This window comes from Lutjanus erythropterus, chromosome 8 (assembly GCF_056507025.1).
Source record: "Lutjanus erythropterus isolate fLutEry1 chromosome 8, fLutEry1.hap2, whole genome shotgun sequence".
Lineage (NCBI taxonomy): Eukaryota > Metazoa > Chordata > Actinopteri > Lutjaniformes > Lutjanidae > Lutjanus > Lutjanus erythropterus.
In genome coordinates, this window is record NC_139324.1 from 20,883,356 (window position 1) to 21,025,260 (window position 141,905).

A 141,905-nucleotide genomic window follows, 5' to 3' on the forward strand; every position below is an offset into this window, starting at 1 on the left:
AGAAGACAGAGCAGGTGACAGATGGCTGGGAGGCTAGTGTGTGTAGGGGGAGTAGTGGGGGGCATATTCAACTCATTCCTGTGTCATGTCATATAAATCTATTTGAATATGAGCAGTGACTTTTGTTTTCTGATCACTCTTGAATTGAATGTGAGTGACAGCGAGGGGGGCACGAGCACCGCGCTCACACCTAGGTTCGCTGGCATGAATTGTTTAAAAAACAGCCCCTCTGAAACTTTACAAATGTGTCACCGTGAACGTTCAGACAGAGAGATCAACCGGGAGAGTTGATTTGCAGTGACTTACAGATTACATTTTCACATCTTTATAAAATTTCCACAGCGACCTTTGACTTTGTTGTCACTGTCAGAGAAAACAAATCAAATGCTGTTCACTATGTGGAGCTTGCATGATAAAAATCGCAAATTTGCTTTTTTTAATGGCTCATCAGTGCTGTCTTTTTAAATAAAGATATTGACTAACATCAGATAGACAGTAAAGTTGGGCTGTTCACTATGAACACATTTTCACATAAGATGGAATGAGCCAATATGATGTCAAAACATTTAATTTGCTTTTGTTTTATGTTACACATTTTCTGACTGTTAGTCTTTAGTGGCCTATTTTTTATTTTTCCTGTAAAGCTGAATTTATGAATTCTGCTCTAATGCAGCACTTTGTACTTTTTAGTTTTAAGTTATTTCCCTGTTAGTTTGGTCCTGACTTGGCCTTTTGGTCTTGAACTTGAAACTGACTCCTGATAAGTTAATAAATAAATAAATGACTTGTACCACACTGTAAAATATCACACAGGAATTTAGTGGAATCAGATTATCGAATTATTATTATTACATTTAATCTGGAATAAAATTCATCTGCATTTGTCAGTGTGACTGAGCAGTTATTAATTAAATGAATATTTTAAGTTTATTCAACTTGATTTAATTTAACTCAATTGGTTTTGCATATTCTACACTCATTAGATAATATTGAACTGTTTATTTAACCTAAGTTGAGCTAGCACGCAATTTTAAGGCAGCGGGGGAACTTTTTAAAGTTTTTAAATTGAACCTGCTTAAAAAGATTTACAGTGCATCTTCATCTGAGGTGGTCTTGATGATGACTAATGGTGGATTTTTTTTCCAGCATGAGTTTAAAATATGCAATACAAAATGGCCACGAGGTATGTTCCATTACTTGCCAGCATTCCTATAAAACCAAGAACACACACCGCCCAGTCACCTTTCTGCTCAGAGTCCCCCAGGGCACAGCTCTGGTCTGTTTGAAGATCAAAGGAGCTGAGGTAAAACAGCATGTTTACAGGTGTTGGGAAATTGAAAATTTCCTTGGCTGAGTGTGGTTTTGAATGGAGGAGGAAGTCTGTATTCACATGTGTGTGTGTTGTTGTTGTTCTTTTTCTTGCATGATTTTTTTTCAAACTATTCAGCAGCACCTGCACTCTCACATGAACTTGGCACACGTAGATACAATATGCAGGGAACAAACATATGCATAAAATGTGAATACATCCACAAAAAATGAAAAGCAGCGATATTAGCCACTGTGCTGGTCAGTTTTGTGTTCTGCTTGCAGATAATTGGTCTTTGATGGTACACCTGCTCCTGTCTTGAAGAGCTTTTGGCTGCAACAGAAAAGAGTTACCTGCAAACGGCTCATATGAACAGCACATTACCCATGGTGACAAATAAACAGAATTGGAAAGATGTTAGGAGCCATATTGAGAAGCTTGCTGCAAAAAGCAACAGCACGGGAGGATGCTGAGTTTGTGAGGGATTAGTTGAATTCTAACACTTTTTTTTTTTTGGAGGGAGACCACAACAATGAGCACACCTCAGTCAAGCCTGAGTATGTCATTTACTCTGCACCTCTCCACTTTGTGTTTCTCTGTGTGCATGAGAGGACCAGTCATGCCAAGCTTTCTGCATGAAAGGGAGAGTGTTTAGCTTTTGAGGCTATTTGTGCTTCTGACTCTGTAGTGTTTGTGTCCGATGGGAGGTGCCTGCGCCAGCTTCCTTAAAGGAGCAGGGGGTTTTGTTTGTTTCTCCGCCGTGCCAGGAGAAGTGACAGCCATTCCGGCTCTTTCACAGAAACACATTCATCTGTGTGAGAAAAGGCGGCCGCTGAACTCAGATGAAAGGCCATGGGGGCTGCGTTGCACAGGAAGGCAGACTGTACATCGACTTCAGTACAAACACAACATAAGCCATGTCATACACAGCCAGGCAGACAGACAGACAGACAGACAGACAGAGGGAGAAGAAAGAGAGGAAGAAAGAAAGATTCCTTTATGAAGAACAAACTGAATATAAGAGAGAAAACAGTGTAATTATGACACCACACTAAATCTAATATGTTATTATTTTAATTATGTATCAATTTCACTTTGTAATAAAGTAAAGTACTGGTCTACATACTGAACTGACCTATACTAACTGTTGAATTAGAGAGGGAAGGCCCTGCCACAAACGTCTCCTTTAAAGTATGTATAAATAAATATCACGTGATTGAATCATGACATTAAAATATTTCTGATAGCTTCTTTAATTCGTATAAACCTATAAAGCTATTTTCTTTAAGCTCTGTGTGTAGGGCAAAAAATAAGCCACATCATGCCTGTAATATTTTCTTTTTTTATTGTTATTTATTCTTAAGTAGTTTTTATGAAATATTTTGTAAAAAGGTGAAACAATATTAAAATATTTTGGGGGGGGCGAGCAGGCCCGCTGCTTAAGGTGGCACCTCAGCGTGGCTATAAATAACAGGCCGGCGAGCGGACACGTTCATTTCATTGGAGCAGTTCAAATTCAATTAGAGGATATGGCGTTTGTTTTAAAAGTTTTCTCTCAAAACATGGCTGCCGACAAACTCCTCGTATAATGTCTCTGTTATTTCTGCTGAGGAGGCCCATTTGGGAAGTATCACATCAAGAACCGAATGTGATGATAAGATGCACATTTAAGGTGTTCGAACAAGGCAAATATTTTTTAAAACTCAGTAATTAAAATGAAGGTATTGACAGAGCTCGTAATAACACAGCTGTTCACAAAAATAAAGGCCTGTAAACATGTCGATTTAATATGGTTTAAAACATGTACTTCACATGTAATATCATCAATATAAATACGAACAAAGCCCGCTCAGAAGATTTTTTTGTGCAATACTTATTTGATTTTGTTGTTTTTAAATTTGTTTTAAGATGTAAAGAATTTATTTGGCTTTTTAAAGTTCTTTTTAAAAGGAAGTAATTCTTATAATGACCACACGGCGTTATGATACACTATGAGGCGTCTATTTATTTATTTATTTGTCAGTTTATATTGTAATAAGATAATTCTTCCATTTTGTAATAATAACTGACACCATTTCTATTTTACAGTACTCTCTTTTGATTATTATCGTCATTTAAATGCCCAGAAGTTTAGTCCTTAAATGTTGTGACATATTACGACCTTCATAATGTGCGTTATGAGGCTTCATATCTTACAGCAAGTCAAGTCAATTTTATCTGACTTTGACGGAAAGGTAAAGGAGGTATAACTCTGTTTCCAGGCCTCATTATAAAAACATAAAACAAACGAAATGTTTGTCTCTAACGCCTTTAACAAACAAAAGAAAAGACAATCTGCCATATATGATGAATTGTGGATAAGTGATTATTACTCCATGCTGCGGAGGTACTTTAGGCCTGTTTTGTTATAATTCTATTTCTCCAACCTTTAAACGTTAAAATGAAGGACACAAAAATACTTAATTTATTACAACAAAGCATCAACATAGTTTTGTTTTTAGGTTACAAGCGAAAAAAAGTAGTTAACCGTGTGTGTGTGTGTGTGTGTGTGTGTGTGTGTGTGTGTGTGTGTGTGTGTGTTTGTGTGTGTGTGTGTGTGTGTGTGTGTGTGTGTGTGTGTGTGTGTGTGTTTTGATTGTGAGCAAGTGAGTGACTGAGAGAGAATTAATCCATCATTATCTCAACAACCAAAAACGCACTGATCATCACTGGTGCCAAAACATGTCAATACAGCAGATACGTTCACCTGAAATGACAAATGACAGCTGTGATAGGTTACCATGGTTACAGACCAACAAGTGCAGCCTTGGACACGAAAGCAAACGCATCATCATCCCCTGAACGCACTGACTTGATTTCGTTCCCCGAAGGCCTCAACAATCAGAGCCGCTCCTCGTGTCTTCAAATTCACACTCAAACTCCAACCTCACTCTAATTAACACAGAAACAATATTAGCTCGAACAGAGAACTACAACTATGGTGGAGTTTCACTTAAACAATATTTTCCCAAATAATGACATGCCGGTCGCTGTCAACTACGGTTGATCAAAAATGTGTCCCAAAATACGCACCAACCTCTCTCTCTCTCTCTCTCTCTCTCTCTCACACACACACACACACACACACTCACACACTCTCTCTCTCTCTCTCTCTCTCTCTCTCTCTCTCTCTCTCTCTCTCTCTCACCGTCAGAGAGGTCGTGGTAAATAAAGTTGTGTGCAATAGCTCATCCATTGGGTGATTAAGTCAGTAAATATCTGTCATTCTCTAATTATTAATTCACGCACGAGTTAATGACTTGTTTCCTACATCATGACTCGAGGTAAAAATCCTACTGTTTCCCTGCTGGTTTTCTCTCATTGAATCAAGCGGCCATAGAGGATGTGATGTCAGATAAAGAGACAAAGATCTGGATACTCAGAGGTGGATTGTGCAAAAAGGCTTTAGCTCTGTAGTCATCAGTCTCAGTAATTTAATGCTCGACGTCTATAATATGATCTTACATTTTATAAAAAGCTTTAATAATGCATCATGTTCCTAAAAAACAATTGTATTGACTCATATAAACATAATCCCTTTCACTCATCACTTGTATCTGTATTTTCTCATTATTTTTGCTGTGCTCTGGAAGCTTTACCAACCCAAAACGACAGCATTTGACGTCCTGGGACTAAAACTTAGACTATCAACTATCTTTCTTGGTGCGTTTACGAGCAGCTCGGACAAATCCTTTTCATTCTACCCTTAAATTTAACATCACCCTCAAATGGGCGTCCATTTTTTTTTTAGCAAATAAAAATGTGGGTACGCAGATTTCACCACCTCCCCTGCAGCTTACATGTGCGCAGTGACGCCACTTTGACTACAGTCGTGCAGAACGCTTCAAATTGCTCAATGAACTTATTACATGAGCTCAAAGATTTCTTCCTGAACTTTGGCCTGAGTCCAAGTGTGACTCCTGAAAACTATCACCTTTAAGTTTACAGTTAGGCCCAGTGAGGCAGCTGTGAGTATGTGTGCTCTTACAAGTTTAGTATCCTTACAGTACAGACAACAATGTACAAGGAGCTGTGAGAAGAAGGAAAAAAGCGCTTCCTTCTCCGCGGATCAATATCAGCGCAGCTGGAGCTGAACAGGAACCGGCATCGACGCACTGTGTGGAGCTGACCTTTCCCACTCCCCACAGGTCATACTTTCCTCCGCCGGAGAGGTCACCGGCCAGCCACTGAAAGCGCCATTAGGAGCTGATTTCAAGAGCTCAGTAAGTTGCATATGCACCAATATTTAGCTCAGAGATAAAACAACATCAATAACCCGCGCAAACAATCTTTTCTCTTTTGCCAAAAAGAGTGTGACCTCTTTTGATTGGCTGATAATGTAAATACGCGAGGTGTATCATGGGAAATGAGTCTAACAAAACTTTAAACGTCAAAAAGAATTTTAAGGAGGGAAAGAAAACATGTTTTTAGTAGGTTCTAATTGATTTTAGTTAAATATAATTGCCTGGTTGTAATCAGCATCGCCTCCCTGGAGATCCCACCAACCTTTTTATTTACCACATCATCCTGTGAACCAAGTAATGCGAGCAGCTTGTAGAATAGGAGACAACGTTGCCTGCAGTCTGGCAGCTCCACAACACAGACAGACAGAGTGCCACTTGCTGCTACAGCGCGGACATCCACCAACACTGGTGTCCCACTACACGTTTTCTATGTTCCTGCACAAATACGAAGCCCGACACACACATAACAAACAATAACTTCTTCACACAGAGCCATGCGCAGGTTGCAGGGGTCTCGCAAAACAACAGCCAGCTGACCAACACTTATTTTCTATTTAATTCATCTATCGACTTGATGCATGCCTCCATGGACTGTGAAATTTATTCTTCAAAGAGCCTCAGATGTGTCTGACTGGCGGCAATCTGTGTCATTATCTTTACTCACAGCGCTACAAAACGTCAAATTAAAACAAACCACGCCTGAAGCGTTCTTACAGCCATCTAAATGAATAACAGAACTGCACAGAGACATATGGCCATCTCCCCATAGCAGGTTCCAACTAGAGCACGAAGAAGAAGCTCTCAGAGACTATAAGCCGAGTCAAGTTCAAGTTCACCAACTCCTGTGCACTGAAGTGTCCAGTGTGTGGGGGAGGAGGGGGGAAAGGGAGGGAGGGTGTTGCATTCACGGGCTGTGTTTTCAGATAAACTCTGAGCTGGGAAAATATAAAGTGAGAAGATATGATATGTATGGAGGACAAAAGTGTTCCCAGAATGAGCAGACTAGCAGACACACACATGCAAAGTGAGTGTGCTGAGTGTGCAAAATGAAAAATGCTTAGTTTGCTTGGGATTTTTATCTCATTTGAATTTAAAATTCAATTAAGGTTTTTGTTTAAACTCTAATGCACATTTTTAATTCTTATTAAATTTCTGAATGTGTTAAGTTCACTTCTGTTTCCCCAAATCTCCTGTTTGTTTTAGCACCACAACAGCCACATTGATTATAGGGCCTTGAAAACATGCTTTGCAAAGCTTGAGGTAAAACACCAGGATGTTATTTTATCACTGAGAGCACGAGGAGTTTATGACATTATATAGTCTAATAAACTTTGCTAAGAATGCCCGATTAATTCCAAAACAGACAAAATGCCTCCCAGACAAGACCCTAAATTGCACCAGCAAACCAACAGAACAGAAAGCATGAAAAAGCAAAAGAAAATATTTATCACTTGCAACACCTTTTATTATATTTGTATGCAGTAAAATTCTTATCACAATAAGGAAGAAAACACCTCTTAAAACTTTGAACAAAAGCACAAAACGAAACAACTGCCCATGTTTAGCTCGTAATTGTACATATTTATAGTAAAGAAACATTCTTTATAAATACTGTTTCATCTGTAGCAAGTAAATACCATAATTTAATTACAAATGGATAAATATGGCAGTTGATATTTACAAAAGGAAGGGTGTAAGTTACATAAAATCGAACGGCACAACGTTTATTTTCCTCACAATCTTCCAGATAGTATTTCACAATTCAAACTTGCAAAGCACAAAACATCACAAGTTAAGCCCAGCAAACTAAAATATACATTCACAAGCATAATATTGTGGTCTGTTTGAGTTAAATGTTAACTTTGGCACTCTTTCCAGTTTATAGATGTTTAGTATAGTACAATCAATTTGCCTTAGGATCACAATATTCAACATTATAGTACAATATTATTGTAATATGTGCACTAAAAGTCCAGTTAGAGAAATAGCTACCATTGAAGGAACATCTATACACCAAAGACTGACAAACTATCACAACCAATGGGAAAGTGGGCTTTTAGTAATTATTTACAATATGAAATACACCTCGACTATTATACATATTTTCCTTTGTTGGTAATCGTCATCTTCCCTGGTGGATCAAAAATAATAAAAATAAAAAATAAACAAATGTTTGTGTGCCTCTTGTGTGCACGTGTCCCAATCTCCCCGCTGGATGGTCCAGTGCTGTGAAATGAGTGTGTGTGGCTTCATTTCAGTTTAGTCCTACACATACCATTCACTGAAATTGGAGGATAGGCCACTGTGGCTGGTGGTGTTGTGCACAGCTGAGGCTGGGGACAGGGTGGTGTTGCTTTGGGTCTCGGTGGTGGGAGACACCAGGCCTGGAGGTGTAGAGGATTCATAACCAGAGCTGGCTGCTGGTGATGAGTCTGATGCTGGTGGGGAAGATTCGTGGACCTGGAAAAAAAAATAGAAAGACAAATAAGTATTTACAATTGACCAGAATAATTTAGAAGGCATGAATGGTGCACAATCTGAAACATAATTATTAGTATAATCACGTACATTGGCGAGGCCTGACATACACACACACTGACACTAATATTTACCTTCATGTGTTTTCGTAGAGAGCTGGGATGTGTGTAGGACTTGTCACACATTTTGCAGAGATAGGGCTTGTCCGACGTGTGAACATGCATGTGTTTCTTTCGGTCGCTGCTGTTTGCAAACCTTCTGTCGCAGCCCTCAAACTCACACTGGAACGGCTTCTCTCCTGCAGGGGAAAAAAACAGCAAGAAGAAACCTGATCAGATATTTTTAAACAGAGAATAACATTGTCTACACTGTATGCGTAGCAAGGAGCTGATGCGTAAAATTCAAAAAGCAAAAAAGTTTAGTGTAAAGTGCTGAGGTCGTGCTCCCTAAATTCACAGCAATCACATTTTTTGAAACAACTCATATCATGATCCCAAGTGAGTTTAAAGCTTATTTTAAAATGAGATGGGGGAGTCACTTACATCTTATTTAGCCTAAATAATGCGCATAGTGATTTGGTGGGGGTGGGAGAGAAGAGTGGGGGACAAGGCCGTCCTCAGTAGGCCTACAGAAGGCGTACCATTTGTTGCGAGACAATAAAAATCTAATTAGCACCTGACCAATTTCATGGCACGGCACCATAATGTATTTCCCAAGAAAATAAGTCCAAATGTGAAAGGCTGGTAATGGCCCTGTCTAGCACCTTAGCTCCTATCAAAGGGACGCATGAGAAAACAAAAGGCATTCCTTACGCATAAACAGTACTACTACTGCTGCTGTGCTCGGCTAAAGCTGAACCAAAAACACGCACACAACTCCTAAACAAACAGGAATTACCAATTGATTAGGAATTTGGAACAAATAAATTACCCAAGGCCAAAGGGAAAATCTATATGATAAAGGGGAATGGTGTGAGCCATAAAAGCGCAGTACTAAGAACGAGCTACATTTAAACCAACTGATATGATTTACTACCAGCTTGGTTACTCTACGATGCACGCAACCGCCTCCAACTGTCCCATTTTACCCGTTTGTAAAGTTTGTTCCGAATAATAAAACACCGGCAGACCATGTGAAATTGTTTTCTAAGCGTATGGAAAATGTTTTACGCCAAAACAATTGTTTAAATGTGACCGGTGTGGCCGTATAATGAAGAAATTATTCCGCTAAACCCATATCCTCTCTCTCCTGGATGTGGTCCTAAATCTACTTTGACTGTTTCTGAGGATACTATCTACTTTAGCAACCTAAAATAGCCTCAGATAATTAGATCTTAATTTGCGTGTTGGCAAGGCGCATTTTTACAACAGCGAAATAAATGCATATGTACTCTTTGTATGACAACAATAATATCAAGGTTACTATTTAAATAAAATCGGTTAAAAAAAGACTTCACGGTGTTGTGATAATTACCTGTATGCGTTCTCTTGTGTATCTTCAAGTTTTCTGACCGTGCGAAGACCTTTCCACAGCCGGGGAAGGGACATGGAAAAGGCTTCTCCCCGGTGTGCACCCGAATGTGGTTCACCAGTTTGTATTTCGCCTTGAACGGTTTGCTCTCCCGGGAGCAGTCCTCCCAGAAACAGACGTGGTTGGTCTGCTCCGGTCCACCGACATGCTCCACCGAGACGTGCGTGACCAACTCATGCATGGTGCTAAAAGTTTTGTTGCAACACTTCTTCGGGTTGCTGAGCTGCTCGGGGTCGATCCACTTGCAGATGAGCTCCTGTTTGATGCATTGCTGCCTCATGTAGCGGAAAAAGGCACCGGGGTGGTGGTGGGCTGCCATGTTCATCCCCATGTTCATATTCATGGAGCCGTACTGGTTGTGGAGCTGCGCCGCCGAGTACGGGTCGGTCCTCGGACTGGAAACCTGGTGGTACTGGTCAGAGCGTCCGAAAACTTCTCCGGGTAGTCCGAGCCTCATTTGGCCGTTCAGGACATTCGGGGATCCGTGGGAGCCGTGCTGGTCGTGGATCCCGGGGAAGAGAATGTGGCCTTGAGTGTCTGTGTGGGAGTGATGGAGGGATCCCGCCGTGGGGCCAAAAATAGTATGTTGGCCGCTCGCCGGAGAGGATTCTCCGAAGCCACGACTACGAAAGAGAAAGTCCCTGGTGGAGTTGAAAGGAGAGCTTGCATACGACGTGACATGGGCAGCGTGAGCCCCCAGCGCCGCAGCGGGGTAGCCCGGCGCCTGGGTGGTGAAGGCAGAGCTCTGTCCCGGAGAGAGATCATGGTTCAGCTTAAACGCACCCATGTGTGCCGAGTCTACAAAGCTATTCTGTGCCAAACTCAAGTCTCTCTCCTGCATCTCGCTCGCTGAGTGATGCCTGGCAAATGACCCCACTCCCAGTCCGGGGAACTGGTGACCAGCATCCAGTAACATTATTTCAGTGAGCAAAAATGTCTCTGTTTAAATCAGCGCAGGGCTACAACGAATAAGTTTAAGAACAAAATCAAATGTCGATGCTCGCGCGCAACGATTCAACTTCCAACCTTGGAAACACCATATCAGGCGTGATTCAAAAACGCTGCTCCGCACATGAGGAAGAAAAAAAAAATCAGCTCGGTTTAACAAACACTGAATTTACTTCGAGTTAACTTAGAAAAATCCAAATGCAACGAAGTGAAGAGTTTCCTCGTGTCCTCTTCTCTTGACTTCGACAGTTGGCAGCGTAAAAAAAAAAATGCACTCGAAAAATTAAATAATTATCTTACTAGGTGTCCTCTGCGTACATACGGCGAGAGTAGCTGGAGCATCTCAAAAACGCCGCTCCGAGTGGGTATGTATTTATTTCTCTGGCTCGCCTGTGTTTATCGCGGAGGGTCCCTGTTTCTCCGTGGACTGGCTCTACCTCTTCTTCCGCCCCCTTTAACTGGAGCCCGTTCATTCATTCCTCGCAGTCTCATTGGCCACTGCGCCTCATCAATCCCAGGTGCCCCTCCAATAGCAGGTAGCGCTTTGGCGACTTAATAGTGCAACGCCATTTTCCACTAATAATTACCGCCTACTTTTAGGAGAAGATTTGGGGGGTATATACGAGCGAAGGGATCACGACAAGAGACAGGAGAGACGTGTTTTTGTTGTTTATATTCCGTAGCTGCCGAGATGTAGTAGTATGTTTTAGTAGTATGTTTAAGAGATACAAATTTGGCATTTGATGAGAAATAATAAGATTGGAGATAGATAAAAAATATTCAGATCGATGGAAGAAAAGTTAATCAGAGTGTTGGGTTAGAATTTTTGATTATTTACTTAATCTAAATGTAATGAAACAGCTCTGCGTGGGTTATTTTACATTTTGAAAGCCAAAAATGACCATGCGGCTATAGCAACCTACACAGAGCCTAGATATTATAAATATGAAGCTAAGAATTATTCACCATGGTATGTAAATTGAAACTAATAGCGAAAAATGTGCAGTATCTACGCATTGTTAGTATAACTACAGAAAAAAACATCTTTTGATAAAGCTTGAATATTTTTATTACATGTTTATTATTTATTATTTGAATATTACGTTATTGCATTGACCTCCAAAGTATACTAAAATATCGAGAATGCATCAAGTCCCTTTTGTAATAATAAAACCAAAATAAGTAAATAAAATAAGAACAGGTATTATTGTACTAATGTAAAACATGTTTAAATGGACTCAATGAGCAGCTCTAAAATCTCTCCTTTTTGACAAAAGAAAGTATTAGATCAAATTACAATAAATAGTTTTTTTTAAACACATTACTTATTAAATGTTGATGTGTGGTAATAAGCTGTTATTAAGTTCAGTTGAAGTCAAACCTGAAACTCTCACTTTAATTTTCACAGCTGAAAAAGCATTTGTGGCTCCATATGGAGTCCAGCGGTTTTTCACTGGTAGAACCACAACTGGGCCTTTAGTGGTGCTCCAGTGCTCACACTGGCAACCGCCAGTGGTGGTTGTTGTTGGTTCTTTTAATGGTTCCATATGTTGCTGGTTCTGCCTCCTCAGTGGTTCTCACATTCACCACAGCAATTAAGTTACATGTTATGGTGGTGAACTGCGCTCAGATCCAAGTTAACCGTTAGTGACCTATGAGGTCGAGCCTTTCCTGAGCTCACAATAATAAAGTTTTAGCACTAAAAGTCGGATGTTATGGTGCTCTCTGTGAACATGGCCCTCTGCTGTGTTTGGTTTTAGCTTCCCAAAAACGATGCCCACGAGAAAACAATAGGCTGTAGCCACGCAGACACTGTATTCCACCCTGTTAATCAGAACATTTTCTGCACGAGATTTCCTTTTTGGCTTCCATACAGACACAAACACGTATACCTGACAGATGGAAGTCATTTTTTTTAAAGCAAAGATTTGCTTCATTTACTGGCAACTTTCCATCACAAGCATGCACTGAAGCTGCGTGCAAATGGGGATATACAGGCCATACACCACAGCTGCTCATTCACGTACAAGTCAAAGGAAGTTTACTTACATTTTCACCAAATCAAAATCCCACAAGCACTCCCGTATTCCATCACACAACACCTCTTTCTGTCTGTCTCTGTCTGTCTGTCTCTGCTCTCCGGTGCTCTCTCTCTAAGCGACAACTAATAGTGAAGGCGAGGGAAACGTTTTAAAACTTTTTGAAATTGTGTGTCTCTCTTAGCTCAGAGTGGGACAGGCTGAGCGTTGTGTGCGCCATTCTTCCAAGTCTATTTCAACCCGCACCGCAGGAAACGCAGGGAGCTGATCCAAGTTCAAAGTCACGTCTGCCGACCCCTATAAGAAGTTCTTTATTTCTCTGGAAAACCACAAAACCTTCCCCAGATAGGGAAAAAGGAGAAAGAAAATTAAAAAAAAAGAAAAAAAAAATCTATCGGGTAGAGAGGCACATGGCTGCGGGTTTTCCCTTCTGCCTGGAGAAGAAAGGGGGTCTGGGTTATTGAAAATCCCCCAAAGAGCAGTATTTCAACAGGTTTAAGGAGGAGTAATACACATTGAGACATGGCCTACAGATCTGAAATATAAATCACATGAAATATTACTCAGAATGAGATCTGAAGACAGACTGAGTGTGAGGCAAAGTGTGTCGATAAAGTTTTGATCACATAAGGGTGTCCTGCCTGTCCTGTGTATTATAATGAGGGCCAAAGCCGTATTTCTCCTCTCTGTTATCTGACAATATCAATATGTTGACACACTGGAAGGTTACTAGTGTGGCTTCCGTGACCTTGTGTTTCATGGATGTTTGACCTATGACCCGTTAAGACCACATATGTTGCCCTCGTGACTCCTTTTGGTAAAATAACCCTGTTTATGACAAAGCGTCTTTGTTTTAAAGAGAGGGAGAGGGAAGGAGGGAGGGAGGGAGAAAGAGAGGAAGAGAGGGAGACAGATTTAAGATGTCTCCCTCTTCTTTCTGAGGCATCGACAGCTCTGCGTAATTTGGAACTAATAAGTCAATAAAAAAAATTAACCCATTCCTTCGAGAAAGATCAAACTCTGAGTTTAACCTCATTAATTTTAATAATTTTAAATAATGCGTTGTATAAATTAATTTACATTCATTTGGCATGTCAAAATATGATAAATGTGCAAAACTCGTGCGACCATGAAGTGTAATGTGTTTTGCAAAAGATGCACGGTCATGACATTCTCAAAACGTCACGGTTAAGCAACAGGGACAATAACTCTTGTTGTTGTTTTTTGTTTTTATTTTTCATCAAAATTCAAATTCTTGTTCTTGTTAATTTTGTATGGATCAGGACCCGTTTTTAATGTGGTGTTTAATTGAATGTGTATGAAACAGGAGCCCTTAAACAAATCAAAAACAATGCACCCACTGCTCCTCTGTGTTTTATGGCTTCTAGAAGCTCTCAGTGTTGCAGGTGAGCATATTTTATTTATTTAACAAAATCCCCTAGACAGCAGTACACACGTGTTCAGAGCTGAAATTGTTTTAGAAACTTTTTAATTCGGATTAAAAAAAAAAATACAAAAATGTCACAGACTCATTAAAAAAGTGGCGAATAAAATAAATAAATAAAATAGCAGCTGTTAATAAAAAAAAAATAAAAAGGCAGAAATAATTTGAACACCAACAAAGTACCACGTCTCACTGTAAATTCATATATTTTATGTGTTTTTAAATTCTGTAAAACTACAACACGTTATGTATCTATTTCACAAGTTTGGACATAAAATCTCTAATCAAAGCTTTTGTTTCAGTTGCTGATTATAAAGTTCATAAATCAGTTTCAACACGTGCAACAGGCCCATAACATGTAAAACCCACCCCTCTTTAAGACGAGGGAAATCAATTATAAAACATGTTCATGGGTGAGAAAATACTGTGTTGATTCATATATTTTAAGTTTTTACGAATTTAAGGTTAACTCCTGCTGAAGCTCCAAGACACAACTAGATGACATGATGATTTGTAGTTTGAGGCCAGCGATCACAAATCGATTGGAAAGGTGTTTGAATGAAGACATATCAATGACAGATACACGTCCTGCTGCTGTCAACAGGCTGTGTTCAAATGGCGTGATCTGTCACAGAACTTAGAGTTTAACAAGACTATAACGAGCTGAGCTATATCCAGGATGACACAAATATATTTTACTGATAAAAAAATGGTTTGCTGACGTACTGAGGAAAAAAAAAATCATAACACCTTTTACAGGTCACTGAAATTAAAGCACAGGTTACGCTTGTCTTAGTTCTCTGTTGCACGTTTATAACTCACGCTCTGGTCTGTTTTAACCTGTGATATTTAAAGCCAAGACAAATTATTTTAATGGAAGTTTTTATTTGGGAGTCATGAAAAAATGTCTGGAAAAAGTACTTCTTTTTTTTTTTCTTCCTCACTTCTGCATTTTAGTGTGATATGGATGACAGCCTACACTACCCAAAATTCATTATAAAGCATTTTATGTAAATTTAAGTGCAGTAGTCACAGTATTTCTATTAACATAAAATGAATCATATTCATATAATACTGAGTAACAGCTGCGGCAGGGAGAACAGGGTTAAAATGAACAACATCCAAAAAAGAAAAAAGACGCAAAGCAGATGCAAATCCATTTCTATGATGTTTTTCTAATTTAATTACTTTTTTTCCTTGTATTTATTTATTTTTTTTAGTAAAATTGTTTGTTTAATATACTAATGCTTTTGCACAGGTGCGTTTTTTTCCATTTTATATTTTCCTGTCAAACCCTGTTATGTCTTTGCAGCTGCATATTCTTAAATGATTTTTGATGACAAAAAAAATATGTAAATACCAAACAAGAACCTCTAAACACACATCTATACACTGGTCTCATGTTAACACATACAACACATACATACATCTTTTTTTTATAAAAGAAAAAGGAGGTGGGGGTGTTTTATTTATCCATTTGTTTTTAATGGCGGTATCAAATGAATTTTAAGACCCTTGGACAAACCAAAGACATAAACTCCGCTGTATTTTTCACATAAACTGACATTTCGGTCATCCACATGCGCCAGCGCCGGTAAACAGAGCCCCACACAAACAGATCTGCTGGTAACTTTGTGAGTACAACTTTTTGGAGTCAACAGCGATAAAGAGAGTGAGGGGGCGGAACCCTGCTGAGCCCCTGCGCTGAACGACAGCCAATCGCTTCGTTCTCCTAACTGCCAGTCACCGAAATCCGTCCAATACCCGCAGTGCCATTTCTAAACTGTATTCCCCACTGTGTCCTCCAACTGTTGTATGTTCTGCCAATCGCTTGAGGACAGAGTGGGAAAAGGAGCAAGCAGAGTTAGAAGCCGGACAAAAGAACTTATAGACCCCTTATATACATATTTTCCTAATGTTTTAGAGAGCGTGGTGTGGTGAAAAACAATTGCGGTGAGAGCGGATGGACTTGTCAGTGTAGTTATGGAACCCCCTTTAAGCAAGAGGAATCCGGCGATAAGATTAGCGGATTTGGCAGCGACTCAACCCCTTCCTCATCAGAATATGACAGGCTTCCCGGGGCTAGGGGGGCATCACCCTCTCTCCCACCATGCCCACCTCCACCCTGGGGAGCTGGGCAACGACCCCGGAGTGGCACTCACTCCATTTGGACCAGAGCACATGGCACAGACAAATGCTCTCAAACTTAGCCCATCTCAGCACATTCAGAGCCATCCCGAAGCCCAGACCGCGGCATCTTTCACTTCTGCTCAGACCACAGTTGGTTTCCCCGTGGCTCACCCCCACTCAGGCTACTCAAGCAGCAGGGACTTCATCCTCAGGAGAGAACTCTCAGCCTCTGCTATGCATGCACTTGGCGACCAGCATAGTTCCGCCTCCTCCCCTCATCACCATGGCATGTTCATCTCCCCAACAGGTGCTTATGGGCACACGGAAAGTGGGGCCCATTCACTTTTCACTGGACTTCACGACCAGGCGTCCCCAGGTGCCCACCACCATGCCCTCAATGGGCAGATGCGCCTGGGTATACCGGGGGACATCTACGGCAGGCCAGAGCACTTCGGTCACAGGCCTGAGCACTATGGACCCTCTTCCCTTCACAGCTACAACTCCATGAACCTCAATGTGAACATCGCTTCTGCTCCTCACGGAGCGGCGGGGGCGTTTTTAAGATACATGCGGCAGCCCATAAAGCAAGAGCTCATCTGCAAGTGGATTGACCAGGAGCAGAACCAGAAGAAGCCCTGCTCCAAAACTTACAGCACCATGCACGAGCTGGTCAACCACGTCACGGTGGAGCATGTCGGGGGACCGGAGCAGAGCAGCCACGTCTGTTTTTGGGAGGAATGTCCACGCGAAGGAAAGGCTTTCAAAGCGAAGTACAAACTGATAAACCACATCCGAGTTCACACGGGAGAAAAGCCTTTCCCGTGTCCTTTCCCGGGCTGTGGGAAAGTGTTCGCTCGGTCGGAGAATTTAAAGATTCACAAGAGGACTCACACAGGTCAGTAACGTCTAATTGTGTCAAACTTGCACACCGCCATGTGAAAAATATTGACCTTGTAAACGGATGAACGGTGCGACCGCGCGTCATTGCGCACACAAGCGAGCAAAAAAAAAAAAAGTTTTATTCGGTGACGCATTCGCACAGCGAGTGTTTCATTTCCTTTCTTAAATGTAAACTTTTTTTACTCGCCGAGACGCCTGCAGTAGGCGTGAAGGGATTAGGGCATATCATTTGTAAAACGTGCTTACGTACAAGCAGGACAGCGGTAGAACACGCGTAAATGTAATTATCCTCAGGCGTAGGACGTTTACGCAAAAGCTCAGTTTATATATCGACGAGTCTGTGCACATGTTTCACGATATGTTAACATGTGGCAGATTTATTAATTTTAAGCATTTGCTTACCGAGCATTAGGCTGTGACCTCTGTGTTAGTGTCTGTAGAGAAATACTGTCCAAAACAACTATGTGGTGATGAAATGCATTGTGCTTAAAGTTCAAGACAGTCAGTGTCAGTACATTAACTGTTTACACAACGTTAAAATCTCATGACCGCTCTTTTCGGAGGTGTATTTGTTGTTATTACACAGCTCGAGGGTCGAGAAAGGTTCAGTTTGGCTTTTTGCCATCAATGTGCACAGGTCTCTACACCTTAGACTGACTGAAGTAAAATCCCCAGGGAAATAAATAAGCAATCTACCAAAAAAATTAAGCAGCAGAGTCTTTCTCTTTTTGTTTAGCATTTTTGAAAACACACACTGCACCCCAATCCACGATTTGACGTGTATGCAGGCCATGTGTTTACAAAAAAAAATGCATGTTTTCCATTTAAGTGTGTGTGTGTGTGTGTGTGTGTGTGTGTGTGTGTGTGTGTGTGTGTGTGTGTGATGAGTTATAAGCTGAGTCCAAACGGCTCCTGGTGGTCTCTTGAGTTCCCTGTCTCCCCCCACATACAGGCACATGCATATAACCAGAAGGCCCAAAGGCATGTTACACGTGTTCACAGAGACAAGTGGGTGTGGAGTAGTGATAGTAGATGTTTGGTGAAAAGGAAGCCCCAACAGACTGCTGCACGGAGCAGTTAATGAGAAATTAACCTAAAGTTATATTTATTTAAGGTGGTATGATGAGAAGCTGTGGTTCATATAGGAGACGTGAAAAATTAATTTTCACTTCTAAACTTGTGATGTGTGCAAAAATGTAAATGCCCCCTTATGGAGACTTTCCCATGACAGTTTTTGTTGCACAAGACACTGACTGCATCTGTCTCTCATTTCTTCCAGGAGAAAAGCCTTTCAAGTGCGAGTTTGACGGCTGTGACAGAAAATTCGCCAACAGCAGCGACAGGAAGAAGCACTCCCACGTCCACACCAGTGACAAGCCTTACTACTGCAAAGTGCGCGGCTGTGACAAGTCCTACACGCACCCCAGCTCGCTGCGGAAGCACATGAAGGTGCACTGCAAATCCCCGCCGCCCCCTTCCACTAACGTTACCTACATCTCGTCCACAAACCCTCTCGGAGACCCGCTTTCGCCCAACTCCGAGGCGCATAGGAACCGCTCCGCGAACCTCTCCCCTCAGGTCACCAACCTCAACGAGTGGTACGTTTGCCAGGGGAGCGGAGGAGGACCCAACCACCTCCACACGCCCTCCAGCGATGTGCCAACGTCAGATTCAGACGATGAGGACTCTTTCAGAAATTCAGACCCGAGGACAATGCTCTGATGGCCTGTGTGCAACCACTGACTGGCAACACTTGTCCCGTTTAAGTGTGTAAATCCATGCGATTGGGATATTGATCAGTTATTTTCACTGTAGTATTGTGCTAAATGCAGATAAGTCACTCTCATCGTGGATGCAGTGCAGGCCTAATAACATGAGGAAGCATTTCTCTGAGGTGACCCCCTGACCTTTCTTCAAAATGTAGATCAAAAATAAAACATTTAACACTAACATTAGAAATGTAAAAATCTTATTTTAAAAGGACCAACCATTTTAAAGTTGAGCCAGCTTCTGAATAGAACTTTTCAAAATTTGCTGATTTTTTTTTTTTTTTTTTTTTTTTTTTAATAAGAGCAATATGCAGGGTTTAATTAACTGCATGACTTAAGACTCAACTGGTGTGCTGAAATGACATCTTTCATGTGACCTCCCATCATCCCCTTGCAGTTTAATAACCCGCCTGCCATCAATCACTGTCATACTCCAGACATTTAAAGGAAACACTGCTTGGTACTGCTTGCAACCCCACAAATGCCAACAAAATTAAGGTTAATGGACAGAATATAGAACCTGAGGCTTTTTATTATCATGGTTTCATGTGATTTTGTTTAAGATGTGGTACAAACTTTTATAAATCAATAAGGGGGGAAAACGAGGAGGCAAACATCTGAGTGTCTTAAGGGTTCTCATTTACCTTTTCAGATTTATACATGTGTTTGGATGGAATTTTGTAATATTTAAGAACTATTTAAGACTATATTTTATGCAAAAATACACGTGTTATGCTCGTTAAAGAGTACGAGTAAGTCCCTTGAGACCCTAAATGTCTACACTGACAGGCTTTGACCCTGTAGGATTTGTATATATGTAATTGTACTGATGCTTGTGAATGTTGTGTAGTTTTAATTACAAGAAAAAAAGAGATGTTGTTTTGTACATTGTAATTTATTTGCTGGTATCAATGTTGTACTGGAATTACAGGAACACCAAAGAATAATAATATCAGTTTTGGTGATGCATAGTACCCTGCTGATGTTTGGGATTTTTTTTTTTTTTTTAATTTTATGTTAATTTTTGTGTTCACATTTTTTTTTAATTGTGGTCTGTAAAAGAAAAGAAAACATTTACTTGAATAAGCTGTGTAATGTGAAAAGTCCCTTTCTCGCATGCCTTTTTGTAGTGATCTGTCTTTCTCTCTGAGGTGCATGGTGCCGTTGGACATGATGGATAAAAAAAAAAGAAGAGCTGAATCAGTTATGACTGTGAAGACCCTTGATGTTCAAAATTAAATTTACAATATAAATTTCATGCTAAAAAAAAATAATAAAAAAAACAGGACATATATACAGTAGATAATTAACAAGTGTCAAATTATTATGATTTATGAGTGAATTTGATTATTAACAGTTTTGGATATAGAGAGTCACAGTATGTATACATAAATTCAGCTTGACTCCTGGTGATTGTGAGGTTGCTACATTTTGTAAAAAATATATTTTAGGAAGCTGTTATTGTCAAATAATTACCTTTTATAAATGTGAAATGCTAGAAAACAATGTAATTTTCATCTCAAATGACAAACTAGAAGTAGCTCTGCTCATATTCCTAAAAATATCCACAGTTATCACAGAAATAGGCCTAACGGGCCAAGGAGGCTGGTATGAACTAATCACTGAGCTAATGGGAAAACTTATAGCCCCCTGATGGCGCTACCTCTGAAAGGCGCGACAGCACAAAGCAGCCGAAGCATGAATCATTCATGGGAAAAATAAAAGATAAAAGATATCTGACAATAAGCAAGGCCTTGTATAGAGTGTATAAAACAAGTTCCCCCTCTTATTTCCTCCATTAAAACACACAATCTCACTTTCAAAGAGTTGCCTGTCCAGTCTATAGAATTAAAATTGACCAACGCGAGTCCTGCACCACTTCAAAGGCTGCAGCTTCTGAGAGGAAGGCTGGCCGCTTTGACAGTCTTCATGGTGCGTTAGGATTTCTATGGCAATCGGGTAGTGAGACGCTCACATTTGAATGTGTCTCGTTGAAAAACACTAACTGCCACTAAATGAACTAGAATCAAAGCTCGGGATGCGCCCTCTCCACAAACACACCGTTGGCAGGTAGATGACACGCAAGCCGCGCGCACCCTGGTTACACCTGCCTTATAAGAACCGCACAAATTCAAATATTTTTTTTAAAAGTGCAAATTGAAACCTTGTTAAAACAAACACACGCACTGAGAATGATTCTGCGTTTCCAAGCTGCATCAATTAAGACACTTGACTCGGGCCAACCTGGAGGATGCTGGGACTGTGGCCATAAAATGCACACACTTAATCAGCACTGGAGTGCAAACAATCTCTAATATTAACCTAATTTTACAACCCAAGAAAGGGGCCACTTCAGCGGCACTGGGGTGGATTTTTGCAAAAGGCGACGACTGCAGGTTTGATTGGTTGTATTAAAGGGCTTTTATCAATTTTATAGCTGTCCTCTAAGCATTTCTAAAAACACTTTATCTGCCGGTTCATTCAAAGAATAAGCACTTGTGGGCCTCCTCTCGTTTTGTGCGTGGACTTTTACAAGGACTGGGGCCTGAAGAGTAGCCTTCTTGTAAGGTCCAGTTTGGAAACAAGCGCTCAATGAATGTTACAAAATAAACACGATGAAAAATAACCAGAGACAGTTCCTTCGGCATTAAAAGGAGGGGGACTTAATAAAAGGAGTGAAGCAGTCACCCTTCAGTGAGAAACGCTTTGAAGTAGAACTTATTATCTGAGAAATACTTTTTGGTTGTCCTAACGACGCTGCTGAATGGGAAAGGCGCTCCTTTGTCAGCGATTTGTTCTCCTTTAGTGGGATGCCCGTGGAAATCACTTACATGGGCCACCTTAACATACTGCCTGCAAATCAGTAACTGGCAGAGTCAGACATGCAGACGCCACTTTGGAGAGGACAAAGCAAAAAGTCGCAGTGAAAACGCCGCTGCTTCTCAATTGCGCCCTTTAAAGGGGTTGAATGATAATTTCTCAGACGAGCGTAGAGCCAAAACAAATGCCGTCTTGTCAGACTTTACAAGCATTATCCATCTTCTGAATGCTGTTGGCACAATGCGCACGAAAATGGCTTGTGAAGTGATCATTTTGGTCACAAAAGTTAAGAGGCTCAGTTTAAAATGCAGGTCATTTGATCCGAGCACCTGCGCCATGGAACGGCAGCGCGCTTATTGACTCACCTTGACGGCAAAACAGAGAAGTGTTCAGGTTTTTTTTTTTTTTTTTTTTTTGGGGGGGGGGGGGGGTAATTTAAAAGAAAAGAAGAAAAAGAAATGGAAGATTTGTATTTATCTTTTTTCAAGAAAGCAGGTGCAGAAGTAACCAACACTCCTGCACCACAAATCCCAACCTCATCCTCAGAACAGCAGCACCTTTGTGACAAGTTTGGCATCTTTTCGCTTGCTTATAAAATTATTTATTTTATTTTTTACCTTAACCTTTACACATTTAAATCACACTTCTCCTCTTCCTAAATATGAAAAATGACAATTAAGAATTCGGTGATAAATTAAAGTCCCCTGGAAATAAGAAATAGTGTGAACAAACAGAATGTATCTGGCATATTTATACCCATTTAGTTAATTAGTGAAGTTGAACCCAGTATCCTCATCGCCATACTCAAATATAGGTCATGTTCCAGTGGGGAAAAAAATGCTCAATTAATTTTTTGTTGCCTAATCTGAGAAATTAAGATTTTTATTGCCCCTTTTCACCCCAGCCTCTTAATACATAATGTAAATCCCCAAGAAAGAAGGCTTTTAATGTCAAACTTTGCTGTGAAATTGAGAAATGTTTCTGTTTAACAAAATTTTGGTGTCTTACAAATACACTGAATATCCATTTACTTTCATTTTAGTGTGTGTGTGTGTGTGTTGCCACTGAAGTACACACCTGTTTATCTGCCCAAGTCTAAACTTTCTCACAGTGTGAAGTCTCCGTTGTTCAGATTCTCTCTCTCTCTCTTTTTTTTTTCTTACAAACACGCAGCTTTAACGGCCACATATTTGCTGTCCAGGCATTTTGCCAACTTTTTTTTTTTGCAAGCTCCCTACCTGCCTACTGTCTTAAGTTTCATGATCAGGTTAGAAAACAACGCAGTCCAGTTGCTCTGCCGGTTAACTCCGAGCCTGCCTTCCTTCGAAGCAGATTTTTTTTTTCACCCCTTTCCTTCCATTAGAAGCAAAGCGCACACACTCAGCGTTTATCCTGCTCTACAAACAGACAGCTGAAGTTTTACTGTACATGCACCTCAGTCTGCAGGGGACACGTCGACAGCAAGTTAAAAGGAGCGACTCTAAACTTTTTGTATTTTTGAGGAAGGACTCTTTCCCCCTGATTCGTGGATGCTGGGAGCTGAGGGGGAACTCAAAATCCTCTGTTCGGGTTTTACACTCGGACTGTCGGACGTCTGCAGGGGGAACGTCGCTCCTCTCCAGCCCAACTTGAGCAGCTGTGGTTTCACCTATTAGCCCCGATGTCTTTCCCAAAGGAGTGTGAGAGTTAAACATCTGACAATGAGCACGCCAGGGGGTTACTCAACTGACCTGTACTTGGTTTTAGTTTCATAGGAACTTCATTAAATCAATTACCCAGTGAGCACATCATAATTTTCCTATTTTTAATGACAAAAATGTGTTTTTTCCTTCATAGGTTTGGCCAGTTCTATTGAACAACCTATGGTGGTGGAGTCTGCTCTCCAATTAAACATAATCATAACCTACATAGAACACTGTATGTCGTCAAGGAGAAATTCGTTTATTCTTGCTCTGACATTTAGACTGTTGTTTTGCACCTTTCATCTCAAGCTAAGTGGCACTAAGTGAGAATATCAGCAGTCCTAACAGCCTATCATTGCTCCTCTAAGAGACTCATTTCAAATAAGTTGCCTTGTTTTATTTTAGAAAGTTTTATTTTAAAAAACACATTAGATTTTGAGTGAATGCATAACAAAATGTTTCACTAAATTATCTTTACAAAACGTCCGCTCATTAACCATCCTGGAATTAATTTGTGTTTTCCCAGTGTGGAAGAAAAAAAAAGACAAAAAAGGGGAAACGAAAAAGAAAGCAAATGTAGAAAAGACAAGACTGAAGGAAATAAAGAGAAACTACTTGGAAAATTGCAGATACCAGATGCCATATGGTCTCTGGTATAAGAAAAGATAAGATGAGATAAGATATAGCTTATTTTCCCTGAGGTGAAATTCGTCTTGTGCAATAGGCTGTTCACAGCTGCAATCATCATGAGTGCAGTGCAACATCACAGTAGAAAATAAAATATGACCCAAAACTGTATCGTTACACTGGGACATTAGGGCACCAAAACACAATAATAAATACAACAACTAAATGAAAATTATATAGAATACAGTAGAAAAAAAAAAAACTTAAAAAGATATGTAAAATATTGCACAAGCCGTGTGAGATAAAGATATAAATACGCAGACATTTAAAATAAGGAAAGAGATCATAAAAATCACAATTCATACTTAATAAACTGCCTAGGTGAGGAATGAGCAGGTTGTTGAGCGATGTAATGAACATAGCAAGGAAAGAAAGCTTAGAGCTAAGTATCTATTTGCAAAGCAAGTAGAAATGATATTTTAAAAACTGATGTGATTTTTAATTCAATAAATAAATTGAAAAAATATTAAAAGGTATATTTCTGTCATTCAAATAAGTATGTAATTGTAATTCATATTTCAAGTGGAAACTGTTTTTCTCAAAAACAGAAAATGCTCTAATGAGTTGACAGCCTCTGACATGACATATCAGTGCAACACCAGTGGAGCCATAAATATAACATTGCACCTAAGTCTTCACTCAACTGATTTCCTATGTCGTCACGTGTATCACGGCTACTTTGCAGTCATGCACTGCTCCTCATTCAGAGGAGTATGATACATCACTCAGAAACTGACATAATATCTGGTGGCTCAGTAACATCTGTGGGGGTAGAGACTTGGTGCCAGTCCAAAGCCCCATCCCAGGACTGGGAGCCACTCCAAGGCAGTAGGTGAGGAGAGCAAGGTCGTCCACGGACAACCACATGAGCCAGGCCCTGCTACCTGGCCCTTCTATAGCCCACCGGCCAGAAAGTAGAAACTAAAGTGCAGATAAGCGTGAGCATGCTGCCCCAGTAGTCTCTTACTGAATGACAGGGCTTTTCCTAAAAGCCTCTAAATGCAGGATGTAGGCTTCAGCGTACTTGGAAACTAGGACTGATGAGGGTGGAGGGAGATGGTGGACTATATACTCTATCAAAGAGAAGCAGATGGAGTTTTTAGGGTAGGATATTTTGATTTGTGCCCAGGGATGACACTGCTTACAAGGTACTTTAGGCTGAACTAAAAGAAACATCTCTTCTCTGGCACATGAAGAACATCCTGCATGACTGTAACCTGTTTCAATTATTTTAAATTAAGCATTTTGTATTATCAAGGGATGTTTTTTTATGTGTATGCGCTGACACAAATGAAAAATTGATACACTGCATTGCATTTGTTTCAGAAAGTACATGTTTAAATTCCACAATATCATATACTTTTCACATGTTGTTGTTGAAGACAAAGTGTCCTGGGACAAAAATAGAGGACTGAGGCCTCTGGTGATTTCAGGGATTACTTTCACCTCCGTGATCCCCACTAATCAAATTTAAATCCATGTCTCTCTCTTCCTTTACAACTTAACATATCTTAAAAACCTATCTATGATTAATCAAAATGATTTCAAAAGCATAGTGCCAGTCCACCAGTTTAATCCACCCCTGTTCCTTGCCCTCTCCTTTCTTACCATCACTTTCTCCATTGTGGCCAAAGATTGGTATCAGTGCCAGATTTGTGCAGAACTATCACGCCTGCAACATCAGAGGGCTGGCCCTGAATTCATCTGGTTTTATTGTGGAAAAGGTCAGCATTTAGAGAGGGGGGAATCATTCTGTCACAGCTGGGAAGAGGAGGATGGGGGCATCTTTGGAAAAGAGGGTTGTGACCAGGTAAGAAGTGGGGGAACATAAGCAGACTGAACTCAAGAATCAGCCTAAAAAGAGAAGCGGACTCCTGCTCATACAAACATCTGACGGTCTTCACATAGTTGAGGTTCATGGTGGGCGAACTGGTGAAGTTGGTTACCAATCATCCTCAGCTTCCAGTCTCACTGTAGGAGCTCTAATCCAATGTGATAAGCCAGTGCACTAGCAGTAAAGTATCCAGTGTGGAGGCACCACTGCCTCCTCAACCATGCAGAGCCAAGACCTCCCTCTGGCTTCATGGAGGTGTCTGCATGGATCCCAAACATCACAAGCCCCACACTCATTCTCTTTAACAGACTTGGGTTTGGAAATGACAGATATGGCTCTAGATGGGCAGAGGAAAATGTGGTGTCTTGATGTTTCCAACTGACCAGGGATAAGCCACAACGGATATATGGCTGGATAGGCAATGAGATTGGGATATGGGGTCTCCATCTGACCGGTGGCTTCAAAAGAGATGTGGTGTTGGTCCGGCGAGGCCCCAGATGAGGCTTAAGACATAAATGATTGAATACCAAGATGACCTATGGTATTAATGGCGTCCAGGAAACAGCTCTCCATCCACTTTTCCATTCCTCACCTCGCTTTGTTCTGCAGAAAAGATGTTTGGCCCGAAAACTGGTGACCAAGAAAGTCTGTTTAAGGGACAGAAATGGTGATGTGAAACATGTTGAATCGAAGGAATTACAACCCTCCACCTCATCTAAAGACGTAAGCAGCACACTTATTAGGCAGAGCTCTTTTACTTGCTGTGAAGATACTGATGACAGCCATAATGTGTCTGGTTGTCCCACAGGACACTTAGCTCTGGACTGTCCCAATCACAAGACTAATTGTATAATTAGGCCAGCTCCGTTGGGGATGGGCACCTTTTGGCCCTTCGCAGACACTTGCCATGGTAAATGACAGTATATCTCACAAAACTATCAAAGCTTATCCATCTTAGTGACACTAAACCTTGAGAGATGGTGATATTTTATTACCATGACTGATAGTTCGGCAAAAATCTAAAAAACATAGGATGCAACTCTCAAGAGGGCTGTATATATTTCATACTGTGTGGTGATTATAAATGTACAGTGTTTACATAAATTAATCTGTTTAGTTCATTACTTATTTTGTTCAGTGTACGTAAAACTAAACAAAACAAAAAATGATTTGTTTTAACATTAAAAGGTTTAGTGTCCAGGTTTCCTTCAAATTTTAAGTTGACTGGATTTAAAAAGACAATTTGATGCAATTTTGTAATGATTCAAAACAAATAAACTTTTCTAATCAAATAAACTAAACCTAATCTTCAGTCACACTGAAGAACATTACAAACAAATTTGATTTCATTTTACATTTTCTTCATTTGAAAAGTCAGTTCTTTTCATGCAAAGAACATAAGCATCGGCTGCTTCCAGTGGATGTTTTCAATTTTAGGTGTAAGGACACAGAACTGATTTCAATATTAACCTTAATGATTAGGGTTTTTTTTTTTCATCATTATTATTATGAAAACAAGCAACCGTGACTTATCTTTAAGTGCATTAACGGCACACAAGTTTTCATCATATATCTTTTGTCAAACTATAAAAAGGGATGGTCTCATACTCTCAAACAGTGCAGGCTGGGAAGTCTGCTAATATGCTGATCGTGTTTCTTGACAAACTCAATTTAATGAGTTGATTGAACTCTGTACAGCACATTCATTCAACTCATTTAAGTCAAAAGACTTCAGGTTTGAAGAACTAATGTTTTTAAGTTCTGAAGTGTTCTGTATAGCAGTACTATAATTCTAAGTTGAATTAACTTGAGAAAATAAAACGTTATATTACAATAACAAGAAAAGATTAGATGACTCCACAAAATTCACGTATTTCTTCCTATTATTATTTTTATCATTCACATTGATTTAGTCTATTTTCACATGTTACAGCAGGCTTTTTGAATAGAAACAGCTTTCCTCTGGATTGCGAGAGGACCAGCAGCAGATTAAGTATTCATCACTTCAGTGGGAGGCTGCAGAGTGGTGCCTTTTTCTATCACAACTGAACTGGTCCTGAAGAGAAACGCAAGGGCCCCTCCCCTGTACAGCCGCGAGAAGAGCCCTTATTTCCCTACTACAGCCCCTCCTTAGATTTTCAGCATCACCATGCACATCATTATCGTTGTCAAAAGTTGTGCGCGGAGTATGAACTCTCGGTGATGGGGTGGGGGGAGGCTGTGGCAGGCGCTGCCCGGGGGAGCCAGGAGGAGGAGGAGAGGTGACGCGCAGGTGTCGGTGCCTCAATTCTGACTGGCCGTGGCGAGGTTAGGACACCTCTCCATCCAGGAGGGCCCCATAGGTGCCCTCATTACGCAGGCTCCTGTAGCACGGAGCTGCGTGCGCATGGAGAGGAGAGGTGCGACTCCTTACGCTCAAAGTGTACCTCTCCCACCTGGCCTCTGTCTGTCTGTCACAGCTCCTATAGGGAGGACTCCCAATATGAATGATAATAAGCATAATAACAAGCCAGGAAAACTGAATGCGATTGGTAATGGCGAATTATTAGAGGCATCAATTTCACAACGCCTCTGAGATGTCATATAAACTGAGTCATCACTTAAAAAGTTAAATATAAATGCGGTAAAATCCTCCTCCGGGCTTCTTTCTAACTGTATCCGCTCCAACAAGAGTTTAAAAAGATCGAATTTTTCCTCTTTAAAACCTCTGAGGCGCGATCATTGCTATAGATCTATTTTATGATGCGTGCCTGAGAAGTCCATGTTAAACGAATGAAGTTTCTCCAAACTTCCCCGCTGCACACTGTGACCGAGTTTCAAAGGGCAAGTGGTGCTTCATTAACCGTATCCCCATTTACTTTAGATCCCCCCTGAGTCTCAGAGAGAGCGGATTAATGTCAATTACCTGTCATTTTGCAACACCTAGCCTGCAATATGTTATGTCGGCTCGGGCTTCATGAAATCATGTCGCTTTTTCCTCAGAAACACTTGAAAACTGAGAATGTGCGACAGTTTTAATGAGAACATAAAAAAAATTATATTTAAAACGCTGAGTGTTCTGCTGTTCACTGAGCTGCAGTTTGAGGAAGCTGATTATAACTGAACGTTTATCATTTTTTATAACAGGCACAGGCCTAATCTGCTTAAACCATTAAAAAAAACCGATTAATTAATGGCCAAAAAAATAGTGTAATTGTTTCCTAAATCCTAATTAAACTGTTTGGATTACAACACGTTTTAACTATTTAACAAGCCAATGAATACAGATTAAATGTGATTATTTATTATGTTTAATAATTCTTCACTGATACAAACTAATAACTGTCAGCAGCTGAGGATATAGGCGTGATTTCCACGTAAAGACCTGAAATAATGGCCTGCCACGCATGAAGATCGCACTAAACAAGGAGCCAGAGTAGTGGACAAAGAAAACACCATCAAGCTCGAGGACCAATGAGGGGTTTCTTTCACTTTTCAATCACTCCTAGTCGTGCCCGGGATTAAGAGAGGGCTCTTGACTCTCTCTTTCACACAAAACCAAGAGTGCTTGTCAGCAACTCGAAGGAAAAAAGAAGAGAATAATACGTGAGTCCAGGGTTATCGTGTTTAATTGGATTAGATGGTGTCATGTTGAAGTCCGGAGCATGACAAACAAGAGATAGACGGAAACAAAGCTGGGATATTTATACACATCCCTGTCCTGCTTGAAGAATAATTAATAAAACAAATACATTTATTGTATTTTTTTTAGATAGAAAATGACTTATAAATGTCCCGAATCAGTTGTAGAAATTGTGCACATGTTGATAAAAAAAAAAAAGAAGAAGAAGTGAAACACGCTGAGGCTGAGAACTGTGGCACTGGAGAGGTTTATATTGTCGGGATTGTGTTGTTGGCTGTGTGCTGCGCTCATCTGTGCGTCAAGCAGCGGCAGCAATAACAAGGTGCGCGCAGCTGTGCGTGCAGGTGCGCGGCCTCCACCTGCTCAACTGCACAGAGAGAGACGGAGAGAGAAAGAAAGGAGAGGAAAAAAGAGGAAGAGAGAGGGAGGCGGGTGCAGATCAAAAGCCTGGTTTTCTATTGTGCACAGAAATGGGAAATTATCACCGGATTCACTTCGGTGTGCGGGTCAGACTTATCTAAAAGCTTTAAAAGACGAAGAGGACAGTTGACAATATTTAACGAACTAATACGTTACAGGTCAACAGTGTAAGAGGAGCAGCATGAATTTAATATGTGGCCATAAACTTTGAAAGTGACACACCCTTTTATTTACCAGAATGCATCAAAAGTTCTGAGTGTCCCAAGAAAGTCAGCTGTTGTTTGGCACAATTTTTGCTCAAACAGTTTCTGTATCGGTGTGTATGGAGAATCTTCAGATATTGACAGCGTCCAGGTAAACACGGTGGAACAAAGAGGCAACTCCCATTTCCATTTTTCCCCTGCTAAAGTTTTTCGTGTGTGTCAGAGAGAGTTTTCCCTTACAAACCTTTCAAAGGTTCTACAGAACCCTGAGGTAAATTATAATTGGTGATATTGGGCTATATAACTAAAATCTGACTTAAACTCTGTGGCAGAGAGCAGAGCGGGATCAGAGGAGCAGACGCGCACCAGTGCGCACACACACACGCCTGAAAAGTTTCAAAAATATTTCTGCCTCTGTAAGAATTTGTTTCTAAAATGTTGAATCACATTTTCAACAGGAGAAAAAAAAAATACAACCCATCAATCATTTGGGTTCGGCTTAACATTTTACTGCTTAATTAGGTTTTAGAGGCAGGTGTGAGATTTGATCTCCCCTCATGTCTGGATGGCCGCAGACCTCCGCAGACCTGTTCATTTTATGATGTGCTGTGACTTTTTTTTTCTCCTTTAAACTGTCTGTGTCGGCCGAGTAAACTTTCTATTGGTCTGTCTTGTCTGGTGCGTTCAGGGACAACAAAGAACAACAAACAAACAGAACCCATGAGCTCATCTAAGTAGGTGTATTTCCCTAATTTAAAACATTTACTGGGGATGTTCCTGTGGAGTATAAGTGCGTTAATTGTGGCACAAAGGTGCGTCAGAAAGGCCCGGGCCTGCCATCCATCCTATTTCAGTTGCGAATCAGAAAAAAATATACTCTGGCACCTACGGAGGGTTATTGTATGTACTCTAATCTTAAAATGTAAACATGTTGCTGTGATCCACGTGCAGTAAAGCGGGCTGGAGATCAAACAACAAACAAATGATAAACTTGTGCTGCAGTAAGTCAAACTTGGGACAGTCTCATCTGACGACAGACGAACACGAGGTAAAAAAAAAAAAAAAAAAAAACGTTAAAAAGTTGCACAGACTTTTTGTCGCTCTGTAACGAGTCTCATTACCATGCCACCCCTCCTCGTCCTCCTCCCCCACCCCGACACCCTTCCTCACTCCTGGCAACAGCAGACAAAGCGGGCGGATTTTAGTGGTCTCTGCCGGGGCCGCTCAGCCTTTGATCTGAGCCCGTTAAGGAGAAGGGAGTCTGGGGGGAGTCAGGCCAAGAGGAGGGCTGTGGAGGAAGGTAAAGTCAACCCAAAATATTCTACCTTTTTTTTTTTTTTTTTTAAATAATAATAATAATAATCTGCCTAGAATGCAATTCCCTTTTTTGTGGGACAACATACTTCTTAATTTACAGGAGACAACACCTCTGAATGTAAGATGCGTCCAGCCTCAAGTCTGTTCTGGGCTAGTTTGAATTTCTTTATATTAACCCGCCAGGTAAACACACCCCGGGGCAGCCTGGACTTTAAGGGAAGCGGACCTCCAAGAACTAAACTCTGCAAGAAAAAACAGAAGGGCCTTCAAACCTTAAAGGCCTGGACCAGTTTGGTAGATTAAATTAAATGGAAATAAACGCCTTCCCGCCCATCACCTTTAAGACAGACATATAGCAGGTGGGCTGCAGCTATTCAGCTTTACAATACAACATATGACGTTGATGGTGATGTGAATGAAATATTGTTCAAATCTGACCTGCAGCTAAAAAAAATTGCACCAATATGAATAAAAGACTGTAGCCTAGAAAGTGTGTTTTGCTTAGAAATTTAAAATTATTTCCTCACAGGCCGACTGGATGTATCAAAGAGATTTATTCCACAATATAAAGGTGAAAAACACAAACAATAAAGTTCGGATTTAACATATCTGATGCTGATTCCTGCCTCGCCGCCCCGTCCCCCTCGGATTGCCTTGCTGACGGGGACATTCAGACAAAAGGTCTTCTTAAATTAAGTTAGTAATGGTCCACATGTGCCAGATCAGTCAGGCAGCACAGTCAGTCAGACAGACAGACAGACAGACAGGCCGCGGTGAATTTCATATCATGCAAACGCACCAAGAAAAAAAAAAAAAGAAAGAAGGAAAAAAAAACAAGAGGCTGCACATGCGCCTGTCACCAGTGAGGAAATAAAAGGCTCTGGGTTAAATAAAATAAAATAATCACAAATATCAAACAAATATTCCTGTAATATCCGTTTACAGTCAGAATAAAGAAGTGTGTGCTCATGAACCTTCACCCAGTAGTGCAGTGTAGAAAACAAGATCAATAAAAGTAAATGTAAGAGATTTCCATTGACAGCTCACGCCTTTAAATTCATAAATTTAAACTAGTTTTTATGGCTTGGTCGTTCAAAAATAATATGCTACATTTTATTCTTAAATTAGGCTACATTAAAGAGAAAAAGACAAAGAAAATCAGTTGTCTTACAGATGAATTATTTCATATTTATTTTCAAATTCTAAAATGCCACTATTCATCTAAGAAGAAAGCAGAAGAACTCATTTCTTTTTTAGTCTTTTCATTATAATTATTATTAATTTTGAAAGCAATAATTGATTATCATAATTGAAAGGAAAAAACATTTTGTTGTTTGCCTCAGGGTTGTGATATCTTGACAATTAAGTAGTGACTGTAACAGAGGAAGGCCTGTATTAAAGTCTTTTTGAAAATGTTCTAATTTATTTAAACAACATTCCTAAATACTGAAACAGAGTTAATTAGCTCAAACTAAATGTTTCATGTTGATGAGCTCTGCACACGTTGTATTTTAAACCGTTTTAGCTAATAGGTTTACATTTCTCAAACTGTGCTGCAGCTACAATAACGAGGTGTTTTATTGCTTTAGAATAATCTTTTGCTGCAATTACTTTGTCATATATTGTCATTAGAAGTCTATTAAAACATCAAGTCATTATTTGGGCATCCCCGGGCGGGGGAATTAGAATAAAACCATCTTTGCCACACGGGTCCCATTTAGATTAATGGAAAAATATGTAAAACATTTCGTTTTAATTTTCCTCTGACAGTGTTTTGCATACATGCATTTTCTCCGCCTGCGCTGTCCCTCATAATTTATGAAAGCAATCTCGACCAACACATTACCGGGCTCTGAAATACTGCTCGCAGCCTAATTGATTCCCGTCACAATTTTGTGAGGTTATAATCGTGTTAATTGTAATTTACTCTCTCAGGGAATACCGGAGAGATGTATTTAAATAAAACCGCCGAGCGGACTGAGAAGATTATATCAGTTCCACGCATAATAGAAATGTCATGTAGAATTACACAGCGGAGCCAGACAGGGATGCATTCCTCTAATCAACAGAGATGTCACTGAAATCTTTTGCTTTTTCACTCTTAACTGCAAAGTCGTGAAGGTGAAATGAAACCTGAGTAAAAAAAAAAAAAAAGCTGCAAAAAGACCAAAGGACATAGTTTGTTTCACCTTAAATCTGAGAGGGGAGGGGGGCTGACAAAGTGTGGATGTTAGTGGAAATGGCACATAAAAGCACGACAAAAATGATAATATATGTGGCACACAAACACTCAGGGGATGTTGTGTTTTGTTAAACACGGCCAAATAATTTCCTGATCATCCTCAGAAGAGTTGCCCTTTTTGCTTTGTCCCTGCATGATGCCCTGTGCTGCTTCCTCTGCTTAGAGATCTTCCTTCCTGTCTGTGGGGACACCTGTTGGTGCTGAGCAGCTTGGAAAAAGCCAAGTTGTCCCGTCAGACTGGCCTCTTTCACCACTGAAGTCACCTGGTGAGCCTCTGTTGAGGTCTTAGTGCTGGATATTCACAGACGGGTGTGTAAGAAGGACTTTCTGTAGCTTTATTATGCAGTTCTACGGCGGTCTGACTCAAAAGGGACAGTGTACAATGTTTTATTAAACACCTGAAAGGGGGAAAAAATACATGTTTAAGTATCAAATGTTCTAATTCTTCAATATGAAAAAAAAAAACACTAGAAGCTCTCTTTAATTTTAACATTAAACTTTAGAGCTGTGATGATTAATCAATTAGTTTTTAACTGTTTTGATAACTGATAAATCAGTTTGAGGATTTTTTTTTAAAAGAAACAAAAGTCAAAATTATCTGATTTCAGCTTCTTAAATATGGATATTTTCTCATTTCAGAGGAAAATATCTTTGGGTTGTGGACAAAACAAGGCATTTTGGAACGTCATCATGGGCTTATGGAAACACTGATCAACATTTTCATACATTTTATGAACCAAACAACTAATAGATTAATAGAAAAAATGATTTACGTTAATCAGCAATGAAAATAATCATTAGGTGCAGCCGTATTAAACTTATTATAAAACATAAAATCAGACTATGGTGAAAGTGTCAAAATGTTGGGGAACAGCTCTTTATTTGTATTTAATTTTTAAATAAATTAAAAAGACACGTTTGGCAGCACTTTAACTCATTCATACATGAATAATCAGTCCGTCTTCATTCTGTAACATTTTCTGCATTAATTTCAGTGGATTGCAACAAGATTTGGCTGCAACAAATGATCCATTAATGAAAGTTTTAAAAGTCACAGTAAAGAGTTTCAAAGTTGGATCACAATCTGCATGTCCCGTTTAAATGACATAACACAAGAGAAGACACATGATTATGATTTAATCAATCAATACAGCTGACTCACAATCTACAAATTCTCTAACTGACAAGCAGACAAACACCTCTTTACCATAAAGGAAGAGGAAGCTCAAGATGTAGCTTGTCCAACATCTATCTTTAGGATCTGCAGAGCCTCACAAAATGGCTCTACCCAAATAAGGATGTTGATTTATTTAATGAAAGTCAAACATAATAGCAGTTTTGTCCACCAACCTCAGGGTATAATGGTGGAGTGGGTGAAAACAAACAAACAAGCTGAATGTGAATTCACGACAGAAAAAGTGAGCCAGGGGTGAAAGAAATATGTGGCCAAATGCCAAAGAGACAGCTTACTGTTCGGGGTCTTTGGCTGGGCGCAGGAGTGGTTTCGATCTTTTTGTCTGGCCTGGCCTGGCACAGACCACAGTCCTGCCCCAGACACAATAGCTCATACAGTACGCGAGAGGGAGCGAGGGAGAGGGATGAGTGGATGAGGTGGGGTAGGGGAGGTATGGTGCCTTTCATTACCATGGTCACCAATGGCACTATTAACCATTCAACACCCCCCCAATTATCCTCCCATCCACAGTCAGAGAGACAAAGCCTCGGTCCTGGTCTGCTGGAGCAACATGGCCACTAATCTGTCTCACTCCAACATCACACCCACTTCACTGTCTCTGGAAGTCAGACGTGCACAAGCGCTCCGCAGAGACCCGGTGTACTTTTATTTGTGAACGACTTTACAGAACTTGTTAAGGGAGTTCATTTTTTTAAAGCTACTACAAGGAACTTGGATATTTTGTTGACTTTGGAGGCCCCTGTGGACAAAAGTGGTAGACTTTCCACAGTAATAACCACAAAACATAACATCAAAAGTAAAATCATCTACATAAAAATCTCCTGCTTCATTTAACTGTCTAACAAGCAACTCACTGTAATTTTACCTGTGAAAATGTAAACATGGGCATGTTTCACCTGATTTCACAGAGAATCCAACCTGGTGCCAGACATTAGGAACACGTATTTAGAAATAGAACAGAAATAGCAAATGTTCTTGAAGATGATTGTTTTAACTTCTGTAGGTCATATAGAGGCATCAGTAATAAACTGAGACTGTTTCATAACCAGTTAAAACTGGTAAAAGTAGCCATCTAAAACTGATGGATAGTTTTTAAGATGCTGATAAAACAAAACAAAACAAAACAAAAAAGGTGAATCAAATCTCGAAACAGCAGCAGAAAATCACAGTTAAACTCTGTGTTAAATGAGAGATCAGGTAAAGAACACTGACTCAGCATGTGCATGTATGCAGTGTTTATTTTTTGTACAGGTCATGGTGTGTTGAACGCCACACGCCTTCTCGATCAAGACCACAGGCTTGCAGCTGCCACGGAGCAAGATGCATGTCTTTACTAAGGAGAGTGACACAAAAAAAGCCAAATCGTGAGTTTACGCACTTCCATCTGTGTTGATTTCTAAGCAAGCGAGACTTTGATGTTTGAGAATCGGGCCCTGGGCAGGGGGCTGAGGCCTGACTGGAAGACTGGGGCCTGGTGAATAGATCCACAACAGTGGCTTGTTGTGTTTGTTTACCCTTTTGCCCAGCTGCCTGGACCGTGGAGATGGGGGAGCATTCATCATGACCTAGGAGAGATGGGAAGCATGGGCACACACACACAGTGGAGAGTGGCATGATGGTGCACACACTGCAAAGTGTGCCAAGAAAGTGCCCACACAGAGCAATAATCCTCCACGCTCCCCTTCAAGACGTAGATATCTGCTGTTGTCGCTCGCTACATGCAGATTTTTTATCACTGAAAACGCCTGAAGCTATAGTTTCAAGCTATAATATATAAGATTTCATCATTAAAATTTTTAAAAATGTCTGACCTATGTTATATATTTTGCAAAGTTGTTTACTTACATTATCCCACATGTTTCCAACAAAAGTCAAATCCAGAGAAGTCCAGAATTTATACAAGGTAACGGCGTGTTTCTGACTTGCCAGAGTGAGGAAGGAACTTGGTGAACATGGCTAAATGTTATGAAAATAAAACTTTATTAGTAACTTGTCCATGATCATGATTTCTGCCCAAGTCATGTCACATTGATTTTAATTGGCAAAGGAGGTTGTTTAAAAATTTAGACAACTCCCATGATTCCATGCTACTTCATGACATCGAACTACGATTTCTGTTACTGTTTTAGTGTGAGAGACCCACAGCAGCAGAATGTACACAACGTGCCTTTAAATATAAACTGGCGCTCCACATTAAAAGCACAGCTTCACTGCAACAGCTGTAACAATCAAATTAATTTAATCAAAACATTTCAACAATTAATTAAACTTTAATTTAAAACACAAATTCCACTTAGTGTCAGGTGACGTAGTTTATAAGCTCTTGAAAGTGCCGTTTTTGTCATGAAACCTGCAACACTTCCAGTCCCCTTTGACCTGTCCTGTCAGGGTTTGGTTGTGTGGTTCCTCCAATTTCTTCTCACCACTCATGTTATTCCTCTGGCACCACGACAGAGAGAGTTATGATGTTTTGGGCCTGCTTCAGTGAGGGCATGTCGATCATGCTGCCACGGAAGGTGAACGCACCCTGAACAGGTTTACAACAGAGGTGAGAGCAGAGAGAGAATCATAAAATCAGACATGCACAGTGAATGGAACATTGTCTGATGAAGGATACTCATCACTAAAGCTGCAACATTTAGTAAACAAATTGTTTTTTTGACATTTTTTAACCAAAAATGTCCAAATTCTCTCATTTCAGCTTCTTAAATATGGATGTTTTTTTCAGGCACTCCAAACCAAACAACTAAACCAAACAACTAATCAATTGAAAAAAATGATCAACAGATTAACTGATAATGAAAATAAACATTGCAGCCCCACTGGTTATAGATGCAGATGGTAGATTGCTATACGGAAAATTTGTATTCCAGACTTTAAGCACTGTTTTTAATGTGTATTAAATAATATTAAACATAGCAATTTATTGCAGCAAACAGGATGTTGCAGAAGAAAATGAAACTCACTAAAGTAAATTTGAGAATAAGACATCTTCTGGAATAAAAATACTCCTTTAAAAGATCAAGAAACCTCAAGTCAGAAAAATGCAGTCAATAGCTGGAGGGAAGAATTATGAAAAAGCACCTGTCGTGTTGTAAGACAAAGGGACTGACCCCGCTCACTGTTCAAACCCTCACTCACACACAGGCAGGCAGCAACACACACACACACACACACACACACACACACACACCGCGGCAGAGGGATGGGTAGGATATGAATCCCTCGGGCGATGCTTAGTAGGAGCAGCCCTGGCAGGGAGAGAGGTGTGGGCAGATTGTGTATTACCTCAGCAGATAGCCCACAGAGCACAACACACAGGATCCAACCATGCACTAAATTAGGAACAATAATATTGTACACTTAATTGGCCCAACCCCCGTCCCCTCCTTTTCCTATATTGTCTCTGAGAGTCACCCTGGGCTGTACAGTATGTATTATCTGGAACTGCAGAGGTGTGTGACAGGGTACACAAACAAGACACAATCACAGATATTGTGTCATGCTAGAGGCAAGTTTTGTATAAAACATCCGCAAGTTTATCAGATGTCTTTCTCCTGCCCTTAATTTGTGACAGGATTTATCAAAAAAATATTGCTATGAGAAGTCAGAGCATTTTTCAAATGATTTTGGAAAAAAATCTCTGTTCTGTGTAAGAATCAAAGCTACATTTAAATAAGTTTGTAGCCTGAGTGAAATAACAAAACGCCGACAAACTATGATGAGCAAGAACAATCAGGCAGTGTGCCTTTTCACTTACCTCTTCATCTTGCATTTGCATACAAAACTAACTTATAGGCAAACTATAAGACCATGTTTCAAATTATACATTTTGATATACTTTTTACTAAAAATTCTGGCATGAATGGTCTCACCAATTAGCACCTATGGTTAGCAATTTACAACCAAAACTAGCATGAAACTTTGATTGCGTTCATAAAGTACTACATGAATGAATTCATGATCTTTCATGCTTAAAGTCATGTATGAATTCATTATAACTCATGTACCTTTATTATAATGTGTGACCAAATTTTTTTTTAAACTCTTTTGGTAGAGGATGTGAACATTACCTTTCCCTCCTTTTGGTGTTGGTCAAAAGCAGCAATGAGCTCTTTGGCCCACTGGACCCTCTCTGGACTGGGGGAGAACTCCTCCTGCACAGCCTGGATCTGCCCGGGGTGGATCACCTGCTTACCTGCACATGAACAGAGAAACACAACACACACAGAGAGAGAAAGTGAAATATGCTAATGACAACAGCAGGCAATCTGTGGCTTCAAATGAAATTAAAAAACAACGTTTTTACTTGTTGTCACAGAGCTATCAATAACACAGTTTGTGCCAATTACCCTCCCTGATTATAAAAACAAAATATCTTTCTCTATGAAAACTGTTGAACAAACAGCTGTACAAAACTGGATGGAAAAAAAAAAAACATAAAAAGTCTGGGAAATGGGAGGGATTGCAGCTGGGCACAGAGGCAATGAGACAGGAGACATAGGACATACAGGAGACTAAATGTGTGTGTGTGTGTTTATGTGTCGGTATGTCCGATGTCACTGAGGTGAGTCAGACAGCCAGCACAGGACCAGAGGACGCTGTGCATCATGAAGGACGTCTAGTGTGTCCTCCAAGAAAGTTTTATATTGTGACAGATTTTGTCCACAGCAGCAATCTGATGAAGACAGAACAACCTGTGAGAGCCTCACAGCTCTCAACAATTAGTCGACTGATTGATTAGTCGATCAAAAGAAAATTAGTAGTCAACTAGCTTGATAATCGAATAATAGTTTCACCTTTCAAGCAAAAATGTCAAACAATTAAATGAAAAGATTTTTTGCTTTTCATTGTTATTTCTGTGATTTCTGAGTTTTTGTGTTTTGTACTGTTAGTTTGGACAAAATAAGTAATTTGAAAGCATCACTTTGGGCTGAGGGATATTATAAATTGTTCATGATTTTGTGACATTTTACAGACTAAACAATTAATCTATTAATCATTAAAATAATCAGGCAATTAACTGATAATACAGAGAACTGTTCGTAGCAGTCCTACAGACAAGTACTATTACAAACTGCCAAGACAACTGCATAGAATAAGATAACTTATCTTTAGAACAAGTGTTATATTTATTATAACCATGTTCAAATGGATAAACACATTTCTTCATGCACCTTTACTAGTAATACGAAGAAAATCCTTTTCTGTAATTGCATTTTATATTGCTCTTAGGCCTGGGCAAAATGGCTTATAAATTATATCTTCATATTTTTAAGCTTTACCACAATTGTAAACAGAAAAAACAACATTTAATATACAACATAAAATCATGCAGGCAAAAGAGCAAAATACAAATATAAAGTCATACAATATAAAATACACACTGTAAACATGAAAATATAAATATAAGCAAACAATAAAATCAATACTTCATACACACACGCATACACACACACGCACACTTTCTCTAAAATAACATACCATAAATCACAAATAGTGATTATTGGATACAACATAATGCATTGCTGTGGATTAAGCTACCCAACAGTACTAAATGTCAGACGAGATGATATAGACAAAGTCAAATATCGTCATATTTTTGACGACATACCTCGATATTAATTGATATTGGGACAGTATTGTGGGGATGACCACTATCACAAAACATTAACACAGTGAGATTTTTGATAAATAATCATCAATAATGTGGATATAATGACTAATAGGGTAAAGGAAATAGCAGAATAGCTAAAACAGTGTGGTAAGTTCAGAAAGTTACATCACTTTACTCTAATGCAACTTATAAATCAGGAAAAGATAACACTTCTGCTAAATCACGATATAACAATATCCAAAATCTGAGATTATATCTAGCCTCATGTCATGATATCAATATAATATCGATATATTCCCTGGCCCTACTTGCTCTTGTACAATTTCTAGAAAACTGCTACATCTTTTGTCCAACTGAAACACACGCCTAACATGGAGTTACAGTTCCGTCTGACACACTCCTCACCCTCCTGCTCCCACTCCCTCTCAGTTAAATGTGGGCTAACGCCACAGACATAATCCTGTGTACATTTGCAGATCAAACTTGTAGTGATAAGTTAAGGTTATGAAACGTCTGGTGAGAACGACGGCTCAGCGGCAGCCAGCAGGAACTCGACACTTTAGGGCTTAGCTCTGTCGCCGACAACAAATCCTTCAAGGTGGCCGAGCAGGCGGCCTGCAAGGGAAAAAAAAAATTGCCCAGGAGAGAGGAGGAGATGCGAGGAAAAAGGGGGGAGGACAGAACCCACTCCCTTCTTCCAGCTCCGCTCACCCCAGTTAACCTCAGCAAAACACACACAGCAGTTACACAATCATCACACTGTAGCTGAAGGCTCGAACAATTACCGATGAGAGAACATAATTCATTAAACTGCAACTTATGATTAATAGGTACCATTGAGGGAAGTGTGTGTGCAACAAAATGTGACATTTGGCACCTGTTTGTGTGTCGAATGCTTGGAGGCCTGTGTGTGTGAAGCAGAGAGGCTGTAGCTGCACATTTTCTGTCGGAGCCTGAGGAATCCCCAGGGCCATGCTGGAAATGTGTATGTGTAGGTGTGTGTGTGTGTGTGTGTGTGTGTGTGTGTGTATGTGCGAGTGAGTGTATGTGCATCACCTGGTCTGCAGTACTTGGTTCTCCTTTTTTTTGCTTTAATAATCTGTTTCAATGGAACAACCTGTGTGTGTGTGTGTGTGCGTGTGTGTGTGTGTGTGTGTGTATTCTATGAGGACTGAGGCAAGAGGAGTGTGTATTCCCTCCTCTGCCACCTGTTTTACTTCTGGGCTGAAGAAGGGAGCATGTTTCCACACTGAAATTGGCAGGCTTAAATATACTCAAAGAGGCTGTGTGTTTGCGTGTATGTGCGTGCGTGCATGTGTGTGTAGGACAACAGGCGAATGACAGAGCGAAGAAACAGACAGGGTGACTCAGGTGCCCTCAGTTACAACCCATTGGTTCTCCTAAAATGCATCATTCATGCCCTCCAGCCAATCCCAGCCTGCCATGTGGTGCTGGCATCTCATTGGAGGATTGCTATTTAGCAAAGTGCTCTCAGGCGAATGATGGGGCAGGGTCCCGGGGATGGAAGTGAAATGTGGTCCCTGAAAGCAGAGAATTTTGTGTGGAACTGTTCTCTATTTCTGGGAGGCAAACATTTTTAGGAGGATCATTGAGTCTTAGCAGCAACACGTAGTTTGCAGCACATAAAACAAGGTGAATTAACAATTAAAGCCCACAAATGAGTGACCTTTCTCTGACAGATTTAATACTTGTCAATGTTTTGGTTTCCTGTTTACCAGTAAGAAGCACCGGGTGTTTGTGTTTCACCAGTGTGCCCTGTGCTCAGCGCTAATGGGTGCTGTATGCGGCTTAGGTGCTGCCAAGGTCAATTACTGCACAGGTAGAGGCTTTTGGCTGCACCGTATTATTGCTTAAGCACACTCGGGACAGTAATAGCTACTAACTAAGATTATACAGAGTGCCCATGGCTTGTAAGCCACTAATCCAGTGCTCTGGATGGTTCTGTTCTATATCAAATCTAACCATTTATTCATCAACAGGCTGCTTTCATCATTTTATTTATTTTACCTCATATGGACATCAAGCTTTTTTTTTTATGAACTTCTATTTGCTAAAAACAGATTAGTCAAAAATCGGTACCACTTTACAATAAGACTAACCCTTATAAATGGTTTACAATAGGTCATTAATTAGGTTGTAAACACTCATAAATCATTGTTAAAAATTGTGAACAAGTTATAACAGTTTTCATACATCAGTGTGAGCTCACTGTTTGGCAGGATACAGTTGGTGCTTACTACCATTTAATCTTACTGAGTAACTAACATTCACAATTGGCAAAAGGGAGTTTTATTCTAAAGTGCAAAACGGTGGATGCTGAAAATGTTGAGGTAAAAAATACTGCCAAGGTTTGTGACTGAATCTGGTCATTTCATATGTTGCAAGAAGAAACTTTTTGACCACTCAGGGCTCAACAGTAAGGACTGCCTGCTTGCCCAGGGCAAGTAAAATGCACTGTTGGGCAAGTACAATCTGGCAACGTGCTTGCCTCACCGGGCAAGTGGTAAAAAAATAATTAAACTATTAAACTATTGTGCTAATCATTAATCATCAAAGTAATTTTTCATGCAACGTGGCAGAAAATGCTGTTTTCAAATATGGAGCATTCTTTTCTTTGTTTATTATCATATTAAACTGAATATCTTTGGGTTATAGACTGACAAAATGAGACATTCGAAGACATCACCTTGTACTTACAAAAACTGGGCTGAACATTCTTTACTATTTTCTGATAATTTATAGACATTGCAGCCCTAGATTAAATATGACAAATGACTTAAGTCTGTTGTTATTTAATTACAGATGATAAAACACTTTTCTGTCCAATTTGCCTGACCAGGCAAATGAAAAAAAAAAAACATATTAATGTTGAACCCTGCTATTAAGATATGCTGAGGGTGGTTAAATGTATGTAACTTATTAACAAATATGTGATAAAGCTGACAGGCAGATGTGCTGCTGATGGAGAAGATAAAGTAAACTAAGGAGCAATCAGATCTGAGGCTTAACACTACAGATAAATGTGGGCTAACTGTTAGACAAGCAACAGGTCCCTGCAGCCCTTTTTAATCTAATGTGTTGCAATAGCTTATTAATAATTTCTAAAGTGTTTACAACCTAATTATTAACCTAATTACAAACCATTTATGAATCATTTATAAGGGTAAAGTGGTACCCCAAAATGATTTTGATTCAAAATCTTTGATTTGAATAAGTGAAAACAATTAAAAGGGTTGATTATGTGCATAGACTTGAGGAACCCTGGTACTAAATATAACATATAACACACTGCAGCACGTAAATACTTGATTGTAGAACTGCAAAGAGACTGATGTCAAATTGTTCAATCCAAGGGAAAGACAGCAGAGATCTTCACGTGGCTATCACTGAATAATTCTGATATGAACACACAGCAATGCACACACACACACACAGACACACACACACACACACACACACACACACACACACACACACACACACACACACACACACACACACACACATATATATATAAACCCATAGCACCAGAGAATAGAGGTGGCAAAGGAGGTCATCTGGAAAATAAGTTGCTGTATGAGACAGCAAGAAGCTCCCCTACAAGATGATTTGATGATATGAAATGCAGGTAACGTGAGTCGAGGCCACAGCAACATGGAGAGTGTGCTCGGGGATTTACAATTTTGCAGCGGCAAAAAAAAAAAAAAGAAGCGCTTTTTTTTCTCCATTTCTTTCCGGTGTGAAAAGCTGACTAATTGCTGACGATGTTCTGCCCTATTAACTCACATTCGAGGAGAAAAAAAATCTAAGCATTACAACATAGTAAATAAACCAATATATTATGAAATTCAGTTCTTCTTTTTCCCCTCCTCACAGTTCATGTGGACCCCAACCACAGTGGGAAATATGTCTGATTTTGGAATAATCAGTCTTCAAGGGATGAAAAAGCTGAATAAATATATTTGCTGCAGCATAAGAAGACTGACTGGAATATCCACTTTGGAACAGGCTGTCCTGCCTTCTGTGGTCTGTTACATGCAGTCTGCGGGGCACAGACACGCACACAGACACACACATTCTGAAAGCGTTGCCTGGCTACAGACACACACAGAGCGCTGTTAAAGTAGACGCTACCACTCTTTGCTAATAACACCCTTTTATCATACTTGCACATGCACGCACATTTGCACACATGCAGGTACGCACACCCGAGTGCACGTGTGCAGACCATTCACGGTGGGCGCAAAACACAAATGTCAGACGAGCATTTAGGGCTGGCAGTGTTGTTCCAAAATCACTTCAGCGGCACCTAATGTGCTAAAAAAGACAAAGACAAGCAGCCTGTTAAAACCACACACACAATGGTCATTTTGTGGTGTGACATTCATTTCAATAAACAACACAAGTATATCACAGTCAGACGAAAAGCCAGGAGATGTTCTGCATCCTTCCACTGTTTTTTAAACCACACTTTAAAGCAACTAGCGAATAATTCATACATGCTATTCTCACTTAGAACACAGAAAGAGAAAGACAGAGTAACAACAGACTAGTGAAAAAGTGAAGACTAGGGATGCAGAATATGGATTTTTTTTTTCAGCCGTACCAATAACCAATAATTGCCAGCTTCTCATGGCCAGTACTGTAAAGATAACAGATAATTTCATATTTTTGCAATTTAAAAAGCAGTTAACCTGTAGTTTATGCAAAGATGGATGATTTAATATTCCACAGCTCTAACAGAATCAAATCTAACTGCCATCACTATTACAACACAAACAAAGAACAATTCTGACTTGTTTTTTTATGTTTTCTAGTAAAGTTCATCAGAAGCTTCACAAATATACTTCAGCTTTCATAGAGCAGTTTTGTAGAATAATTCAAATGAAATGCTTTAACATAATCTGTGAAATTAGATAATATTGCGGCTGATATTTATCAGCTAATATACTCAGATACTGATAAAGACAGACATGGCGGGATAGGCCAATATCTGACAATATCAATATTATATTACTATCATGATATGAGACTTTATCATCTTAGATCTTGATATTGATATATATGGAATAAATATTCTAGCTGTTTTGTTATTTTCTTTTACCCACATAGTCATTATATCCATAAAGCACCAATGGTCATCTCTACAATATCGTGACAAATATTGATAAATATTGATATGGAGGATTTGTTAAACATATTGTGATATTTGATTTTGTCCATATTGCCCAGCCCTATGAAATGCAAATACTTTGTTACTGTAGCTGAGTAGAGTTTTCAGGAATCTGAACTTTACTTGAGGATTAATTTTTTTGACAACTTACTACTTTTACTGCCTCCATTCCAAAGGTGTCAAAAGTATCCATCCAAATACTTCAACACTTTTGCAGTGCCACAAGTTTAAAAACAATACGATACTATCATTTGAAAGTAGCTAAGCTGTAAAAAAAAAAAAAAAGAAAATAATAATCATATTCTGTGTGCCCAGGACTCTTTTTTTCTTTTTGTCACGGTATCAAAAGAGGTATCGAGTATCATTTTTTTATACTAGCATTATATCGTAAGTCTAAAATTCTGGTAATGTGACAACTCTACTCCTTGCTTTTTCATTTTGTTTAAATGCATTTGAGGGGAATTATTGATTATATTTATTTTTGCTTCATTGTGCGTCACCTTCCCAACATCAAGACCAGTTTAATCTAAATGGATGGGACAAAAACAGGAAAAGAAAGACGATTCCTGGATGTATCCATCACTGAATATCAAAAATGTCGGACGAAACTAGACTAAAAATTATGTAAAAGACGTAGATGAAACAGACATGAGAGGGAGACTTGACCTGGAGAAAGGTGAGGTTCAATTAGCTTTGCATTGAAACTGCCAGTTCAAATGTCCTTAAGAGGACTAATTTTTACTTTTATACTTTGAGTACCTTTCAGAGCCGTAACTTTTTCACTTTTACTTAAGCAAAGAAGTTGAATCAGTACGTCTACTTTTAGTCTTTTTTTTACACAAGTATTTGCACTTCTTCTTCAGTAAAGAACATGTGTACTTCTGTGTTAAAGAACTGAAGTGACCTTAGTTGATGGAACAGCAGCAGATTTGAGGAACTTTACCTGTGAAGCCCATGAGAGCTCCCTCTCTGGCCTGTTGTCTCAGCCCCTCAACATCTTTGTAGTCAATGTAGACCAGGTCGATAGCTTGCAACCCAAACGCTTTGGTGGTTACAACCACCTTCTGCCTTGCGTAGAGGAGTTCCCGGGCATCTTTCGTCCGTGTGGCACCTAGAGAACAAAATATGGAGGCGCACAGTTATGATTTCGGGGGAGCCTGGCAGATAAGAAAGAAAGAAAGAAAATAAGAGGTGCAGATGAGGTGGGATGGTTAGGGTGAAGGACAAATGAATGAAAGACCAGGATGGAAATTTCACTGAACTACACAAACAAATCTGGCATTTGAATATTTCTTTCCTTATCAGTAGACTAGCAAATCTTCCCGATAATCAATTGATATTTGATATTTAAAGAAGGTCCACCTAAAAAAAATCAATATACATAATAATATATAAGTGTTTGCTATATTTAGAATATTTTCACCACTTTACTTGACTATCAAACAGCCTTTTCCACTGTTACAAAAGCCAAATATCACTTTCTGCAAACCAACTAAACTCCATGGGCAAAATCCATAATTTTACCTCACAGAACACGGAGCTGTTGATCTACTGCTGCCTCAATCTGTTAGTTTGTTTGTACTTTTGTGTGACTTCAGGGTTTCAAAAGGAGAGTTCGGATTCACAAAAGGTTACAATATGTCATGATACAATACACTCATATATCCTCAAATCATCTCTAATTACCATTAAATACTATATTTTCAACCACTTTGTCTGCAGTCCTTTAATCGTGTATTCAAAACAGGGGAAAGGAGAGTAAGACATGTTTTTACAGTCAGGTAATTAAACTTTTGGATTTTACAATTCAGTATAGACAGAAAAATAGAATAGCAGATTTGTGGCCAACAAAGAGTGAGAAAGTTAAGGTGGAATAGTTACCTATGCTGGCACAGAAGTCATCAGAGCCAAACACCACACCATCATGGTGGAGACCAGCCTTGGGAGCAAGCTGACGGATTTCCTCACACACAGCCTGGAGAGAATAAAAATATAATAATACAGGCTGGCTTAAGTGACACAGATGAAAACATGACACTGATTTCTTACTAAGAAATATGCTCATGAACACACATCTGTCAAAACTCAAATTTTTCCCAGCTTCCTTTCCACGAAGACTGATAAAAATACACTAACCTGCTAAATACGCCTCCTACAGGTACGCAAATTCTACGTAAATAAAACCAAACCAGCACAGAAAAAGTACTACAGGTGCCTCGTCACTCTCTGCCAGCCAGAGACAGTTAACAAGTATTAAAACTCAGTATTTTAAGACCACCAGTCTAAATGTTTCTGTAAAACTCAGGGCTGAAGCAGTTAAGTTCGAACTTTGTCTGAAAGTACTGACATCGAGCATTGAATGATGGGTCAGATTTAGCCTTGTTTATTTATTATACAACCACTTACTTCCTGATTTAATTTTTACAGATGAGACGATTCAATATTTGAAATATGTTTTGGCTGAATACTAGCCAAAAGTACTATCACCATTAGCCTAAGCTGAAAAATGAAAATCAGAATCAAATCAAATCTAAAAGTGAAAAGGTTTAAATAAAAAGAAGCAGCAGTATTGCATAACTGAGTCATGTCATGTATTTCCTTCATAAAGCTATAAGGATATTTGTTTCACAGTTTGAGCATAATGGTTTTTATATTGCTAGGATAAGCAAAGTGCATACATACACATATATTAGTGTAATAGCTTAGTTGTTGAAGACAGTGGTTCTCAAATGGGGGTGTGGGAACCCCTGGGGGTCCATGAGGGGGTTCCAGGGGTCCCCATTAAAAAAGCGAAAAATCATTTTCACTGTAATTCCATTTATAAGTAAAACAGTGACAGAATGTTCGACCACCACTTCAATATGTATAAATATTGTAATTAACCCTAAATGTCATCTATAACTAAACTAAGCGTAGTCCACATCATGTAGAAGTAATGTTTATATAATAGTTGCAAAGATTGCTGACATTAGAACCTAAACTTTAAGCAAAAATTGAAATGTGATGTGAAAATGTTTGACAATCACTGGGAAAAAGATGGGATCGAGTTGGTATCAGTACAGGCAGAAACTCGAGGTTGCATATCAGTATCCGACATAAAAAAGTATCAAATCATCCCTGTTATTTTTGCTCATTATTGAACGTATGTTATCCCAGATGTTCTTGTGTATGAAGACATTAAACGTTGTGTTTTTAAAGAGAGGTATTCAGGCATTGTTTTGGTAACCTAAGCTGCACTGAAAATGTCAAACAATAATAAACCTTATTGTTAACATCAAGACCGCTGTCCACAATTATTATCAATGAGGAGAGTAAAATGAAAAAGAGAAAATCTGGAATGTGACTGTCTGTGGTGAGGAGTGTGAAACAATAAGAATGTGTCTCCTGCTTTTGTTGGCCTCCAAATTAATTTCACCACTAGCTGTGCCACAGTGATTTTTTTTTCTCGTGCTTGTAACCTGGGGTTCAGTCTGGGCAAAGATACAGGGTGTTCTCAAGAAAGCACACAGAGGCACCCCCTGCCATCAAAACACACGCGCACGCACACACACACACACAGACAGACAAGCACGAACAGTCACAGAATTAGAGTGGAGAGACGTAAACGACAAATCAAAAGATGGAAGGACAGCTTGTTTCTCCCCAAATGTCCCAAACCCTACCCTTTTCCCCGTGCAGCTGAAGGTCGTGCTGTACTATAACAGGAACTGCTTTGATGCTTGCCAAAATATCATTAAGAACTTTTCCTCTATGATGATATTAAAACACTTCTAATTAAAAAATGTCAGCGTGTCTGAAGAGGGATAGAAAGAGACGCACAGAGACAGACACAGAGAAAAAAAAGACTCAAAAGGCTCATTTTGAGAGACTGTCCGAAAGCTTTGAATCCCTTTCATTTTGGACACGTGGAGCGCTCAGCTCGCTGACACAGTCTTTAATCTAAAGTGAACAATGGACAAACAGCAAAATGTCTTACGCAGGCAGTTTTTAGGGGGTTTGTTTGTAATTTACCTTAAAATTGAGCAGGCCCACAGCGGTTTCCACAAAGGTGACCAGGCGAACGGGTTCTGTCAGTGGCCGTCCTTTCAAGTGGTGCTGAAACCTGTCAACAAACTAAACACACGGGGACAGTCTCATTAACAACACCCACTGTTTCTGTAGATAGAAAACAATAAACCTCCAAAACAATCACAATAAATTAATTTGTTCTCGCTACTTTGTACAATCACAGTCGTCACATTCATTAGATGTTTGGGCTTTGTTGGAGAACATATATTCTCTACAGAATCTGCTGCTATAAAAACACTTTTCAGACTTGTGATCACCTTCATCCATTCATTTTGTGACAGCGTTTTCCATAAGTAGAGGCTGTTAAATGAGACATCATGTTGTGATCGACTGTGTTTCTGTTTACATTCCTGCTCTGAGTGTGTGGTGAAGTGTGGCCTAAGAAATACTAAGATCATGGGTCCTAGTCCTTGTAGGGGGGTTGATGCACAGCAAATAGGCTGGAGTTGGACAGAAAAGTGTCAAAGTGTTAGAATTTTGGAGTTCATTCTTTTATTTGGACTACAGCTTGTGTTCAGGAGCACACTTTGGTGATGTAATATTCCAGTGTTCACTCAATGGGCAGTGAGGAGCTTGATTCAACACTACTCCTCGTGTTTATCCATCTTTTAAGCCCCACACCCATAAGTCTTCATTTGAACTTAGTCTGTGAAGTAGGTAAAAGTGCCACTGTACCTCCCAAACTGTATGTTATAGTGGATTTTCGTGTTCGTGTAATATTTGCGCTAAATTTTACGTTTATGTTTATGGTTATGCAATATATAGAGACGTGGTATTTACAATAATTTTACAGTTAAAGTGTACTCAACGGCGTCACATGTACACACAAAGTGAGTATATTTGAACTCACTGAGAGTTTATTTCAAAGGGTAAAATTTGCTGTACAACAATTATGACTGAGGAAATGATGTCAGATGAAAACTGGACAAAAATCCAACACAAAGTCACAAACACGGGCAATTTTGAAATCATTTGAAAACTTATTGAAATACTTTGACTGCCAATAAAATTGAGCAGAGGTGCACAGCTGCATTGTCTCTCAGGTTTTTACCCTAAATCACCTGGAAAGTGTTCTGACACTCATTAATCAAGTTCACCCAAACAATCAGCTGTAATAGAAAACTATAATTGCAAAGTCAATAGCAGCAGCTGACTTAGGGAAGTTCAAATTGTATTGTAAGTAAATAAATAAATTGCTCCACAGATTCAAGGTAGTTAAATTAAATCTATACCAATTCATAGACCTAATGTGCCCTCTAAAATAAGAAATAAAATAATGTAAATATAATTGTTATTCACAATAAAATAAAAAGACAAGGTATTTCTTATTATCAGTCAGTCAATAACAGATAAATGGTTTGGTAGAAATCACTGGACATATAACCTTTGTTTACACCACAACATGATACAACAAAGTTTTTGCAATTCATCACTTTAATTTGTACTTTTTCAAACATATAAGCCAAATAAAAAATGTAAAAAAGATCCTGGAAAAAAACTAAACATGACCTCAGTGTCCTCACTGGTAGCTACAGGCCTAAGTGTAGCTGCCACGGTGGACTTATCAATGCAATATCAGTTATATGAACGAGAAAAAACAGCAAACTTATACTGAGAAACTGAGCTGGTGTGTCAGAGTGAATTTAAAACTGGAAGACAAAAATGTAAAAAAAATACATAAGTGATATGACACATCTTTCAAAATCCACTGTGGGGTAAAACAGACAGAAAAGAGAAAAAAAAATAAATCCTAACGTGCAAAAACTCACTTTGATACGAATCTTGACACCTTTATTACCTGCACTGTTCCCATTTCGGTCCTTATTCAGAAACACATCTATGAGGGTTCAAATAACGGAGAGAGCGAGCACAGGAGAGCAGCAACAAAAGCGGGTGAAATGAAATATTTTACATTATCACCAGGGTTCCCCCTTCGTCTGAAGTCTTCTGCTCTACCTTCTTTCACAGGCTCTGCACAACTGCAGCATCTGCTCCCCTGAGAGCGTGCACACATGTAAATGCTCACACGCACGCACGAGCACATGCATACACACGGCAAAAACCAAAGAAGAAACAAAATACAGAAAAGGGGAGAAGAAACAAGATTTGGGATGTCTTTGAGTGTGTTTTACTCCTACATTATTCTGTTTTGCAACCCCCCCCACCTCCATGGCAGGGAACAGGGAGACTGGAGCAACAATCAGAGTGTGATGTGACACTTTGCTGAGGCCTTTATTCTGCACGACTCCTGCTAATATGCAAGCTCACCTAAGTAGGGCTTTAAAACCAAGTTTAATTCTTTGAAGACCAAAGCATTTCAATTTTTTCCAACAGACCAGTTCACAGCTAGCCCTGGACTGCCAGTGGGGTAGCCCAAATTCCAAAATCTATCATCTGGAAACACACAAAAGCCCCCTCCCTCAGATATTTCCTTTCAAAGCCAGTCAAAAAAACAGGAAAAAAGGAGAGGGTGCAAAAGCTCAGAGTAGAAATGTCTAACTCCATGTCCCCCCCTTCGACACGCCAGGAAAAAGACAGATATAAATAACCTCAGGTACAGCGCCGCTATTTTTCTAAATGAAGAGCAAAATAACCCCCACACTCGCACTCACCACTCTTGTTCTCAAAAACTGAAAGAGTGGGCCTCCATTGAAGGATTTCAAAAAATAGGGGCAATTTTAATCATCTCTCCATTCAATCTCAGTTGGATAAATCATATCTGAGAGATTTGCATAAATACAAACCATCAAAGACTTTTCATCTTCAAAGAGGTTTTCAAGACCCAATAGGCTTTGTACTGTAATCATCTGAGGTCACAACCCTGTGGGAGCAAGGCTGCTATGGCAACATAAAAACTAACGCTGGGGGCTTAGCATAATATCCCCCCCTCCTTCGCAAACACAGGAAGGGGCGGGGTGTGTGTGGTGGGGGGGTCCGAGAGGGAGTGTGAAAAGAGGGTGTAGATAAACCTATTTCGATGACAGAGGTAACTAGATAGACACGGCCCGTTGCGAGGAAACCTAGCAAATATTACACACAGCGATTACCACCACAACAACGCTGTGCCACGCAACAGCTAACAAGGCTGCGGCGTGCGAGCAAGTCACGCAGGCTGTTTGGATTCTGCTGGAGGAAAACAAATGACAGCTCAATGCAGCACCACTGGATGAAGAGCCTCCAAGCCTCTCTGATTACATGTTTCTGTCCTTCTGCTGTATTCTCCTCTTCAGCTATTATTCACTTTGAGGGCCTGATTTACACTGCATAAGAGCCACTGTAGTGCTCATTCACTGTTCCTCAGGCCTGTACAGCAACCATTAGCTGTCAATGGCTCTCAAACCTAGGACCCTTTAAGATATTATTCACTACCAAATTGAAAAAAGAAAAGAAAAAGGAAGAAATAACACCTCTTCCTGCCATTCAAAGCCATGCTACAAACAAGCCCTCTGACAGTTTTGCCTCCCAATCATGAAAAGAGAAGGAGGGAGAGATGGAGCTAGAGAAAGGAGGCTATAGTGGGACAAGTTTCAATTAATTTTCTTCAAAAGGGGGCCAGATTAAATGTTTCCGGCCTGCTGAAGTGTTCATTTCACAGAGGGGAAGCGGAGAAAGGGATGAGGGGAGGGGACAGGAGGAGGAGTAGAGGAGGAGGAGCGGGACAGGGTGCGATTCTTTCGGTCCCACTGCACACCAAATAGTGTGGTGGGCAAAGAATGCACACGGCTCCGAATCTGTGTGAGAATTGTCCTCAGACAAAGGAGGGAGTTACGCCTGTTATAGCCCAATAAGGCCTGTCAGTCACACAAGGGCAGGGGGAGAGGAGGAAGGCAGAGCTAAAGGTTTCCACACAAAGGGAAACAAGCAAGTCCATCTTTTAGCGACAAATCAGTCTGGAGGTTCCTGTGCTAATATCAATAAAAAAAAAGGGGAGAAAAATAAACAAGTGAGGGATTTACTGCGTGGCCTTACAAGAGTGGAGAGAATCAGACACATGCTTACAACATGGACATATGAACACACATGCAGAGAAGCATGTGCGAAGAGGACACACAAAAAAAGTTGGAGGGACAAAGATGAAATAAGACGACCACAAGTGAATAAATCAAGGTCCCAACAAGAGCTACAGACTCTGTTTCAAGAGCACAAAAACACAGATGACAAAACACACTGCAAGTCAAATGCGCAAACCGATTTTAAAAGTGTTTTACGCAACAAAGCTTAAGCATTTATACATATACAAATACATAAACTGGCTGAAAAAATCTGAATTTTAGAGCTCTCAATGTGATGACAGTGCTTTTCATAATAATAACAATAATAAATAGTGGATGGTGGGAACGTAAAAATACCAAAAACTCTAGGTACAATAATACCACCCTAAAAAGTCTACAATACGATATCTATTGCGAATCAAAAAACAAGAAAAATAATGACTTGAAGAAATGGCCTTTAATAAATAATAAATCTGATGTGTAAATGTTTTGTACAAAATTTGTTTTTGCTTTTCACTTAAAAGTGCTTCTGCTTTCCTTCTGTAATGAAATAAAATAAAAGCAACCAGAAAGAAAGATTGGCATGAATTGTCTTCAGCAATGCATTTTTGAATAATGCATGTACAATTGTGAAACAAAAACAATACAATCACTTGCAGTTCTTTTACAAAACAAACTAAAATAACCATAAAATATCGTGGTAGATATCGTCACACTCTGGTACAGTATATAGACATTTTCTTATTGCCATATTGCGATATTCAATATATTGTTAGATCCATACTGTGGATGTTACAACACCAAAAACTCCACGTACGATAAAACCACCAAATGATTACTTGAAAAAATGCTCTTTACTAAATAATAGATCTGATGTGGGATTTTTGTTTGAACAAAATCCTTTTAACTTAAAGTACTTCTGCTTTTCTTCTTTAATAAAAAATAAAATAAAACTAGCCCAGCCATGATCTAAGCAAAAAGTTGGCATGAATTGTTTTTACTAGTTAATGCTTGAATTATGTTTGTATATCTGCATTAATAAAAGTAATATTGCAGCATAAAATAAAATAATATATCCATGTAATATCACAATAATGTAAAATAATGTATCATATAATGTAATAAGATCATAGCCTGTTACAGTACTGGGACCCTTTTTTATTGTGATATTGCGAACATAAATTTACTGTTACATCCCTAGTGGGTGGTTTTTAAAAGAAGAAATTTATGCAGAACAAAACTGACTTTTTTGTTAAGAGAGGAAAAAAGAGCAAAGGCAGAAACGGCTGAGCTGAGGGAGAGACTTACTGAACACCTGTCAGCAATTATGCTGGGAAGAAAGAAAAGGTAGCAGGAAATAGATGTGTTCTAATTAAAACCACTAGTTAAAAACTTCCTGCTCTTGCCCCAAGACCATGTTTGAGTGCATATGTGTGCATGTGTGTGTATGTGTATACAGTAACACTGAGGGAAACACAAGACCAGACACCCACTTTTCATTACTGATTACCCCTCTGTCTCTCTCCCTCTCTCTTTCTCTGTCTGACAAATATTATTTGGTTAATCACAAACCCCATTCTTAATAAACGCTCAGCTAAACTTTTTGCCTCTGTGTGAAAGTGAGGGCAAAGGGAACAAAAAAAGGAAAAACAAACAACTCAAGTGGTGACCAATTTTAGCAAAGGGTACTCTTGAATTGAACATGAATAAAGCACCTTTGAACTGTATTCAGACACAAACAGTGAAGGAGGCAGACAGCAACCTGCTTCCTCCTGGTTAAGTGAACCATATGGAGCTGATCTGAAAGGCCCGCATTAATGATGTCACTGTCTCCTGACCTTTCAGGACCTGACATCCGTACAGCGCCCCTTTATAGAAAGCCAGAGGGATGGCCAAGCCCAGACAAACACCTTTTAACTAGAGCACAGGTCCAGTTAGTGTGGACAAATTGCAAACAGTAATTTATAAGAAACAAAACTTAAGGACAATAATAGTGGGTAACAATTTCAAATGTGCAATCACCAATGATCATAGTAAGCGTGCAAAAGCTTGCACACTTACACTACTCTACAAGCCTCGGAGCTCAATTCTGATTTATTGCTCAGACCTGATTTTATTTTGTTTGCGTCTTCACACAGTGTTTTAGATGTAGCCAATGTCAGATTCCAGGCGCAAAAGAAAAATAACAAAGACTGATTTGCAGTAGATGCAAGTAAATTTGTGAGAAGATGATAAACAAAACGAGTAGAAAGAAAGCCAAACTTTCAATTATGGCTTTTTGGGACCAATGGCTGCTACTTCCGTACGGAGGTGTGTGGATGCGGAGTCGAAGCCAAGAGAGGTGAGACTGTACTCTTGCATAGCCAGACCCATCTCTGCAGCGTTCAGCACTGGGAAAAGCTCTGGCTCCACATATGCACATTCTGCTATGGGGGGAAAAAACACCCTGGCTTGTTTTTTTTCCCTAAATTAATCACCGGACCCAGGATGCAGCAACAGTACCCCTGCAAAATGGTGTCAGGGGGAACGTTTGCATGTCAGGAGGTGAGCACTGACATAATCAAGACAAAAGAAAGGTTACAGCTGCTAGCTTGTTTACGTTCATACTGTTAGCATCCCAGGTGCTAATCTGCCAGGTTGCTATCTCTAAGGTTAGTTGATGTTTCCCGGGGACTTTGAAAATGTAGATAGCGGATGCCTCAGTACCAACTGAAACAAATCATTCAATGGCAGGCTTATACCCACAGACTACATCTAGCAGGTCAGACTAGTGGGACTGTGACGTGACAGGCTTCTCAGGAACCATTTTTATTTTCCACACTACTTTTAACTACCCCCAGGGTTTCTACAAGTATCAATAATTTAAATTTAAGACTTCATAACATGTTTTTAAGACCATATGAATGTGATTCAAGACTTATTTCACATCAATTCTGGCAAAAAGCACAAAGGTTTAATTTTTGTTTTATTGCAACTTTATGAAAAGTAACGTTCACTTCATAATTTTTAAGACTGTCAAACTCGTTACATTATTTTACACTTTTTAAGGGCCTGCAGAAACCCTGTACATCAGTCAGCACCTCTCCACAAGAGTCTCATGGTAAGACGCTTCAGATGAATGAGTGACATAAAAGTCGCATGAATCCCGATGTAACTGTTCACACTTAAGTCGCATTGCAAAAAATCTGACCTGTATCTGATTTAGAACCGCACATGAAAATGGTCCAGTTAAGAAGTGAAAAGATGAGAATTCATTGGATTTGATTTGTGCTGTTTCATGAAAAAAAAACAGATCTGAGTCAAATATGACCCCGCAGGAAAAATCAGATTTGGGCCACTTTTGCCTGTCTTAATCAGGGAAGATCTTTAAGTACCAAATGACAAGAAGTTACATTTGCTGTCTCACTTGCTTTGACTTTGTACTTGTATATATCGATTTGTCATCTTTCACATACACTAGAACCACAGTAGCTGGGAAGATAGCTGTTCGACTTTGCAAAATATGTGGTTGTATGTGGTTGAAATACATTTTCAATATGAAGAATATTCAAAGGTGTGCGTGAATAACAGAACATTATGCAGGTTAGTGGCTTATTTCCATTTGTTGTATCTGTCTGACTGATGCTTGATTAAATTAATTCTTAGCCACAACATGACACCGTCTCCAGTAAGTTCAGCAGTGGCAGAAGGCACCGTTGTGTTGTTACAGAAAGCTATCGGGCTTCTGAAGTTAATCCGAAGAAATGTCATCCGTTTCTTGAACAGCAGCCAAGAAAAACACTGTCTGTCCCCGAGTCCTGCCACAGGGATCGATTCCCACTTTTACTGGCAAATGGAAAAGTTTGTTATGATTGCTTTGAAGATTCCCGTGGTTTCCTCTTACTCCATGACTTTGTGGAAGAGCACCACTGTGTTTTTTTAAAAAGACACCAAGAGGTGAAAGAGAGACATGTCATGGGTACTTTACAGTCTTATTTAGCTTTTGCATGTATTTCAACTTGATGTTTTGTTTTTTTAGGAAGTGGTTACATGTGATTTGCTTTCAGATTGCTCAGTTCAGCCCTCTTTGACTTTAAAAATGCTAGAGGAGTGCTTGAAAGATGGGCCAATATTTGTAACTTACCCACTGCACCTCCTGCGTGTCCTCCACTTTGGGCAACATGATGGCAGGAGGTAGCACCTCAGCCCGAAGGATGACTTGCAGGTCAGCCTCAGCTAGGCCACTGGACACCGAATTCACCCTCACACACTTCTCCGTCCGGCCCAGGTCGAGTTCTGCTAACATCCTGGGAATGGTCTCTCTGGCCTCAGTCTGCAGCACAGGAGTATAGAACACAAGCAGAAATCATTATTATTTAATGTGGAACACTTGGTCAGACAGTGCTTCAGAATAACTAATAATGGAGTTTCAAGATTCAAAATACAATACTTAGAAGCAAGCACAGTGAGTGCGAGTGAGAGATGACTAATGAAGAATATATAAATAAGACACTAAATGGAGCAAAAACTACTGAAGAAAGGTTGTGAATTGGTGATTTGTTCTAGCTCTATTCAACATTCACCAAAAAAAAAAACTGCAAGTCCAATTTCCTTCAAGGAAATGTTGCACATAAATGATATTGCCCATTAAGCATGGTCATAAAAATAAACATCACATTCAGATACAAATAATGTGTAATCAAAGTGGGTGATTTACAAAGCACACATCAATATGGAATAAAAAATATCAAGATGAAATATTGATATATTAAAAAACACACACAAAACAACACAGCACATCTGTATTCTCCCTTCCCTGCAATTCATCTTTATACAGTATGCCACAAATCAACAAAACAGAAGCTGCACACTCAACTTTGTTCTTTCAATGCAGGCATTGTATGAGTTGAGCAGGAAGAGAGATGAGGAGGATGGGAAAAAAAAATCAAAGAGAAGCCTACAGTCCCAGCTTCTATCGGTAACACAGTAGCACACGCCGCTATATTCAAACCAGATGCTGGGCTTTGAGAATGGAGAGAAAGAGGGATGGAATGGGGAGAGAAGTCCGGCTAGTGAGAGGAGAGAGGCTCTCTGGGAGAAATGTGGTCTGAGTTAAGCAGCATGAGGAAACGGTAGCTTAGGAGTTGTCAGGTCAGATCAGAGGCTGGAGCCTTTGAGTGCTTGTGTGTGTGCTGTGGAGATGCTCAAACTGGGATTTCGTTTTTTTTTTTTCCAGTTTTCACTAATATCACTAAAACTAATCTACAAAATATTCAAACTGATACATATTATTGTGTACCGTTAAGGCGGAAATGCTTAGTCATGAATTGGGTGATTTAAGTAAAGCACAGATGGTTAGTGGCAAATGTGTCATTGTGGAACAGGATGGCAGAGCTGCAGCGATTAAATTAGATGAAGTCACTCAGTAGACTGCAGCTCTCCAACAGGCAACCAACAAAGAGTATTTGGATATAACCTCTTTGTAATCACCAATATTTTTGATTAGTAACTGTAATTTAATTACATATTTTTTGTCAGTAACTGTAATGGATTACAATTACATTAATTTTGTAATTTAATACAATATGTGACTAGTTATATGTGCACAATTTCTCTCCAGTACTGTTTCTATCCTATTTGACAGTTGTGTGAAATTTTGTCCTAATTAGCACAGGAATTCTTGAGTAATGGTCAAAACTTGTTTTGATTACTCATTACTTGCAAAAAATCTCCCAGTGTTTTTTGCACCAAATTCTTAAAAATTCCCTTAAAATTTACAAGAGTGGGATGGACGCAAAGTCACAGTGACCTTTGACCACCAAAATCTAATCAGTTCATCCCGGAGTCCAGGTGAACATGTGTGCCAAGCTTGAAAAAAATTATCTCATGGCATTCTTGAGATATCGCGTTCAAAAGAATGGAATGAAACAAAAACATGATGCCTATAGCCACGGCTGTCATGAACATAGGGGCATAAAAAAAGGTTTTTCAAGGTTTTTAAAAAATAGTGAATCCCAGAAATGAATATGCTCAAAAAATTAGGCTGTGGTTGTTTGCAAGATTAGCTATGTCCAAGCTCCAGGTCCATTTATCACACAGACACGATCCCCAATAGACTTATAGCTGGTGGAGATAAGTAATCACAACTATTTTGATAACTGATTAATCATTTAATCTTTTTTTTTTCTGATTTCAGCTTCTCAGACATAACTATTTCCCGGTTTCTTTAGTTGTCTGCAACAGTAAACCGAATCTATCTTTGGGTTGAGGGCAAACAAGACATTTGAGGTAATCTTGGACTGTGGAAAACAGTGATCAACATTTTCCACCATTTTTTAGACATTTCATGAAAAACTAATCAATTAATCGAGAAAATGATTGACAGATTAATCAATAATGAAAATAACTGATAGTTGCAGCCCTTCTTGATGGGAACTTGATGATCCAAATGCTTTGGATTTACAATTAAAAAAAACAGGCTGATCATTAGTAGACAGATCACTGAAGTGTGCATGACGGAGAAACTGTAGACAGATACTGTATAACAGGGAGAGCCCATACATCACACTCTCTTGTAAAAACTAAAGTGGACTAGAGTCAACCTCGGTTCAGTTGTACGTGAGCTTATGAGGACCCCTCAAGGGTCACGGGACAGCTTCTGAGACAAAACAGCCCTCGCTCTGATCTCCTGGAATGCAGAACTGTATTTGATATTATGAACACCCCTCCAGTATCAATAAAATATGGTATCAAAGTACATATCAAAAGATTTGCTCGGATTTAATAGGGGTCATGAGCGGGCTGGACTGCTGTGTGTCATCTGTGTCTGCCTTTTGCCTCATTGAATGAGACAAGAGGGATTGTCACACCGTATGACGAGTGCACTGTGATCTTTGACTCTTACTCAAGTTTTGCTGTAACCTCTCTCTTACTGCCGCTCTCATAAGCCAAGATAGAACCGTAACTGTATTGTGGTAACTTAAAACGGATGGAGCGATTTACGCAGCCATAATTCACTCTTCATAAACCTGCTACTTGGTGGATAAAATTCGGTCTGTCCCTCGCTGGTTCACGGTGGCTGGAGAAAATTGATCTGCTGGTTGCCTCTTATGCCAGGACTCACATTGATCCCTGACCAAACTAAATAAATATCAATCCAGAAACGATCAAAAAGCATGGTTTATAACATTCACAGATCAAATAGACTGCCGCTCCATCCTCTGCCTGATATACTAGCAGCTTGCATGTATAAAATCCTTTTAATGTAACCCGAGACTGCTCATTGCAAGGATTGTCTCCTGGACTTTCATCCTTTTGCGACGGTATTTCTGAACCTATGACGCCAGGAATGGATAAGGAGATGGCCAGGTCACTGTACGCCCACCTTTCTTTTATCTCCCTTTCCCTCTAAAAGCGAGAGAGAGATTATTCTGCCAGACACCTTGACCCCTATGGGCTCCACTACTCCGAGCTTGAATAAAGCCCTTTGAAAAGGAGATATTTTACATTAATGGACAGCCATCCAACAAGTTGCTTCAAAGCTCCCTCCCCAATCACCTGGTGTCCCATGGAGAGCTCGCCCCGACGTCAGCTCCATCTCCTCTTTGATTCCCTCCATCATCCTCATCATTAGAAGCTGACACACAAGGCAGGCGGGCGGGCGAGCAGTCGGCCAGGCGGGCAGGGCCGCCAAACGCATAGATGCACACGAGAAGCTTTTCAAGTGCAGAGAGGCTGACCTTCCAGAGAGGGAGGTCAGCTCCTTAACACACAGCCTGAGCCTTGACGGCCAGGATCCTACAGAGTGCTGTGTATACGTGACACAGCATGGTCACTGCCTTGTAGACACCACATCAGACCGGAGCATCCAAACGGATGTGTGTACAGTCCACAGCAGGACCACCTTCCTGTCCAGCATCAGATCATGGATGTCCAGCTCAGCCGTCATGCAGCTTGAAACAAGCAACGTCAAGCATCGCCTCTGGACAGACTCTGGGTGTAAAGACACATTCTCTGTCCCTAGGCAGTGCCTCACCAAAGCTAAAAAGAAATATCGAGATTACATGATAGCTGTATCTATTGATTGTTTATTCATTTTCAAAAGTTTATGAATTTTACTTAGTTGTTTTATTTAAACTTTTCATCATTCATAATTTGTCTCAGAATTACACATACTCCAGTAAAATTAGTCAGAATAGACATTTTGAAAGTATAGAGGGTATGCACGTGGTGTAACAGTAGGCAAAATCACCACAGTTACACCCACTGAGTGGCAAAAAGACTACTGAATGGCAGCAATAGCTTTCAGCCTGAATGCCACAAAAACACAAATATCTAAAATGGGATAGAGTTGTTGTGTGATTGACTGAACAAACACATTTAACAAGAAATTGGAGCGATCTTTTAACAAACTGCCAAAAGATAAAGAAAGGAGAAGCGAAAGATCTCCGCAATTCACAGAAACAGCTGGAATCCAGGCACTGAAACATGGATTTGCAGATGCCATTTTGTGTCGGGTATGATGGATAATTGGGCAAAATCATACTTTAAGTTACATACTGTATTGACTAATGTTATTTATGAATTAAATATGTAGCATCTTTCATTTATAGTCCATGCAACAATCTCACATCACATTGTGCATCTTCAACGGTGCTTAAATTTCAAATGTGGTTCAAAAAACAAATCCCGCCTTGAAATAACATTACAACCACGCAACCACTTTTGTACGTCTTCTTTGCTTTGTGTATTACCCTGGCATCAAAATCAGGTACAAGTAAATGTAAGGAAACCTGATTCCTGGTCAGATGTCAATGTCCATGAACCACTGTGGTATGGATCACTGCTGAGTCTAACAGCCTTTAATTTACGCAGATAAATACTCCTGGTTTCTCAGTTTCCTACTAAAGCAGCCATGTTGCAGGATGTCAGGATGTTTCAGTCTGACTGAGGGGGCGTGTCCTGGTGGGAAAGTGACATCAGTGCATGCCCTCTATAATATACTGCTATTGATACAGTTTCATCCCATTTACCTTTCCTGAAAGCTGAGCCTGTCTGTGCCTCCGTCTGCCCTAAGGCCTACATTTTCGTAGGTTTGTGGATGCATAGTCGGTTCTCACACTGAGTTGGATGACAAGCATTAAGGCACAGACCGACCTTGCCTACTTGTGGCATTCCAGCTTACAACAATACAGCTTACTGGTCATTATATCACATTTGATACTATAGACTATCTTTTTGTTTTTAGTTTGAAACTGAAATGATAGGGCATAAAATCAATAATCTGTTGATGCTTAAAAATCAAGATTCTGTAGTCTAACAATGGCACAGCTGTCAGTGCTTTAAAAAAAAATGTGAAAATCAAATTGTGGCTTTAAAATCGAAAGCCAAATCGAATCGTGGATTTGGCAAATCATGACCCCCCGACAGCGGAAGGGGCAAAAGATTACACCAACTTTCCAAACAGACTGACCATTCTCAGATCACCTTGAAAACCTTCGGCAAAAGCCTCACTGATATGGCACTGAGCATGTGACCTGCTGCATTGCCAAACAAAATAAGTTTTAAAATGTAGTAATGAGTCTCTCTCTCTCTCTCTCTTAATTGGCATTTATTGTGTAGATGTGTCTATTGGTTTGATTGTGCAAAAGCTTTCCTTGAAAGCTAATGTAACTCCCGTGCTTAATTGTTAATTTATTTCCTACTTAATGTGGACTATATTTTGTCTATCAATGCATCATATGAACTTGTGGCTGCTTTGCTGATTCAGCGTAGTCATATTTAACATGGATAGGTCACTGTCTACCCAGACAAAGAGTTCACTGCATATTACTGCTGTATACCGGAGAGAAACAAGGACAAATCGAGTTCTTCATGATAAGAAATGTGTATTAGACAAGGCATAAGAAAGGGTATAATCAATTCTTCTAGCAAAATTATTGTGGGTACAGTATCAATAGCCTGAGAAACAGCAAAATACATAAATGACAAAAAAAATAGGGTAGAAAAAAGAAAGAGTGCTGAGTTTTTTTTCTTTTGGTTTTGCATGAAGAGTGAGAAATCATCATGAGTCACAATTAGTGTAGCTGTTTTTCCATGTTCATTTATTTATTTATTTATTTTTACTTTTTGAGAGCTGGCGTTTTGCATCCTGCTGTGCAACTCCCGATGCCATTTAAAATGAGCTGTAGACTATCTCAGGTGAAGGCTGTCTGCCTGAAGTGTGACTCTGTACGCATTTGTTCATCTGTCTTTGTCAGTACGAGTGTGTTGGTGAGTGTGTGTGTGTGTGTGTGCGCGCGTTAGCAGGTTTCAAGTCATTGTGGATGGGTTTTGACAAGTGACACGCTGCACTCCAGAAAGCTGCAGTGAGATGACTGACTAATTCAGGCTACGTTGATAACTGAGACGTAGCAGAAGGAGATTCAGGCCTTCACTCTGTCAGTTGGAGGCACACCGTGCTATCTGTTATCCTGTCAGGGCAGACAACAAGACATAACTAGCAGGATAGAAGAGGAGGAATTTGTAAATCATGAAACCTGCTTGTCATTGTTGGTCAAAACTGACAGCCTGAGGTGGAGAAACAGCTAGTTATTGCACACTATTTATTCATTTTAATTAGCCATGAAAAGATCTCATTACAGCTCTTTGGTTACAGTTCATTACAAGCTGCATTGCAATGTTTTTTTTGGGGGGGAAATAAATTCCCAAGGCTATGTATCCATTTTGTAGGAAAAATGGAGGAAACTCATCATTCAGTATCTTTACAAGATATACAGTATAATCTATTCTCTGCATAATTAAATTTATTTACTTTGTTCATTAGTGATTATGCATCAGTTTGTTTCCTAATGATTTATGCCTCATTTACATCTCCCAGTACAGCCAACTCCACCCATATTAAGTCTGTCCAGAGTACTCACAACAACTAACACAGGACTAATTATGCTTAACTTGATGTCTCTCTATTAGCTTTCTTTTAAGTTAATGACTGATTTTAACTGTGAATATTATTATTAAGGTATGTAAGTGAGTTACATTTGGCTTTATTAGCTAGCTTTGAAGCCTGTATGAGCTGGAGGGAATCTTTAAATCATGAGCCTTTCAAGTATTTTCTAAATCTAGGACAATAGTTGGCATGTTGCTGTTTGATGTGGAATTGGGTGCAAATGCAACTCGTGGCTTGTGAGTAGGACGGGGCAATATAGCTGAGAAATGTATCAGTATAAAAATGTTTGGTTTCAGTCGACTACAAACTTTAATTATTCTAAACTATAATACTAAACTATAATTTTAATGACCTATTTTTTAATAAAGACCAGGAGAAAAAAAGTTACATTTAAAGATTTTACTTTGAATTTCGCCATCTCAGTTTGGTTTTCTCAACGTCTGCAATCATTTTCTTACTCAATGCTGTTTCTGTTGTTGTGTCACGTGCATCTGACCCTGTTAAATAATTGCCTGTTTGCGTGTCACTCGTGGCACGCTCCACTATCAAGGGATATGATAGGCTGTTTATGATCCAGGACGTATTCATAATGTGCTTTCATGGCAGTTTGCATTAAATGTATTTAAGTGAAACTCCTGAACATTTCACTGAACAGTTTTCTTCCACTATTCATGATGTGTATATTACTGATATATATCACTATTATTTTGAGTCCACGCCAGATGGTGACTGAATATGTGCACTGGGGTTAAGGAAATGACACACATGGAAAATAAATACCAAGGAAGAAATTAAAAGGAATACAGAAGCCAAGGTGTGGTTGCTGTGAAGTTACAGCAAATATTGCACAAGGTCAAAGAGAACTTGGGAGAAAACTTAACTTTGTTTGTTTTTAAAACTACAAATATTATTTTATTCAGATGCAGCCATGATTTAGGCTTAAACATGATCATTTCAGTTTTTGACTCCTATCTAAACTGCTAAACTGACCAGGTTCTCTCTGCCATTATGAGTCAGCACAATCTGCAGAGTTAAGACAATAAAGCTGCATATGTACAGTTGATCATCAGCAATTAAACTGAGCAAATATCTAACCACCACTGCCATGATGTTTGATGAAAGCATCTGAACTGCCACTTAAAAATTAGTAGAGATCATCAAGTACCTTTCTTCAGACTGTAAGGGAAAGCTGGTTTATATGGTTGAAACAGATGTTCATGGAATATCTGTTTCACTTGTATGCATTACACCAGTAAACCTAACATGCGCCAAATAAAACCCTGCTAATATAAACATGAACTGGTATTAACTGGAGCTAGTTTGCTAATTAGCTGTGCAACTAATTGAATCTACCTGGACCGAACTGGGAGCTTGAAGCACCAGAGAGTGCTGGTATTTACACCACTAGCACGGGAGCTTTGGATCAAGTGGGAAATTTTCAAGGTCTGGGCGGTGGGGTACCTGTGGGGAATGCTGGTGGGGAGCAGGGCAGGAATGGGCAGCAGCGATGTATTTTTAACTGGACTCAGAAGCCTCTGCAGACACCACAGCAGAGGCGAAGAGACCCAAGAGGGCGTTAATAGAGGAAGGTGGGAAGTGAAAGACTAAGCAAATGGCAAGAGCAAATTTTAGACTGGGTTTTCAGTCGTTGCTGGGAGCCTCTTGTTGTGTTGTTGTACTTGCTTGAAATTTGGCTGCGTTGATATCAACTCACCAGTTATTATTATCAATAAATAATGTAATCACCCTGTCTCACTCTCCCTTTCCAAGCATGGGGTTGAAACTACGGTGGCCGCGAAAGTCGTGCAAAACACAACAGGCTGTATCTAGAGCCAGTGTTTGGCTTGTCTGTTCTGGGCTACTGTAGAAACATGCTGGTGCAACAAAGTGGACTACATGAAACAGGACCTGTGCTCTCTGTAGATAAGAACAGCTCATTCTAACGTAAGGAAAAGAAAACATTTCTTATTTTCAGGTCAAAACACACTCATGGATAATAAAAACAAGCTAATGAATATTATATTGCATTTCTGCAAAGAAACCCCTGAAAATCTTACACACTAGACCTTTAAATGGACTAAATTCAAAATAGAAGAGCATTGTAAAAAATGCAAACTGCTCAATTAAAGTAAAAATATGTAGGATTCTCCCCAAGAAATAATGTATATACTGATACAAAAATAAAGCCGCTCAATCCTCTACCATGACCCACCAGAAATGTGTGGCAGCACCTGCATCCACAGAGGCCCCACCTTCTGCCCACCCCTTCTTGTTTTCTCAATATTTTACTCTACTCGAGGTGCTTTACCAACCTAAAATGTCCGTATTTGACATCCTGGGAATGATATTCAACAATCAATCAACCTTTCTGGTGCTTTTACATACAGCAACTGACAAATCTTACTAATCCTGCCTTTAAAATGTGAAAAAAAAAGAATGAACCACAAATATGTATTTAAAATGTACAAAGCAGTTTTTATGATCTCAAGACCACCGTTTGTTGTAACCTATAAATTGGTTCCTGCAGTGAAAATGAAACTGAAGCTGTACAATGTGAGGAAAAAAAGAAGTCTTGTGGCAGATCAGTGAGAGGATGCATTTCTTCTCAACTTACTGTCAAAATCAGTTCGTGTGACTAAGGTGCTAATAAGGTGAAGAAGGTGTGAAAACACAACAAGTAAACTGCAAACATGTGTCTTGAGGCCACATGTGAAAAATGCAACTAATTAGATGATGACAACATGGCGATGGAGAACCAGACCGTGCAATGCTTTGACTGGAGGTCCGCAGATACAGCTTCAGATCAATACTATATATCTTTCTTTGTGGTTAAAAAAAAAAAAAAAAAAAGATTAAGAGGGCATATTAAACTTATTTTATTCCATTTTTCACACTTTATATTCACATTTCTTACTTGGAATAATTTCTTAACCTTGAGTGTATCTCACTTTATAATTTTTATGTTGGACTGATTGATTTGATATGATTTTATAATGACAAGTTTATTTTTCCTCTTCTTTTTATTATTTGTTTTAGCAGCAGTGGCAGAGGAGAATTTGACAGTGTTAGCAAACAGCCAGCTGTGATTACTCTAACACGTCCTGCTATTAAAGGAGGGATACGAAACAACTGTACACAACAACAATAATAATAATAAGTGCTGCAGTCCAAGTAGCGAGTTGGAGCCATAGATGATATATTAACTAGGTTGAGGTCCTATTTAATGTACAGCCTATGCTTGATGCAAGATGTTTCCCCTGCCCCCTCCTTCCCAGACTCAGAAAGCTCAGGCAGGCTGCAGGAGCACTGTAAGGTGAGCGCAACAGTGTTATTTGACAGTAACAAGTCCTACAATGCAAGTTGATCAGCTGTTTATAACTGGGTTGGCATTCAGGGACTGCTTGCCTGATTCTGTTAACATATTGTTCAATTTAACTGTTATAAACATCTACTCCTTCTAAAAAAATTTGTAATAATGTCTTACGATACACAAGTTATAGAGCATAATAGAAATTTGTTGCATTGTTGTTAGAGAAGCCGGTAATTCAACTTCGCATGCTTCCTACTCCTTGATGACATTACGGTCATTTTATGATTTATAAAAGTAAATATTTCTCCTTTAAAACAGAAGATTAAAATTAAGTACATTTCTTGCAATATAAGAGAGGTATAGCACTGCTTATTTTTTCCCCCTCATGCGCCAACATCTGCTCCACTCTTTTCCTCCTCCTCCTCCCATTCTTTCATGTTTTCCTCTCCTCATCACCTTCTCCATCATCACTCCTCCTACTGGGGTTACTCTCCAAGTGTTGCGTTGCACAGCCCACGTAGCACAGAGCGGTGCGGGCGGCGGCTCTGCCAGTGAAAACACAGGAGTGTAACAGGATAATGAGAGAGGGAGAGAGGGCCTCTCTGTTCTCTGTGTCTCAGCATTTTCCGATTCCCTCGCTCTGCCTCAATCCTCTTCCTTAACCCACATTATCTGGAGCTGCTGCACAAGTGTGTCTCAAAAGACAATCAAAAGACGTGAGAAAGCTCAAATGTAATCTATGACTTGAACCGACATCTTAAAAAACACACATGAGAAAAAAATGTTTAAAATTTCACTCCTTTAAATCCCTCCACTTTCTACGTGCTCCACCAGCAGACAAGCCCTCTGCACTCCTGAGCAACGAATGCTGATCACAGCGCTGTCATCACTCTCCTATGTACCCTGACCTCTCGCTCGCCTATCATACCCTCCCAAAGGACTCCAATCGATACCTGACACATGACACTTAACACACACACACATGCACTGTGACGGACAGTAAGGTGTGGAGTAAAGGTCTTTCTGATCTGGCTGGGACAGGGTCTATTTTCTGGCTGAGCGGCTCGCATCCCGTTTGTGAGTCTTGGCAGCCTGACTAGGAGTTTCTCTCAAGTCTCCCGGGTCCTCTGAGGTGTTGAGCGCACAAGTATACAAACACACTCACACACACACACACACAAAATCCCGTACATACACGGATGTAAATACACACTAAATACAAATGTTCAGTATTCATAATTCAACTGGCTAACATTATTTCCCAGGAGCTCTTTCTGGGTTCAGTCATTTGAATCCACTTAAACAGAGACCAGATCTTTCAGTGTCCTCTGGAATAACACAGTGAGCATTGAACTGAGGTCATGTATCAGTTGACAGTTGGCTGCATAATTTATGGTAAGTTGAAAATCTCTGGTGTCAGACACAGTTCATGCATAGACCATAGCTCATATATTGACTGTGCTACAAAAAGTTAATAGACCATAATAATGTCATCCTCTCCATGATGTGCCATCCACTCTTCCTTCAGCTGCTCTCACTGCAACCACAAAGGTTTGTGGTTTGTGTCTTGTCTTTGTGTCTTGTAGTGCTACCAGGGGGAAACATATGACGTAAGGGTTAACAGTTTACTTAATGAGTTAACGACTACCACATATATAAGTAACCATCAGTGTCTCAGTCATTAATTAAACAAAATAAAGCAAGAAACAGAACTGCCTTTTAGTAAAATAACTGCAACTATTACTAATGACCGCTAAGTTTGACAATGTGAAATATTAAACTCAATAAATCAAATGCAATCAAGGCCTTTTCATGCCACCTTTTCTTGCATAAGAAGTTACAGATACTGTTAATTTACAGGGGGTATAAGACATTTGTACTTGCTACAACAGACCTGTAATAAATCTTTTATAAGTTTAACATTTTTTATTCTTTGTCAAGATTGTGACAGGAAGGTTTTGAATAAACAAATTGCTCAGGGTGTAGTTATTTTGCTCAGATTCCATTATATTTATTGATGGTGCATAGTTTCATGTTGGTGTCCCTTCATGTATGACATGAAAGAATTATTAGTACTTTCAGTAGCTTCTATGTTATGCACTATACAGTACTTACTGTCACAGGTAGCAGTTATACAACTATAGCTATAGCTATACAATACACACGAACACTCAAATACACATTTTTTTAAAGCACTGGTATCAAATCAGAACTCTGCATTGGCTCATACACAAAGTTCAGATATTAAAATCAGTATCGGGAAGGAAAAAAATAGCAGCCGCACATCTATAAAAATCATGGTAGAAATGATATCTGCGATCTCTACAAACAATCTCTAATGTCTCTGCTAAGAGGTTACTCCTGTAATTTTTCAAAAAGGAAACATGTATGTTTGGTGGTTGTGATCACATCCATGTAGGGTCAGGGCACGATGGCTGTCAGAGGCTCTACCTCAAATATGGAAGGCTTTTAAATCACAATGTTAAAATGGTAGTGTGTCCCCTCAGAGGCAGGAGTAGTTGGAAGAGCTTTTCACATGTGGAGGGAGAAAGTAGAAGCAAGCTGTTGCCACTGGTCATTGCTCTATGTCTGTATGTTCTGTTTATATATACTCTTATTAAACCAAGAAGCTTGGTTACACTGGTATTTCTTTTCTGTGGTCCACCATTAGTGCGTTTCTTTCAGTCGTGCCATTGTTATTGTTTTTTTTTTAGCTTTAGCTTCCTAGTATAACTAGCTGGCTAACTTTGAACCTTCAGAGTTATGGACACACGGTACAGAGACAAAAATACTCGTTGATCTGCCTGCTCCCTTTTCCCAACAGAGTCAGGCAGTGGTGAGCTTCTTTTCTGCTCTAATACAGAACAACGATGTCATCATCCAGCATGATGTTTCACTGTGGATGTCCTCAAATGCCAATTCAGTAGAACCTTCCATCCATGTACTCATAAAACTGTAAAATCCAGGAGTGGCAGGTTTCTGGTTTCCACGTGGCCCAAGTTATTTGTGATGGTTTAACAATGGATGGATGAACAAATAGCCATTCTAAGCACTAACAAGTGGTCCTGCTTCTGTAATCTGCTGATAGTGAATGCAGGACACAGGTCCTCTGTCATGCTCGACTGATGTACAGTGGGCTGCAGACTGTAACAAGTTGTGTATGTGCTTGTGCCTGCATGTTGCGCACATTTGTGTGTGGATGTCTGTATGTGTCTGTTTGTGCACACTCGCTTGTGTGTGCATGCTTGAGTTCTGCATGTCTTGTGTCCCTGTGTGTATTTGCAGGCGCGTGCTGGTGTGCGAGAGGTGCTCCCCGTCGTGTCGGCCGCGCCACCATGCCATCTGGAGAGGAAATCGAGTGTGAAGTACAGTATAGTTTGGGACCAAGCTCCGTGGCAGCGGCTCAGCAGTTAGTTCATTAGTTCCAAACTTCCAGGGATTAGGAGAGAATCTCTACGGCAGGGAGGCAGGGGGGAGTCAGGGAGGATGGAGGGACCCATGTGGGGAAAAGAGAGGGAGCAGGAGAGAAACACCAGGAGGAATAGTGGACCACAGGGCACCGAGAGACAGAGAGGGAACATGAGAGAGAGAGATAAACAATCTTAACCCTGAGGACCCTGGCGAGGGGAGACGAGTGCGAGAGAGGGACAATAAAAGAACAAGACAGAGAGGGAGAGGAGGAGGAGAGAGGACAGGTGTAGCCGTCAGTTCCGCTCCGGGGTTTCAACCTGCCCTCCCTCTTCCTCCACCCCACTGATCATACAGATATGATGATATGTGTAAGAGTGTTAGAGCAGTCAGCCTTGTCTTCCCTCCTCCCCCTTCTCTCCCCTCTGGGTCTGTGGTGACAGTTAGCAAGCTCTGGGTGGCTCATACCCTTTACTCCCTTTTTCTCATCTCCCTGCCTCTTAAGCAGCCAGCATTGCTGCCAAGATGGAGCGCACACATTTTTTGGAGTCAAAGCAGCAGGCAATTAAAGCGGGGCACTCCCGGATTTCAATTTTCAAGGGGAGGGGGCCGACTGACCTTCATGGCGTACCTTTTTGTCATGAATATCGTTCTCTGTTTTAAGGTGAAGGTGAGAGATAATGAAAAGAATACATTAATGAACACATAATAGGAGGGTGGTTGTGGGCAGTAGCCCCATTTAAGGCCTATCCATGCATACCCGGTGGCTAACCTCGCATTTCACCTAACCCATTGTTGCCGTTGCCAAAACAGCACTTCAGGATGGCATTTAGCAAGCTCACACTCTGCTTTGCTCCCATAGAAAAAAACAAACATGCATTATAAGACCATTGTTGAGGCCTGGCATCTCTTGGCAAACACACAATGCCGACTGTGCGGTCATCATGGTGAATATACTGTAATGGAAGCAACAGTATACACTGAAACCGTCAGTGAAACCACACACTCACAAAGAAAAAGCCAAATCTCTCATTTATTTATGATTCAGTTAATCCCAGAACAGATATTATTTGACATATTAGAAGGCAGGTTAGAGACAATATATTATGGGGGATATTGAGAAAGCCTTCCACAAAATACTGACAGGGGCTCTAAATTTTGCATAAGAAAAATTATTCAGTTCAGCTGGATATTTACTGACACAAGCAGATGTGAATGTGATCAAAAATATGTGCATATGATTTGCATGAAGTGCTGCCATTTCAGATCTACAGTGAATTTATTTGGCAGACGCTTTTGTCCAAAGTGACTTACAATAAAGTGCATCAGAACTCAGAACAGAATCAAAAATTTGAAGCGAACCAACCCAAATAAACCGTTTAAATGGTTTTAGAGACCTGCAGCACAAGTGCATAAGAGTGACATCACGGTTTGCTGACACACCCTGGAGTACACTTCTATATCGCTGTAGCAAAAAGGGACATTAAACCACTGAAGCACATAAATGAATTCATTTTCAAAAGTTAAGTTCTCAATCAATCACTCTTCATCTGAGTTATTACATGTGGCGTTAAACACTAGCAGTACAGCAGTAACAATTTCAGTGCTCCACCACTGCCTACTCAGGATGCATTCAGGCACAGTGCTGTCATGTCATTCAAATTTTTAGTGACTTACACAACAGCATGTCACATTCAAGGAAATAAACTTAAGCAACTGGCCTGCCCCTGCACACCACGTGTTAAGAACTTCTGTACCTTGGTCACATCACTTTCAATTCATATTCAATTAAGTTTTTGTTGCCGTTTGTATGTACTAGTTGTATTTCCTGCCCCCTCATGTCAATCGTGTCAAATCACAAAATGTATTACATTGTTACTTGCCTCACTTGCTATGCATAATCTCACTAAATAAAAAAACAAAACAAAACAAATAAACATGAAGTGTAAAAATACATTTTGCAGCCTCAAATAACTCGTTTTCTGTGTCTGACTCACAGGAGAAGGACAGCTAATGAACTTGGCTGAAATGCCTTCTGGTAGACAAGGCATTACACTTCATATACTCGGATGTTAGAAGGCATACTATGCAATATATTCATTATAAAAAACAATGTATAGACTCATATACTCAGTTTCTCATTATCTTTACTTATGAGCCACTGAAAGTGTGTGGTGGTGTCTGTATCTGCAGAAAACCTGTCCTTTGCTGTAGTTTCTCATGTTTTGCTTTGTTAGAGATGTTTCTGGGTGTCAACCGTTGGGCAGTCAATACAGCACACAGGTTTTGACGTTGGGACTCTGTGAGAATGTAGCAACAATAATAACTTTCCTCATCTTTTTCCTCTTGAACAAAAGAGGGGCTGCAAATCAAATTATCTTGTGTATGCAATAAAAACAAACAAAAGAAATGTTTGAAAAGTATTCCTGCGAGCCCACACACACACACACACACACACACACACACACACACACACACACACACACACACACTGCCCCCATGGATTTCCAATTGCCACAGTGGAGAAAGAAGCTGAGAGTGTGGGAAGTGAAGAAAGGGTGCCAGTAGGAAAGGTGCATTTTGTTATTGAGTAAATAGCTAATTTTTTATATTACACAGTGTGACCTAGCAAACATATAATAGGTTACAGGATTTCCGACACTGTGTCAGACTCTTTTAAAGCTAACATGGACCTATGGTGTCAAAAATGTGTGAAAGCTGTCCTAATGCCATGCTTTGTACTGTGTAGTACTGATGTAGCCAATTCAGAGGAGGAGAAGGTAATGGGATTATTAAGAAGGGAAGTATTGCAGTACGATGCTATTTTCTACAATTTATTGTTGGTATTTTGATGTGCATTAGTCAAGAGTGCTAGTAGTGGAAGATGTGGTTAAAGTATTTTTTCCCTTTATTTTTAACAGGATATACAAGAGCCTAATGCAGTCCTCCACAGGTACAGCTCACAAGCTAATTGCTTTCAACCCTCTAGACCCAATAGTGCCTCTTTCTGTTCTATCTTTCACTATAGCGCCCAGGAGTGCTCATCATTTTAAAATCACTCGCAGTTTATTAAAACATTGGGGGAAAAAGTCTGAGCTTTGTTTTGCAGATACTTTACGTCCGCATCAAAAAGCAGGAGCAGAAATATACATTGTAGTGTTGAGATCTGTGATTTTTTTTCTGCTAAAAACTTTTCCACATATAAATGTAGCAATTTTTTACTCATATAAGTTGACACTACCTGCTGCCAATGTTGATTGGTCTTTTAGCTGTGTGGGGTCAGGTGTGGGACATTTTTCTTTTACTTTGAAAGTCAGGCATGATCCAGTGAAGGATATGTTGTTGTCAAACTCTGAATGATCACTCAAGAAGCAAACGCAGAGAAATGAAAGACAGAGGATTTTTTTAAAAGTGAAAACAACTTGTGATTGTTCATTTTTCCATTCAATCCAAAGAAACAGCTCTGTCTTAAAATCAGGAAGAAATTTTCATTTTAGTGAGATTCTCTGTGAACTGCAGTAATATTCTACAAACAAAGGGTCTAGATGGTTAAAAAGCATAAGAAAAAAAGACTCATATTTAAAATTCACAACTGTTTCCTGCAAACTCAGACAAAGTCAGAAATAACGTGTAATGTTTGATGTGAAATGAGGGCGTTGGTGAAAGAAATATAAGTAGGTTGGAGCTGGATACTTTTGTTGAAATAAGATAGAGACATGGACCTGTCACATGCTGACAGCTCGAGAGTCCAGCGTCTGAGTTCTCCTCAAGCCTGAATGGCTGCTTCAGCACCGCATTCCTCTCCACTTTTCTCCCTCCAACACATAATAAAGACAGAAGCTCTGACATGCACCATCTCCATCGTGGGGTCAGTTTTAGCCTGTCAGTCACGTGGGCCATCTTCTTATTGTCTTTGTCTACTACAGGAACAGCCTCCAGCCATATCAATCATCTTTATTATCATGACTTAAAAACCTTTGTTAGTTAACTTTTTACCCGGGCCCCTTCTTTATCCCGCTCTCCAATCACAATTTCATGGGCAGTTCAGCAGGGCCAATGGGGAGGTCGTGTGGGCGGGAGGAGAATGCTTTTAACCTGCTGCATCTGGTGCTTTCCCGCTGCTCACCCAGTGGGACATGGTCACCTTGTTTTAAAGAAGTCTGATAGGGGGGCACCACTGCCTTTATACCATCATAATAGGGTGAAATGTGCTTGTTTTAAACATCTCCTTTAGGTAGTTTTCCTTTCAGTGATTAAGACCGAGCACCTGTCTGAAGGAGGGAGATGGAATTAAAAACATTCAGGATCACACAGCTGTGCTTGTGTGTGTGTGTGTGTGTGTGTGTGTGTGTGCTCCTTGTCTGACCTGTTCATACGAAGCTTGCATTACATCCAAACGTGTATCTCTGTATTTATGTACCTTTTTGCTGAGGGCTACACCATCCTCACAGTCCAAGACGGCACAGTCGACATCTAGGGACGCTAGTTTCCTCAATTTTCGCTCATCATTGCCAGGGCAGTAGAGAACCGCCCTGCGGGGTATGTAGCGCAGTGAGGGGCCGGCAGAGTGATGGTGATGACGCCATGCTTCGGTACACAACTGCCAGGCTCTGGGCAGGAGCCAACCGCTCTCCCTGTCAACACAAATATACACATACATAAGCACACAGGTATATACGTGCATTTGTGTGCACACTTCATAAACATACACAGCACTCACAGGTACTGAATTCACAAATACACGTCTTCAGTGCATACATTACGCATGAGCACACACGGCATCAATACAGGGCTAAGGGCAATGAATAATTAAAGGTTGTTGCTGCATTCATCTTCATAATATCTACAGGGTTTATGTTATAAGTGTAGATCTAGAAGGAGGCCTCTTCCTCCAGACCAGAGCGAGTGTTTGGAAACGTTTCATTTTGGGAGTTCTGTTTGCCCTTCAGCTGTCTATTGAAGTGGATGAGAGACGCTGACCTGCTCTTTGTTGAGAACAAACTCACCCAAACACTGAGCCACACATATGCTAATGTTGCCACACTGCTCAATATCCAGGCAGGACAGAAAGTGAATGAGTAGGGGTGTCAGTAGTGGTTGAAGCTGAGTCATGGAAAAATTTAAGCCTGGGTAACACAGTGCAGATATGTTTTTGTATTTTAAAAAGCCATATTCACACCTTTATTACTACTATTATTATAGGTGCAAAAACTACTTAAGAGATGATTCTGTTTCATTAGTCACACAATGACTAATTGGAAAAACATAATTAAAAGCAGATGTATTTTAGAATTCTATTGTGATTTGCAATATCAATCACAAAATTCTGCATTAAGTCTGGGCAATTTGGCTACCAAATTGCTAAATGACTTTGTCCACAGTGAAACATCATTAGGGAAGATGATATTGCTTACTGGATCTAATACAGGCTTTATCTACTTTAGTTGCATCTACTTTAGTAACCACTTCTTTTAATTTTCTCTCTCACGTGACAAAAACGTACTCTATGGCCACTATGAGGGGACAGGCTACTTCAAATACTGAAAGCTTCTAAATCACAATGATGGTAGAGGACTCATGTGGTTGATGACTATCAGCCATCAAGATGGCCGATGGCACTGCCCACACCAGCCTAACCCTTTTCTGCAGCATGCACACTATTCTGACATCCATATAGTGGTATTAACACTGGAAGATGATCCACTGGCAGATGTAGACAGACAATACAATGTTTTCAAAATGTACACATTCACTGGGCAAAATAAGAAAAAGATGAGTGACGGTTTTTAAAATCTATTTGTTACTCATTTAGAATTTTCTATTTATCTGTTTTTGTTTTTTTTTATTTTTTGTTCTCCGCAAATTCATCGTATTACTCAGGATGACAACTCTAAAGATGTGAAATTCAATTTGTAGTGTTGAAGGAAAGCAATCTGACTCCTTGTATGACCAACACTGAGCAAAGATTGAAAATAATGAATTTACTATCCATTTGGGACACTTCTAAAACTTACACATCGCAGATGTACTCTCACACTTCCTGTCACATGGGCAGAAATGCTGATTTCGGGCTGATACGATATTTAATTTTAAAGCCTTTGTCGGCCAATACCGACAACATGCCAATATTATCATGCATTCCTAATTCTAATATTGATTGAACGTGAATAAAACAGAAACAAATTATTTAACACTGCCTTTAGACTTTTCTAGACCAGCACCATGTGCAGGTTGCAGGTTTACGAAAAGGAAAACAAATATTTTGTGTTCCTGGGATTGAGACTTTTTTGTTTTGCTGTGGTATGTATCAAGTACATTTTTTATACTAGAAATGTACCAAAAAATTCTGTTTAAAAAAAAAAAACCTCTTGAGAGCATCTACATTACTTTGTCATTATGAGTGCTTCTCTCAAATGTTTGGCAGTGTCTTTGTTCAGGGGATGCTTTTTTACACATTTAGAGAAAACATGCAACAAACTGGATTTGGTGGCTGTTTTACTTTTAGACGCATTTCATTTTCAAGTACTCGTTGAGTGACTGTGCTCCTGCAGCAAAATGAGGGCAAAAACATGCATCAGAAATCATTCATGTTTCTTAGCCTGTCACATTAAAATAAAATGGATATACTCAGATTGCCACACAATTAATTAGCAGTTGACCAGTTGTTCACATGCTCATCATCACATCTCTGACCTCTACATGTACACTCAAACATGGCACAAACACACAGTGAAGCTGGCTTATGTCCCCCTCCTCTGACACTTAATAATTTGTTCCTGAAACAACTGGTCCTACTAGCTAAATGTTTAGGATCAGATATATCTAATTACAGCAAGAGACAGCTTCTCCCTCCACTAACTCTTGCTGGGTAACAGAAGCCCTTCAAGGGATCATATTTGTAGATAGTGTGAATTATTCCCTTTCCTTGTCATTTGCTCTCTAAAGGAGCTAAAGTCACTTCAATAGCCACTTAATCCTGTCAACTACGCTTCCACATGCCCTCCAGTCCCAATCAGGACTGATCTGCACTGAGACATTGCGGTTGTAGCGGGCAGTTAAAACCAATTCAGGTTGCTTCTAGTATTTCAGTGCTTCCAGGTACATAGAGCATCATTCAGACTGAGAACAGTATTCACAAAATGCTTGGGGAGAAAATATGGCAAAGGTTGGAGGGAGGACTGTATGAGCGCCACCTATTTTCATTGGTCCACAATTTGCATGGTGGTGTGCCAGTTATTTCAGGGACAAAAGGCTACAGGCCTCAAATTGATAGGGAAGAAAGAAAGCAAACAGCAAAATTAGACAGGAAAATAGTGGGTAAGAGGGACAGAGGTGGGAGTACTGAGTGGTAGGGGGCACGAGAAGGCTGTTTAGACCTAAATGAAATCAATCTATTCTGCGCATACTACTCAGGAGGGAATGTTAAAAGCCATACTAAGTGCCCACTTAAAAGGCAAATATAATATAAGGGAAGTGCTAAAGGATGGAGGCTCTGATTTAAGGGTAGGTTTCATTATGAGGGCAGAAAACTGAAACCGGGAGAAAGGGAGTGATGGTGCCTTGATGTTTGGCGAGAAGCAGAGGTCAATAACAGAGACCATATCAGCATTTTCATCCTTAATTCCACTGCGCTCCTAGTTCTGCTCTTTCACAGCTCAAAGGAAAGAAGGAATAACGCTGGTTCCTAACAGGAAGCCATGCAAACAAGCAAACATCTATTTTTCCAAAGTTTGTTTTGTCCATGACGTTTGTGTTTCCCCTCCGGTCAGCAGTCAACATGGATGACAAGAAACTAATTTGCAATATCGAGAAGCAACATATCTTATATGATCCACTGCACCCTTTTTAAAAGGACATCAGAAAAAAAGGACGAGGGTTGGAAGAGCTGTTTGGAGTTACAAGAAAGTAAACTGTATATATATAGAAACAAGGTTGACATAGGACACTTAAATTATTCATTTTCAGAGGAAGAAAACACAAGCGTGCTGCTGCAACATTACTCATCAGGGCAATTTTTTATACTCTATCTGCTACAGTTACAGCTTGTTTGCTATGTTGGGAAGCTGTGTAAAGGTGTTTAAACCCTATATCAAAAAAACATGAGATAATGATACATTGCAGTGTTTCTGTCTTGCCACAGCATTATTGAGGTCACGTTTTTCATTGAAGAGGTAAGTTAGCTGAGCTTTACATAAAAGAGAGTGAAATTCTGCTGATATGTAAACCAGTTCTATCAGAGTGTAGGCTTTGAAATTACATGTATAACCAATGTTGAGACCTAACTTAATACCATCCTCTCGGAAAGGTGGTCTTGCTTTAGTGACGTGCTCCTGCTCTGATGAAGTCTAAACTACTGTTGAGCTGTGGTGCCTTTGGAGAAACAATTTCTTTTTCCAGTGTGTCATCATTTTCTTTCTGTACAAAGCCTTTTATTCTTATCCGTTTTGGAAAGGCATTTCTTTTCTTTTATCAATCACACCCAAGTAAATGAAAAAAGCTCCATTGGAACTAGTTTGTCACCTTGGACTCACAATTACAAAGCCACATATTGCTGTGTTCTACTGAGCACAGCAATATAAAGCTAGGAAAACTGGGAAACCTCTGATCTTTTCTGTGAGAAGTTGTCCCCAAGATTGTATGGGAAGAAGACAAAGTGAAGGTGTACTCCCAGCCATACGTTAAGTAGTGTACATATATGTCAGTGCATACACTGAGATTGACAGGAATATTTTTCAATCATTTATATACTTAATTTTCATACACAGTCTGGTGCAGCTCTAACTCAGCATAAAAGAGCAGTGAGGTGGTATATGTCAATACAATAAAAATGTAACCATATCTAAGCAGTTTATTTTCAAATTCTTTAACTGACGTACTTTTTAAAAGGATTGATTTGGTGCTGTGATAGCATAAGTACTCGACAAGTTAAATAGCAGAAGTGGTGGCTAATATGAAACATTTCAATTTTCCCACAAAAACTCAAAACTTGTAACATCAGGCAGCCATAAACATCACAGATAGATTCGAGCATGCTGTAACCAACGGGGATCTCAGCCATAAAATGCACACATCACTTCCATATACTATACACAGTCTGAATATTTTTATTTAGACCATACTGCATTTGGTTGATATTTTTTTAATATTATTAGATCTCTATATACTTGTGTTCTATATATTCAACAATCGCCAGATTTCTTTTCCTTTCCCCCCTTTTCCTTTCTTTTTTTACATGAAAGGTTATGATAACACAGGGCTGCGTGGGCAAATTAGCAGCTGTGAAGTGGTGGGACCTGGCCACAGTGACTATGTTTACTGGTCTGAGATCAGAGGTAAGTGTGTGTTAGTGGGTTTATATGGTGCTGGATGGGACTGGTTCTCATTAGCAGACAGGCAGCGGTAGACCCAGGCCCAATGGCACTAAAAGGGGCGAACAAGGGGAGGATGAGGGGAGTGGAATGTGGTGAGAGGGTGTTGAGACTGTGTTAGACTAGACGTGGGCCTTCCTAAGTCCCAGTACATCAGTTCTGCAGATCAAACAGTACACAGTATGTCATATTTGGACCTGCTGTCTAATGAGTAATTATTATCAACAGCTTCTGCTTCTTCTTCTTAAATATCAATTAAACAGTTTTCACATTTCTTTAAACCCTTCTTAAGGACAAATTAAGGAAGATATTGGTGAATTAGGCCCACTGTTCTTATAAACCTTCAGGTGTATTTTCCTTTACATCTTATGGCTTTTCTCGAGGCTCGATGTGCAGGATTTTTCATGCAGATTTGTGTCTATCTTCCTCCAACACCAAAGAGAGTCTTGACAAAGCAGTTCACTGGTATAGAACTATCATCTGATCTTCAGTCCAACAGAATAGCCTCTGATGATCTGACACTCACTGTAAGTGTGTAACTACAATAAATCCACCTTGACCCACCTATCCTTGAATTACACATCTTCACCACTCTCAGACAACTATGTCACTGATGTACACTCCTGCCACATTTGGTGCCCTTTTCCCCAGAGTTTCCTCATCTCTTAAATCATGTAATCCAGACAGGTGCACCAATATTTGTCAAAGTAACTGGGAATAGCATGGGACTAAGAAATGTCAAAGTAGGTAAAGATCTGGGACTTCAAACTTAAACGCAACTGTGTAAGTCTTGTGTATCCTGTTTCACACTGGTATTTAAGTTTTGACCATCAGTGGTGATATGAGATATGATTTGATGTGAATTTGCCTGAAAAGCAGCTCACTAGAAAGATCTTCAGCTGGGACATTTTAGACTGTCCTCCAAAGAAAATGTCCAAGTGCTAAATCACTCTAGCAGCTTTGTAATTATGGAGAAAAGGAGGAAGTTGGCTGATGTTATTAAAGAGCCACAAAGCCTTCATGGGAAGGAGGTCAGGTGATTGAATGAGTCAACAAAACCTTAGACTTTGCCGCAGGTGAAGTTCCCCCGAAGTTTAAAGGAGAAACATGTAATATATTTATCGTATGAAATCATAAAATGACAGTATATCCTCAGAGATTAAGGCAACAACAGCAAATCTCTCCAACATTTAGAATCTGGACCATTTTGAATGTTATGTGTTAATATATTTCTCTTTGGACAAAGTTGTAATTTTAACTCAACCAAGATGTTTTTCTAAACTTAACCAAGTACTTATTTGAACACAAACCATGCCCTTTCCCTGCTGAAAATTAACCAAACCTTGACTGAAGCATTTTCGCATCATAAAACAAATTGATTTACAACTATTAACAGTGATTTTAACTGTTTTATCAAAGCTGAACAGAATGTGCTCATCTCTGTTGAACTGGAGGACACTTACAAACAAGGTATTTTGCCATTTAATTTTTGTGATTGGATATTTTGCATGGACATCTCTAGTGCAAAGAATCTTTCTTTTGTCTGATTCATTGATGGTTATTTTTGAAAACAGGCACCAGTGGAATACCCATGATACTACGTACACATTGTACCATCTGCAAGTACAGTGTACAGCCTCGTGCGAATCAGAATTTCACCAAAATGAAAAGATCAGGGTGTGTATAGTTCCGTTAAGACACATTATCATTAGTTTAGAGAAACAGGCAGGTTACATGACCTCCCCGAGGAGAAAAGGCTTAGTTTGTTGTACAGTTTAGCTGAGACTGAAGATGTTGCTCTTTACATGATGATTAACAGCTAGAGTTCTTGGGAAAATGTTGATTACTGCTAAGTTATGGGAAGGGGGCATTTTGTGTGATGTTTTTTTATTTAAATAGTTTTTGCAGTGGTATTTTTGATGTCTTGTGCATTCAACATGGGCTGGGCACTTGAATCATTTAGGGCTAAGCAATATAGGCCTATTGCTATTGTATTGATATTGGATATAATTATATCATAATGTGGCATAAGTGTTGTCTTTTCCTGGTTTTAAAGGCTGCATTACAGTAAAGAGATTGTCTCAACTTACCAACCTGTTGTAGTTGTTCTATTGTGAGCCTTTACAAAAACTGTGTCAATATTTTGTGAAAGCACCAACAGCCATCCTTACAATATTGTTGCAATATTAGTATTTGGTCAAAAATATTGATTTTGTCCATATATCCCTATCCTAATCAGCATGGAAACAAATAACATCACTAACTAAATGCCAAAGTCTAGGCCTATAGGGACAAGAAGGAAGAGTATATTAGGTTAGATCTTAATGAATAATCAACTTGATGTAGTCAAGTCTATGATGTAATACCTAGCCAGTCTTGCATACGGTCTAGCAGTCAATATTGTGTCATGAATAACTGTAGTAATTGCTTCATTATCATGACGTGATGATCACCATTTCCTGTAACTCTACTGGCCTCCACCTGGCAGCATAATAGCCTAATTCAGGTGGTAATATTCATCCTACCACATGAATTATAGCAGATAACAAGAGGCCCACTCCAAAACAGACCCTGACGACAGCTTCCCTCTCAATATGTAGATTTCCACAATTATCTCCAGCATGGTGGTGCAGGCAGAAGCTGTGTCTAAAATGCACAAAATTAAAGATCTGTGTTTCTACACCACGATAATCAGCTTCTTCTTAATATGCAAACTACATTTTGAGGTCTGTGGTGCTTAAGATTGTAGATTAAATTTGGTGAAAATAAAGATGAATAAAGAGTAGGGAGGAAATCGATGTTCCTGAAGCATAAACAGGCTCTCCGTCTGCAGAAAGCTGTCCACGGGTGGGAAATAAAATGGTCAAAAAGTCATCAATATTTACCTAGCTTAGTGTCCACCTGCCTGTCTGACACTTTTTTTGTTTTTTAGAATGGAAAAGAGAGCTGAAGCATTCCCCACACACGGTCCTCCTCCCAGCATGATGCTGTATGTGTGTGGTTTTTTTTCTTCACACTGCCTCAGGTCTGAAGACACAATTGGATGGCAGGGAAATGCTGAAAAATTAACCAGAGACACCAAAGACAGGGAAAGGAGAGAATCAAACACTTTTCTTCTACTTTTTCTCTTTTCTGCCCCCTGCTTTCTTTGCTTGCCCTCCAGCAATTTGGAGCCCGGGATGAGCAATCCGTTCCCCTCTAGATTAGATCAGCTGGGGGCTGCAGAGTTTACTGGGGGCTGGTCTTGCAGACAAAAGCACACTGGACCTAACATTTCGTTGATGATAACTGAATGAGTATTGTGTTACCAGACAAACAATTGATTTAAAGAACCAACACCAGACATTCAATTTGCTCTGAGCAGTTAAGAAAGCAACACCTTGTTTCCCTCAGTAGCAACACATGCTGCTACTCCACTGCCATGATAAAATTACAATAACCTGTTTCTACGTGCAGAAGAAATTATGATTTACCCAACTCTAAAGCAATCAACTATAATTCCAATTCCAAAAAAGTTGGAACATTTTGTATGTAAATACTTTTTGACCTAAATTCAATTGAATGCAGTACAAAGACAAGATTTTAATGTTCAAACTAATTAACTTTAGCCAGCCAGTCTGACTGTTTAACTATGAAGCCACACTGTTGTAACACATGCACAATGTGTCTTGGCATTGTCTTGCTGAAATAAGAAGGGATGTCCCAGAAAAATATCTTTTGTTAATGGCAGCATGTGTTGCTACAAAACCTGTATGTACCTCACAGCCTAAATGGGGCCTTCATGGATGTGACAGTTAGCCATGTCATGGGCAATAACACATCTTCACACCATCCCAGATGCAGGCTTTTTAAGTTAGTGCTATTAACAATCTCGATGGCACTTTACCTTTTTATCCTGGAGGTCACAATTTTCATAAACCCCTGAAATGTGGACCCATCTGACCACAGCACACTTCCACTTTGCATCAGTCCATTTCAGATGAGCTTGATCCCCACAGAAGTCTGCAGCATTTAAGGATGTTATTGATATGTGGTTTTCACTTTGCATTTGCTCCTTACGTGCAGAGATTTCTCCTGATTCTCTGAGTCCTGGACTGTAGATGGTGAAATAGCAGTTTCATGCTCAGAAATGTTGTTCTTAAACTGTTGGACTGTATGCCCATGCAATTTTTCACAAAGTGACGAACCTCACCCCATGCTTGCTTGAGAACAACTGAACCCTTGAAGGATCCCCCTTTAATATCCAATCATGAATGACACCGTCTTCTGTTACCAATTAACCTGTTTACCTGTGGAATGTTCCAAACAGGTTTTTTGTTAAACATTGTGCAACTTTCCCAGTCTTTTGTTGCCCCATCCCAACTTTTTTGACCCATGTTGCAGACATCAAATTCGGGATGAGTGTATGTTCACAAAAAACAATAATATTTATCAGTTTGAACGTTAAATATGTTATCTTAGTATTTACAAATCACTGCATTCTGTTTTTATTTTTGTTTTTTACAATGTCCCAACTTTTTTTGGAATTGGGGTTGCAAATTTAACATCTCATGGCGTGGAGACTGGAGCATCCATTTTCTCACTTTCTCAGATTATCACTGGACCCACATCTTCCTCTTCTCGCTTTAAAAAGCTAATTCCAGTGACAATGTCCCTTGCCATCAACAATACCCCTCACTCCTCCTCCCATCCTTGTCTTCTCCCCCTTTCCGGTCTCATTACTTTGGGTTTTATGCCTTAATCTACACAATGAGGATGAAGTCATGGCGGTTATCTTCAGCAGCCAATGTCTGCCTACCTGTAATCCTTCTCAAAGTCCCCGGCTTTCTCCCTGCTCACAAATCGGCACACAATGCTTTTATGCAAGGCCTCTGCCGTAATGCCCAGAGACGACGGCAAGACTTTTTTCTTTTCTTTTCTCATCCCTCAACATAAAACTAGTTAAATCCCACTCCTCCTTAGAAGAACGGAGATGTCTTTATCTAGGTCTCAGGACAAGGAAAAGTCAGAATGTAAAGGACGTCAGAGCTATCATTTGCAAGAGTTACAAGCTGGGTTGGATGACAGTTTTGATGGTAGTTGTCAGTCTGGTGTCGCTGTCACTGAAATAGACTTGATAAATCCAGTCAAGTATAGCTCATGCTGTATATACATTAGCTACATTTATTTTTGAACAAATTCATATTAAAACGAAAGATTAAATTGGTACAGAATAATAAACTTTAAATGACAGTATAAGAAAATCAATGAATTTATCATTAAAAGTTAATTGAGAGGGGAGCTTAAAAAGGTCAAGCAAGTCGCTCTGTTCGAGGAGGGCATAAGGGGGTTAGCTTTTAACTTAGCATTTTTATTGACTCTGGCAAAACAAAATGAGCGGGCTCTGTAGGATTGTGCACTCTGCATTGGCCATTCAGGCCTTCAGAGCCCCATTGTAGTACTTTGAAGAGAATGAAAGGAAACCCCACTGGTGGAAATGCAGTGGAACAGCCCCACAACAGGCCACAACTGTTCCCTTATGCATGAAAGGCAGGGACATAAAAGACAAGATGGACTTCTGAGGTAGGGCCAAAAACAAAGGCAACAAAAGTGCTGATCACGAGGGGATGACACGACTCGTCTCGGCAGAAGGAGCAAGGAGAAAAGGGGCAGGGGACAATGGCACTCCCGGCCAAATGACATGTTGAAGAATTGAAAAATCCACACAAGAAGTGTCTTCTCAATTCACTAAACCCACAAGAGCTGGGTGACTGTCGGCTGGCTCTGGCCAGTCTGAGGGGGGTGGACTATAACAGCCCACAGCTTTTCTCTCTCTAACTTTCTTTCCCAAATCTTTCCCTGTTTTGGCAAACAAGTTGGCAAGGGCAGAGACGGACTGGGGTGATGGCTTTAGTCTGCACACACCAAACCAAACCAAACCAAACCTAATCAAAGCGTGGTGGGTTCCGCTCCCGCAGCTTCCGTTTTGATATGTTGGATGTCTGCGTGTCTGATCTGTTTCTGTTTGTGTCCTAAACACAATTATGCTACTGCCTAACCTCCATGGAAACAGTCAGACAGACAAAAACATGTTTGCTCTCATTCAAAACGCATCCTTGTTTTTAGGGACACAGTGTAATGACCGCTTATATTTGAGCCAATGTTTCAGAAGTCATAGTAAATGACGCTTCGTTAATAAGAACACTTCCTGCCGATTTTCACCCTGTTGGCTTTAAGGCTGGGAACAACTGTGTGTTTTCTCTATTTCCCCTTGCAGGAAATAAATATATATTTTACTATGTGGAAGCACACACACAGACACCATGTGTGTTTGTGTGTGTGTATGTGTGTAACACCTTAAATGGATGGCTAGGCTTAATTTAAAATCCATCCATGATGTTCTGTGCTCCCAGGAGAGGAATTTGTGTGAAAAGATGGCAATTTAAGACATCAGCTTCATTTTGCTTACATTAATAAATCGTTTTTCACACAAACACATATACGAATTTCATGCATTGTATATGGAGAAAAATGTCTTTACAGATGCTTCTAAGGTAAAGGCTAGGACTACTTGCTGTGAGCCGAAATGCTGAACAGTGCACTCCACAGGTGAAGGCCCTCCTCCACGATAGCCTGAGGCCTATCCCACAATTCTTCACACATACCCACGGGCCCTTTCACTGGCCATCACCCTGTCTGATTAATGGATCGATGCGGTAATTGATTAGTGAAGAGGAGGTGGGAATAAGAACATAGGTCAAACGTCAATAATGTCCCCCCGACAAAAGGCGGAAGACGTAAAATGTACTAGTGATAGCCTGCAGCCAGACCTCTACCCATCAAAGCCCTGGCAGGGCTAACATAAAGGCCCCGGCCCATTCTCCAGCCTACCCTGCCCTCCCTCCCCAGTGCTCCTTTTCTCTTGGTAATGCTGTCTGTTAAAGTGACAGGAACCATTCTGGGAGCTGCTTGTCAGCTCACCTTCATAAAACAAGCCATAAAGCAGCAAATAACAGGCTTATATGGCTTCATTATGCCGCCTATGCAGGATCACAGCCTTGAGCTGAGGGGTGAGGGGGGGGGTTGTGCCAGTAGTGGAGAGGCGGGGAGAATGTTGGCAGGACAGCCTGGTTCTCGTGGAGGTTTGTTGTCCCAACGGCTGTCACCATGTCCATGTTTGCTCAGGATAGAGGACCACTTGACCCCCCTTCAACCCAGTATTCCCTGAAATCCAAAGCAGGACAAACAAAGAGGTATGACTCACTTTGGGGATGCTGTGACAGCTCACACCTATTTAACTTTTGGATCCTGCTACATACACCATCCAAATGAATAAGTATTTATGCCCTGCTACACTCAACAAGATGCTCAAGTTTAAAAGATTATAATTTGAGTTTGCCATATCCATAATCAAGCACGAACCATGATAGTGTATCAGAACAGCTAAAGGCTGGAGATGAGGAGAGCAGGGCCAGATGGAGCATGCATCTGCGACAGTAAACCTTTGGCCGAGGCAGGGCTGGACGTGAGAGAGATTCTCATTTATTTCATGCAAATATCTTTGGGCCTTTTCACAACCTGACAGTGGGGGCTGAGAGGTGGTCAATATCTCAGGTTGTGTCTCCAAAACATTCCCTCTGTTTCTCTGACTCAGCTGCGGGTGCCTGGCAGGGAAGTCAGCAGCAGACGCAGCAGCAGACGCAGCAGCGGTGTCAGTGAATGTGAGTATTTGTGTGCTTACCAGTCTAAGGCACAAATAAGGCGAGTCCATATTCTTCCAACACAACTGGTAAGGTGGAAATCACAAGTTTCATCATGCTACAAAATTAAATGAATTCTTTGAACAATGATATAATATTTTCTGCTATCACAAAGTCTGTCACAATACAGTTTGATTTGATTCAATTTCATCAATATCAGGCGACATCAGTGGCCCATTTGACACATTCAGTTACAAGGTTGCAAATTTTATTTCCTGAACAGATAGTTAAAAATGCTAACTATTGATTAAAGGTATAATATGCAACATTTTCTTAAAAAGATCTTCTGCTGTGCTTGGGACACTTTGCCAACCCAAAACATTGGTATTTGACCTCTTGGTATCTTTCTTTTTTTCTCATTTTAAGCTGAAAATGGCTGATTCTTTCAACAAGAGCCAGACAAAAAAAAAGACAGATGAGGCAGACACTGCTATTCCTTGGCTATCGATTATTATTGATTAATCAAGTTTTAATAGTATAAATAATTTACAGCAATCAACTAATGATCAATTGCTAACATCCCTGCTCCATTACATTTATGTGAATCACAAAGATCAACTAAATTCATTTGTGACAGACATTTCATAGGAATTTCAAAATAAAGGTCTATCTTAAAGATGGTGTAAAAGAGGTTTGTTTTTGCACTTTGCATCGATCATATTGTATCACTGAACATTAGATTAATACATCGATCCAGACTGATGTATCCTTAACCCAAACAACTCCAGGTGTTTCCGCACTGACTTCAAATAGAAATTCAGCCCCTCCATAGGTTAATGGTTTAAATCTAGTTTTCAAAGAGCATTTAACATAAAAGATTTATGTTATGTACATGTATCATGTGTAATCACCACCCTCCATATATGATGAGGCCTCTTTCAAGAGGTTTCAAAGCTTCAACCTGAACTATAAATAGGCTGCTGATATTAGCAAGTCAAATATACAGCATAGCGAGCTTGCAGAACATCTGGTGGGCAAGCTTACACTATGTTCACCAAAAGTAACTGTCCCTTTATGTTCTTATCCGTCATGTGCCCACTCCCAGTCATGTCGAGATCAGTCTCTTATCTCTTTAGCAAGGCTGTGAGGCAGCAGTACAAGCGCCATCACTGTGATCATTGTATAGTTAATTGTCACCTCCATCAACATTAGCACTCTCTAACATGTTATCCGGAGGGGCGAAGGGGGGGAGCTGACTGCACGCTCTATTCTGAGGGTGACACTTGTTCTCTGAGGGGCGGTTTTCGGTGTCAGGATTGCAGCACATAGGAGAAAAGAGGCGGAGGAGAGGTGGGGAGCTTTCTCCACAACTCATGTCACTGGGTCTGTCTGTAATGGCAGCAGAGGGAGAAGAAGGGAAGAGACAGGCAGCCAGGGAGGATTGATTGGTGTTTACTTTTAAGCAGCCTCTCAACCAATGGCAAAGCAAACAGTTCACCATGCACCGGGACCATGTTCCCTTGACACTCTGTCACGGGTTAACCACTCCCTCCCACCTATTCAAGCTCCTTGATACAGGATCTGAGCATAGAGCTCAACAGTGCACTTCTAGAGGCCAAAATCCCATTCATATTCTGAATATAGGATTTAGATTATTAGACATAATTTACCTAATAATTTACCAAAGCAAACTGACCACGAGCTGTGAGATTGTGGAATGATAGTATATGCTAATGGAACTTACTCATGTTGTTCTCGCTAACTGAAACTGTTAAATAAACTGTAAATATACTCCTGTAGATGCCATATACCTGTATGATATCAACCTGGTTTTAAGAAAAACATGTTTTATTTGCAATGTTTGTGACGAAGTCCTACACCACCCACAATCTTGTGTAATAAAACATCTCTAATTGGTGGAGCTCCCTGTTACCATGGCAACATTTACAACTCCCGCAAACAGGTAGTTCCACAAGCAGGCTGGCAAAAATTAGCTAACACGAATTGTACTAATAATGACGTTATGCCACACTTAATTTACACACAACACAAACAACAACATATCACAACACTGCCAAGAGGGGATCATGTAATCGATTAATTTTATATCCAAAAGGTCAAAGGTCAGCTTCACTGTGACATCATAATATTCAGCTCTCTATCAGTCCTCTATCAGTCAAAATAGCTTCTATGTGGGCATACTATTCACTGGAACCATACATTTATAGGGAGAACTTCCATTTTGCCAAAAAATACACTTGAGCCGCAGGTCAATGTAGTGGTAACTTCCATATTAAATTCCTTCAGAGTCTTCACTACATTAGGAGTCTGGACAGACATGGGTATTAACCGCAACTCGACTGATTGGAAAAGACATAGACAGTGAGACAGTTATTTTACTTCTTGACAGCTCTGTTTAATACAACTTCTCACTCTTCTTAACCAGTGGCCAGGGGCTGCCAGTGATCAACAACCGCTTCAGTATCAAATCATGTCTCGACAATGTATGTGGGGGTCGTGTTAATATTGGCAGAACATTGGAAATCTCTGCTGGTTGCGCCTGGCAGTTGTGGTGGCACTGCAGTAGGTGCTTCACAATCTGTTGCCTGATGAGGATCTGTACTTTACTGAGTGTAGTCTTCTAACAATATAAACATTATAATGACAACAGTTAAATTTAGTAAGAAAAAGGTATCATTCACAATGGTTTATGGGGTGAGTAGGTTCTCTACTCTTGAAATAATTATGTGCACAGTCATGTACCTTTGCTTTTTTTTTTAGCATTTTGCAATCCTTGTCTTTGCTCTGAATCAAATGTTGTATGGTCAAAATTCATCTCAAATTTAGATTGCTTGGTTCCACACTTAAAACTCTTTACATAAGGATTTTCTGCAACATAAATGGAGTGAACGGGAAATTCTCTTCCAGAACCAGAGCCGTTGAAAAATTGGGCAGTCACTGTTGAGCTTTACATAGTCACATGACCTAAATAAGCCTACTTGGATATAACCTCCAAATCAAAAAACACACACAAGGTTGGGAAGGGTCCAGTGTTAAGACAGTGACACACACAAACACATAAAACTATGTCTATTACATACATTTGGCACAAGGCCAGAAAGAATCAAATGTGTCGCCACCAAACCATATGGATACAAACATCCACACCTAATCTAACAAACACTACAGCACATAAACACACACATTCTGGCCTGCACACAGACACACATATCCGGACTATAAAACAGCATTGCCATCTTGAGCCCCCTGGATCACGGGGGCCATCTGACACTATGGAGCCTGAATGCATTAGGACTGGCAAGGTGGCTGCACTTTCCGTCTCAGCCAGCACGGTTACATAACCCTCCATGATATGAATGCATTAACAGTATTAGTTCTGCAGGTGAGAACACTTCTCACTGCTCACAAATGGTACAGCTTCACATTTACATAATAGATGATGTTGCTGCAGGGTGTCAAAGTTAATTATCTAAAAGGTAAAACAAATCTGACTGTCATGGGAGAGGATCTAAACAGGATGCAATAAAGAAGTATTTGCTCAGGATGTTTTCACTTGTGCATAAATCAACTCAACTAGGAGCTGAAGTAGAACAGACGATGCCTGGTTGACTCTACAGGTGTCAAGGCCCTCTGGTGGGAAGAAAAATTAATGGGAAGAGAGAGTGGGTGAGAGAGAAGGGGGTTGAGAAAGGATAAAGCAGATAAAATGGTTGAGTCTGAAGAAGGGAAGGCACAGAATAGACAGGCATGGTTTCATGGGCAAGCTAAAAAACGGTCTTTTAACTCACACTAGATGGGACAATCTGAGCTGGGGTGTGTCTGGATGAGCCCTGGATATGGATGTGACTGGGACAGTAGATCAGATGGTACATCAGACTATTAGTATATTTGGCCTACGATGTGATATGTACTGCGTCTGATCTCCTGCCCCCACCCATTCACCCACCCGGGCCCAGACACAAACACGCCCCCGTACCCCTCCTCGGACCTCGGAAAAAAGTCTGACAGATGGGTGTACTGGAAAGATCCACTCAGGAGACCAAAACATACTAAGGCGCTGTCTGTCTGACGTTTGGATTTGGAGGGAAAATGAGAACCAGAGAAAAACAGGACAGAGAAAAATGGACATCTGTGGTATTTGTCTTATTTCCTCTCTTGTGGGACATTATGTGTCATGAGTGAGCACAAAGTCTTTTGGATCATATTCCATTTAATTAATGAAGCCCCCCTCCCACATCACACACAAACACACTCACACGCACACACAACATTCACACCCCTGCTCATAGCCCTTGTCTCTCCCCTGTAAGTTGCCTGTGCCCCCAAGTGGTTGAAAATAATAACTGCATCTGCTTTAAACATGGGGAAACAACTGCTTCATTAGCCAAGACTATTAAAAACTTACACATTGACTGCAAAATTTGAGGATTCATCTTCTAACATTTTTCTAGCATGGTACTATTTAACAAGCAGTGAGAGAAGGTGACTACAAATACGAAAAAGGTTTCAAGATGTGTAATACAAAAACACTTATTTTTGCAACTCAAAGATCTTTACATATCTCAGATATACTTAAAACATACTGCAAGTAAAGCTGAATGGCTATTTCTCACAAAGCAGTGAATATTACCCTTTTTTTCATTGCTGAGTGCTAAAGATCAACCCTGCAGCTTCATAATATGTGAATGGAAGTACTGCTGAAGTTATTAGATATCATAATAATATCTGTGTGGGCTGTAACAGGGGCTCTCAAACTTTATCAAGGATCCCAACAATAGATGCACATTAGACCACAGACTCCAGTTTGACAGGATCTTTTCTTATGGAATCTCCTTGAATATTTTCTAAGCTAAAAAAAAACCAAAACATTTAAGGTCTTTGAGAGTTGCAACAATTAAAAATTCTTAAGTTGAAAAAAAAAAACCTTAATCATAGAATTTCAAGTAAAAATGTCAAATGTGCTGAATTTGCCACTTTTCATTGTTATTTCTGGCAGGAAATAACGAGTTTGGGGGTTTTAGACTCTTGGTTGGACAAAAGAAGCGAATGGAAGACGTCACTTTGCACTCTGGAAAATTGTGATGAGTATTTCTCACAGATGATTAATCAGTTATCAGCAGATTAATTAATGTCGAAAATAATTGTTAGTTGCAGCCCAAAAGTTATTAGTCATAAGTCATAGTAAATGATCAAACTAGGATCACTATGAATTTACAATCAGTCAAAACAGCCACCTCCGTTTCTTCCCTTGTGTCAATTTTAAAAAATTTGATGAAACTTAAAATATTCTCTTCCTCCTATTACTGGAGACCCCCTGCAACCCACTCAAGGACCTCAGTTGGTCCCTGGAACCCAGTTTGAAAACCACTTGGCTATAATATATCAACAAGCTCCCAAGCAATTCATCACTTCTTTGTTGTAATTAAATTACTGCAAAACAATTAAAATGTGACTTTTAATCATTACCATGGTGCAACTTGTTTTTCCCGCCGAGTTCTACAGGGGAAAACAAAGATATACTTAAACCATCTTGTGTGTCATCATTGATCTGTGAGACTTTTTAAAGAGGAATTTTAAGTAATAAAGCTGATGCTCCCTATAGTGTTGTAATGACAGACACTTCATTCTTTTAACCAACAGGGATGCCTTTTGCCCTCGACTTCTGCCCAGCCCAAGCCTTTAATTAAGACTGGCTTAGGCCCGATTGATCCTGACACACCAGGAAGTTTCTTGAAAATCTGACTGCCAAAACCATGGAAGTATTATATAGGCCACAACCCCCCATAGCAGCCCACAGCCCCTCCCCACAGCCCACATAAAAAGGATTGTAAGCTGAAAGCCCTTCTTGTCGGTCCATGGTACCTTACATGATTGATGTATGCCTACATATTCTGCATTCTCCCTCTCCATACAAATCCCATTCACATGTGCCTTTTACACAGATATACAGTGTATGTCTGCACTTAGTCTATGCCTTAGAATGGCCTGACAAGAGAAGTTAAATTGTTAACTCATGTAAAGTTGGGCGCATCCAAGCTTAATCCTCGCATCTACCTTTGTTATGGATCTATGAAGTCAAATGTGTTGGAAAAAAAATATAGCAAAACATCTATACAACAACACACCACCACATCATTCAACCAACAACACATTTCCTGTAGCAAAAGCTGTGATGCAAATAGGAAGCTGGGATTGTCAGATTGTCAGGGCTCTGTGTGCTGCAGGTGTTGTGCACCACACGGAGAGAATCCTTGTACCGGCTTTCACCACAACACAGCCACTGATGAGTCGGTGAGCCCCATGAAAGTGGAAGAGACCCACAAACACTGCCGTCATTTTATGGTGTTCTCGTTTTCCACAGGACCAGAATTGTACATACGCATTGTACACATGTTACAAATACAGTAGATTATATTAAATCAACATGCAAGACTTTTTTTGAGCTGACAAAAAGTTGATCTAAAACCTTCAACAAGAATTATGGCCTTGCAGTTGTATGCCTCTGCCAATTAGTCAACTTACAGTTTACATCTATGTCTGTCCAGACTCGTGTATATATATGCCTATGAGGATTTTGAAAGAATTTCATAAAAATGTATTACATGTATTTTTTATCTCTATATTGTCTGATTCCAGTAAATATTTCCAAAACAATAACACACAAGCAGAGGAGACAGTGACTGATGGTCGAGTCTTGAAGGGAATGCCAGAACCGCGGAAGATCTCGCAAGAGTGATCATTTTAATGTCACAATGAAGGAACGACATAGAAAAATCTTGCGAGAACTTTGCAAATCAAGGGTTCCCTTCCAGACACGACAGAAGAAAAGTGTTTCAGGGTTCCCCCAACTCTGTAACATGACATTAAAAGCAGACCACGATCTTGCCAGCAAACGTAATGCATGGTGAAATGTAAACAGTCAGACTGGGTTATAAGATTTGTGAATCATATAGTTTATGAACTTCGCTAATTCCAGAGCTAAAGGTAGCTCAGCTGTTTGTATACCTGGTAACAGGACTTAGCGGTTGTAGCGCTGTGCTTTGCCTCTCTGTGCCCTACCTAGCGGTGAGGCCGAGACAAATTTCTTATCATCTGAAGGCTCTATAAAATGTTACATAGCTGTCCACAACTAGTGGGGGCTGCAGCCCCCAGCAGACAGCAACCCCTCTCTCTGCGCTTAAGCTTGGAGGTTGTTATCAGCAATGTGGGACAGACAACATGACAGTTTACAACAGACAATTTGTAAACTGTGTGGTCTGTCAATATTTTGACATAGAAAAGTAAAATCATGTTGTATGTAGACTGTGTCAGAATGCACATAACCACTCAACTGGAGCAATGTGTGGACATTAACCTGCGAGGAGAGCAGGCTGCTGCTGCTAGCACTGCTAAAGTTAGCCACACTGTAGTCACCAACATCGGCTCAGGGAAAGATGCTGTAATCTTTCTCAGTCTGAAAAGACAACACATTTAGTGAGTTGCTGTCATGCTTTGTAGGATACTGTGTTCTGTTCATAATGTACAGCGGAAAGTTCCACACATTTCAGCTGTATTTATAATATGATTTGGTTATCCAAGAATGAGATTCACAGTTTGAAAGGGCTCTTAATACACACAATATTTTTTAGAACAATAATAAACACTGTCAATTAATAAATTGTGCTAAATCTTAACTGTTTTCTGAATGCTTTCTTACTTTTAGACTGGTCAACTAGTTAAAATCAAAATTTCCATTTATCAACACACTATAAATAATGAAAGTCCATTCCACAACCTACAATGTGATACTTCTAGAGAAAGACAAACATTGACAAATGTCAGTATGACGCCATCAGTTCAGCATAGAACATTAGAATGTCATACTGGCTGTGACAGCTGATGTAGCAAAACCTGCTGATGGTGTGTTAGCAGATGAAACATGCAGAAACATAAACATCAACCCAACCACAATGTGGAAAGTGACAAGGAAAGAGCAGGACCCTACCTTGGCCTATTTCTCCATTAAGGGTGTGGTGTGGGTGGGGGTTGGCAATAACCAGTGCCCCTTCCTTCCCTTACTGGGAGGATCATGGAAACTCAATGTCACGTTTTTGACTTGTTTGGCACCAACACATTCCAGGACCAGAGTGAGATGAGGAGTTAAAGCATCCAATATATTGGGACTAGCTTGATAATCAAGATGTTTTAAGTATGGATGAAACAAGAACAGCTCAACTTCTCAAGATTTAACTATGTTATTAGAGATGCTACAACAGTTGCATGGGAGCAAAGTTTCCTTTACACTAACAACCTAGGATAAAGAGCTCAGGTTCAAGGAGGTCACTGGCAAATATGACACTGATGCCATTCACACAGAATCAAGGCACTGCAATGTGGGAGTGAAGGCGCAAAAAAATCCAACTTTATAGAATTTTATTTATTTATTCTTATGAAAAGTCAGCGACAACTTCCACAAATATATTTGGGATTGACAGCATGTAATTTATGGCTGAAAGGGCTTGAAATTACTATGAACATCTATTGTTAAAGTAAGTATGTAAGCACTTAGCATACACACCATGCCCTTTTAAAATAAAGCCTTCACAGATCCTTTTACCTCGTCAAAAATAGGGTTTTCTCTGGCTGTAAGTGCAAAGGAGGTGATGGTACATATAATATGTTTATTTATCTTTTTCCCAGTAGAATGTATTAGCATTTGAAAAGATGAGTTACATTTTATCCACACTTATACAAAGATTTTTGAAAATCTGAATATTGTGCTGCACAGTTTTGTCATTAACAGAGTAAACACGAGTACTGGATTTTTGACCTACAGTACAACAATAAACCTACAGTTACCATAGATTATTATTTATGTTATTAAAAGTAACCACCATCCCTCTTCTGCTCTGCTCCATCAAACAAACACCTGAACTTGTAACACACAAGTCAGGAACACAGCCTCCAATTTGTTGACAAGTGAGAAACACAGCCTTTAAATGGTAGACAGACACAACCCAAGGCATCTTGGAACTGCCAAGTGGCAGCAAATAACCATGTTAAAAACAACAACATCAACAGTTTTCAAGAAAGAAGGATGGGTAAGTAACTATAGAAGACATTCAGTGTTAGATTTATCACTATGGATTTATTTTACCACATAACCAAAAAGGACGCTGCAGTTCAAGGCTGGATTAGAAAGCTTCTGAAAAAGACATAAACATTTTTTCAGCAATTGGGAAACAACAGACAAGACTTTTCGTGGTCTTAAGAAGCTGCAACGTTTATTAACTAACACACCTTAACCTGCACTGTTAATTTACTGCCAGATTGACAATTTATTGCTCTGCTGTACTAGCAGCTCAGTAACTCTCAATCTGCTGCTCCCTCTGCCTCCTTGCATGCCACACACACTTCACCCTATGGCTTCAAGTGGCTCTGCTATGCTTATGACAGTACATCTCAATAAAGACCAGTAGAACGTAATTAATTGGGCTGTTACTGTAAACCACCATCTTGTAGGAATATGTTGCTTCCATACCGTCACAGCCTTACAAATGATGCCAACATAGAAAGTACTAGGGCTGCACCTAATGATTATTTTTAAACGATTAATCTATCAATTAATTTATCGATTAATCAAATGATTATTTTGTTATTACTCAATTATATAACAATTAATTTGCCTAAAATATATATCAAAAACTTGTCTCATTAATATTTCAATATTTTATTCAATCATAATCCTGAAAAATAGGCACGTAAAGCACAAGTAATGTTAATAGTGGCATTTGTCTAATTTCCATCCTGTTTAATAGACTCCATGTCAGATGCCTGATCAAAAAAATACTGGACCTCAAAATTAAAAAGAGCTATGATGCATTTTATTTTAATGACAAGTCATTGTCAGCCCTTCACTGAACTGGACAAGATGCAAGTAAGATGATCAGTGGCAGTGTATTCTTGCATCATTGTGGGCCATAGAAAATACTTTTCAGATTTTTTCTGAAATCTGAACTGTGAAATTAATTTCAGACAGTCTTAAATGTTAGTTTTAGCCATTTTTCACTCATATGTGTCTGATAAAGTGAACGGCAATTACAAAATGGCAGAATAACACCGTCAGATGACGCATGCCGTAAAGTTAATAGCGGCATTGCAGACATCACTTTTAACATTTAGAAGAAAAACCTAGAAAATCCATCTTTCGTGACTTGGTTGCTGACAGAAAATAAACAGGATGATGCTGCTGCAGCTGGAGAAGGACAGGTAGCTTGGTACTTCACTTCCAGCACACATGCAGACCAGTTTCTCCTGCTGTGATAAGTCACGTCCAGTTTGTGAAGCTAAAGAGAGCCAAACTGTTGGTTCTCTGTCTAAAATATTCCCATACTTTAGATAATTGCAGAGAGTCTTACTCTCTGCCACTTGTTCTACAGATGAATCCATGTTCTGACCTGGCATAGCAGTTCATAGTGGCGCGTCACACGATATGCAAATTAACACATTCTTGTAATCGATGATGTTGATTACATTGACGAATCGCCCCAGCTCTACAAAGTACAATGTTTTAAGTCATTTATAGTCTAACAATGATAGTGTGTCAGTTAATAAACCAGTCCACATGAGAATGGTGAATATATAAATAAATATAAATATATAAATAAAAATATAAAATAGAAATAAAGTGTATATAAAAAATCTAATTGATGGGGGTTCACTCTACCATTCTATACATAAGATACTCAGCCCACTGGATAGTTGGCACTGACATTGCTCTCAATTGTGATTCCTGAACAAAACAGTAGTGCGATGTCAAGGGTAAAAAGTCAAGAGTACAGTCAAACCTGGTCCATTTCTGAAATTCAGATAGCAGTAGCAGGCATCAGGTACAGGAAGTCATTAAGAAGATTCCACTTGGAGTTAGTAAAAGCTTTCCTGAACAGAGTGCAGAATGGGTGTTGGCATATTGCTGCTGGAAATGTCTGCTGACTGACACGGGGCATCACGGCTGACGTGCTGCAGACTGTTTTGACTGGACTCTAGCCTAACGGCCAAAATGTTTTTGAAATGTTATGGAATCTTTTATCAATCCACACAAAAAGATGATAATTTTGTAAATGAGCACACATAGGATTGTCATCCACCTGATGTTCTGAATCATAGGTAATTACATACAGAAAACAAAAATCTTTGACTTGAAATGTGGACTAAACTTTAACTGCAGTTTAGCAGCTGGATGTGTCCCTCTCTAGAGGTCCTGTAGTAAAGCTGGACTTCAAAAGAGCCTTATCAATGTCACATTCTCTCGGAAGAGAACACAGTAATAGAGACCGGATGCACAGGCTTACACTAGGTTAGGCTAACACAAGGAGAGGAGTGAAAAAAATGCTTTGAATGTTGCCTTGTAAAGGGAAGAGCTCCTGTACAGGCCTCCTGACCTCCCACTACACTTCCTTCCCAAGAAGTAAAGGAATGCTGTGTCAGATTTTATGAATTTGTAAGGACGTGCATTTTAGCTTTCTCTCAGTAGCACACTTGTCCAATCAGAGCATTTAGTTTGATGTGACAGAGTTGGAGATTTTATAATATTAAACCCCATATTTGGCCTTATTTATGGCCAGCATTCTTTCAGCAACAACAATTCAATGTATTTTGTTCTGTAATTGTCTTTCTACTGTTTTAATTGTTACGAACAAATCTGCCTTTCCTGTGCTCTACTTATACCCACACACAACAGATTTACAGGAAACTGAGGACAAAAGCCTGTGCACGCACACACACATATTACATAAGGTAACCTAATTACATAATGACAAAGTCTGATCAGGATTCAGTATTACTATGTCAATTCCCTGACACGATGACTCCACTCCACTCAAAGGTCGTTTGAGTACACTGTAAACGGATCAACAGGTTGTGTTTCTTATGTTGTATTTTTGAACATTTTTTGAAACAATATTATTTAAGAACACCACAGGAGCGACAAAGTCAACAAGGACTGAAATATTTAGGATCGATTATAACTTCAATAATATAAAACAGTGTGATATTAAATTAACCAATATGACAACAACAATTTTGTGGATTTTTTTCTTACCAGGGTGACAAAGTAACATATTCCCGCAGGATTGCAGTTTACCGCGACAGCTTTAATACAGTACCTTTTATTGGACTAAATTGTTACTGTCATATGTGTAGCATAACTCCTTAAAGACATAGGGCAGCATGTAATGTATGTGTGAAAGCAAGCAGCAGACTGTGAGTCACAGTGTTGCCTATAGCAGAGCAGAAAGCTGTCAGTCAATGTACAGTACAGGTTACAGTGTGTCAGTTTAATTTATTAACACTTACTTAACACTGCAGCTTCACAAGACCAAGGAAAATCTTATTTTATTACCAAAATGCTGGAAGTGTAAAGGAGCTTAGCACAGATGTAAACTGAGCAGGAAAGACTAACGCTATGCTAATGTTAACAGTAGCGTGTGCCAACATTGGCTCAAGTGCAATCGTATCACTTTCAGAAGCTTTGTAATCCAACCTTGAACTGTAACATATTTTTTGGAGACATTACAAACTAAATCCCTATTAATAAATCTAACACTGAATATCTTCTGTAGTTATTTATCAGTTTTCAGTACTGAACACAGTATTTGTATTTAGGATGTTGTTAGCTACCCACTGTCAGCTGATGAGAGGCTGTTTCCCGACTTGTGTGTGACAGAGCTGATTCACAGATGTACAAATAGATCTATATGCTGATCTCAATATGAGACTGACCCTTCAAAATAAAATTTGCAGTGATGACACAGCAAGAATATGATGCTCTATAGACACGTCTATCTTTGATGGATCTCATAAATAAAACGTGAAATAAGGTGAAGCAAAGTGTGCTATCATAATTCTCAAAATCCACGATTTGATTTGAGTTTCAATTTTAACAATTCTTTTTTTTTTCTTTTGCTCTGACAGCTATGCCATTGTTAAGACTACTGAGACTTGATTTGTAAAGATCAACAGATCATTGTTGGTTTCATGCCCTGACAACTGTCAAAGTCTTCTTTCAAATTCCTGTTGCCAGCATGCTGCTACGGAAAGTTTCAAGCTACAAGGGGAAGTTAAGTTACTTTAGTTAGCCTTAATGTGGTGCGATAAGCAAATAGTAATAGTTATTGAAAGGGTGTGTTTTGTGTTCATTGTCACAGAGGAGAAATGAAATGTCCCTTTCATGTTACTGTGGTGTTGTCCTGCATTCTTCACAGCAGACTTGTGTCAAACACTACTTTTTTAACCAACTATGGCAGCGAAAAATGCAGCTGCAGGTTACTGCTAAGCCATGCTGTGTCGTCTTTTAGGTGTTGAGGTTTTTTTTTATCCTTCTGACACGCACTGGACGTGTCAAGTAGACGGGGATGGAGGAAAAAAGTAATGGGAGAATTACTGATCCTGCCTTTGATTTTGATTAATACTAGGGGCGTATTGTGACGTATTGTGACGCCCCTAGTATTTACATCGAGATTGCAAACATCTTATCCCTCTTGCATGTGTTTTGTAGACATGAATCATATAATGTTTTCATCAGTTTGTTTGCCATATTTCCACACAACATTTGCACATCTAACCACTGTTAACTGGCATCTTCCCCAGCAACCATGCACATACAACCATACATAACAAATATTGCTCAAATATTTACCAAAGGATTCTGAGCATATTAGTAGAGCAAGATACCATTACATTACAGGTAAAAAAAAAAAAAATGGTAAATTTGTCAGAAGCTCCAAATTGGAGTTATGCACCTTGGGTTCTTTTTGCATTTTGCACAAAATGGAATCAAAATACAACGAGAAAACTTTAAAATGTTAAAATTTCTGTATTTGATCTCTGCTCTCTATGTTTTCTTCCTACATCTCTCCTCTATCCTTGCTATGGCTAACTCCGTCTAACACAAGGTCCCCACTTTGACTGTGGCTTCATCCTGTATTTTCCAATTATCACCTTTTAAAGGCCAGCTGGGTGCATTCCAAACCATCGGGGGGCAATTCCATTTGCATTGCTCTGAGACAAAGTCATGCCCAAGTACTTTCATGCTAAAGTTCATAACAGACAGTCCAAAAGGATGCAATAGCTGCAGCTATAATGTTACCAGTACCTTCAGATAGATAGATATCAAACTAAGAAAATGGTCCTTTTTCCTTTAGGACTCCTGTGATTTAAAATACTCAGAGAAAGAGAGGAGAACTAGAAAATCTGACAGTGTTGAGGTAAGTTGGTCAACAACATCCCCAAGGTTTAAGGTAACAAGTTTGTTTTATAAACACAGTGAGCAGCTTGACCCAAACTTTCTCATTTCAGACTAATCAATGTAGCTCTCCTGTGAGTGTTCAGCTCTGTTTACAATTACAGCTCATTATGCTGATTTTATTCTTCTTTTTCCATTAACTTGATTTTTAAGGAGCTCAAGGAATATTTTACATCTATTTCATTTAGGCCAATTTTTTATGCCCATTGAAATTCAACACTATCAAAGGGCCCTTCCCTCTATTGAAATGACCATTGCATCTATGTGTGCGTGTGTGCATGTGTGTGTGTGTTGTTTGGAGGGGCAGGGGGGAAGTAACTGTTCCATTTGCTTTGCACATTAATGAACACTGCCCTCTCTGCCTGCCTTTAGGCTCTCTTTCTTAATTCTGGGGCTGTTCACTAGTGTAAACCTGTGTTTGATTTTTCCTCTCCTCTGCCTCTCGGACTGCATATAGCAGCATTTAGCTGTGAATTAATTTTCATGTTTGGATATACCCTGCTGAGGTGTGATGCCGGTGGCGCATAATCAAAATCTGCAACACTACATATGGGTAGGTAGGCCTTGTGGGTATTTTCACGGTGCAGATCTGTAGCTGGGCGGAGGAAAATAAAGGCAAAGAGCGAGGTCAACGGGTAACAGACAAAACAAAAGTCAGCATAGGACAATGGGACATTTAACACAAAAGAATAAATCTATTGTCTTATAGCAGGGTATAGAGCAGGGGAGAACTTTTGCAGTGTGGTGTGCAGCTGTGAGTGTGTGTTTGTGATAATGCGCATGTCTCTGGCCATGGGACAAGACACGCACCCACAGCCACAGCTCAGCACCAGCAGCCCTTAACATGGTGTGTCTAATGCTCCTATTTAGTGTTTGGGGTGCAGCGGCGCGTGGCCTGAGGTTTTTGGGAGGGGAGCGTGGATAGCACCTAGTCTGACAGCTGTGCCCCAAACTGGAGACAAAAGCCTGAGGAAGTACCGCATCATCGAAGATGGGACTAAAAGGCATGGCAATTTGCTTGTGGTCTGGCCTATACTGCTGTTTGATTCAGTGCACAGTCCACTTTTCATGGTGAATACGGTCCAAAAGCAAACACCACTCTTATGATGCAAGCCTAAACTGGGAGGACATTTTTTAAACAAATTCCACTATAAAAAAAAAAAAAGGACAAAGCGTCATTTAGATCAAAAGCAAAAACACAAACTACTAATCCATAACAGACTTTTTTTTCAAAACAAACAAACAGAGAGAACATAGGCCACCTTTTGTGGATCAGTCTTTTCATTGGAGTTTATTTGTAATCCTTTGATAGGAGGGAGTCTCTTTGTCAATCGGGATACATCAAAGCTACGCCAACTTACCATGCTGCTAGTGTTTGTGTGTGTATGTGTGCGTGTCTGTATTCCAGTCTTTAACATCACAGCGAGGCCTGTTTTTAATCTATTGATTTAATAAGCTTAGGTAGCAGGCTGTTGGCTAAACAAATGAACCAGTCATGAGGTGACACATCTTTAGTCCTAAAAACCTGCTATAGTGTGTTTGATGAATGCTTAATGAATTTACAGTCAGGCATACAGTTTCCTTTCTGTGAAAAACAATTAATAATTAATAAGGCTGTGATGGTGTAGATTTTTACTAACCGCAGTGAAAAAAAAACATTCCCGCAGGATGGTGGTTCACCACGACTGGCCAAATAAGTATATTTTCTTGGACTTTATTGAAGGAAGGATACAGCTAGTGTAGCTCCATTAAGAAACAGGGCAGTGCATAATGTGTGTGATGGCTGCAAGTGAGGTAAAGCGAGCAGCTGAAGTGTGATGGTGCTGCTGGCTGAGCAGAAACATAAACCCAGCAGTAATTATCAGTCTGGCAGTAAATGAACAGTACAGATTACAGTGCAGCTACTTAAGACCAACAAAAAAATCATCTTATTTAAGATCTTCTGGAAAAATTACGGGGTTGGTCCCCAAGTAAGCTTAACAGAAAAGGCCAACATTAAGCCAATGCCACCATTAATGCTAGCAGGTACAATGCTGGCTTGTACCTTCACAACATTGGCTCAAGTGAAATTGTATCTCTTTCAGAAGCTTTGTAATCCTTTTCCTTTTTTTGGAGAGATGGTAAAACAAATTGATAATGATAAATCCAACACACAAATGTCTTCTGTGATAATTAAATAAAATTGTTGTTGTTGCTGTTAGCTGTCCACTAGCAATCCCATGATCCCTTGGGTTGAGTGTTGAGAGGCTTTGTTCCTGACTTGTCAACCAATCAGCAGCTGTGTTCTTGACTTGTCGTGTGACAGCACAAGTCGCATGAAAAGATCGATGTGCTGATCTTAAACACATCGCACAATGGAATAACATAAAAGTGACCCTTCAAAATAAAATTTGCGGTGATGACTGTAATAAGCTCAACCTCATTGTAGGCATCACATGACTGTGGTTTTTGCAGTGATGTGGTTATCGTCACTGCCCTATTAATGAACTTTCATAACAGTTTCACTGTTTAACTATTTTTCACAAGTTTTATCATGCAGGCATCCACCTGTACACACACAGGCACACATGCCAGATGTATATGGGAGATAAAACATAGCAGCAGCAATTGCTCCACTAAAATCCAGAAGTTAGGAAGGATCAAGTTAAAATACAAATTAAATCTACAAGCATTGTGTACTCAGGGTCAATTTTCATAAACACAAACCCTTTATTACCATACGCAGAGGTGTCTCTATTCATGGGTTGGGCTAATAGAAGCAAAAGAGATAATAATTACTTGTTTGTTGCCACATCAGCTATTAGGTGATAATTAGGCCTCAGCGAGAATTTTAACTCTTTTAAATGGTTTGTTTGATCTGAACATGTGTTCCCAGATGGATGTCTGAGTATCCTGCATTAATTATTATTGCAAATGAAAGGCCAATCATGCCTGTGCAAAACTGGATCTGATGGTTTAATAAGCAGTTCTCCTCACCACCAACTGAACACAAATATCACACAGCACAACATCCAGCGGCAGAACTGTCAGAATCTGCAATCTAACAGAGTATGGATGTCTTATCATTAGGTGAATTGTAAGAAAACATAGACCAGAGGTCAAATTTTCTCTTGTTTTCATGGCCCTGGTGGATCGGAGGTTCTGTGTGAATAGACACTGACTGTGTGCTTTACTTGGAGCCCAGCAAGGCAGATGAAACATCAGTGTGAGTGAACTGTGGATCAAGAGGTACTCACAAAAGGGTGGTGCAGCCATTCCTGGCATCCATATCAATGACTAGCCTTGTTGCAAAATGGAAAACTAAATATTTAGAATACAGCTGAACAGCAAAATAGGAAAACTATCCATCTCTCACATAAAGGAACTTCCTTTATTACGCCCCTGTGTCCACATGCACTCACACACACACATACACGGACGTCAGGGGATTGAAATGGCTCAAAAATATCCACTGGTTTAAATTAGACCATCAAACAGCCGGCTGCTGATTTGTTTCCTGTGTGTGTGTGCATGTGTGTGTGTGTGTGAGAGAGTGTGCAGAGGTTGGATGGTGGGTTGAGAGAGAGGGCTGAGCAGGTTTCTAACCTCCCATGGGTGCAGCAGAGTGAGTGCACTGGTGTCAGTTCACTAAAACAATAATGTGTGTAAAGGAGGGTATTTCAGGATGGAGAACCGCAAACCAACCTTTAAAACAACCTGCAAACAGTAATTTAACTTACTCCCAAGGAACAATAATAATAATCTTGGCATAAAATTTGATTTTGAGAGGCTTACAATGTTCAGACTTGGTTCACACAGTCAGATGTAGATTCAACACTATAATCATTTTTTAAACCATAGTTGGACTGGATTAGAAGGCTATACTGGGTAAATTGTATCTGATGGGTATAGATGAAGGGTATACACCTTTTACTCAATGGTCAGAAGTCAGCATATGCCATTGTGCATTCATACAGAAGAACAACAGTGTAACTATCTGCAGCTAACTATTATTTTCACGATTAATTGATGGTTTGGTGGATAAAATGTCAAAAAAAAAAAAAAAATGTGATAACTTCAAATTGCTTCATTTGTCCAACCAACGGTCAAAAACCCAAAGACTACACATTTACTGTCATAAATGACAAAGAAAAACAGCAAATCTTTACAACTTTCCAAGCTGAAACCAGCAAATGTTGGACACTTTTGACTGAAACAATTAATTAATTATCAAAATTGTTGGCAAATAATTTTCTTTCAGTCAACTAATCAATTAATCAACAAATCAAACAAAATGGTAAAAAGCTGTTGTGCGTCTGACTGCACAGAAAAAACCCAGACAGAAGCAGGGTACAGACATAAGTGATAACTGAAAGAGATTATGTTTATATAAGTCTATACATTGTGTTTTTATGAAAATGTTGCATAAAATGCATTTAAGGGGCTGAAATCACAGAGTGTTGACTACTAAAGAGAAAAGATGCAACATGAAGTGAGGCTGTATAGCGTTAAGTAACTAAACACACTATTTTCTCAACAAAACATAAGAAAATATTTTATCAAATTTGCCCACAAGTGAAGAGAAGTCCTTCTCCTGCTTCTGTCGCATGCTCTCCATTTTCTTCTGACGGAGCCTATTTTGTCCACCTCTACATGCATTAGGGGACACAGAATATTACTGCCTATTAACACTATTAACCTGTTGCAATGTAAACCCAGTCTACACCCCATTATTACTTCACGATGTTATTATGTAGTTTCAAAGAGTCTGGCATGATGAAAAAGAGCAGACCCTCCTTAGTGAGAGTGGCTGTGTCCTTAGAGGGCATTAGCACAGGCATTATCTTGTTGTGCCAGACAGTTCAGTAGTAAACACCCTGGCAAAGGGCCTCGTAGTAAACTCTGATGGAACTGCACACACAGTAGAGCTGGAGTGTTGTAGCCATCCTGGCACGGAGATATGGGTCATGCTAGGCTGTCCTCTCTCTCACCCCAGCACCAGAGCCCAAACCCTGATGAGATTAGCTGGCCAGCCAGGCGCTCAGTGGTGGTAAAACACAAACACCACTGATTACGTGAACATTAAAGTCGGATCCCCTCACACTTCAGCTCGGATCCCCTTGTGCTGGGTCATGAGTGGGTCAGTGTGATGACTGTGCTGCCATTCCCAACATATATGGCACCTCCATCTTTGCACACACCGTGACCCTGAGAGATCCTAAACAAGCACATAATGATCCTGTGATTGGAGCTGACGTCACCTGTGCTATGAGTTTCAGTTACAGCCAGACAGATATATCAATTGGCCAATATTATCAGTTAATATCACAGCTGTACTGGTCTATATCTGCATCCACATAATCAGTATGAGCCAATAGGAAAACTTTTTTCTTTTTGACAGAACACAATGCAGATTGTTTTCTGTTTGTTTGCTTGTTTATTGTTTTTTAGGGCCTGACTAATAGTGAATTTTTGGGGCTGCTGCCGATACCAATAATAAAAACAAAAAAAAATTGATATATCGGCCAATATTCTTAATATAGAATACATACATGAACAGACACTTTTTGTAAAATTACCAGTTTAAGTTTACTGTTTCAGTGCCCTGTCATTTTGGAAAATAAAGTTTATTGTTAAACTCCATTAGATATCTTTGTCACAAATGTTTGATAAGCACATTCGAGGGATTGCGATATTTGCCGATGTGAGATTATCAGAATTTGGATAGAAAGTTTTTCAGCTAATACTGACAACTAATAACTACATGCAACAAGGCTGATAGCAGTAAGATAACTGATATTTCACATTTTTATACTTTAAAAGGTCATATAATCTGCAATTTATGCTCACCTGACAGTAAAAAAGGCTCAGATGGAGTGAGCAAAGATGGATGAAATATTCCACAGCTTTGACTGAATTAAATCTAACCAACAGCACTATTACAGCAAAAGCAAAGAACTGTTCTGAATCTTCTAATTTATTCTTTTTTAAGTATTTTTATGCAGTGAAGAACATCAAAAAACTTAACAAATTTACTTCGCTAATTTTATAGGGCATTTTACCTAAGAATTCAAGTAAAATTCTTTGAAAATCTGGCAAGTCAGATATGAGTAGATGAGTAGATGAGTAGATGATATATATATCAATTATTGGTCCCAATAGTTTTTTATTCCCTAATACAAGTGTTGGTCAGGCCCCTACTTTCAATGCATCCAAAAGACTGTGATAGTGACACAGCTGGCTTCCTGGAATATTTTTTTTTTGGGGTGGGGGGAGGTGGGGGGGTGGAGTGCCTTAGCCACTGCTACTCTGTGTTAAATCACTGCTAAAAATGGGATTAGGCAGGTTGGAATGCCAGGGTAATCACTCATTCAGCAGCAGCCAGGAGAAAAGGCCTCCTTAAGGAGAAGGGGTGGGTTTTATATAGCTGAGAGCTTTGATTACTGCTCCGTCTTAAAACCGCATCCGATGAGTAAAGACATGCACTGGTCCTCCCCCACATTTACTGGGCAAGTCGCCCTCCTGGGTTCCTGTAAATAAGTGATGTCACAGAGCTTAATGATGCCCAGACTAGACTCAGCAAGGTCCTAAAAAAAAACACTACCAGCCTCATCACTACTGTGAACACGCTGCCTAACTGTCATGTCAACAAAAAATTTGTTTTGCACATTGTACCCTACTTCTCTGTGGGACTGCTGATGATGCAGTTGAAGTCTGGAGTAGTGAACACAATCAGGCACATTCTCTCTTATTCTGTGAAGACAGTAAAGTTCACCCTCGGGGGAAAAGAAACACTGTCCTCATCTGTGGATCGACTGCTCCGCCGCTAATGAAGATGTTCAGATGGAGTGTACAGAAGACAAGACACTTTCTCTAGGCTTTCTCTTGCTTACCCTGATGCAGACTGGTAGTGACAGTTGTTTCCAGTTGCTACGTATAAAGGGCCCATCATAAAGCCTGGCTAGAGGAAACAGGATAAGCGCTTGAGCCAAGGCAGTAAAAAGCTCTCTGGGAACTTGAAAGCCACACAAATGAAGTCTGCGTCTGCCATCTGGAAACAATAAACAAACAAAACCCAGCAGCCAAACAAACACCACGAATGGCAGAGGGAGAGAAGAAGGAGAAGAGAGAGGGAGAAATGGAAGCAAAGACAGAGTGTGAATCAGTGATGGGGATCAGAGGGTGTCAATGTTAAAAACGTGTGCGGCATGCATCATTAGCAGACACTGATGGGAAGACAGACACAGAGACAACCCTTTGTATAAAACCTCCTTTGATGCTCGGGAGATGGCCCTGCTGTTTGAATGTGTGTGGTACCACTGAAACCTGGTTCTAATGAAGTACAGTGCTAACAAGAGGCTGCCTGTCTGCAACTCATGCCAATGATGTGATGAGAAGCTACAAGTCAGTTCCAAATATGAAAAAATAAAAGTAAACTCTTCTCTGCATGCTCGGATAAATCAGAAATAGGACTTTTTCTTTTTTATAAATTCAGAGAGACAGTCACATCACAGTTGTCCTGTTTTCAGTGGAGGGTTTTGTGTGCTAATGTGGCTCTTCAATATGGACTTGTCAATGAGGGACGTTTTCTTACTGTGCACAGGCTGTGAAAAAATGCAGAGTCAGTGGAAGAATAAAATCGCAACCAAAAGAATAATTATCCAGTTAAGCTATAGGAATACCATACTGAAATGTCTTATAAAACACAAATTCTATTACTCTGAAGTACTGAAATACTACAATAATTTGTCCATTAGTCTGATCTAGAGATGCTGCACGATTTGTCATCTAGTCGATTACACATTGCCACCCTCACAGTCAGCACCAGAAATACTAGTTGGTTAATGTACAACAGCAATTAACTGCTGCCTCTATGATGTAACACATACATCATAGAGGCATTAAATTTGGTTATTCAAAAATGTAACAACTTCAAATGTCTCTTAATACACACAATATTAGTTAATAGTTAATAAACTGTGCTCAATTTCAGTTTTCTGAAGCTTTCTTACATTTAAAACATCCCAAGGCTGATCTAAGAACATCAGAAATGTTCCCTCTATCACTCTCTCTCTCACACAGACAGTCACAAAGACACACACACTGTCATCTCACCCCTCTCAACATGGGAAATCTAGCCTTATTATTTGAGTTACAAGAGCCCTGTTGCTTATCTTCAATACTGTATGTACATTGGGCCGCAGCATGTAATGTACATCAAACCACAACCCTGTTTGTGACAGCAGTAATTATACCATTACAACAGATACAGAAGATACAGCCAGCAAGGGCTGCAGATGATGAATACTAGCCTGTGATAATCAAGTCTAGGGCTGGGTACCGAAATCCGGGGCTATCATGGAAGGTGTTCGTACCTATTGAACCGAATCACAACTCAGATTACGGTGTCTCATTTCAGTGCCACATACGTGAGCTGTTGATTGCAGTAGTTGCCCTCTGGTGCACACGTTACAGACACATCACCAAACATGCCTTGTCAACTTTACAGTAGCATGCCCGTTAAAAATGAGTCCAATACCAGATTCACCTGGAGAGCAAGTGGCAGAGAGCAAGCCTCACTGCAATCATCTAAAGTATGGAAATATTTTAGACAGGGACGCTCTCTTTAGCTCCACAAACTGGATGTGACTTATCACAGCAGGACAAACTGCTCCACACGAGTGCTGGAAATGAAGCACTGAGCAACCTGTCCTCCTGCAGCAGCAGCATCGTCCTGTTTACTTTGTCAGCACCCGAACATGATATATGAGGATTATCAACACATAGAACATGTTTTTGTTAGTAAAAGCCACTTAAGATAGATTAAGTTAGTTAGATAGAACCTTCCTAAAGTTTCTTCATCACCCCTGTGTTAAAAGTGATGTCTGCATCGCTGCTGTTAACTTTATATCATGCATCATCTAATGGTGTCATTCAGCATTTTTGTACTTTCTGTTCACTTTATGAGACATAAATGGCTAAAACTAACATTACAGATGGTCATTAATTCATTTCAGTTGATAGAAAAATTATGAAAAGTATTTGGCCTACAGTGATGCAAAAATGAACTGTCAATGGTCATCTTACTTGCATATGAAACCAGTGATGAAGTAACACCATGTCATAACCAGCTCAAAGTTTTAAGTCAAAATAGTGATTGTCCAGCTCAATGAACCGCTGATACTGATTTGTGATTAAATTAATATGCATCTTAGATCCTTTTGATTTGAGGTCCAGTAATTTTCTGATCAGGCATCTGACATGGACAGGAAATGGACAGGAAATTAGACAAATTTTAACATATGCCACTATTATCATTATTTTAATGTGCTTTATGTATCTATTTTTCAGTATGATTGAACAAAATATTGAAATAATAATGAGACGAGTTTTTGAAATGTATTTTAGTTAATTAAAGTTAACTATTATATAATTTAATAATAATTAATTAATCATCTAAAAAATAATCGTTACATGTGGCCCTAAAGTAACTATGTGTAAACAGGGGAAGCATCTAGCAACACATGAGGCACATTTTTTTCCCCAGGATGACAAAGTCAAGACTGGCAGACATGATTTCATGACTTTTAATCCTGGGGGAAAATACTGCGCACAGGACACACCTACAAGTGGAGAATTGGGACTGGAGATGAGGAACACAAATATAACACACGAGATGAGATGTTTCATGACTTTTACATTTATATGTATGATGGGGGGACCACTGGTGATGATGATAGCAGCCTTTCTCATGGTTAGTAAATATCATCATATCTGATTAAGTTTAAAGCTCTCATTTTAAAAGTATCGTTTTAGCACCGGTATGAGAAACATAGAACACACACAACAACATTAAAAAAAACCTCAGAGATGCATTAAGTAGTAGTAGAAACGGAGTAAGGCCAAGCAATATCATCAATATAATACTGATATGAGGCTAGGTATCATCTTAGATTCTCCATATGTTGATAAAGATTTTGATATACTACACGTGTTCTCTTCTTCGTGATGTAATTCTGTGAACTTACCACACTGTTCTTACTGTTCTTGCTTGCTCTTACTTGCCTTTACCCATATGTATCCACATTATATTACTGCTGAATATTTGTCAAATATCTCATTATATTGTTAATATTTTGCTAAAGCGCCGATACTCAGCCCTACACTGTTACAGTATCGATACTGAAGTATTTGATCAAAAATATAATATTTGATTTTGTCCTTATTGCCCAGCCCTACATCCTAGGTGCAATTCAAACTACATATTTGGTAATTCACTTAATAAAAGACCTAAACAATTAATTGCTTAGCAAATTAATCCATACATTTTCTGTCAAATGACTTGTCATTGATTTGAGCAATCTTAGTTTTACTTTCGTGGCTCACGTTTGTTGATTTTTGTTGAGTTAATTAATTAGTTATGACATTTTGCTACTAGTACTACTATCTGCTGAAGGCACATACTATTTATTTCCTGTTGTCTGTCTCAGGATGAAAAAAGTTTTGGTTTTGGTTTTTTTCTGGGCTGCACAGCTTTATCATGCAGACACAGTCGTTGATATTACAATTTAAGTTTCCTGGATAGTCACTCAGCGATAGTGTGGGACCATATAATGAGGGATATTTGTGAAATAAAACCACATTTGGTACAAGAGCAAACATCACAGGCAGCTCTCCAAGTCCTCATCACATAGCACGCTGTCAATACTGACACCGAGGGGTTAGACCAAGAACTGCAGCCGTGCAACCACAACATGGACCCATGTACTATTACAGATAGTCCCACCTATAGGTGTACATATGTTTTAACAAACATGTTAAAGCAGAATGGAACAGAGAAACCCCCACACACACACACTCACACACGCGCACACACACACACACACACACAACGCACACAACACACCCCTGCTGTGCCTGGTTAACAAACACTCTGCTATAAAAGCAGGTCTCTTACTCATTAGGGTGCTGTGTATCAGACAGGAAATGCTGGGTAAATTACACCTCATCGCCCTGGAACTAGCCGACCATCACCATGGCAATGAGCCAACCTCAGTGCCGTGAGAAGACCAAAACACCACCGTGGCGAGGAGAACGGGGACAGTACAAATTTCTCCTAATAACTGGTAAAAAAGCCTGTAAGTCATGATGCAAATGTACTTCTACAAGTTTCTGAGGTGTAAATTGAACCCAAATCTGTGTCTATTTAATAGCCAAAACAACCCCTTTGGCCTTTCAACAGTGGGGCTGACTCTGAATCTGGAAGTAATATCCTGCCCACACACACAACTCTGACTGTTACCCAATTAATGCTACATGGGCTAAACTGTACCAGCCCAAAACACTCTTTATTAGAAATTGTTAGTCATACTTACAGTAAATGCTTTTAATACAGTTCAGTAAATAGATCAGCACAGGCTACAAATTATGACATTCAAGTGGAAATCGGGTGGTCTCTCTAAGGAGGTCTGTGTGTAATATTTAAAATAATTTTTTAACTGTTCACCAGCCAAATAGGTTTTAATCATATCATATAAATAGGTCAATGATAAGTGGCTTAGACAACCATACTGCAAAATAGTGTTGTGCAGTGGCAATGTTTTTTTAATTACTTTTTTTATTAAAATGGCACAATAATAGAATTTCCCAATGTTTTGATATTTGCATAGGTCACTATGACTGTGTTCATACCGAAAGTGAAGCAATCTGCCTCACGCAGATGCCGAGTTTGTTTGTGTTCAATTCAGCCTCTGACTGAACTGTACACTCAGATACTCCACTTCTTTCTCTTATTTCCCCCCAGTCTTATTTCCCTCTCCTCTCTGTACATCTGTACATTCACGAAGTGAAGGGCAGCACATCAGAACAAAATCCGATGTGCCTCACAGTATCTATCCCTCAGAAAATTCCAGCTCTGCTCCCCGGCTCTTTCCCTCTGCTCCACATTCTTCAAAGCAATAAATGCAAACTTTTCAGTCAAGTTGAATATTTTCAACTCGCACTTAATACAGTGTTGTCTACAACACCGTATTAAGCACAAGTTACATGGGGTGTTTCACTTTGATGCTTTTAAAACATTTAATACCTGAATAGCATAAGGCTACTAGCACTAGCTACATGTCACTTCTAAATTACGGTGGCTCTATAGCATCAGACAGAACGGCCAGTAAAAAAAAAAAGGGCATAAAGACTGCGACTGTAAATTTAGAAAGCATAACAGCACCCATACAGAATGACCCTGAATAAAAAAGTACTGGGCTGCTGGAGTAACATTTAAGTGCAAATGTCTTATTGGTAAAATCTTGGTTAGTAGTTTTGGAACTGTAGAATAATACAGGGGCACTGCAGGGAGCAGGTATAACATTTGACCCAATAACAGTACAACCATAGATTAGCAATTTGTCCTCAAATGTATGAAATTTAAGTGAAATAGTTCAGATTTCATTGTAAATGTATTATGTACACTGTGTGGGTCTTATGGTTTAGCAACAGTATGTCGAGGGATAACCCTTGTGAACGTTCTGTTAGGTATGAAGTATCAAACTAGTATCATTTCCATCTCAGTTATCGTTTTAGTATCGAGTACTGTGATGCTTAACTTGGTATTGGTATCAAAGTCAAAATTTTGGTATTATGACAACACTACTATAGAAATCTCACAACAACAAAACAACAAAAAACCTTTTCATTAAAATGTGATTTCAGCAAACAATCTAACAAAAAAAACAGCATTAGTCACATACATTGCTGTGTCAGATTTTTTTGACACCCTGCACTAGTCTTAAAAGGGATCATTTCATCACGGCACTTTTATTGGCTCACATCGGTAACAAGCAAAAACACAAGTTTCCCACTTGTGTTATCATTATAAACAGAGTGTATTTCCCCAGCTTCTCATTCAGTGCGACCACCACGCTCAAACTCTTAACCACATAAACCACTCGTTAGCCAAGTCCGCCCCACGTTTCTTGAACAAAATTCTTTTGTAGCATTGTTCACACATTCCTCCCTGGTCGTGTTTATACAGATGCGATTCCATGTGCGCTCTGGGGTCCAAAGAAGTCCTACTCTGAAGCCAAAGATGTGCTGTTGATCAAAGGCTTCAGCGCTAGAGCAAAGACACTTGTTTTGGTTGGGCTTTTTTTCTATGGGGATACAGGGTAACATATCCATCTGTTGGCCGCATGGATCCACCTTGGTCAGCGCTGGGACAAGTATAGGCCTCTCTTCTCTGCCATCCCACACTGCTCCCTGAAACACGTTTACTCAGCTGGCCACCACGCCAGTCGAGAGAGCTTTGTTTTCACACAGCAACATGTGTTACTTAATGCTGTGTAACAGATTTCAAAGGCAAGACTAGCTGGGTCAACAACAGGTAATAGAGCGATTTACTGATTCACTGGCTCAAAAAAGGCAAAGTGTAAAAAAAGACGCCCCTGTAGGCACTGCTGAAAACATCCACAGGCAGCCATGTCGTGGTGTGATTTAGTTTACTTGAATCCAACTATGCATTTTGCTAATGTAGTTTAATTCAGATTTACAAAACAAAAGGTCTCATCGATAATAAAGGGTGAAAAAGAAGAGGATAGACTTTTAAAAAGTGATTCACATACACTGTAAAAACAACAAAAAATTATCTTATCTTCTTGATTCTTGACTCTTAAGTTTTGAAATAAACTAAACACCTACGTTCGTTTGTTGAGATAATCTGCTTTTATTCTTCAGAATCTTCTTGAATCTTCAATTTTTAGAAACTCCCCAAAAATTGTCTTCCCAAATTTGCTCAGTGAGTTGTGAACCTGATTTATCATATTTTCGTGCTTGAAAATTAAATTGTTGCAAATCAAAACATTAAATTATTTACCATAATTCACTGTAACTTCAGTGAGTTTAGTCAAGAATTTTTGATTCAAGTTAAATTATTAAATTATCTCAACAAAATATTACCTTTTTTTGCAGACATGGAAAAGAAAATTCAGTCAAATTTTGGTGTGTGAGGCAATGTATCTAGTAAAATGTTAAACAATAAATAGTTCAAGACTTACTTGCCCTCTCTAGCTTAAGAACTTGCTTACACAGTCACCATGGTTGTTTTCTTGCTTGATTGGATTATGGCCACACACCTCAGGCTCAGCTTCCACCACCAATCAATGAGGAAATGAGGTGTCAACACACTGGTGTTTATTCAACACTCATTTATTTTTCTACCGGAAGTCGAAGCTAGTTTGACCACAGAAGATACCAGATGACTGAAAGTATTTTCTTTGAGCACTTAGAATCTTTTTTTTTCTAATAGCATTACAAACAAGGGATTTGTAATGTACAAACTAATTACCTTTACAAAAAATAGTCAGCTCAGTTTTATTTCACTTTCTATAATTGCACTGCATGTAAATTCTTGTATTATAGAGATTTAAATGGAAATTAGCCAATTTACTGGGGAATGACAAATGCTTTTACAATGACACTTAGTGCTACTATTAAGAGTGTATAATATTACAAGTCTATATTAAAATTTGGTCTTGTCTTGTCTCTAATGTCTTTAACAACTGAGAAGACAGGGCTTTTAAACTTCAGGCTGTGCATCCATATGACCGAGCTAAAGGAACTGGTAATGGGAAGACACCAGGAAGTCTGTAATGCTTCCAGCCAGCATGAAGTGCCATCAAAATAAAATTCTGCACAGTAGCTGCTGCTTTAAAACAACTGGGGCAATTGAAAATTCCCCTCCCAATTTATGCCAAATGCCACTTTATAAACATTCTAGCATGGCAGCCAAGTGTCTGCACTGCTTTATGCCCCTTCTCTTAATTGAAAACGTTATAGGGGTGCATTACACTTGGGGTTTTTATAAGCTGTGCTATAAAGCCCTAGCAGGCCCTGAGAGGGGAAACTGCCCATTAACTTATAAGGTCCAGGCCTTGGCTCTCTTAATTGACAACCTCTAGGCTACTTTCATCACTTGTCGACTTCATAGCGGCAGTCAATGCTTCCTCCAGGATGCTGTTGCATCTTTGACACGAGGGTGTTTGTGACAAAGAGCAGTCTGCCGCCAATGCCAGGGCGAGGGCTCTAGGCTGTCCATAAAACAAGCACACACATTCCTCTCCTTGTTCCAGCCATCTGAGCAGGCTGCATTTAACCATGTAGGTACTGCTTCCCAGAAACACAGGCCAAAATTCAATATGAATCCCATTAGGACTATTCATATTCTTATGCTGTATGCACAACACATATAAAAAAAAACTTTGCAAAATATCTATATTTCCACTTAATAAATCAAATTAAATTACAAGACAAATGAGATGCTTAAAGTTAAATGGGATTATTGAAAAATGAGAAAATATTTTATTTTCTAATCTGTTCAGGCTGTCACCATGAGCACAAAACGGACAAAGACAGGCATGACAGTCACCTCACCCTCTAATTTGGCAGGATCATCAGCTTTGCGCCTCTGGAAATGCATGTGCCTTAAATTAGAGCCACATGTCACAATGTAGTTGACCAGCACAGACATATTACTAGAATATTAAACCCACCTAAGTTCTTTGTAACTGACATTCAAACTGTTTGAAGTTTCACATTATAAATCCTATGAGATTTGCGTGACAATTTACGAAAGGTTGAAGAGCACTCGGCAACTCTGACTGCTACCCATCCGTCACTGAATCTCATGACATAATCTGGCAGAAATGAAGGGCTGGCCCCTAATAGTCGCCAAAGCAGTTAGTCAGCAAGAGGAGTCTTAGTTGACCCAGTTTTCATTAGTCAGTTTGCCACAGAAAAAAAGAACTCAAACTCCATTTGAGAGCTGCGGCTTGCTGTTACGACTCAGCCCAAAATTACCAGGGGACTGTTGCAACACAGACCTTTTCTCGAGGTCAACACTGCTAACTGTACTGTAGCTGCCATTAGCTAATAAGTTCAGGTAGTAGTTCTATTTGACTGGGATACAGTCTTCAAGACCAACAGAGATCAGTTTGACAACCAGGAATACAGTACCAAGGTGATTTAAAGCAGCTAAAGAGCTAATATGTAAATATACATCACACCATCGTGTTGATAAGTCTGCAAGTATTTGTTTTTGTCAAGTTGGAAGTTATTTATTCCTATATTTTGAACAAGACTTGTTTGAATAAATTCACAAAATGTTCAGTTTCCTTGCTGGTTGTTCTGACACACACAGAATTATTACTGTTTACCATTAAATTAATATCAGAAACCTTTGACAACTAGTCAACTATTCTACCTGCTCACTGACGCTGATGAAACATACTCCTATGGGAAAAAAAAAAAACATACTGAATGGCAAGGCATTTTTGGCTGGACCACAACTGTGGGACCAGCTCTATATGCAGTTATCTATAGCTGAGTTATAAAGTTAAACTATTGATGTGCCTAGCCAAGTAGGAGTTTCCCCTGCTGGCAGTTGCTCTTTCAAAATGAATTGGCAAGAGGGCAGATATAGAGTCACATTGGTACTGATTCAACTTCTCTACTTTAGTAAAGCTGAAAAAGTAAAGCCTCTGATATGCACTCAAAGTAAAAAGTAGCCCTCTGACAGACAAGTCTTTTACATCGCTTTCATCTTGTAACATCTGTCATGCATGACATGCACGGATGGATACAACGAAGAATCATTTCCATGCATTATTTGTCCCGTCCATTTAGGCTGAAATCTGTCTTGATGTTGGAAAAGCAGTGCACAATGATGCAAAATAAATATAAATAAAGTACATAAAGTATATAGTGGATGTGGATATTATTTTGGAAACATGTTCATCCATAAGGTGTTCATTAGGTTTAACTATAAAGCCATAACAAGTATGTTCTGAAAATGTCAGGTAAAGAAATTACCGGTATTTGTGTCCAAATGTAGGGAGTTAAAGTAAAAAGTAGTGGGACAGAAACCTGAGAAAACTAATTAAAGATTCTGTAAAGCGACAATAAATGCATGTTCTGAGTTTGCCACACAGTATGTAAAATTAGGTCTCAAAACCACGAAAAAATGAGCCGTTTTCTCTGCTCTGAAATGCTGGAGGCATGTCCGCTCCGCTGTTTCCGTGTCAAACACCACTCCAACCTGAAACATGGAGGCTCTGTCTAGCATCTTTATTGGATATGTTCAGACATGTTTGAGCCACCAGAGCCAAAGGACGGGGACAGGATAACGTTTTTTTTTCCTTCTGGATCGGGTTGTTGGAAATAAAGTGAGCTGAAGTGAACTGCTGTGTTGGTTTGGATTGACAGAGTCACTGAAGGTATCTTCATTACTGACCATTAGGGAGGATGTGCCACTGAGCCATGTTTCAGGTCTACCCAAAAAATCCTGAACACAGACATCTTGAACAACAGTTTAACAGTCTAACTCCACAATTCAGTTCTACATAGTTCTCGGTCTTTTCATATCTTTTCAACAATTATGTTCTAACATGTATGTCTATAATGTGTTTAGAAGAAAAATGCCCCTTTTCCTTTACACAGCATTTAAATCAGAAATTACTATATATTTTGTTCTATGTCTTTTTTTTTTTTTTAGCTATTTCATAATTATTTAAAATACTGGTAGTAACCATTTCAGTGTCCTGATATCACTTTGGACAATAAAGTTTATTGTAAACCTGTAAAATATCCCTTCTCCATCACACTCCACTATCTTTGTCAAATTGTTAACCATTTCTGAGGGGAAAAACTGGTGCTCATGTATATGCTCTATATTCTGTATAAAGACTATCGGCTCACATATCAATATCAGACAATTTTGACTTTTTCTGGAAAAAATACTAAAGCCAATAATAGATTATTAATATTACTAGTTGCCATTTAATTTAATAATCAGTTAATTGTTGTAGCTGTATTTTAAAAAGTACAGTGAAAGCAGGATGAAGACAGCAGAATACACAACTGAAAACATATTAAACAGACCTCATCATCTGACTTCACAGGAGTAGAGAAGTTTTTTACAGGTTAACTTCATTCAGACCAAAAACTAGTGGATAAGATGGCCGTACAGCTACAGCAACACAGTCAAAACTACCTAAACGGTGACAACCACAGAAGAAGAAGCAAACAGTACACTCCGTTTTACAGATAAATTCACTATTACTCTCTCCAGCCGCCATGCTTGTAATTTTCTCTTACAACAACTACCTGCTCAGTGTGTGCAGTGAAGCACAGTGGAGCACAGGACACAGCAGTGTTTATCTTGAGAGGTTAGACGTTGTCAGTAAACTCTGTGCACATTCCCAGTGTTTTTCAAAACTCATTCAAGACGTAACAAACATATCTACAAGCACGTCTACACTTCGTCATTTTGACTCACACAGCGGTTATGCCAAACGAACAAAATGTTTGAAACATTCATGCTAACTGCTGTACTTTTCCCCCAACCTGCAAGACAAGTGACATTTGACCAAAAGCTGCTATCGTGAATTGAGAGGAAACTTCTCAACCAAAGGTACATACAGCCGTTACATTTTGCCGGCTGAGTTTTTCCTACAACAGACAGTGTACAAACATAAGCTGACTTACTGTGGAACAAGTCGTGTTACAGCTCTGGTCATGTGCGCCGCCATGTTTGCCTGGATGACGCGCTGAGAGAGCAAACAACTATTGGCTCCACAGATAGTTCCCGCGTGCAGTCCGAGCTATGTGATTGGCTGCAGCACGTAGAGGGGCGGGTTCTGGAGGAGTCCTAGCACATGGGAAAGTAAACAGCGAACGAGCAGTGGGAGGGTATTGTAGTGAAGAGGGGAGGGGCTAAACATTTGTTAGAAGGATATAACCTGTACAGTTATGGAAAAAAAAGTGATTTATTTTAGAAGATGATTCAAAAAAGCAACAGAAATGTAACAAGTAAATAAATAAAATGAAAGTTAGGGTGAGTAAACAGTGGTGATCTAAATCTGTGATATTCTGTGAGGGTGCTACATCCTACAACTCGCTGCCTCACAGATGGTCTATGTCTGCAATAACTCTGGTGTCCTTCTGCTACATGAGACAGAAGGGACAAAGACAGACTGAAGCTTGCAGTGGAGAGAAACTGGAGGAATAGGAGAGGAGGGAGATTTGAGCACAAGGCACGTCACCCCAGGAGTTCTCTCTCACAGCAGTGGTGAATTACTACCACTACCATCAGCCAGGTCCAAGTGTGGTGCACAAATGACACGCAATGTTTGCCATGATTAAGTCAGCAGGGGATTTGCTCCAAATGTCAGCCATTGGGCTGTGGGTGTATTTAAATTTGTATGTGCTGCTGGACATACTTTACTTTATAAGGGTTGTAGAGCCAAGTGTACTGGGTGGTAGGCCTTGAGCAGAAATAGAGGAAAAGTATCTATCTATCTATCTATCTATCTATCTATCTATCTATCTATCTATCTATCTATCTATCTAATATATATTTTATGTATTATAAATACATGTATATGTAATATAAAAAATGAAACTTGGTGGAAGGGTACTATGGAAGAAATCATAAAATTTTGGAGTGGATCTGAATCCCCGGGTGGATACACAAATTATTGTTTTCTTGTCAAAATTGCGAGATAGGTCAATTAGTGCCCTGCACTGGATCTGGTGCCTGAGGATAAACTGCAAAAAAGTTCTGTAACGCAGGGCAAAATCAGTCTGTCTGAGGGGCAGGGGCAAAAAATTTATAAAAAGGGCACCAGCTGTACACAGCAGGGCACCAGCATGACAAAAGTCACGATGTATTTATGGTGAGACAGTTATAATTCCTCTAATTCCTTATGTGACCTAAAGTTCAACAGCTACTACAGCTTTGAAATAAAACACAATTTAAACACTGATAGGCACATAGAGGCCAACTAATTTCCTAGCATTTAGGGCAACATATGTGGCACTGCATTGTGTTTTCTCCACTGGAAGGGCACCCTAGAGGAAACTTTTGTCCAATGAAGGGCACCCCAGAGGGCACCTTTGCATTGTTTTGTCAAATGCAGGAGCATCAAAACTGAAAAAAAAAATAGCTTTTGATAGCCACAAGCTAGGCACATCCTTGCTGAGGAAACACATTGAGAGCTGCTGCAGGAGCACAGCTGCTGTGCCAGTTGATAACGCAAGTGAATGACATGTGAGTGACTGCATATGTGTGTTTAATCACAGCTTGGGTTTTGAGACTTATATTAACCATTCCAGGCAGTCCAGATTTGACTTGGAGATAAGTGTGGTTAATGTATCGGTAGTGGTCCAGAACTTTATGGGTGCCTGTTTTAAAAATTGGACCCATGCAGGACTCTGAGGTCAGTTGTAACTCTGGTGTTAATGGCAAAATGAACTGAATTCATGACACATGGGTAAACTCATTGTAATTAAAATTAATATATGCTGCAATTTATTTCTAGTTTCATAACATCTGTTATGTCAGTCTAATTATTTGATGTTTGTTTTACATAGGCTACATGATAATAAAGTGTTTTCTGGTTTTTGCAAATGTGTGTTAAGTATCTGAAATATTTAGTTTATAAATACATAATGAATTCATTCAAAAGATGATGAGACTTCAGATAGGAACAGCCATATTTTGCCTTAATTCTATGAGGTTTGGAAATATATCAAAACATATACTGTACATTTTTCTGACGTTTCTCTAGTTTTTGTTGTTCATTTTGATTTACTGGTAAGTGGCCTTCCAAAATTATTACATCTAAACGATCTGACCAGGAAACATCACTCTGTGGTTGAACTGCTCACAACTCACAAACATGTGGGACCTGTAACAAGGGATCACGTGTAGACACTATTTCACCTTTATGGGTCAGACATTGGCAACCATTGATATAATGTGCTGTGTGCCATTATTTACTCTCAAGGTCATTTTTGTTGGATAAGCAATATTCTTAATATATGTTTTTTTCCCTCTCTTTCAAAGGCTGATAATGCAAAAAAAAGATATTTCAGAAACATGAACATTCCCACTAGCTTACAAATGACCCACACATATAAATAGATCATTGGTTTTTATGCATTAGATCTGAAATACATCTCAGTGTGCTAGCTGCTAGTCCAGCACATCCACAATCAGATAAGAAAACTTGGATTATTTTATAGAGATTTTATCCCTAAACAAAGGGGGCTTCTGTGAGCATCCATTCCTACATGGGATAAAAATGCAATGGAGTTGGAAAATTCCATCCATGGGTTACTTGGAAACTACTTCTTTCCCTCCCCCTTCCGTTCATCGAACACAATTGTTGTCTACTAATCCAGTTTTGATAGCATTTGGCACACTTTCTTTGGATCACAGCAAGATGCTCAACTTCCATTCTGGTCTCCCCTAGGAACCTCTGAGCCCAAGAAAGCAGCCGACACCAGGTCGCGCCAGAGCAGGGGGGTTCTCTGTATCCTCATAAAGCACAGAAAATTATTTTTTGATTCAAGTCACCCCTTGCCACATGCACGAACACACACACACACACACACACACACACACACACACACACGCACGCACACACACACAACACACACACACACCCTCAGTCTGGTTGTTAATTCCAGATATGTGCCGAATATGTGTTTATTCTTGTCAATCTGTTATGTTGTTAAATGTTGCAATCACCTAATGACCCCCCTGTAAGGCAATAGAATATAAAATATTATGTCAAAGGCGAAAGCTTTTTCCTTTTGTCCCCCTCTGTATTCCCTGATCCAAATGGACAATGCATCACTAGGCCTTGATGCCTCAGAAGTCTGAGTTCATTAAAATCTTGAATGAGTGCCAAAGCTGTAGTCATAGATAAAAGGAATATGAAAGGATAACGAAATTTATGGATGGCAAGTCACCACCTCACCCTGGCATTTATAATAAACAAATGGTTTCTGTTTCCAATTTAAATTTCTCATTATACTGTGACTTTTGGAAAATGTGTTTTGATTTACCAACATTTTATCTGAAAAACTGTATAATTGATTAGATTTACATGGCTCTGATTTTAATGCTGATCGCCTGCCTTCCCCAACAGCCCCCACCACTAGCTCAACACTCACCAAAAAAATGATCTGAACAGCTCCTGAGGCACATTAACATCATATAAAACAAACGTACATATCAAACAGTTTTTTTTCTGATAAAATAATTGGCTTTAACCAGCATAGAATCCAATTCATCCCTTTGAAAGAAACTTCTGTGAGGCCACCAGAAAAAAAAATGGTGAGATAGACTTCACAGCCCGAGTGAGATGGACATCAATGCAGTGTGCCAGCAATGGCTATATTAACCCATGGCTAAATCCCATCACACAAATGTCAGTGTATCCGTTATGAAACCATGACATTTAGATCCAAGGTCTCCATTGTGGTTTTAGAGGGAGCTGATGTTTGTCCATTCTTTGCATCCATCAAACCTGCACACAGCCTCACAGCTCACTGTACTCTACACACAGAAAGGTTAAAGATCATAAGGGCTTATGTGTGTAAATTTATTGCATAATACATCATGTGGTTTGTATGTTTTATCATGGCACATCCTTCTTGAATATTATTACACAAAGTATGAGATTTTAATTATATCTTTAATTATATTTTTAATCTCAAGTGTGATCAATATCCTAGAGATGCAGAAACACGTCATTATCTGTATCTGTTCAGCCAATAAAATTATCTGTCTCCATCCATCCACATTCAGATAGAAGGCCGGAGGTGTACATGATTTGTACTGGAAGTTGAGTTCAATTGGGCAAATGTTGTAGTTTCTCACATTTTAGTCATTGGTTTAACAGTAAAGATATACAATTAGGAAGAATACTCTTAAATTGCAATGCTGCTGCGTTCAGGTTTCTTGATCTATTAATGTCACTGCACATGACTCATGACTCAGAGCTAGAAAATTATACATATATGTTGATATTATAATACATAATAATAATAATAATAATATTAGAATAAAATTAAAATTGTTCTTCTGTAAAAATTTTATTAGATAAAGACAAAGAGTAGTACTCTGAACATTACTGCATTATATTTTGTAAATTGTTTTTTTCCCTGACCAATAACTAGCAACTTTTGGTAGAAGAAATATCTGTTTCCATCACAATATTTATGCTTTCCAGAATAATGTATTCAGATTCGGGTGCATTCCTACATTCCAGTATACAAATAACAATTTTGATTAATGACAATGACACAATTTGTCAATTAAACAAAGCTGCCAATCAAAACTGAACAGCAGTAAATGCATTAAATGCAAAGAGGAAAACTAAAAAACTAAAGTTTTTCACTGGCCAGATTTCAACATTTTTGTAAACATTTTTTTCTCTAAAACAAAGCAAAATTAAACTCTGTAACTTTGTCACAAGATAAATCAGATATCAAAATCTTTTTTTAAAAGTATTTTTATTTTAAAAAATAGCTAGAAATTGTGTGTTAGTGTGTGTAGGGGTGTTGCTATATGCCAGTACTGAACTTTGATATTTAAAAAGTTCATCAGTATCGATATTTGAAATATGGATATCATATTAATAATATACATAATGATAGTATCGTGCAAATAATCCGGCACCTCTTAAACATACTGTATGCTCTTACATTTATGGCTACAGACTCTTTCTCAACTCTGTATACTCATATTTTGAATGTTGTATTGTTATTTGTTGTTATTATTATTGTGGTTATTTTTAAATTATCTATAGATATTGTGATAATATCATTGTCACAAATTCCTTTGGCCATAATAATTGTGGATTGAAGGTCTGACACTGTGACACCCTAATACATTGCCTGTCTTAAAAAGATAGCTTTTTATAATTAAATTACTAGTAACACAATACTCTATGTTGACATTTTAGCTCTTATTTTGTAAAAAGTCTTTGAAGTGTTCGTGCACTGAATTGCATGCTCAGCTGCTGTAATATTTTTGAGATCTTTCAACTAACTCCTAATTTACCCTGCACAACCTCCCCAAACGTCACCACTATCACCGCAACACACGAAGACAGGCCCAATCTGACACGTCATGACCACTCATGAGTCACGTGTAATGAGGAGCAAAAAACACATTCAAGAACAGGACAATGTGTCATAAAGCTCTCATGTTAAGAGTGCAACACCTATGAGCCACTTGGCCGAGAATCACGAGATGTTTAATTATTGCCTCCTTACATTAGCTTGGATCTCCCCCCTCAGGCATCAGTTTGGGGGTCAGGCTGTGGGGTGGTGGTGGGGGCCGAGACTGGTGAAGATAGTGAAGAGGAATAAAACCCCTTCATTACCAGATCTCTCTCTCTGACTCTCCTTCTCCTACCAACGGCAGTCCAGATCAGGAATTACAAATGATATCATGACAATTTTTCACGCTCTTCAAACCAGTGATGTTTTACCGACTCATTTGCTATGATACCTTGTTACGGATCCAGCTGTGAATCAGGGATGTGTCATGGGGCTAGAAGCCCGCCTCCTGCTGAGCCTGGCCAATGACCTGGAAGGCAATAGGGGATGCCAGTGCCTGCAGCATGTGCTGCACTGACAAAGCAGCAGGGCACCGTCAAAAACCCTCTCATACAAACTTTGCAGATCACTCCGTTTTTAACAGATGAGTAAGCACTGGTGCTGACTTTTTTCCTCTGCCCTAACACAAGGTTTATGGATTTCCCTTCGAGTCTGTGGCTCTGGTTGACGCGTAGCAAAACCCTTGCCCACAAGGGGAATAGTGTAGTGGTGCATCTGGGATGGAAGGATGCAGATAGCATGTGGCAGGGTCACTGCGCAGGTTAAGCAACAATTCAGTTGAGTGCCTGTAAAGGAAGTGGAGTATGGTTGGAAAGACCAGCACACCAGCCAAAAAAGCCACACAATCCAGATTAAACATTGGCCTTTGAAAATAAAAAGCAAAATCCCGTCTACACTTTGAGTAGTTCAGCATGTGGACTTTTAAAGGGGAAATCTGTAATATATTTATGGTAATAAATCATAAAATGACCATAATATGTCATCAGAGATTAAGGAAACTCGCTAAATTGAAATACTTGCTTCTCTGACAACAACACTACAGCCGCAGTGTCCTCCTTTGAAATTTCTATTCTGGGTGAGAATAACTGTTTTTGTTTGCAAGTTAATGTCAAATGTTCGCCCAATAAGTTAGTCTGTTTATTAGTCTTAACAAATCATGAATAATCTTTTAGAAGGAGTGGATGTTTCTAACAGGTAAATTTGGGAAATATATTACTGGAGTCTTGCAGGCAGTAAGGTAAGCAGTCACTGAGGTCAAACTCCAGAGTGTGTATTTTCAGAGCAGTGAGCTTTTGTTTTCAGGATTAAGGGGTTTAGCTTCACATGGACAGACTATTGACAGTATAAACAGCTGATCAACTTACAGTGTGGGACTCATCATCACTTGTTGCAGTACTAATTTTTTATGCACAATTGTTACGCTATTGTTGTTGCTAATTTAATATGATGCAAATATTTGTGAATATTCTTGATCTCTTCTTGCGATAACATAAGGGAACATTGAGAGATATTTCTCCAAAAACACACCAATCCCAAACAATATGGTGTAATCCAATGAGACAAAGTAGCAACTTAATCCATTCATTAATTTTTGCATTCTTCAACAGGAATTCAATGAGGTTAAGGTTGTTTGGGTTTCCAGATGAGAGCCCTCACGCAATCCCGAGCCCTGATGACTTCTGCATTACTAGAATGATGCGGCTGGGACTGATGGAGCTGAGTGTGTCAGGAGGCATTAGCCTTCACAGCCCAAAGCTGGTGGACAAAACCAGACTGCGCCCCCTGACCCAATCCACCGCCAAGTTACTGACCCAGCAATCATGAGAGAATCAGAGAAGGGAGGCGAGAGGAAAGGAGTGATGCTGTAAAGGAAAGACAAATGAGTTGTGAGAAAAATAACATCAGTATACATTCATTTTGAGAGACAAGGCAGAGAACAAGAGAAGGAAAGACAAATATTGAACCTCTGACTTTTCTGCATGCTACCCAAATCACAGGAAATGGTTTTAAGGGCTTTTTTCCTGTTCGGTTCACTCTGATTCCCCCTCTCTCACTTCATTTAACTGAATTAATGAGCAGGTCCAGCCAGACCTCAGAATATTAACTTCCTGGGCACCCGTTATTTTGTTGAGGGATTGAGCAGTGCTCAGTGATTATGGGGATGATTTTACAATAAATAAACATGTTTACTTTGGTTATTTTTAAAAGGACATCAGTCTCAAAGACATCAGTGGATGTGATATGAACTGTAAGAAATGGAGTTTGAGTGTCAGGAGACACATTCAGCTCCAAGAAAGTTTAGGATGCAAATAATGTTTAATATCTACACCTACAAGATTATCAAAGTTTTTTGTGACTCATAAACCAACAGTAACTCATTTGGGGAACATCTGGCATTGATTTGAATGTAAATGGGGAAAAATGAAAACCGTTACTCAGGGCCCAGAATAGAAGTTTCAAAGGAGTACACTGCAGCTGTAGTGTTGTTGTAAGAGAAGAGAGTATTTCAACACATTTCCCTTGTGTCTGATGACATATCATGGCCATTGTGTGAATTATTACAGTAAATATATTACAGATTTCTCCTTTAACATATTGTTTATTATATTTTAATCATGTTTAAATTCCTGTATGAACTCAAACAGCCATGAATTCATGATATAGCTGATTTATGATAATATGAAATAAACACCTCAGTGACTCATGTCTCTCAGACGGTTACATCTGGTGTTACCGGCGTTCCAGTGTGAGCTGGATGTGAGCTTGTGAATGAATGTTCCCATAGTACTCCTCTCAGCACTGTGACACGGAACAAACACAGTGGGATGGTGGCCTCGCAACACGACACTGGTGGACCGAGAAACACCTACATCAGAGAGGACCTAAAGCTGTGTACACATGGTTCACCTCAGGACAGGCCTGCTTACAGCACAATGTCAATGTCGGACTCCCTCTGTGCACTCTGTTGAATGCATCTCTGTGATGGTACAGTAGACAGTGTTCCCATAGCATGCTGCGGGCTATATCATCCAGGATAAAGCAATATAGCAGTAAAAGCAGCTTAAAAACACGTGCTTTTATTTAACAGTGAAACCCAGTGGCGAGAATCTGCCTGCTTATTTCCATATGTTGCACATCCCATCTGATTTATGAAATGATATGAGTTCATTCATTATTCATATTGGTAGTGGAGTTATTACCATTTTTCCCGTCAGGCTTGCCACTGACACCATAAACATTATGAAATCACAGTTCGCCCAAGGCGTTGCTGCCGCTGTGAAAAGTGGTCACAATTGACTAGTTAGCACAGGCGTGCAGTACACTGGAGACAAGCACTAAATGCCATACAAGTGACCCGTGAATTTTTAATACAAGCAAAGTGGTGACAATAAGACAAGTGACAGAGAAGAAAAAATGACTGAGGAGCTGAATATTACTGAGGCATGATCTGCTTAAAACTGCGGGCAGAGTCCTGTTATTACTGTGCCCTGAGCTAGTACAGGAGCAACAGTACATTAAAGGCCATGCCCTGAATCTTTATGCAGTCCAGGTCCCGAATGTACTGTACTCACACCAGGACCCAACATGCAATCAGCAAGTTCCTTTCACGGACGTCCTGTACGCAGAATCATTTTAAAATTAATAAGAATTTCACACCGCAGCAGAGTTTAGTTGTAAGGTAATTTGTCACAGGCTTATCACGGTCTATTCATCACTGATCAAGTAATTACCAGAATGAAGTACAGGATAACCCCCCCTTTGTCCCCCCCCCCCCCCCCCCAGCGATGGTCAGCCTGTAAAACCAGGATGTGTTGGCACCTTTATGATATAAATACTCACACACCCTGGGCATAAGAAAGCTGTCAACAGAACATTTGTTTTCCATTTTTCACCACCCAAAGCACTTCAAGCTGAGGGAGAAAAAAGGAGACAAGGCGTTAAAAATGTACCGCAACACTAACTATTTTGCCCTTTGGTGAATTTTGGTGCTTAAACAGATGGGGCTCCAATTGGTTCCCCTTTTATTTAGTGCAACAGGATTGTCCGAATTTCCATTCAACAAGCTCTCACCTCTGCACATGCTTGGTTGTGGTTGGCACATGCAGATTAAAGGCATAAAACAAGTATGCTGTGTATTCACACATGCTTGGTTTTGTATGTGTGCAGACCAGCGGTGGAAGTTGTAGATTACAACTCCCCTTACTATAATTAAATCATTTTGGGTGACTGTACTTTCATGAGTACTTTTTTCAAGACTGTAATTTTATTTATACTTGTAGTTTTTTATTTTGTTTTTTAAACAGTGCAGACGTCACAATAGAGTGTAATACAATACATTGTCACCCTCCCCTGGAAAAGGTGTTCTCTTCAACAGAGATGGATGTGGGTCACTTTTTTATACTTTATGTGTGTTCAGTACTCTAAGACAGACAGGCAAACGAGATACTGAGAAAATACTGGGAGGTAAGGGGCCATCCAGCTGACAGCAATGCATTTTTTGCAGCATTAAATGCAAGATTACAGAGTTTCCTCTGATGACAATCACCAACTTTAAAATTACCAAGCAGACAGAAACACAGAGTGGGTGTTTGAATGATCCCCAAGCATGATAGTAAGGTACTTAGTTACTTTTAAAATCACAATTCACTACTGTGTAGGCTGATAATTTGAAATAATCCAAACCTTAATCTGCATTTTTGTAACCAATAAGGCTATGGGATCACAAATGGGAAATGAAACCCATGACATGTGGACGGAACAAAAAACAAAACGCTGCAGCAGGTGCAGGATTGGAGAGGTAAGTGTGACTGCTGGTCAGAACAGTGCAGAAGGACTAAACTGAAGATTAAACTAAAGATTTGGAAAAACAGAGACCCCTTAAATGCCTGCTGTAAATAATGCGTTAAAGTCACCGGTTAAATAGTAAATAATACTCAGATTAGTGTTTGAGAAGAATACATTTGAACTTTCACATAAAAGCAAAGTATTGTATTATAATTTATTATTAATATAATGCCTAGCATCGGATCATTGGGGGGGGGTGTTTTCTTCATTGTTAAACAACTATCATTTCAGATAAAAATCTAACATGACTCAGAATGAAACCATGTTCATGGAAGAGATAATGTATTAATTTGTATTCATGTTATCTTCAGTCACATTTACCGACTTGCCTTCTCACTCTGACGCATATCATGTTTTCACAGAAGTTATTGCAATTAGCAGCCAGTAGTAAACACACAAATTCCGATAACTGCATTCAATTCTTTTGGTACCCACATCTGGGAAAAAACAACAACAGACTATTATATGATTTTGCTCGCAGCTAATCACTGCAAGGATTCATCATAAAAAAGAAAAAAGGTATCTAATGAAGTACTCTGTTGATATCAATATCACTTTAAGGGTACTGATATCATCATTTTTAAAACAATAGCCAGCTTTAAATGTCAGTACAGAACTCAACAAAATGTGTCTGCATTTTAAGACATTTCAGTGCAGATTTTCAGTGATGTTTCCACCACTGGAGCTTATACACACACACAGCAGCTGCTGCTATTGCTGGTCTCTCTTAATGCCCATTCATCACTAAACTTTTCTCTGATTGAAAAACACAAGTGCATGTCAAGTGAACTGAAAGATAAGGGGTGTCAGAGGTGCGTGAGCTGACCCACGCATGGAAGTAAGCTGTTATGACCCCCCCTCCCTCCACCCTACCATAAATAGATCAAAGCACATCTGTTTCTGTGTCCAGCAGCCACACATCTATAATTGCAAACTGGCCTTAATGGCTTAGAGCGACCCATCAGATGCTAAGCAGTTTGGACACAGGAGAGGCTAAAGCATATGAGCGGAGTGCAACCATCAGTAATCGTTGGACAGGGAATTCTCTGGAGCCACAGTGGCGGCTGTCTGGTCTCTAGTGGACTGAAATAGATATCACAACTTCAGCCCAGGGATGGAGGCCCTGAGGGGCCAGAGCTGACCACACAGCTGGGATTGTGAAGCAGGGGTAGACCAGTGGTCAGAGGCAGGGATGCCACTGGGATCAAAGATAGGTGTGGAGGAAAAGTTGGCTAAAGATTTAGGCTGGAGACGGTGCATTCAAGGGATACAAGAAAATGAGTTTATCAACATAGCAGACACCCAAAAGGTTGTGTTTTAGGAAAAAGAGAGATGCCAGAACAGTTAATGATTTGAAATGAGGTCTGGGAGAGTCCGAGCTGGTCTTGGCTGAATGGATTAAGCGCTGAGTGACGAGAGAAGCCTCAAGTTGGCCAGTTGTCACAGTGTGACACTGATTCGGCCTAATGAGCGTAGTGCTGTCACCGCACATCTGCCTCTTATTCACTTGTAGAATCTGGCAGACTCAAAACCTGCTGGAGTCACTGCAAGATGCTGGAACTCGAGACACCTCCACCTCACTGCATCAGCCCTGGTTGCCTGATTACCTAACAGGAACCGAACAAAATAACTTAAAATCAAACATAAAACAACAACAACAGCACACAAACATTTTGAGTCATGTCTTGTCATCCAGCTAGAATGACAATAAGAATTGTTATAGTTGACAAAGACTAAAAAAGTTTCAATGACCGACAGCAACACCAATTTTATTCTAAATTTGAAATAAACTAAATAACAACATGGTTTGACAAGTTTCACTTGTATTTCCAAATATTTTTTGCTTCCAATTGCTAATAAATTATATTATTTCTTATATACAACATATTCTTTATAAATTATCTTTTTTATGATCCACATAGACATCAAACCTAATTTATTAATGAGTGTGACTTACATGAAGGGTAAATTCTCACTCAGCTGATGCCCTATAGGTATCTTACATTTATTTCTGATAACAAATGCCACACTGTCTTTGACTCACTCGATATGATTCAGTGGATGAAATGTTACAGTAATGGAACTGGAGTGTATGAGGTAGATATGAGCCTGATCTGTTGATCAGAAGAGACAACAAGACAACGAGAAAGACTGTATGTCCTGTATGTGATAATGATGATTAGGTCGTGGTGTCTCTGATCTGCAGAGGACAGCAGTCCTCCCATCTGTCCTGACTCTGAAGGCGTCTCTGTAGTACCGAGCAGCTACTCAAAAATTCCTCATGGGCATCCTCGTGGAAAATAGCACAAAGGTTTACTAAACATCATTGTGGCGGTGGCACCAATTATTGTTAATATACATCAAATAGCCTCGGCCGAGTCCGAGAAACAGACTGATCACTCCAATGACGGCAACTGTCAGTCTGCTCCCCAATGAGGAGAGCTGTTGAAATAATTAGTCCATGCCCTGTGAATAAAACAATAATACAACAGCCGAGATGACATCCAAAATATGCACATTGCCTCAGATGACCTGAAAACCTGCCACGGCACGAACCGTGGAACAAGGCCACGTCTTCAGCCCGAGTCACTGACCACAGATGAATACAGGCTTTGTTTAAGTGTAACATGTATATGTTGGAGTAACATCAGTGATAAGGAACAGTGACCAAAAACACAGCAGTTGTTTGGATTTCTTTTGGTTGACCTTATGTTTGTGAATTTTGATCAATAAAATTTCATGTTAAGAATTTTCTGCACTTTCAAGCTTTCATTTCAGGTTCCATTTAAATTAAAATGGAGTTGAACAAGCACTGTATTAGTTCTCAATTTGCACATCACCCTCAACATTAAATCATACCAGAGACAGCAGAAAGACACAATAGAAAACCACATCATATTTAAATATGTACCGGATTGGGCCAGATTGCTTTGAAACTTTGTCAGTTACTGAATTCAAATTACATGGTATTTTTGTAATAACATAATAACATATTCCATTGGATTACAAAAGCATGTAACATAATTTTAATACTTTTGGATTACTTTAAGATTACTTCAAAATCAAGTGACTTTACACTAAAAAATTGTAAAATAAAAAAAAGGTTTTTTTTCTGTTTTAACATCTCACAATATTTTCAATGTAAAAACATGCATATGGCATATTCAGCATTTACACCTGGTCGAATCAAATGACCATAACAGAAATCATAGACTACTGGCAGAAACTGCAGGCGTACTGTGTTTATTCTACAACAAGTGGGATACTGCTTTTGTTATGTTTGTTTATTTATCTATTTTTTGTTGTTGTTGTTGCTGCTTTTTCTTTTATCTAGGGCCCCTTGGTGGTCTTTGCTCTTGTAACACAAGACGAGCCTTTGCTCAAACTGTTCACCTAACTTTTTCAGTGTAAATAAAATGTAATAAAAATTCCATTATACATAATAAATCATCATCAAAAAACAAACACAAATTTTAGTTAAGTGACTATTTACAAAACTGGCAACCTGAGTGTCAGACACACTTTTTATGAGTTATTAGAGCACTAGCTATCATGAAATAGAAGTCTCATAATCTTAAAATTGCCATATTTTAAGGATTGAATTAAAAAAAATAAAGTAATAATTCAATTACACATTTTTAAACTATAACCTGTGTTGTTTGTAATATGATTACATAATCCTGATTACATGTAAGCCACTGCTACCCAACCCTATATATGTATACTAAACATTAAAGACAGTAAAATAAATAAATTAATTAATTAAAGGCAGCAGTAAACTAGGAAATTATGTCAGAGCTCAGAGCTGGAAGGATTGTTTTACTGCAGATCCTGAAGATGGTGCTGCTCAGCTGCATTTCTCATCTCCTCAAATTTTTGAAAATAATTTTAGCAGAAGAGGTATACACCCAAAACCAAACTGCATGGAGAGGACAGTTTTGTAAGATCTCCTGTTCACTGGTTTCAGATCCTGTATCAGCAACGTATCCGTGTCGCTTAAAAAGTCCCTGGCCAGGTCACGTAATCGTTACCAGCCACTGAGGTGCTGTATTTTATCTGACCTCAGATTCACCTGTGGAGGAGGAAGGGTTATTGGTATGAGGACTAATGATGTATCAGGCTAATAACACAGCAATGTAAAACTGAATATCCCAATCAAACTGTGTCATGTGTCGGTGCAGTAAGTTTCTGTTGTTGTCAGTATGACTGCCACTACTTCTTGGTGTTGACAGCAATTTCAGCGCTGTACTGATTTTTCAGAAATCACAAACTCAGAATACACCACTGCATATGTTTGATTTAATGCTACATTTGTTCACTTGTTTACCAAACGCTGGCAAATGTGGATGTGGGATTCTAATTATTTTGTTTCAGACTAAATAGGCCTGTTCCCAGCTAAAATATATACTCTACACTGCACTGTTCTAGTGGATTATGGGTATGCTCAAGATTTTTTTGGGATGTGAAAAACATACAGCCCATGGACCTGAACTGCCTTGTCAAAGTGTCCAATTTAGCCCACTGGACAAGTTTAAAAAGTGTAAAAAGTTGCAGACAAGACATTAATTCCAGACCAGAATACAAATTCTCTGACAAACAATAAATACTTATTGTGGTTATATTTGAAGATACACAACATTGGGCAAAATATTGTCAATCAGCAGCGTCCGTACGAAATAATCAGACTTCTCTCTGAAAACAACACTGGTGGAGTCCTGTTGTTAGGGCACTGCCAAAAGTTTTTGATTTGTGACTGGTTTGTAAGGAAGAGGATAACGTAAAACTACTACAAGGAACTGTCATATTTTGATTGTGGAGGCCTCTGTGGACAAAACCAGTAGTGTTTCCACCACAATAACCAAAAAAATGTAACTTAGAAAATGAAAGTATCCAAATAAAAATATTCTTCTGCTTCTTTTTAACTGGCTAACATAGGACTCACTGTAACTCACTGAGGCAGCTATATAGAAATAGTTGATCTCCTCCTCCAGATGGTCTTGTTAAATTATGTCATATAGAGAAATGAGAAATAAATTCAGACTGTTTCATAAACAGTGAAAAAGTCTGTAGCTTTATCCTTCTTCCTCATTAGTTTTGACTAGTTGGAGTGGCGATGCCAGAGTTACTATTCAGGGGAGAAATGTAGGGCAAATATAAAAAATGTCTACATCTCGATGAGTTGTTAAAATCATAAAAAAGTAGAATGCTATGCTCTTGTTCAGTTCCAAAACACACTATATTTTGTAATGCACATATAATGGCAACCAAGACATTGTTGTAATTGTACTTACTTTCAGAAGACATGTCAGGCTCTTCACCATCAATTTTGTGAATGAAAGGTTCATTAATTGTCAACATTTTCAGAATGTGCTTATACGTTTTTTTTTTAAGTATTGTTGTCAGAGAATTTAGCATTTCAGTTTAGCATGTTTCCTCAATCTCTGATGGTATGTGGTAGTGATTTTATAATAAATTACAGTAAATATACTGCATATTTCTCCTTTAAAGGTGTTGTTTACTTATAGGTTATTATACAATGGTATATGGTCCATTAACTAAAATAAGTTTGACAACACTTGGTATAGTGGATGCCGTTTGTGATTTGTTATGTCAAGAGTGTTTTTTAGTATGTTTTTCATAAGAAATGCCTGGTTCAGATCGGTTAGATCTATGTTTTGTTGTGTTTAAGCAAAACCCTGAATTGATCTCAGTTTTATACATTTCAGTGCAGTTAAGTGATTCCTTAGAAAACAAAAGTGAAGTTCTTTTTTAAAAAGGCCATTGCACTTACAAATGAAGTGACATGATTTTTTTTCAACCCTGTTTTGCTATACACTGCTTCCTGGTTTTAATGTACATTAAAGTATTTTTCCACTGCAGTACAATATCGTTAAATGACAATGATACCATGTCTTGGTCTCCAGCAGTGGTGTAACCTTAAATGCTTTCTGTTCAGAACTGGATGTGCGTTTCATTGTGCTGCATCGTTTTATTTGTCTGAAGCTACAACAAAGCATTTCTCTGTCACAATGTTTTTGATAAAATGCCCAAACCCAGGAGCAACTTCTAAGGTACTAAAAATGATGCCTCTGGCACCAATGATCAGACCACTAAAAGTCACTGAACTCAACTCTTTTTCAAGTCATAACAGTCAAGACAACGCTGGATCCTTCAATTTGTACAGACTAATCGCAGTACCATCTGTGGGTGCTACGGTGAGTTGTTTATGTGTGTGATGAGCCCATTAAACTGATAAGTTTATGTACCGTGAGTCTTCCCTAAATATGGAGGTTAGGTGGAAATCACAGCATGTTCATGGGTGTGAAGTCACGAGCAGTTCAAAAGGACACCAGGCACAATGAGCTGGTGTGTGTTTTTCACAACCAGCTACACTAGTGTCAACACTGTGACATGTTCGATTAAGAACGAGTTGCTGTGAATGAAAGGGATTGTGGGCATTCTTTAAGATGCTGTCCATATAGACACCTATGATGACATATAATAATGGGCCCTTCACACTCGCACGGTGTCAGTCAGCACAGCGACTCTCCACTGCTCGTGCTTTGCTCTCGCACCAAATAAGCCATGTAGGCATGCGGAGCGGTACACCAGTCTCTGTGAAGCAAAGGGTTTAAAAGTGTCAGCTGAAAAAAAAACCAACAACAAATAGCTCATCAGTGGTAAAGGTGACAAGCATGAAGCAAAGTGTGAACGGAGAGTCTTCACGCGAGCGTGGTGGAGCAGGGGACAGGGCCCGAGCTGGGCAGGCGCCGGCTGATGCATGGGTGGGGGGGAGATGGTGATGATGAGAACAGACACGAGCCACATGAGGCCCCCTGACAATGCAGGAGTCCCCTGCGGTATGTCCAGCAGTCTACTTATGCACGCACACACACACACACACTCACGAATGCACGCATGCACACAAGCACGCAATTTTAACACTACAGCAGTGAATTTGTATGATAAGACTATTAAATTACAAAAATATAGAACATAAATGTGAAACTTAAATGACAAAAAGTGTTTAAAAGCTGAAACATTTTCGCTCAAATTAATTTCGTTCTTCACTATGAAATGGCACTGTATTATTTTGTGTTTCTGATTCGTAATGATTGCACTCCCTCTAGTGGTATTATGTTTGGTAGCAGTTTACTCCAGAAACCTGCATTCCAACTGTACACACACATATACAGTGATTTTCTATGCCTGTGTACGGATAGGTGACAAATAAAAAGAAAAAGAAAAAATCTGAACAACTGATTTACAGGGGTTTTTTTTCAGTTGCTAACATGCATTGGTCAAAACTGAAGTTAAACTGTCAAACCACTTCACACAGTCAGCAAAAGAGAAGTCTGTGTGGACCACACTGAAAATCATCTTCCATTGCCTTCACACAAATGACCACATTTCCCTGCTAACACACTGTTTCCAAAACTGTTAAAAACATTCAAAACAGAGTGATGGCAAAATGCATTCTGCAGGAACTATGTTGAAACATGTAGAAAGTCTTACAGGGACTATTTACAATGAGATACAACAAATGAAATAATTATCATCCCAAACACATGCAAATTCAGTGGAAAACCCAGATGTCCTATTTGTTGTTGTCTTCCAAACAAACAGAAGGGGATGGTGTGCAGTACTGTACAGCATGACTTTCTTTCTTTCTGTTTTTCACAAGTAAATTACTATCTGCAAAGATAGTGAAAAAACAAAGGCAAATTACTGCATTTCAGATTCCTGCTTGTTACATATACTTCAGTAGAGTCGATAAAGGTTACTCTTATACTCCACTGAAAAACTGATTTATTTAATAAATCATTCAGATATCAAGGATCAAAGTTAATCATTTATGTAATGCTACCTGTCGTTAGTGTTTTTTTTGGCTTAGTGTGTTATGAGTGACATCATGTGCTTTCTGAGTGAGAATTGTCAGTGTTTGACTCAAACCAACTTATTTTGAGACATGTTTGGTGTGGTTTTGGTGGTTTGAGTAAGTTTTGGAGGTCAGATAAACTGAATGGCCAAGATGCATGTTGGTAATGCACTTCTGAAAAAGTGGCTTCCATACAAATCACCAGGGGTCACTGAATAGTTTGCTGAGTGTGAATGTAAATCATTAACTCTGGCCTTCCCAGTCGCCAGATATCAAAACGTCTATGGGAGATTTTTGCACCAGTGTGTTAGACAGCACACTGTGCCATTATCACCAGAAGCAGTAAGTGAGGGAAGACACTTTGGAGGAATAGTGTTCATTCTTCCAGTAGAGGTCCAGAGGATATCTATGCCGAGCATTAAAGCTGTTCTTGCAGCTCATGGTGGCTCAGTACCTTACTAAGACACTTAATGTTGTTCTTCTTTTGATTTGCCACCCAAATGTATATGTATCAGAATCACCAGTACTAAAAACCCATTGTTCATCAGTAGAAAACAACATTGCTTTTTTATTTGGCTGCTGACTGGGTCAACAGCGGTACAGTGAAGTTGGTTTGATAAACCAGATTTAAATTTAAACTGTGCAGGCGAAGTTTCATACACAATTCATTTTGGCAGCGAAAAACATCCCAAATTTGGTTAGGCACCATTTGTGGAACCACGCTGGCTATTCCACACATGTTGTGGACACCAGAAGTCATTCCTAGTTTGCCTCACCAACACACCACTGGTCCCCCTCCACCATGAGGGTGCCTTTAAAACGATATGCCTTCTGGGGTGTTCTTTTATGGGCTGCAGTTGCACCATTGACTATTGTATAATTCTCTTCAAATCAGTTTGTTCCCCCTTCTCCCCCCTTTTCAGCCCACCCCTGACTTAACAACCAGAAAAAGGTCACATTTCTGAGAAGTGACTTCCATGCATGTTCCATGCTGGGTCGTCACTTTCAATTTCCTAAGACCTTTCATGTCACACACCTATCAACCCAGAAAACTGCAAACACACTACACACTACCATGTACACCACTTTCATGGTGCTGGTGTGATATATAAAATAGAATAAAATATAATGCAGTTAGACAAAAAGTAATATATTTTAAGCAGTCCTTTTGACTGGATTTAATTATCTATAAACACAGGGTTACTCCACTCTGTGAAAAATCATACAGGAATTTTGTGGAACATAATCTTTTCTCAATAAAGCCATAACAAAGAATCTTTAAGTGGTTATCAAACAGTTTTGATTTATTTCTGATGCTTCTATTTGAACTACGTAAGTTATCAGTTCAATTCAGTCATATGTAAAAAGAGGCAGGAGGAGATTTTTTATTTATTTATTTTTTTGTTCACAGAATTTTATTTTTGATGTTTATTTTGTGGTTGTTATGGTTGAAACACTACTGCTTTTGTCCACGGGGGCCTTAAAAATTAATAAAATATGAAAGTTCCTTGTATAACATTACGTTAATATACAAATATTATTTCAAGTTAATTATACTTAAGATTTCTAGTACTCATTCTCAAAACCCCTCAGAACTTATGAACATGAGCTCTTCTAACTTGAAGTCTTCTGCCTTGGAATGATGAGTTGAATGAATGAATGTGCTGCACACCCATTGCTTCTGAAGAGATATGATCAGCATATTGGTGCACTTTGTTTAAGAGTTAAAACCTTTTTTATAGTTTGAAGAAAACATAAGTCATGCAAACTTGCTGTGTCTTTCTAATACACATAGAGATGACTCATGGTTGTTTCGTTTACAGTAATGAAAATGCTGTGAACCATTCAGTTCCACATGATGTCTTTGTGCTAATGCTGGAACAAAGCAGTTTCAACAGGAGCATCTGAAACTGTAAAGGAAATCAAATTTGCTTGTAATGCTCGGCAGTGTGAGTCATTGGTTCAACTTAATATCTTATGCTTAAGGAACGTGCTTTATGAAGTAGAACTGGGTGAATATCAAGTGTATGTAACTAGAGTTTGCTTTGAATCAGTACAAAATACTTCAACTTAAATTTAGAAATTTAAGGCAGCCTGAACACTAACTTTTTTAAGTTAAAACAATTTTCTTATAGAGGCATTGCTGCAGCTGACAAAATTTTGTCTTTACATGGAGATATAATATGTATTATTTAAAATGAAAATGGGTTCTTTATTAAGGGAAGTGAAAGTGCATGAACAGAGGTGATTGTATCCACTTTTCACATCCTCCTGTTCTTGTTCTGTATTAAACACAGAGAGACCCTCAGGACACCCGGTGAGCGCTCAACAAACGACTGTCTTTTCCTTTTCCAGTGCATCATTCAGATGGTATACGTGTGATGTTTGACTCCGTACACAAAATTAATGGAGCATGAAATGTAGGCCTGAAGTGTAGCAGGCTCCGGACCTGCAGGTGACATTGTCTACATGAAGCTCTCATTTTGACCTAAGTGAGCTGTATTATAACCACATTTGACTG

At 39.5% G+C, this 141,905-nt stretch overlaps 3 protein-coding genes across 3 annotated transcripts; 1 reads left to right on the forward strand and 2 right to left on the reverse strand.

Moving 5' to 3' along the window:
• Window positions 1-7,035: 7,035 nt before the first annotated feature.
• zic2a (zic family member 2 (odd-paired homolog, Drosophila), a) lies at window positions 7,036-10,988 on the reverse strand. Its single transcript, XM_084724869.1, has 3 exons — window positions 9,544-10,988; window positions 8,205-8,368; window positions 7,036-8,052 (listed from the first exon to the last, which is right to left on the reverse strand). The coding sequence occupies exons 1-3, from the start codon at window positions 10,514-10,516 to the stop codon at window positions 7,858-7,860; spliced, it is 1,332 nt and encodes a 443-aa protein (XP_084580995.1). The 5' UTR covers window positions 10,517-10,988; the 3' UTR covers window positions 7,036-7,857.
• A 4,787-nt stretch (window positions 10,989-15,775) lies between these two features.
• Window positions 15,776-18,985, forward strand: zic5 (Zic family zinc finger 5). The gene is made up of 2 exons (XM_084724871.1): window positions 15,776-17,056; window positions 18,341-18,985. Exons 1-2 carry the CDS (start codon window positions 16,015-16,017, stop codon window positions 18,781-18,783), a joined length of 1,485 nt encoding a protein of 494 aa, XP_084580997.1. The 5' UTR covers window positions 15,776-16,014; the 3' UTR covers window positions 18,784-18,985.
• Window positions 18,986-36,995: 18,010 nt separating this feature from the next.
• clybl (citrate lyase beta like) lies at window positions 36,996-121,324 on the reverse strand. The gene is made up of 8 exons (XM_084724053.1): window positions 121,228-121,324; window positions 75,789-76,002; window positions 57,847-58,035; window positions 49,675-49,776; window positions 47,545-47,638; window positions 46,607-46,774; window positions 38,926-39,050; window positions 36,996-37,379 (listed from the first exon to the last, which is right to left on the reverse strand). The coding sequence occupies exons 1-8, from the start codon at window positions 121,269-121,271 to the stop codon at window positions 37,284-37,286; spliced, it is 1,032 nt and encodes a 343-aa protein (XP_084580179.1). The 5' UTR covers window positions 121,272-121,324; the 3' UTR covers window positions 36,996-37,283.
• Window positions 121,325-141,905: the final 20,581 nt, after the last annotated feature.

What these genes read in the sequence shown, in the direction of transcription:
- zic2a (XM_084724869.1), bottom strand. Translation starts at nt 10,516, where the DNA reads ATGTTACTGGATGCTGGTCACCAGTTCCCCGGACTGGGAGTGGGGTCA. An exon ending in ACACAAGAGAACGCATACAG is followed by an intron (nt 8,369 to 9,543) that starts GTAATTATCACA and finishes TTTCCCCTGCAG; the next exon opens with GAGAGAAGCCGTTCCAGTGT. An exon ending in CTCTACGAAAACACATGAAG is followed by an intron (nt 8,053 to 8,204) that starts GTAAATATTAGT and finishes TTTTTTTTCCAG; the next exon opens with GTCCACGAATCTTCCCCACC.
- zic5 (XM_084724871.1), top strand. Translation starts at nt 16,015, where the DNA reads ATGGAACCCCCTTTAAGCAAGAGGAATCCGGCGATAAGATTAGCGGAT. An exon ending in TCACAAGAGGACTCACACAG is followed by an intron (nt 17,057 to 18,340) that starts GTCAGTAACGTC and finishes CATTTCTTCCAG; the next exon opens with GAGAAAAGCCTTTCAAGTGC.
- clybl (XM_084724053.1), bottom strand. Translation starts at nt 121,271, where the DNA reads ATGGCGGCGCACATGACCAGAGCTGTAACACGACTTGTTCCACA. An exon ending in GTAACACGACTTGTTCCACA is followed by an intron (nt 76,003 to 121,227) that starts GTAAGTCAGCTT and finishes TTGTGTTGACAG; the next exon opens with GGAGAGCGGTTGGCTCCTGC. An exon ending in TGGGCCTGCTCAATTTTAAG is followed by an intron (nt 47,639 to 49,674) that starts GTAAATTACAAA and finishes TATTCTCTCCAG; the next exon opens with GCTGTGTGTGAGGAAATCCG.